Source organism: Schistocerca americana, chromosome 8 (genome assembly GCF_021461395.2).
Source record: "Schistocerca americana isolate TAMUIC-IGC-003095 chromosome 8, iqSchAmer2.1, whole genome shotgun sequence".
NCBI classification, from domain to species: Eukaryota; Metazoa; Arthropoda; class Insecta; order Orthoptera; family Acrididae; genus Schistocerca; species Schistocerca americana.
Window position 1 is genome coordinate 218,111,884 of NC_060126.1, and position 105,416 is coordinate 218,217,299.

A 105,416-nucleotide genomic window follows, 5' to 3' on the forward strand; every position below is an offset into this window, starting at 1 on the left:
GAATCTATCACCATAAATGCTACGGTCTTGTTGTTAGAACATCTAATTTAGTGTCACTGACTTTGATACTTAAGTCTGAATCAGAGAAGCCGACGGCTGAATGACGATTCGCACTTATTTCTGCTGACCTATTCCTTTTTTCAGTTTTGGTTAAAAGATTACCAGTATCCTTATAATTTTGTAATGCTGCAGCTGTTTCTTCATTTTAATGAAGCTTTGGTGTACCTTCCAAATTTGCTATGTTATGCGCCTTCCATGGAAATATTGGTTGTGCAGCCGTTTTTATGTGGTGTTTCTTTGTGCAACATTTATGAATTTCAGAATGCCAAGGATGAAATATTGTGGAGTCTTCTGAGCTCGCCGGCGTTTTGTTCGCGAAATCGCACCAGTCTCAAAATTACAATACACCCGATGTGTTTATGTGTCGACTATTGTAATGAAACGTAATACGTGTGCTTTAATGTTTCTCGTCAACTATTCAAGTCGGGAAGTATACTGAAACTCATGCATTGCGCAAAATGGCTGGAATACTTAATAAAAGCCAAATGCCTAACTTTTCGTTTTGCGATTTCGTTTTGGCAGAACCGTGATACCAAGGGAATGCATCCAATATACATTTCTGCGTGTGGTAACACTGCTGTCATCAAACTGGAGGGAAATGGGCGGATAGTATTGAAGCAATAGTTTATATTGTAAGCGTGGAAAAAGAATTAATTGTGCCAAAATGCCTTCTGAAATGATCACATTGCAATTGGGACAATGTGGAAATCAAAGTAAGTAATAAGCGTGTTTCTTCTATTGTGTGCTGTGCTAAAGTGTCAGTGAAGTTACTATTAAAAAGAAAAAAAACATACGCTACTACTTGTCAGTAAATCATGAAAATTGATTCTGACGGAGGTTGCATGTATTTATGTTAAAGGTATACGAGTGTGTGTTAAGGATACGTAAAGTAATTGTACATTTACATTATTTCTGCAGTTTTATGCAAACTATTGTAGAGTCTGAAATTTAGTGGTGTATGCGTGTGTTCTAGTTGGTTTTGAATTCTGGAAACGCCTTTGTGCTGAACATGGTATTAGCCCCGAAGGAATTCTGGAACCCTTTGCTACTGAAGGAAACGATAGGAAAGATGTTTTCTTCTACCAGGTAAGCACTTGAAGGCTCAGCTCACGCACACACTACATCTTGTAACAGAACTACTTGTTGTAGCCGCGCGGGATTAGCCGAGCGGTCTCGGGCACTGAAGTCAGGGACTGTGCGGCTAGTCCCGGCGGAGGGTCGAGTCCTCCCTCGGGCATGTGTGTGTGTGTGTGTGTGTGTGTGTGTGTGTGTGTGTGTGTGTGTGTGTTTGCCCTTAGGATAATTTAGGTTAAGTAGTGTGTAAGCTTAGGGACTGATGACCTTAGCAATTAAGTCCCATAAGATTTCACACACATTTGATTTTTACGTGGTGTTCAGCTCAGTGTTTATAAAACAAACACGTTTTATCGTGTTTAATTCAATATTAAACTACTGTGCCATGTGCTTTATCAATGTGTTGACTTAGTAAGTAGCCGTAATTGTTTTTTTAGACAGTTAAGATCAGGCAATGAATGTACTTACTGTGGTGTATAATTTTCCTCTGTGTAAGAGGCATGCCATTTGTTGCTAGTTGAGGTCAGGCAGTAGTGCTGAATGAAGGCAAGAGATCAATTTGTGAGTCAGTTACTTTTTGGTGGTGTTCTTTGAGAACAGTTTTGTCTGTACTTCTGAAATAATCATCTGTATTGGTAAATGAAATCTTTTGCCTATACTTTGGCACGTTAGGTGCAAATTTCATATTTTACTGTGATAAGTAATATTGATTCTAACTGATATGAAATACAAATTTTTTTTTCGGCTGCAAGTTTAATCATTGCCGACGTGACACCTGTGTCGTCATCCATGTCCAAATGTATAAAAGTATTTTCATGCATTTCACACACCTGTCTACAGCCTTGATGAATACCTGGCGTGCAGTTCAGATGATTGTTTATATACATTTATAGTGTCATTTTTATTTTATGTTTTGAGGCTTTTTATTTTTGATGTGTTAGTCATATTGGGTCTCGTTTCTGTTAGGCAATTGCAACAGTTTAAATTCCCTCCCACGAATTTATTGGCATTTATACATGACACTAGCAGTAAAGTCTGCCGTAATCGGCACTTCACAAGACTGATATGTAATTGAAGAAGAATAATTGTATTTGAACATAGATAATGTCTTGCGTTGGAGTAGATGAAGTGTAGCTGATTATATCTTCGAAATTAGTCTATAGGCCTAATATATTATTTTATATATTTATTTTTTCAACCTGTTCAATAAGGCCTCTAGTTAATTGAACAGGTGAAGGTGCCTTTATCTTATACTTTGAAGGGAATGTCCTCTCAGAAAAAGTTAGTCATGGCATAGAGGTATGATGTGAATGCTTACGTCCTATCACCCATGAAGTGCTTCCAATGTTTATGCTTTGGTTATGTGTCATCCTGCTGCGCAGTGGACCCAGAATGTGGCAACTGTGGACGATCACTCTGTGAATATAGTCTGTGTGAACAACCGCCTTGTGTGTCGGTTGCACTGAAATCCACCCTCCACCTTCGCCAGTTTTACCATTCTTCAAGAAGGAAAAGAAAATACTGAAATTAAATCTATTCCCCAGCCGTCATTTTCTGAGGGAAAAAAAAAAATTATGACACTGCCCCCCTCGTGGTGGTTTCTGTGCCATTGTCCTCACTTCGTGCACCTAGTTGGAGCAGCAGCTTCATCTTCCAGCGTCTAACATGACACTTCTCTCTCTCTCTCTCTCTCTCTCTCTCTCTCTCTCTCTCTCTTTTTCTCCCCCTCCATCTCTCTGGAACCCTTTCTGTAGTGACTTACAGATCAGAGGCCTGATGCCAATAGCTGAAAGGACTGTGGCTGGCCTGTGGGTCCCAGGGCTGCCTACCTCATTGTAAGTAGGCTCTTGCAAGAATCCCGGCCACCAGAGGCTGTCAAGGACAAGGAGGAGAATCCAGACAAGGCTAATCTGTTGACCCCGAAGGTGCCAGATCCCCCCACACTGTCAGATTCTGACTCGATGCTCATTGAGGTGTTTCCTTCCCCATTGGAGGTACGAAGTGATCCAGGTGTGTGGCCGGTCCTCCTGGCCCCTTCATGCATAACCTGCAGTCCTGCAACATGACCATTCGATGAAGATGTCCGTAACCTGATCATTCAGTGGAAACATAATGGATATATTATCACGTGCTGGAACTAAAATACCTTATTTCTTCCTCTTCTGGAACTAACTTTGCTCTATAACAAATGCACTCCACTAATGACTACTTCCAGCCCTGAGAGGTCATCTAGAGGGGTCTGTACATTGGTTCACACAGATCTTATCAGTGAATAGATTCCCTTTCCTACCATGCTGGTCTGGGTTGAAACAGCAGCAATTGCCATTGGCAAAATTTATTTACCTACAGACAGGCCACTTGACAGTGAGGTGACCACTTCACTCAAACAGCCCCTCCCATTTTTGTCATACATGGGGATTTCACTGCACAGCGCCCGAAGTGGAAAGGAGGGGGACGGGGGGGGGGGGGGGGGGGCACACCACTGCATCTGGTAGGGACCTTGCACTTGACCAGCTTCTTACTGACCCTGATCTGTGTCCCCTCACTAATGGTACTCCTACCCTCTTCAATGCCACCCACAGAACATTTTCAGCTATCAACTTAATGAGCTCTTCCCTCAATACTGTGGCTTCACTACATAGGTCACTTTGTGCCAATCTTTGTGTCAGTGACTACTTGCCAGTGCTCCTGTTGCTTCCTTGCCAATGCCACAAGGGGACTACCAGAGGCAACTGGCAGCTGTATGCTTCTGCTTTTACCTTCACCCCCGGTTAGTCATATTCCATACATAAGGCTATGCAAGAAGTCTGCAACGTGAGCACCCACTGGAACATGTATTCCTCTTTTTACAGGTTCTCCCATCGCCAGCCAGTGCCATGGTGGACCAAAGACAGTGCAGTAGCTGTTCAGGATAACAGAAGAACTTTGCAGCGTTTCAGGCAACATCCTTCGCAGACCAAAGTTATCACTTTTGAGCGACTTTATGCTAAGGTTCACTGTCTAATTAAACACAGTAAGAAGGAATGTTAGGAGTGCTACATCTTCTCCCAGGAAATGTGTGCCTCTTCATCCCAGGTGTGGGCCAAGCTTCATAGTCTTCCGGACTGCCAAAGGTCCGTAGCTGTACTTCCTTCATGATGGCTTCTGTACTGATGTCAGCTCTAGCTGAGCACATTGCAACCTACTTTATAGCGTCCTCTTCTTACATGACTGATTCCGGATGCTGAAGTGACGTTGATGGCATCCCTCTCACCTTCACCCCTTGGCATATTGAATTATATAACAAACCTTTCACTGACTTGAAACTGCTTCAAGCTCTTGCATCCTCCCACAATACAGTCCTGGGGCCTGATTCCATCTTACAGCGAGATGATGCTACATTTTTATGTTGCTCAAAGACAGCTTCTACTCAGAAGCTTTAACTGTATTTGGCTCAATCTTGTCTTCCTTTAGCAGTGGCATCATAATTCTGAACCTTGAGCTAGGCAAAAACCGAAGTCCATTGACAGTTATCAGCCGATTAGCCTTGCCAACATGCTCTGTGTATTGCTTGAAAGGATGGTTGCCTACCGATTATGCTGGGTTCCTGAATCTTCGGACATTTTGACCTCCTATCAGTGTATTTTCCAGAAGGGACTGTCCCCAACCAACCAAGTGTTTAGATTGGAAACAGCAATCCAACAGGCTTTTTCTCAATGCCAACACCTTATTGGTCTGTTTTGACATAATGAATATGACACCGCCCGGGACTGTCACATTTTACTTATTCACCATGACTGGTACTGTCGATTTTCTCTACCAATTTTTGTTCACCAGTTTTTATCCTACTGCTTGTTCCAGGTTCGAGTTGGTACTTCACTCAGCTCTCCATAACACATAGAAAAGGGTGCCGTGCAGAGCTCTGTGCTGAAAGTCGCACTCTTCATCATTGCCATCAATGGGCTAGGGGCTCCCTCGGGCCACTGGCCATCCCTGCACTATATGTCGGTGACTTCCACATTTGATGCATTTCCACTCCGTAACCTTGACTGAATGCCAGCTCTAAAGTGCCATGTGACAGGCCTCTGCTTTGGACACGTTCCCATTGTTTCCCATCTTCTCCAATACGGACCATCCCAACTGCAGCTGTATTTGAGTACCCAGAGTTTGTACGTTTTTGCGCAGTCCTGCATTTTGCGACTCCTCTTTGACAAAAAGCAGACTTGGTGGCTCCATATTTGACATTTATGACTAGCTTAATGTGAAAGCTTAATGCTCCCTGCTTCCTTGTTCACACTTCTTTGGGTGCAAATCGGAGTACTCTCTCTATCTACTGGGCTCTTGTCCAATCCCACTTCCACTACCATTGTCAGGTTTATGACTCGGCAGTGCTTTCAGCTTTGAAATTGTCAGACTCAGTTCATAATTGTGGAGTTTGACTGGCCACTGGTACCTTCTGGACTAGTCAGGAAGACAGCCCTCTTGCCAAAGTGGGGATCATCATCTTCAGTTCAGAGGGTACCAACTACTGCTCACCTATGCAGTCGCCATTTGACAGTTACCTGATAATCGGACACTCTCCCTGTTATCTTGCGTACACCCTGGAGTTGCTACCTGGCTACGAATTAGGTCTGGTATATCTCACAGTTGCCCCCCATGATCCATTGTTATCTGTACCTTTGTTTTTCAGCACTGTCAGTGTGCTACCGCCTTTTACACTGGTTATGCTTTTAAAACATCCACAGATGAGGAACACCATTCATTGCAGGGAACCTGTAGTATTTTATGGTGGAGCTGATTGTCATTAATAGAACCCTCTGGTTTATTAAGTGTGCCACCCTTGACTGCATTTCAGTGTGTAATGAGACAGTGAACTGTCTTCAGACCATTCATCCATGTTACTCCTGTCACCCTGTACTACCTACCATTCATGGCCTTCTCTCTGGGTCTAATCATACTGTATGCTCTGTTGTATTTCTCTGGTTCCCAATTCATGTGGGTATCCCAGGGAATAGATGGCAGGCCATTTGGCTAGCAAAACGATTACTCACCCCATATTAGCTTTCATCCTTTGCAGGTGCAACTAACAAGGGAACCTCCCCACGCCACCCCCCTCAGATTTAGTTATAAGTTGGCACAGTGGATAAGCCTTGAAAAACTGAACACAGACAATCGAGAAAACAGGAAGAAGTTGTGTGGAACCGTGATAAAAATTAGTAAGATATACAAACTGAGTAGTCCATGTGCAAGATAGGCAATATCAAGGAAAATGTGAGCTCAGGAGCGCCGTGGTCCCGTGGTTAGCATGAGTAGCTGCAGAACTACAGGTCCTTGGTTCAAGTTTTCCCTCGACTGAAAATTTTACTTTCTTTATTTTCGCAAAGTTGTGATCTGTCCGTTCGTTCATTGACATCTCTGTTCACTGCAATAAGTTTAGTGTCTGTGTTTTGCTACCGCACCGCAAAACCGTGCGATTAGTAGACGAAAGGATGTGCCTCTCTAATGGGAACCGAAAACATTTGATCGCAAGGTCATAGGTCAACCGATTCCTCCCCAGGAAAACACGTCTGATATATTCTATAAGACACTGCTGACGGCATGTGCGTCACATGGCAGGAATATGTTGTCGAACCACCTAACTTGTACACTTGGTGAACGGGTAAAAAGATTCTTCTACCTTGCCCGATTTAGGTTTTCTTTTCGATGTGACAATCACTCCCAAAACCGTCATTCGGGAGGACGACGGTTCAATCCCGTCTCCGGCCATCCTGATTTAGGTTTTCCGTGATTTCCCTAAATCGCTTCAGGCAAATCCCGAGATGGTTCCTTTGAAAGGGCACAGCCGACTTCCTTCCCCATCCTTCCCTCATCCGAGCTTGCGCTCCGTCTCTAATGACCTCGTTGTCGACGGGACGTTAAACACTAATGTCCTCCTCCCAAAACAGTGATGAAAACATAAGAGTTTGTCACATAAACTGAAAATAAAAAATTAAACTTTTCACTCGAGGGAAGACTTGAACCTAGGACCTCTCGTTCCGTAGCTGCTCTCGCTAACCACGGGACCACAGCGCTCCTTGGCTCCCAGTCTTCTTGATGTTGCCTATCTTAGCATGGACTACTCAGTTTGTATATTTTACTAATTTTTTTCATAGTTCCACACAACTTCTTCCTGTTTTATCGATTGATCTGTGTTCAGTTTTTCAAGGCCTATCCACTGTGCCAACTTATAACTAAATCTGAGGGGGGTACGATGGGAGGTTCCCTTGTAAGGTGTCTGTTCACTTGTAGATGGAACAACATGGTGGGCTACAGCCCCATCTAATAACCTCCACAGTATCAAGGAGACTACTGCTGTCACTCCCAGAAAGAATCCACTGTTGTATACTGCGTTTGTGTTGGCCATATCAGACTGACCTATGGTTGAAATTTATGGTACTGAGCCATTCCCACATTGTGTTTGTTGAGCCTTACTGACAGTTGCTCTTATCCTGATGGAATGCCTGCTCCTTCTGGCTTTCCATGCTAAGTATGGTCATCAAATTCGTTGCCTTTCATGTTGCCAGATGACTCGCGGACAATTTTAGTTATCTCAGTGAAAGTGACCTTTATTCTCAAACATAACGTTTTAACCTACCTTCGGGGCAGGATAATTGGGATAGGAGCCTTTCCTGCTGCGTGATGGGTTGGGGGACTCTCAACACTGCCTCTTTTGCCTGTTGCCTGTGTCATCCCTCTTTTCTTCTGTTTTAATTGCTTTTACGAGGTCTGCCTCTTTTTTTCTGTTACACCCTTTTTCCTGTTTTAGGAGTTGCTCTCTGTTAATTAATTGGTGCTATGCTCGTCTTTAATACTGTGCCCCTAATTGGTCGTGTCAGTAGAGCTTTAGGGGTCCTGCCACCTTCGCATGCGGAGTCCTGGCGGATGCCCATGTGCTCCCTTAACTATTTCTCTCATCTTGTTGTATTATTGACAGCCCAACTGATGTCAGTTACATTTTCAGCCTTTTCTCTTTGAGTGTTCTGGGTCTTTAGATTAGAAGGCATCCTTTGTTTTGCAGCTGTCTTTGCCCTCAGGCGCATTGGCAGGTGTTAGGTGCGAGAGGGGTCTTTCTTGACACAGCTGAGCTCTGGGATACCACATGTCTGCTCTAACCTATGTACCTATCTAATCCATGTTCTTATACATACATTGTTTTTCAACTCTTGCATCAATATTTCCTTCACTGTCCCATTTTTATCACACTCACATACTTTCCTCATCTGAGCACATTTCTGGTGGACATTCCTATCTCCAGATGAATGAATCCTTGCCAGAGGGACTAATGACCTCGCTGTTTCATCTCGTACCCCAAATGACCATCCAACCATCAAACTTTGCAGAGGATTTATAACATGTGATTATTGATTACCAATTCAAGCTCTGATCAATATGCAGACCCAGAAATTTTGAACTATCAGTTCTACAAATATACTGCAGCTTCCCAAGGTAAACTGCACAACTGCTGTGCCAAATATGGGCTTGGAGCATAGGCAGACACTTGTTGCAGTTGATGTAGTGGCATGAAACAGCAAAAGTGCAAGTTAATGCACAAATGGGTTATTCATTCACTATAAAAAGACATATCATAGTGGTTTCTGTGGCGCCTCTTTCATAATTTAACACTGAATTTGGATATTAACATTGTTAATAATGATTAATTTTAGGTAAATAATTTTGGTGACCAAAGTATTTCAGTATTGTCAAAGGCAGCATATAATTTGGAGCTAGTAGTTGTGCAACTTGTCCATTTTATCACAACTAGTAGATCAACATAGTGATGGCAAGCTGGGGACTAGTGTGTTAACACAAGGGGAAATTTTGAAAAAATTGTCAGTTTTTTACATAGTGTAGCTCAAAGAATAAGAGTCGTAAGCTCATGTATTGCTCACCATCTTTTAGCAGAGCCTTTCAGAACAGTTTGATGTATGAACCACAGATTTTGGTCTCACTTTTTTCTGAATTGTATTTTGTATTGCAAGTGAAATAAAGCACAATACCTGTTTCAGTTGAACATAATGCTTGTTTCACTACTTACCCTGAGTTACACTACTGCATCCTAGGTCCGTATTCCTTGTTTCTGATGTATCATTTTTCCTTTTTCTAGTATTACTTCTTTTTCTTGCCCCTTTGGTGGATTCTGGCAGTTTCCGGTGATTAATTGTGGCAGTGTGGTATTGGTGTGCAAGACTCACACTCCCCCTTGGGTGTCGAACTTACTTGGAGTTACTTCGCCGATCTTCTTTCAGGATAGTCGGCTGAGATATTCTACCCAGCTTCTTCTCTGAAGAATAGATGCTACACTGGAGGAATATATTCTTAAATAACTCGTACACTCGAGAGTACTTTGAATTCAATCTCGCTATATTTCATAACATGCAACAGTTTTCATACACTAAACATTTCCCATAAGCTCGACACCTTCCGGTCTGACAGAACCTATTACAGTCATCTATAAGACAAATGTCCCGACTTTACAGCAGTAAATGAGAGAGTGAATGAATAAGTCTCTTCTTTTCTTTCAACAACCTTCAAATGTTTGCCCCAATAATGTTTTATATCTCACAGAGTACGATGAATTTACTCCATGGGCGGGATGTGTAACTTCTTAGGCAGGCTCGGTGACTACCTGTTCACGCCATCGTACGTCCGATACATGTCCGTCCTATACACTCATAATTGTGGGGCAGTAGACATAGTTCTGCTTTACCACACTTATCCCTAAAATAACGTGTGTTCGAGACGGTGGAATTACGAGTGTCTATAGAACTTACCCTGAACTCTCGAGGCACTACAGGGTTGCAACACTGATTTCTCTTCTGAGAATTCTCTGCAGGTGATGACAAAGATCTGTGTGTATTAGTCCAGCAGGCACTTCCATCAATTCCATAACCTTAAACCTTGACACTGCACCATCATTGGAACATAGCAGAGCATCAATCACACCTATTTTCAAGCATTTGGTGCTACCAGAACAAGTTTTGGTATCCAGTTCTGTATGCAGTAGTTAACTTTCTTTGTTCAGAAAACTACAGAGGACAAAAATTAAAAACTCGATTTTTTGACAGTTACTCATGTACTAGCCCCTTAAGATTGTTCATTTTGTAGAGGCTGGGAATAGATGAACTATCCAGTTAGTGGTGGAACTGGGTTGCCAGTGGTCAGGAAGCCAGTAACTCACTAACCTGGACAGGGGTGCAGTGGAGTGGCAGGTAGGTTTGTCTTTGTTGTCTGATGATTTGTCATGAAAGCAGCATTGTTAAACATCCATTTTATTGCTTAGCAAACTCCAACAGTTTTTCGATGGGGTGTGTTTTCCTACCAGTGGCCCACCCAATCCACTGGTAGGGGGAAATGTAGAGGTCGAAGGGTCCATTGCGGTCCCACGAGCAGCTAGGGAACTAAAGGTCCGCTCAGACAGAGCCCCGCGTGCCTGAGTAAGCCTTATACAACTGGGGTGCGGCAGGTGCCCCAGAGGTTGCCCACTTGCGACTGTTCCACCCCAACAGCCATGCATCTCATAGGCGCGGAGCACACTGTAAGATTGAGGGGTTTTTATAGAGGTTGGCCTTCCTCACAATCCAGGCGGTCAAGCCAAGATTACCATTCCCCGCAGCACACAACATTCCACCGCCGCGCCATACGGTGGTCGCTGAAGCATGTCCGGGGGTTACGGTGACAGGAGACTGGCGGCGCAGACCAGTCCCCAGCTCAGGACCCCGGGGTCGCCAAGCCCGTACTCAGCAAATGGGGGGAGTGGGTTACAGTTCGAGCCCAGGTTATACAACTGCTCAGACACCTTCGCCTGTGCGCCAATCTCTGTTTTCTGCAAAGCATGAGCTGTACTCAGCTAGCGAAGAGGTGCTTAGGTAGGCAAGTGGTCTGTTGCCACCAAAAGTGTCCAGTGTTGCGTGGCCAGGGAACCAATCAAGTCAGTGAGTTGCTAAGACTGCTGACTCGAAAATCATACAGTGGCTCATGCCTGCATCCATACAGACTAGGCGCGGCCAGACAGCTCAGGGCAGGGTATGCCGAAGCCTACGGAATCGCACCAAGGACACAGTGTGGATAGGACGGTTCACAGCAGCAGTGTCCACTCATTCAAATGGAAGCAGAAAACAGAGATTGGCGCACAGGCGAAGGTGTCTGAGCAGTTGTATAGCCTGGGCTCGAACTGTAACCCACTCCCCCCATTTGCTGAGTACGGGCTTGGCGACCCCGGGGTCCTGAGCTGGGGACTGGTCTGCACCGCCAGTCTCCTGTCACCGTAACCCCCGGACATGCTTCAGCGACCACCGTATGGCGCGGCGGTGGAATGTTGTGTGCTGCGGGGAACGGTAATCTTGGCTTGACCGCCTGGATTGTGAGGAAGGCCAACCTCTATAAAAACCCCTCAATCTTACGGTGTGCTCCGCGCCTATGAGATGCATGGCTGTTGGGGTGGAACAGTCGCAAGTGGGCAACCTCTGGGGCACCTGCCGCACCCCAGTTGTATAAGGCTTACTCAGGCACGCGGGGCTCTGTCTGAGCGGACCTTTAGTTCCCTAGCTGCTCGTGGGACCGCAATGGACCCTTTGACCTCTACATTTCCCCCTACCAGTGGATTGGGTGGGCCACTGGTAGGAAAACACACCCCATCGAAAAAGCGACTTTGTGCTGCGAGTCCTCCAGCTCCTGGTGTTGCTAGAGATTTATCAGACTGTCGTAACAGAGCACATGCTGATAATCAGAATGTATTTTTGATTATTAAACGGAAGGAGGGTAGCTTTGAGAGGGTTTCTCCCTTTTACATCCACAAGGGTCTTGAGGGTATTGCAGGAATACTGAAATCTGTGAAGCGACTGCGCAATGGGACTCTGTTAGTTGAGACTTCTAGTTCCCGTCAAGTCGCTTCTCTTCAGAAAGCAACCTGTCTCGGAGAGTACGTTATCGAGACCGAGATCCACTCCACTTTGAATTATAGTAAGGGTGTTGTGACATGTTGGGACTTGGTGGATATCTCCACAAAAGAGTTAAAATCTGAGTGGGCTGACGAAGATATTGTTGACGTGCAGCATATTATGAAACGAGTCGATGGGACCTCGTCAAATCCGACTTGTTTATTCTCACGTTCAGTTGCCCGAGACTCCCAGAGCATGTTAAAGCGGGGTTCTTACGTTTGCCAGTACGACCATATTTCCCAACCCAATGCGCTGTTTTAACTGTCAGCGCTTTGGGCATACTACGTTGGGGTGCAATGGGATAGCCACTTGCGGTAAATGTGCTCAGCCTGCCCATGAAGGAGCCGATTGTTCATCACCTGTGAAGTGCGTGAATTGCTCTGGGAGTCACCCTGTCTGGAGCCGGGTCTGCCCCATCTATCTCGAAGAACGGAAGATAAAGGAGATCAAAACATCTAAGAGCATCCCCTATGGTGAGGCCAAGAAGCTCTTTAAGGCCATGCAACCTCCTGTGTTTACGACATCTTTCGCTTCCGCTCTGAAAAAACCGGTACAAATGGCCACTGTTGCTACGGAAACGGAGGTTGCTAGTGTTAGCACTAATACCTGCGTTTGCCAGTGCACTTGTGCTGCTGCGGTTGTTTTGAAACCTGCGGCTCTCTCCGCAACGTCGGACAAGGCCGTGGTTGCTGACATTGGGGTACTTCCTACCTCTTCTCCTATGGCGCCTTCTGCCCAGGCGAGTAAAGCTCCAACTGCTGACAAGGCTCTACATTCTAAGCCCCCCCAAGACAAAGACGCCGAAGGCGAAGGTTTTGCCACCTGAGGAGACTGGTCAGGGTCGGTCCGATGACGAGGCCATCGTACTGTCTGACATCTCCTGTGGGTCGTCATCGGAGCTGATGGACATTGGTGTCGACCGGGGGCAATCTTCTCGCTCCAGGAATAAATCTCCGGCCAGTACGGGCTTTCCTCATTACAGTGGAACCTGAATGGGTTCAGGACGCATGTGGCCGAATTACAACTCCTTGTACGAGAGTGCCCTTTGTGCTTATGTCTCCAGGAGACACATTTTCGGGCCACTGATGCTCCTTCTTTACGGGGCTATACCGTATATCGGAAAGATGATCTGACAGGGGAAAGGGCAAAGGGTGGTGTTGCGGTTTTTGTCCGTGACATGCACCCCTCATCTGAGCTCCCTCTCGTTACAGACTTGCAAGTAGTTGCAGTTGACCTTCTTGTGGGTCGGAGGCTCACAGTCTGTTCACTTTACTTACCACCTAAGGATGCGCTAGACTCTGAGGCTCTCACAGACCTTATTAGCCAACTCCCCCGCCCCTTTCTTCTTCTGGGGGACTTCAATGCTTATAATGTCTTATGGGGCTCTTCGACTACTTGCCCCAGGGGTCTCATTCTGGAAAACCTCATGATGTCTGAAGAACTGTGCATCCTCAACTCTGGTGCTCCCACTCATTTCTGTACTGCTTCTGGGTCGTTATCAGCTATTGACCTTTCCTTTTGCTCTCCAGCACTCGCGGATTCTGCCCTGTGGGAGGTTGCTGCTGACCTCCATTCTAGTGACCACTTCCCCCTTTGGATTCGCCTCCTGGATGAGGCTATGGCATTACCAGTGCCGCCCTGGTGGCACCTCTGCAGAGCTGACTGGCCACTTTTCAGCCAACTGGCTGTTTTGGAACACCGTGCCAGCGTCCACGAATGGGTAGACCATGTTACAGCCGTGATCTCCCATGCTGCTGAATTGTCAATCCCACGATCATCCGGTCTTTCCAAGAGGCGTCCTTGGTGGACCACTGAGTGCCGCTCAGCCATCCGAGCCCGCCGTGCAGCTCTGCGCCGCTTCAAGTGCCATCCCTCAGCTGACAATCTTGCGGCCTTTCGGGTGGCAAGGGCCAAAGCGCGGCGAGTGATTAAAGAGAGCAAACGACGGTCATGGCAATCGTTCTTGAACTCCATCTCCCGCTCCACTAGTTCTACGAAAGTATGGGAAGCCATCAGGAGGATTTCCGGGAAACTCTGCCAGCTACCTGTCACGGCATTGCTGCATCAGGGAAGTCTTCTCATGGCGCCGAGAGACATTGCCCAGACACTGGCCATGCATTTTGCGGCATCTACCACCACTGTTAACTGTGATCCAGATTTCTGCCGCTACCGCACTGCCATCGAAGGGGTCACTTGGACTTCCGGTTTCCAAATTCTGAACTCTACAATTGCCCCTTCACAATGTGGGAACTGGATTCTGCGCTGTCTGTGGCTCATGATACTGCGCCTGGGCATGATCAAATCCGGTACAGCATACTGCAGCACTTGTTACTGCCTTCCAAGGAAGTTCTCCTGAATTGTTTTAATATGATATGGTTATCCGGCACGTACCCTGACTCGTGGAGGGAGGCGATTTTGATTCCCCTCCTCAAACCGGGGAAGGACCAAACGCATCCCAGTAGTTATCGGAGTATTGCTTTGACGAGCTGTGTCGGGAAGACGTTGGAACGCATGGTCAACCGTCGCCTGGTTTGGCTGCTCGAGACCAGGCAGCTCCTTAGCCCCTCTCAGTGTGGCTTTCAGAGATGTCGTTCCACTATAGACAACTTGACCCTGCTTGAGGCGGCCATCCAGCAGGCCTTCCTACCTACCCAGCATTGTCTAGGTGTATTCTTTGATATTAATAAGGCGTATGACACTACTTGGCGCTGCCTTATCCTCAATCAACTCCATCAGTGGGGCTTTCGTTGCCGTCTCCCCACCTTCATTCGGTCCTTTCTTTCCCACCGCCTCTTTCGATATCGGGTTGGGACTGTTTTTTCTGATTTGTACGTGCAGTAGAATGGTGTTCCTCAGGGAAGCGTTTTAAGTGTCACCCTCTTTGCCGTCGCCATTAACAGTATCGCGTCCACTATCCGGAGTCCTGCCCAATGCTCCTTGTTTGTGGACGATTTTGCTGTTTTCTGTTCTTCCTCTAGTCTTTTCACTGCTAGTCGGCAGTTGCAGCTTACGATAAAGCGATTAGAGGCATGGACTGCGCAGACGGGTTTTACCTTTTCTGCAGACAAATGTGTGTGTGTTCATTTTAATCGTTCTCGACGTCTTTTTACCTCCCCTGAATTGCGTCTGAGGGACACCATTCTTCCTTTTAGAGACACTGTGAGGTTCCTGGGCATCACTTTTGATTCCAAGTTGTCGTGGTTGCCTCACCTTAAAGACCTCAAGGTGCGGGCCCTGAAGGCACTGAATATTTTGAAGTGTCTGAGCCATCGGTCCTGGGGAGCAGATCGGGCGCGTCTGCTGCAGTTTTATAGGGCTTTCGTCCGATCGCGTCTTGACTATGGTTGCACCGTATATGGGTCAGCAAGGCCTTCGTATCTGAAGATTCTTGACGCAGTACACCATGAGGGTATCAGGCTGACCACTGGTGCCTTCCGTACCAGTCCCATCCCCAGCCTGTGTGCTGAGGCAGGGGAACCGCTGCTCGTCATCCGGCGGAAACTACTCATGGTGCGACGGGTGTGTCAATGCCTTGCCTGTCCTACCTCCCCTGCGTACCCTAGCATTGCCCGACCGCCTATGGAACGTCTCTTTTTCCAGTCGTCCCAGGACAACGAGACCATGTGGGATTCGTGCCAAGCATTTGCTTGAGTCCCTTGGTGTGGAGCATGTGGCCCCCCCAACGACAAGGTTTTACCCGCCTGCCTCCCTGGTTGCTCCAGAGGCCCAGCGTCCTTTTAGACTTGTCGGAGTACCGGAGGAGCTGCACTCCTGCGTTTGTTTTTACCTCCTTATTTTCCGATATTTTACACCAGCATCCCGACCATGTACCAGTATTTACGGATGGCTCTTAACAGGGGGACTCTGTTGGTTGTGCTGTTGTTTTCCCTGATCGCGTCGTCAAGTTAAGACTTCCTGCGGCGTTTACCATCTTTGATGCCAAATTGTTTGCGATCTTGCGGGCTTTGGAGCAGATGAGATGTGTTCCCAGTCTTAAGTTCCTCATCTGTTCTGACTCCCTGAGTGCCCTTCAGACCATGCAACACTTGTACCCAGCGGATACGGTCGTCCAGAACATCCATGATGCCCTACTCCACCTGCAACGGCAGGGGAAGGAGGTTTTTTTCTGCTGGGTGCCGGGGCACGTGGGTATTAGGGGAAATGAACTGGCGGATGTGGCTGTCAAAGATGCATGTTCCCTCCCTCACGTTGTTGAATGTGCTGTCCCCCTCCATGCTGTTACCTCCCTTTTGTGTTTTCGTGTTATGCGTCAATGGGAAGAGGAGTGGCTGGCAGTCGGTGACAATAAGCTGCGTCTGGTCAAGGCCACCACACGGCCATGGCGTACGTCCTACCAGTCATGCAGGCGGGATGAGGTTCTCCTCACTCGCCTCCGCATCGGGCACAGTCCCTTAACACATGGTTTTTTACTCCGGCGGGAGGACCCCCCAATCTGCAGTGCTTGTGGCGTCCAGATTACTGTCAGTCACATTTTACTTGACTGTCTTTTATTCTCTGACCAGAGGGCGGTGGTTTCCTTGCCACCGGATTTGCCCTCTATTTTGCAAGACGACGCAACGACTGTGGTTAAGGTCTTACGGTTTTGTCCTGTCCAATTTGTTGCCTCGGATTTTAGGGAGAGGGTTTTAATGTGCTGCTGGGTGACTGGCTCACCCAGATTTTAGGTAAGAGGTCCGCCAGTCACTATTACCTCCTTCTTCCCCTTCGGTTTCTGTTCTCTCTTCCTTGTGTTTCCTTTCCTTTTTTTGTGCGTTTCTTCTCCTCTTGTTTTGCTTCTGTCTGTGAGAATGTGGAACTGCGTCAGGTCTGTGTCTTTTAGCCGTTCTCCTTGTTTGCTGTCTGTCTTAGTCCCTTCACTGCCTCTGTTCCTGTTTTTATGCATTTGGGCCCTGATGACCACGCTGTTTAGCGCCCGTAAACCTCAAACACACACACACACACACACACACACACACACACACACACACTGTAACCCACTAGGATAGGAGACTGGTAGTGACTAGAAGTGAGCCTACTGGAAGTCCAGTGGTGGCAGCTTGACTCATGCTGACTTGAAGACTGGTGTAGATCTCTACTCAAAGCTGGCAGCTATCAGACTGCATACATCTGTCTACAGATAAGTAGTGTTTATATGGGCTTGGCTCATCCCTGTTTTGCCGAGGCATCAATTGCCGTCATGTAAGCCACAACAGAGCCACAGCGGCTGTGCGTTTCTACTGAGTTGCTGGTATTAAGACTCTGACCTTCCTACTGGGCCGGGATATGTGCTAACTGCCCCAACATTGCAGAGACATTACTTCCTAGATCAGTAAGTAGCCCCTGATGTAACCACCCGCAGCTGGCCCCAATGCGATGCACTTCCATAGTCCTCATGCTTTAAATGTGGGCAGCATTTTTATTATACTTGTCCACTCCAAATAGAATAGCTATGGCAAAACAGTTTATTTGAAGCTATTGGTAACATAAAAGGAAGCAGTATGATTTAACTGCTGGAAAGTAATTTGATCTAACTGCAGTGTCATTATTATTCAGGAAAAAGTAATATCTTGATGTTGTGGTTTTCTAATAGTAATTTGTGCCATATTATGCTGCTGTTAGGTTTTGGAATCAAGAGGTCATTACAGTTCTATAATATTAATCTTTTTATTGTTATGTATTAAAAGTATTGCATGGAGTTCTTTTAGACATGTATCCTTCTAGGTATTACACTTCGAAAATGTTGTTGCAGCGTCCTTCCAACTTCTGTAAAACACTTGTTAGGTATCAGTGCTTGAAGCACTGATAATGATATTTTCATCAGCCATTCGTCATTATGTTGTGAATGGTAACATAATGTGGTTCGAGGGCTCTAACTTTTTTTATTAGAACTTACGTTATTGGTTTATGATGTGTGGTTTTATGATGATATTCTCATAACAAACAGTAATTTTGCTTTCATAGTGATTAACTTTGTCTTGTTTTTCTGTGAATAATTGATAATGCAAACAGCATTAAATTTCTAGGGTAATGTTTAACTCTGGAACCTGAAAATGAATGTCATTTCTGTATTCTCTGATATAATGTGAAGTTGGTAACAACCTCTCACAAGGGAACCTCCCCATCGCACCCCCCTCACATTTAGTTATAAGTTGGCACAGTGGATAGGCCTTGAAAAACTGAACACAGATCAATTGAGAAAACAGGAAGAAGTTGTGTGGAACTACGAAAAAAATAAGCAAAATATACAAACTGAGTAGTCGTTGCGCAAGATAGGCAACATTAAGGATACTCTGAGCTCAGGAGTGCCGTGGTCCTGTGGTTAGCGTGAGTAGCTGCGGAACATGAGGTCCTTGGTTCAAGTCTTCCATCGACTGGAAAATTTATTTTCGCAAAGTTATGATCTGTCCGTTCGTTCATTGACGTTTCTGTTCACTGTAATAAGTTTAGTGTCTGTGTTTTGCGACCGCACCGCAAAACCGTGCGATTAGTAGACGAAAGGGCGTGCCTCTCCAATGGGAATCGAAAACATTTGATCGCAAGGTCATAGGTCAACCGATTCCTCCACAGGAAAACACGTCTGATATATTCTATACGACACTGGTAACGGCATGTGCGTCACATGACAGGAATATGTTGTCGACCCACCTAACTTGTACACTTGGCGAATGGGTTTTACCTTGCCCGATTTAGGTTTTCTTGTGCGTGTGATAATCACTCCCAAAAAAGGAATGAAAACGTAAGAGTGTGTCACATAAACTGCAACAAATGAATGCAACAGTTTCACAGTCGCATAGTTTTCCCTGTGCTCTGTCAAAGCATATGTTTTTAACGGTTTCTAACGTTTTCTAATTTTTCCTTGTGTAGACCGTCAAGTCCTGCATATGTCCAAGCAAATCTGAACATGTCCTGGAATTTTGGAGACCGAAGTTGATTATGTGTGAGTGCCTGAACTTTGATAATTGTCTGAAAATAAAAAAATTAAACTTGTTGCTCGAGGGAAGGCTTGAACCAAGGACCTCTCACTCCGCAGCTCCTGACGCTAACCACGGGACCACGGCGCTCCTGAGCTCACACGTGTCCTTGATGTTGCATATCTTGCACATGGACTACTCAGTTTATATATTTTGCTTATTTTTTTTCATAGTTCCACACAATTTCTTCCTGTTTTCTCGATTGATCTGTGTTCAGTTTTTCAAGGCCTATCGACTGTGCCAACTTGAAACTAAATCTGACGGGGGTGCGATGGGGAGGTTCCCTTGTCAGGATCTTGCAATCTAGACTATCTCTTTTCTACTTAAAATTTAACGGTTTGTATATGTCCTCAATAGAATATACTCACATGGTAGTTCACTATTAATTTAGTATTATATTTTGGTTTCACTCCTTAGGGAGCACACCACTATTTAATTTTATTTTGCTCCTTCTCTAGCTACGAGATAAATAACAGCTTTGAATAGTGGTAGGTATAACAGATTTAAGATTTAAAGAAGAATAAGTAAAGACAGTTGTGTTACTGCACTTGTTCTGTAAACTTTTTTATTCAATACTGTCATTGTATGTATAATGTAATTATGAAGTCCATGCTCAAACAATCCAGGGTGGAATGTAACAACAGTGTGGCTTCAGTTGCCTGAGACTTTCGATGAAGGCCTTGCTGGCTGAAAGCCTATTTGTGACAGTCTTTTTGTTGTGCCTATCTGCAACTCAGCATCTCCACTCTATGGTGATTAGCCACTTTCCTTTCATAGTATTGTTATAAAGTCCATGAAACATTTAAAAGAAGCAGTGTAGACAGATGGCCCGAAAAGCACAATAAATGTAACAGTATGTGACAGACAAACTCTGAAAGTGTTTATGAATGTTCTGTGCATTGATACTTTGTCAAAACTGATGTGATTCAGTGTTGCACGTCTTTGAGGTTCTGGGGTAGAGGTGGAACATACACACTGTCCTTGATGTAACCCCCCAAGAAAGGCATCAGGTCTGGTGATTGTGGTGGCAACTCGAGTAACTTCAAGTCAGTGGTCGCAACACTACCTGTCTACAGCATTCAGGTTATATCATACACAATTGTGGAGATGTGGAGGAGCATGCTGAAAGTTGAAATGTGCAACCCCCCCCCCTCTCAGTTTCATGTTGTGGCCTGAGCCACAATTGCAGCCTGTTGAGATAGGGGATAGTATTTACAGTTCTCAGTGAAGGAGGGGGGTCCATAGACTGTCTTCTTGGACACAGTGCAGGGCATTTTAACTTCCTTGGAATCACAGATGTGTTACACAGTTGCATGTGGATTTTCTGTGCTTGTGTGTGTGTGTGTGTGTGTGTGTGTGTGTGTGTGTGTGTGTGTGTGTGTGTTTTGTCAGTTGACAGTTGACATTTCCCGAAACATGAAAAAAAAAAGCCTTTGTGGATTAATTTGCTTGCAAAGTTGTCATTTTCAATATAGTTCTACATATCAGTGTAGGTGGTATGATTTGCTGTCATGGCTTATGGCTTGCAGGAGCTGTGATTTGTGTGGCTTCAATCTTAATCGCTAACGAAGGATTTTCCAAATTATTGACTAAGGGATGTTCAGTTCTCCACTAGATCAGTAGGTACATTCGGCAAAACAAAACTGCCTACATGTCTTGATACCCTCAATTAACTTTGGCTGTGTACAGCTTGCACCATTGGGAACACAACACACACGGGCAGTGGTGGCAGCCAGCACCACGTGTAACTTTTAGCAGTGTATTTGCTCCCTTCTTATGGTAATGATTACCTGTAGATCTTTTAGAGTTTCTGTGATAGCATATGAATACTGCATATATACACACTATAAAGTCTATAACACTTGATTTTGTCTGTTCAAAATTCTCTTCTATATGTTAGAAGAGTAATAAGTGTGTAGTCGAGGTATGCCGAACATGGCAGCATACTGCGACACAGATGAGTATATGACAAACGGCCATTTGCAGTCAGGGTGCCTCAGCATATGCAGGCTATGAGAGAGAATGGGTAGCTTTGAGGGTTGAAGTAATGAAGGCAGCAGGTAAACAGACGAGGGCTAGTAGAACTGCTTGGGTAACAGAAGAAATATTGAATTTAATTGATGGAAGGAGAAAATATAAAAATGCAGTAAATGAAGCAGGCAAAAAGGAATACAAACGTCTCAAAAATGAGATCGACAGGAAGTGCAAAATGGCTAAGCAGGAATGGCTAGAGGACAAATGTAAGGATGTAGAGGCTTATCTCACTAGGGGTAAGATAGATACTGCCTACAGGAAAATTAAAGAGACCTTTTGTGAAAGGAGAACCACTTGCATGAATATCAAGAGCTTTGATGGAAACTCAGTTCTAAGCAAAGAATGGAAAGCAGAAAGGTGGAAGGAGTATATAGAGGGTCTATACAAGGGCGATGTTCTTGAGGACAATATTATAGAAATGGAAGAGGATGTAGATGAAGATGAAATGGGAGATCTGATACTGCGCGAAGAGTTTGACAGAGCACTGAAAGATCTCAGTCGAAACAAGGCCCTGGGAGTAGACAACATTCCATTAGAACTACTGACAGCCTTGGGAGAGCCAGTCCTGACAAAACTCTACCATCTGGTGAGTAAGATGTATGAGACAGGTGAAATACCCTCAGATTTCAAGAAGAATATAATAATTCCAATCCTAAAGAAAGAAGGTGTTGACAGATGTGAAAATTACCGAACAATCAGTTTAATGAGCCACAGCTGCAACATACTAACGCGAATTCTTTACAGACGAATGGAAAAACTAGTAGAACCCGACCTTGGGGAAGATCAGTTTGGATTCCGTAGAAATATTGGAACACGTGAGGCAATACTGACCCTACGACTTACCTGAGAAGCTAGATTAAGGAAAGGCAAACCTACGTTTCTAGCATTTGTAGACTTAAGAGAAAGCTTTTGACAATGTTGACTGGAATACTCTCTTTCAAATTCTGACTGTGGCAGGGGTAAAATACAGGGAGCAAAAGGGTATTTACAATTTGTACAGAAACCAGATGGCAGTTATAAGAGTCGAGGGACATGAAAGGGAAGCAGTGGTTGGGAAGGGAGTGAGACAGGGTTGTAGCCTTTCCCTGGTGTTATTCAATCTTTGTATTGAGCAAGCAGTGAAAGGAACAAAAGAAAAATTCGGAGGAGGTATTAAAATCCATGGAGAAGTAATAAAAACTTTGAGGTTTGCTGATGACATTGTAATTGTCAGAAACAGCAAAGGACTTGGAAGAGCAGTTGAACGGAATGGATAGTGTCTTGAAAGGGGGATATAAGATGAACATCAACAAAAGCAAAACGAGGATAATGGAATGTAGTCGAATTAAGTCGGGTGATACTGAGGGAATTAGATTAGGAAATGGGACACTCAAAGTAGTGAAGGAGTTTTGGTATGTGGGGAGCAAAATAACTGATGATGGTCGAAGTAGAGAGGATATAAAATGTAGACTGGCAATGGCAAGGAAAGCGTTTCTGAAGAAGAGAAATTTGTTAACATCGAATATAGACTTAAGTGTCAGGAAGTCATTTCTGAAAGTATTTGTATGGAGTGTAGCCGTGTATGGAAGTGAAACATGGACAATAAACAGTTTAGACAAGAAGAGAATAGAAGCTTTCGAAATGTGGTGCTACAGAAGAATGCTGAAGATTAGATGGGTAGATCACATAACTAATGACGAGGTATTGAATAGGATTGCGGAGAAGAGAAGTTTGTGGCACAACTTGACTAGAAGAAGGGATCGGTTGGTAGGACATGTTCAGAGGCATCAAGGGATCACCAAGTTAGTGTGGGAGGGCAGTGTGGAGGGTAAAAATCATAGAGGGAGACCAAGGGATGAATGCACTAAGCAGATTCAAAAGGATGTAGGTTGCAGTAGGTACTGGGAGATGAAGAAGCTTGCACAGGATAGAGTAGCATGGAGAGCTGCATCAAACCAGTCTCAGGACTGAAGACCACAACAACAAGAGATAGTGTGTTGGCATTCATCCAATGTGTATGTGACAGACAAACTCTGAAAGTGTTTATGAATGTTCTGTGCATTGATACTTTGTCAAAACTGATGTGATTCAGTGTTGCACGTCTTTGAGGTTCTGGGGTAGAGGTGGAACATACACACTGTCCTTGATGTAACCCCCCAAGAAAGGCATCAGGTCTGGTGATTGTGGTGGCAACTCGAGTAACTTCAAGTCAGTGGTCGCAACACTACCTGTCTACAGCATTCAGGTTATATCATACACAATTGTGGAGATGTGGAGGAGCATGCTGAAAGTTGAAATGTGCACCCCCCCCCCCTCTCAGTTTCATGTTGTGGCCTGAGCCACAATTGCAGCATGTTGAGATAGGGGATAGTATTTACAGTTCTCAGTGAAGGAGGGGGGTCCATAGACTGTCTTCTTGGACACAGTGCAGGGCATTTTAACTTCCTTGGAATCACAGATGTGTTACAGTTGCATGTGGATTTTCTGTGCTTGTGTGTGTGTGTGTGTGTGTGTGTGTGTGTGTGTGTGTGTGTGTGTGTTTTGTCAGTTGACAGTTGACATTTCCCGAAACATGAAAAAAAAAGCCTTTGTGGATTAATTTGCTTGCAAAGTTGTCATTTTCAATATAGTTCTACATATCAGTGTAGGTGGTATGATTTGCTGTCATGGCTTATGGCTTGCAGGAGCTGTGATTTGTGTGGCTTCAATCTTAATCGCTAACGAAGGATTTTCCAAATTATTGACTAAGGGATGTTCAGTTCTCCACTAGATCAGTAGGTACATTCGGCAAAACAAAACTGCCTACATGTCTTGATACCCTCAATTAACTTTGGCTGTGTACAGCTTGCACCATTGGGAACACAACACACACGGGCAGTGGTGGCAGCCAGCACCACGTGTAACTTTTAGCAGTGTATTTGCTCCCTTCTTATGGTAATGATTACCTGTAGATCTTTTAGAGTTTCTGTGATAGCATATGAATACTGCATATATACACACTATAAAGTCTATAACACTTGATTTTGTCTGTTCAAAATTCTCTTCTATATGTTAGAAGAGTAATAAGTGTGTAGTCGAGGTATGCCGAACATGGCAGCATACTGCGACACAGATGAGTATATGACAAACGGCCATTTGCAGTCAGGGTGCCTCAGCATATGCAGGCTATGAGAGAGAATGGGTAGCTTTGAGGGTTGAAGTAATGAAGGCAGCAGGTAAACAGACGAGGGCTAGTAGAACTGCTTGGGTAACAGAAGAAATATTGAATTTAATTGATGGAAGGAGAAAATATAAAAATGCAGTAAATGAAGCAGGCAAAAAGGAATACAAACGTCTCAAAAATGAGATCGACAGGAAGTGCAAAATGGCTAAGCAGGAATGGCTAGAGGACAAATGTAAGGATGTAGAGGCTTATCTCACTAGGGGTAAGATAGATACTGCCTACAGGAAAATTAAAGAGACCTTTTGTGAAAGGAGAACCACTTGCATGAATATCAAGAGCTTTGATGGAAACTCAGTTCTAAGCAAAGAATGGAAAGCAGAAAGGTGGAAGGAGTATATAGAGGGTCTATACAAGGGCGATGTTCTTGAGGACAATATTATAGAAATGGAAGAGGATGTAGATGAAGATGAAATGGGAGATCTGATACTGCGCGAAGAGTTTGACAGAGCACTGAAAGATCTCAGTCGAAACAAGGCCCTGGGAGTAGACAACATTCCATTAGAACTACTGACAGCCTTGGGAGAGCCAGTCCTGACAAAACTCTACCATCTGGTGAGTAAGATGTATGAGACAGGTGAAATACCCTCAGATTTCAAGAAGAATATAATAATTCCAATCCTAAAGAAAGAAGGTGTTGACAGATGTGAAAATTACCGAACAATCAGTTTAATGAGCCACAGCTGCAACATACTAACGCGAATTCTTTACAGACGAATGGAAAAACTAGTAGAACCCGACCTTGGGGAAGATCAGTTTGGATTCCGTAGAAATATTGGAACACGTGAGGCAATACTGACCCTACGACTTACCTGAGAAGCTAGATTAAGGAAAGGCAAACCTACGTTTCTAGCATTTGTAGACTTAAGAGAAAGCTTTTGACAATGTTGACTGGAATACTCTCTTTCAAATTCTGACTGTGGCAGGGGTAAAATACAGGGAGCAAAAGGGTATTTACAATTTGTACAGAAACCAGATGGCAGTTATAAGAGTCGAGGGACATGAAAGGGAAGCAGTGGTTGGGAAGGGAGTGAGACAGGGTTGTAGCCTTTCCCTGGTGTTATTCAATCTTTGTATTGAGCAAGCAGTGAAAGGAACAAAAGAAAAATTCGGAGGAGGTATTAAAATCCATGGAGAAGTAATAAAAACTTTGAGGTTTGCTGATGACATTGTAATTGTCAGAAACAGCAAAGGACTTGGAAGAGCAGTTGAACGGAATGGATAGTGTCTTGAAAGGGGGATATAAGATGAACATCAACAAAAGCAAAACGAGGATAATGGAATGTAGTCGAATTAAGTCGGGTGATGCTGAGGGAATTAGATTAGGAAATGGGACACTCAAAGTAGTGAAGGAGTTTTGGTATGTGGGGAGCAAAATAACTGATGATGGTCGAAGTAGAGAGGATATAAAATGTAGACTGGCAATGGCAAGGAAAGCGTTTCTGAAGAAGAGAAATTTGTTAACATCGAATATAGATTTAAGTGTCAGGAAGTCATTTCTGAAAGTATTTGTATGGAGTGTAGCCGTGTATGGAAGTGAAACATGGACAATAAACAGTTTAGACAAGAAGAGAATAGAAGCTTTCGAAATGTGGTGCTACAGAAGAATGCTGAAGATTAGATGGGTAGATCACATAACTAATGACGAGGTATTGAATAGGATTGCGGAGAAGAGAAGTTTGTGGCACAACTTGACTAGAAGAAGGGATCGGTTGGTAGGACATGTTCTGAGGCATCAAGGGATCACCAAGTTAGTGTGGGAGGGCAGTGTGGAGGGTAAAAATCATAGAGGGAGACCAAGGGATGAATGCACTAAGCAGATTCAAAAGGATGTAGGTTGCAGTAGGTACTGGGAGATGAAGAAGCTTGCACAGGATAGAGTAGCATGGAGAGCTGCATCAAACCAGTCTCAGGACTGAAGACCACAACAACAAGAGATAGTGTGTTGGCATTCATCCAGTATGATGGTTTCAGCATGTGTGAAGTAGCAGCCAAGTGCAGCCTTCAACCTTGCTGCGCCCGGAAGGGGATAGTGTTGGCACGAGATGGGCAATTTGCCAGCTTTGAGAGTTGGGCTCAGGAACAGTGTTGACACCTGAACAAGACAATGTGTTAGTTGACACATGTATGGAACACCCATTTTTAAGCGCCATTTCAACTCATTCTGAGACCAACTTTCCTATATGCTCACAAACTGTTCGCAACAGCTTACGGGCAGCTGGGCTTATAGCCCATGTGGCTGCTAATAAAGAGGTCATATCTAATGATCACAAACTTGCTTTCGCTAAATTTAATGTAGACTGTGACTGGCACATCATCTTTTCTGATGACTCGGTATTTAGCTCAGCGAATGAGGCTCTGGTGATGGTCTGAAAGCCACAGGAAGCACATTTTGACCTACAGTATGTGGTGCAACATTCACTTGTTGGTCACATCAGTCTCATGCTGGGGGCGGATGTCATTGGATGGAATACGGATACTTCATTGAAATTATGGTCACTTCACCTCAAATCAGTATGTGTGCATCATAAAACACACAGTTGAACTGAGTGTGAGGATGCAGTAACCCAGTGGAGTGATCCAGTTCCAGCAGGACCACTTAACTGATTCTCACAAGTCAAATCACTGAGCAATAGTTTTTGTAACAGGCTGACATCGACCTGATCATCTGACCTGTTGGATACATGGGAGTGTGTCTCCAGATGGTGAGATATATTTCCAGATGGTGACTGCTTCCATGCTTCAACAAATGAGGCAGTAATTGATGGCAGTGATGGGTGGTCCTCATACTAGCCTTATTGCTGATGCGAAACTTTCCTTACTTCACATTCCTTCACTTTATATTACAGCTTTTGATATAACTGTATGTTTGTTAATTGGACATCTATCTGAAATAATTGACCTTTAAATTCTATTTATTGAATGTGTGCTATGTAACACTTAGTACATGTAAATTTGAAAACTAGAGCACAAACAAATCTATTCAAAAGAATTGCAGTCAGGGCATGCACCAAGGATATTGTTCCTTGCACTGTGCCAATTTCTCTATGATATCTCTTCAGAGAAAGAACCACTGCAAAACATGCATTCACCTTCTTCAGATTGCATCTTAGAAGCATTGTCCTCAATCAAATCTGTATCAGACTCTGAATGACTGGAAGATTGTGTTTCCTCAGCTTTTCTCTTTTTCATTTTCAACAGCAAAACATTGTCTTGTATGTCCTATGATTCTGATGCGGCTTTCTTCTGTTTAATTTGTTTCAAACGTTCCCCGCATAGAGACAAAGTTTGCTAATTAACAGATTTGGAACCTGCTGTTTATACCAGAGCTCTGGTGGCTGTTGATGTTGCTTGCTTATTTTGGTTGCTGGCTAGATATCATTTGGACGCACATTTACTCCATTGGTTGCATCTTGTATGCTGAACTGCTGTATTGCAAAGTCATTGTCTCTAAGTACAAGCCTGTTACGTTGGAAGAGACCTGTTTTCCAGAGAATGTTTTTAGCTATTTTCAATGCTGCTGCTATCAAATAACCTTGTAATCTAAAATAAAGTTGCTACTTGACAGGGTTACTGCCCACCAGGTTTTTATTTCTTGGAGATAATGCTTTTTAAACTTCTCGGGGATGGTGCATTTTAAGTAGTGCCATGAATTCCCCATAAGATGCTGCATTTTATGCATGGGATGGGGTGATAAACAGAAGATGTAGACACAGTTTTCTCTTGCTTCATCAGTCACAAAAATGTGATATGATGCCTGTCACAAAAATTGACAAAACTGTCAAACCACTCATTAAAAATAAGTCTGAATCCATCTAAAACGGTGGCAAACTGAAGGTATCATAAGTTATATGAGATGCTGTATCCTAATATTTGATCCTGTCAAGTATTATGACATCCGTGGATATCCAGGAATGCGCCATCACACGCTAGAAACCTAGCCTAATAGTTCCGTTGTTCTGTTTGAAGGAAAATTCGTTTTAGCACATGGAAGAATATGTTGTAAAGAATATAATAATATGCATATTGTTGCAACAGGTACTAAAGTGCGCGTCGTATATCTTGGCGGCCGAGTTTAGGTTCGTTCTGCGCATCTGATGTCACAAAACACAGTCAGCCAATGAACAGAGAACGACGTTGCCAGATCTCGACAGCAGTGCAGAGCACGGACGAGTGTCTTGTTTTAGAAACGTTCAGTCATAAATAAAGTAATAGAACAAAAGCAATGTCTTGATAGCATACTTTCTTTTACAGAAAGTTTGGAAAAAGCGTTCTTTATACCAATTGCTTCATATTCTATTAATTAATTAAACCAAACAAGCAATAAGACTCCTAATTCAGGCGATACCAAGGAAAGATGTTTGTTTCAATCTCACGAACTGCTTTTTCGTAATAAAGAACAGCGGTAATTGTTTATTTCCTATTGTACTTCTACGAAGCGTGAGTAATTCATAGTCATACCAACAATGTTTGTAAGTAGTTGCGTGAGGTGTTACAGTCCTTATAGAGTTACTGTGCGATGAGCAGAGGTAGCGGAACGGTAAAGGTGTTGGGCTGCCATGTGAAGGGTTGTGAGTTCAATCCTTGTCTGGTGCTTAATATTTTCTTTATTTAAAAACAATATTGGAGTGCCTTACTTCACGAATTTTATTCGTTTGAATGAAATTTCTGGTTCTTTGCCTCTTCATTAACTTTTTCGCTGCTGCAGACACGTGCTCCCCGCATTCCGCGCTGTGCGCGATTTTGTCATCACTGCACTTCTCGCCTGTGCAGACACATGGTGTTCCCACTGCTTTGACACACTTATCATTCGATTTCACAAAAACTATTTGGCCAAAAAATTTGATTTTTACACGTCTTCTTGCCTGATACCTTCCCCCCATAAATGACTTAATTTTGTTTTGATGTGCAGCATTAAATGTAGTAAACCATTGCACGAAATTTTGAAGAGTTTGCAGAGGTAAAAGTCCATAGCGTATACTTTCCGTATGGTCGATTTTAGTTGCCACAATGTTGAGAATGAAATGTGGACAAGATACCTAAATTTCATATAATATTTACTGTATAACAATATCTCATTTAATTTAAGAACCACATAGGTGTCGTATGTAATATTGAGAAATATTCCGTCTTTCGCGACTGTAATAAAAGTTTTATATACACACGGCGCGTTTGGCTTTATTTTAAAGCACTTCCATCGGTGAAAGGTATGGCACATACACAATGGTATTCATGTTCTATTTCTTGTTTTTGTTCCACAGTCGCAGTTTTACCAATGGTATTGAAATATATCCCTCTTCTGCAACTGTAATAAGCGACTTATTTAGACCAGACGCGTTTCTCTCTTTTGAAGCATCATAAGAGGACTGTATTTTGTGTCCTCCATTGCCAAGTAACCTTTCGTAGTTTTGTGCTGCGGTAGCACAATATTCTACGTTTGTGTTGGCTCATCAGTGTTTTAGCAAATAAATGCTGTTTGTGTGTGCCACACACAAAATTATATTTGACATAGCTCTGAGCACTTCACTGACAGACGGTATATTCAAGTCCTAGTGTTTTTGTAAGTCCACAGTTTTGTTTAATGTATTTTGTCTACTTCCTTTTGATTGATTGAAGTGCTTTAAAATAAAGCCAAACGTGCCCAGTGTAAGTAAAACTTTTGTTACAGTCGCGAAAGGTGGAATATTTCTCAATATTACACACGACATTTATGTGGTACTTAAATTAAATGAAATATATAGGTATCTTGTCCAGATTTCATTCTCAACATTGTGGCAACTAAAATCGACCATAGGGAAAGTATACTCTATGGACTTTTACCTCTGCAAACTCTTCAAAATTTCGTGCAAAGGTTTACTATATTTAATGCTGCATTATAACTGCGTTGAACATCGAAACAAAAGTAAGTCATTTATGGGGGGAAGGTATCAGTCAAGAAGATAGGTAAAAATCTAATTTTTGAGCCAAATAGTTTTTGTGGAATCGAATGATAAAGAGTGTCAAAGCAGTCGGAACACAATGTGTGTGCACAGGCGAGCAGTGCAGTGACAAAATCGCCCACAGCGCGGAGTGCAGGGAGCACGTCTTTGTAGCAGCGAAAGGGTTAATGCGGCCTTGGTGGCTTTACTTTATGAACTGCGCGCTCCCCCCTACACGTAAGCTTGCGAACTATGCTATACTATGGCGCTGCTCCTATTGGCGCGTGCGTCGTGTGCAACTGGCAACGCAGCAATCTCCAGCGTCTGGGCGGGCATGCGCGAGCCGCCAAGATAAAAGAATTCAACTATAGACTTAAGGTATAAAAGCTCTAAAAGTACATACACTCAAAAAACGTGAAATCCAACACTTCTAAAATAATCCTTTTCTCAAGTTAAATTCTAATTGCAGTAAGGCAGTGAGAGATGATTACCATCATCTGGCATCTGTCGTTACGAACCCACAGCCGACTGACATTATTGAGTTTTATTTTCCTTAAATTATGGAAAAAAGCCATACTTTTGGTTTAGAAAACCGTATTCTATGCTTATCCTGTGAATTAGAAGGTCGTTAGTTTCATGTCTGCTTCTCTCTCTTGGATCATTATACTCATCCAGCTGAATTTTAATAAATAATGTCTGACACAATTTCAACATTTTATCCAGACCCATTAAATGGAATAGTTGAACTTATTTTTCTCAACATATTTGTAATTTTACTTAGAGGCTAATGTTTATGAACTCGTTAAACATTTATTTCTATTACTAAATTGCATCTTAATGATTGCCACATCTGCTTTCCCATTCTGACTGCTACTTCTATGACTAGTTTTATGCGTACAGCCGAACTTCACTTCGGCAAGTTAATTTGGACCTGATTGTTTCTGAAATTGCAAGTAATAGTGAATTTTAGGGTTCCCAAATAAAAGGACATAGGAATTGTTGTTGAGCTTGGCACTTTGTTTCAGTGCTTAATTTGGAAAAAAAGGGTTTATGATTACCAGTGTCTCATTACCAGTTTTGTTTGCACCAAAGAATTGAGTAATTTTCAGTTAGTTACTCTCTTCTACATTTGAAATCTAAGTTTCATAAAGGATAAAATTTTGATCTAAAATCGCTTACTTTCAGCATAATCATGTTCCCTCTCCCTTACAAAACAAATGATTTTAAAATAATTTAGATCAGTGTTGTTTAAAATTTTTGTGAATTTTTTGATACATTTGTTTTTGACTTGTACTTCAATAGTTCTCGTAAGGACAACAAATAACATGCATCATTGTTGTACTCAAGACAAGAGAAGCTACCACTGAAAGGCCGTTGGCACCTACTGTGAAGGAACATAAAAAACTTTGCCAAATGCCATAACCAAAAAAATGGCTCTGAGCACTATGGGACTTAACATCTATGGTCATCAGTCCCCTAGAACTTAGAACTACGTAAACCTAACTAACCTAAGGACATCACACACACCCGTGCCCGAGGCAGGATTCGAACCTGCGACCGTAGCAGTCACGCAGCTCCGGACTGAGCGCCTAGAACTGCTAGACCACCGCGGCCGGCGCCATAACCAAACTCAGGTTCAACGAGTGACAGCCAGGCTTTTTGACCATTAGTTGATTACACTGTGATACTAATACTTCCTTTGGACCACATGTAGCACTACCAATCAAGTAACTGCATATCATATGGCTGTCTTGGCTTGCTTTGCTGCCATTTCCAGCCACTACACTTGATGGCTCCCCTGTGAACAGTTTTCAAAATGAACATGGCAACGTCACATTCAAAGGTTTGTTGGTTTGTCTCTCAATCTTTCACATGATATATCATCTGCTAAATTGTTTTTAGCAATTTACATGTACTGATTATAAAAAAAAAATGTCATGGGCTTTATAACTAACCTTTATTTTCATGTCACATTATGATCACCTACCATACGATTTTCTCCTCTTCTATTAGATCTGAATCTGATGATGACATGTAACTATGGTTGAAACTTGTAATCTGAATAAACATAAGATGTTTCCCAGATGGCGTTCCTCTTCTTCATTATATCCCACATAGTATTGAGCATTATCATTTGAAGTAACTTGTAACAATCAAAAGTTTTTGTTATACCTACGTTATAGTTAATAGTGTGTCATTGTTTTGCCATGCTTGTTTCTTTTATCAAGGATGTTTTTTTCTTCCTTTTTATATGAAGCACACTCAACAAAATTAATTTCTTTCTCCAAATTTTGTTTAGGCCGATGATGAGCATTACATTCCACGTGCAGTGTTACTGGATTTGGAGCCAAGGGTCATTCATACAATAATGAATTCTCCATATGCAAAGGTGTGTACTTTTTGGAAAAATTAGTGTGATGGTTTGTAACATCCGCATTCTAATACTCAAGCTAGATGGTACAGAACAATAATCAGTCTGTTTTTGCAAATTAACTGTCTTTAGTGTTGTTTAGTGTTTCATAAATGTGTGCTGTGAATTTTTCTGTTAAAGTTTATGTTACAAAGTCAAGAAATGAAAGTTCAGTTATGAAGGCCAAAGAAAGCAACTTCATTTCTGGAAAAATACGAAAATCTGCAATCTAGAAGAATATAAGAAGTTGTTTTGCTCCCTTCCCACATATCCTGTTCATCTGTTTTTGTCCCCATGTAAGGTGTGACCTTTTTCCCACTTTTGGTTACATCTTTCATACAAATCCTTTTTTTATCCTGATATCTGATTCTCATTTTCAGTAATCCAAGGTTCTCATTCTTTTTGGCAGTGCACTCATTTTTTTAATTGCTGTATGTGAATAAAGGCCTTTCATCTGCTTTTATAATTGTTGTAGTCACTTACAGGTAATAGATTTGCGTGGCAACACTAGTGACTGGTACATCAGAGTCAATGCTGAGGGTGAAACTGTGAGCTGTATAATTAATAATGTTTGTTGGAATAATTTTATTGCTTAGCACACAGTGTTAATATTGTAATTCCATCATATTTGGTAGCAGATGTAATTTTCGTCTTTCAGTTATACAATCCAGAGAACATTTACTTATCAAAGCATGGAGGAGGTGCAGGCAATAACTGGGCATCAGGGTACAGTCAAGGAGACAAATTACAGGAGGAAATATTTGATATAATTGACAGAGAAGCTGATGGAAGTGACAGTTTGGAGGTAAGAGTAATTGTTTTCTCTGCATGCGAGGTTTTCTCTGCATGTGAGCAGTTTTATTTATGTTTATCAAGAGAAATTTGTGATTTTTTTTTTTTTTTTTTTTTTTTAACAGAATTAATTTGTAGTTCGTGAGGGAAGAGAATTAGTTGTTACTAACTTCACCCTTTCTATTTTCTGCATTACTAAATGTGTCCCAGTTGCCCTTCCTCTCAATTTAAAGCTAAATACATGGGGAAATAAAAAAAAAAATAATGATGTGGAAGACCTCTAAAATGAAACAAATAATGTAGCGTAGAAAAACTGGAACAATAATAATATGAGATATTACAGCAACTGTCAAATACTACTTAGCTCTTCGGGACCAACTGGATAAAAATACCTAAGAGATATTGAGTGCAAAAGGGGGGGAGGGGGGAGAATTACATTCCATCAGGATGATGCAAAGTACACAAAAGTGCTACAGGAAATGGGAAACCTGGAGAATTTGATATATGAGTTGTTGGGACATCCATCTTGATTAAGAGCTTTGATGTTCTGACATATTCTGTATGTAAAATAATTAGTAGCTAGAAAACTCTCATGAAGTTGTGGCAGCTGTTTTTCTGGGCATTTCTTTGACCTTCCGGATACAGACTAGAGAGAGCGGGTGGAAAGGACAGGGGTTTAATGTAGCTGTTTACAGCATATTCATCATTGCTGTATTGAGTTTCTCTATTACAGCTTCTGTACTAAATTAAGTCTGCACATGAGGACCTGAGTGCTAAAACTAGAAAGATGGAAGCTCAGAAATTGATGAGCTTATTCAGTCTTCAAGCGTTGTTTATTTGCTGCCACCAGTTATTTGCAGATGTTTGGTTGCCTATGCACATTTTTCTACATTTTAACTTCAAAATGTGAATTTTTTTATGTATCATTTTTGTTAAGAAATAGTTCATTAATTTTTGTTACAGGGTTTTGTCTTGTGTCATTCCATAGCTGGAGGAACTGGCTCTGGAATGGGCTCCAATCTGCTGGAAAAATTAACAGATCGTTACCCAAAGAAACTTATACAAACATATAGTGTGTTTCCAAACCAAGATGAAATCAGGTAATTTACACAAACATTTTATTGTTTGAATCACTTCAGTACTCTAAAATCAGATTTTTAAAAACAGTATTTATTCATTGTATATACATCAAAAGGAAAGTTTGTTGGAAAAAACTATGAAAAAATTGCTCCCCACTAGTTACTTTCAGTACATATGTCAGTTCTGCTGATACACCTTTTTCTCTAATTTTTTATTGCATTATTCAGTTCTCTTCCTCTTACTCCAGTTTCTACTACTCATCATCTCTATACTGAAACTGGCACAGTGCTTACAGTAAACTATTTTGGACCAACTACTCTCTTTCATACCCCTCCCCCCCCCCCCCCCTACACACACACACACACACACACACACACACACACACACACACACACACACACACACACACACACACTCTCTTTTTCATTTTTGCCTCCTCTCGTCCACACAATGTGTGGGTAACACTTCCTTTCCCTTTTTACTGTTCCCAATCTATCCCTCTCCTATCTCTGAGTAAGGTACTATTAGTTCCAGGCATTAAGATAGTACATGTACTTTTATATACTTGTCAACAGCATTGACATTTATTCTGAAGGTTAATGATGGGCAGTAATTCTGTCTTCTTTTATAGGTTTCTTGAGAGAATTTTCCTACGTACCTGCACAGACCCCTGCCCACACCGCACGCACAAAGAGTGGGCAGTAATTCTGTCTTCTTTTATAGGTTTCTTGAGAGAATTTTCCTACGTACCTGCACAGACCCCTGCCCACACCGCACGCACAGAGTTTTGACCTATTTGTGATTTGTATTTAGCAGTTAAAGTGGAGAAGTCAGGAAATGGCATGCACAATTACAGTTTTATTATTTTTCTGTATTGTTCAATTAAAAGAAGTTTGTGTATGAAACTTCGGTTTTTTCCTAATCTGTCATACTACCATGGCTTATTCTCAGACTGCATGTGATGAATGTTGCCTCTTCTATAAAAATACATAAAAACATAGCATCACATTAGTTTCAAGATTCTGTTCTGTCTCCCCCCCCCCCCCCCCCCCCTCTTCAGTCTTCCCCTTTTTCTTGTTAAACACTTCTTACAATACCATTACTTTGTAAAGTCGTTGAATGTCATTTTTGCAAGACAGAAGCTGAGAGCTTTTGAAAGGTGAAATAAATGATACATAATTTAAGAAAAATGATTGTGTTTAAACATTAATAATGCTTTGCTTTGGAGTAGACAAAGTGTAGCTGTTTATAGTAACCACCTAAGCCTTAAAAGGCAGTAAAACAGGGCGAGAAGAGATTATGTGTGATGTACAGCATGTGAGGCCAAGCCAGGGGTATTTGATATGTACACTGAAATCTCATTAGTACATTTTTGAAAGGACACAGGTTTTGAATGTCATAAGCAGGAAATCCTACTGCCAAAAAAATACCTAATTTGGTAATGACTTGATTTTTTTCGGTGGTGAAAATGTGTAGCACTTTTTTGTGTAGTTAAAAATAGCACATTTGAGGCAATATATGATCTAGTAATGCAACACTTCGTGACATGCTATATAAATAAATTGTTATTCTGAATGTGCCTTTTCGAGACTACATTCAGATTATCACACCCAGAAACTCAAAATTATGCATGTTTTAAATATAGTGACATTGGTGACATCCAAGCTGCCGGACATGCACACTTAAGCCAATAGCCAGTCAGAATGCAGGTACATCATGTGACACGAGAGAATGGCATCCTATCTCCTAAATATGAACCCATATTATAGGAACATGTCTAAAAGACTCTGATATCAACATTTAATTTCAGTCTGAGTCAATTTTTTATATGTCAGTATACTGCATACACAGTATATGTTAATCACATTAACATCAAATTTCAGTTTTACTGTAGGTAACACTATCAATACTCGTATGTAACTCGTAAAGCATAACATTATGTATAAGTAAAGTAACTGTTTAATAGAGGGATATCATCACCCAAAAGAATTTGAGTAAATAAAAAATCTGCACAAACCTGGCATTTGATGATTGTATTTATTCACAAAGCGAGGCAGAGTTTACACAGATGCTCTTAATAGAAATGAACATCGTTCATTTTCCTTATTTTCCATAAGTGAATCACTACTATTGTTAATATATATTGTCATTGCTAAAACTAATGATATACTATAGGTATTAATCGAACTACACTACATTACACTGCATAGTCCTGTCTTCTCTGACATTTAAAGAACATGTCAGTTGTTACTTCTTTGATAAACTTCAAAACTTAACACACAACATTTGTGTCCATGGCTTCAGTAGCTCTCATTATTGTAGGAACTGGCGAAGGTTCTGTTTCACCCTAGTCTTCATTTTATTTTTTCTCTGCCATCTGCTCCAACAACACTTCATCAGTTGTCATGGTCTGACAAGACAGCAACACCTTCATCATACTCAACATAATTATCAGGCTAAGGCTTGTGGTATTTTCATCTTGCCCCATTATTGGTTGCCATTGTTCAGCTGCAATTTCATTGTTTTGTGACGTGGTATCTTCTGCAATTTCATCTTTTCTGACGTGGTCTTTTCAGTAAGTGGCAGAATCCGATTAAATCCAGCCTTCTGAAAACAGTTTGATGTTATGCTTTCTTGCAAAGAATCCCACGTGTTTCTCATAAAATGCATAGCATCCAAGATCATCACTTTTCTTCTTGTACTATTAAGACAGGCACAGCCTCTTCTGTGCAAGAATTTTTCTGTATTCTTGTTTCAGATATTTTATATTGCCTTAGTAGAGTGGCTGAAGGCAGCTTGTAAAATTGGCAGGATAAAACACTACATTTATGTTAAGAAGGTACGTTGTATCTTGAGGATGTGCTGCACCTAGGACAATAAAGAAGATGATTTTCGTGTTTGACACCCAACCTCACATCCCAAGCACACAAATATTCTTTAAATATACTTGTCATAACCCATGCTTTCATATTAAATGTATATGTGCAAGGGGAAAGTGAAACATCATGGACTTTTTGCCTTGCCAATTACTAGGGGCACCAACTTTTCTGTTCCACTTGCATTGCAACTTAACATAATATATCTGCCTCTCTTTGCTGAATTTTCTGCTGTGGCTTTTCTCTCCTCTGAACTCAAGGATTCTGTCAAGCGGAAAGTGAATAAATAGACCAGTTTCATCTGCATTAAAAATCATTGGGACTATACCTCTCAATGATAGATGGAAGAGTTTTCCATGACTCATCAGTTTCAATATTCACACTTCCAGCACTATATTCTTATCCATGGAGTTTCGGTACATGTTTTGACCCAGAAATTAAATCACACCTTGTGAGTTAAGTGCAGAAGTCAACACTATACTGTACACAAACAAAGAAAGACCAGCAGTTGAGTAACACATACTTTATCATTTATGTCTGACCTTTACATCATCACTCTTGCCCCAGATCGGCACTTGTTGATTGGTCACAAGTCATCTGAGCTTCAGCCAACCTACACAAACTACAGTACTGTACTGTACTGTACTTTCATGTGTCAAATTGCTCATTTTTTTATGACGATCACAGTTGCCGGCACTTAAAACTGCTGCCAAGTTTGAGCGCACTAAGGCGGGAGGAGAAAATTCAAATGATTTGTGTTAATGTGCATTTCATGCAGTTGGAATTAGGACTCCTAAAAATGGACATACTACACAGGAAAACATGATAATGAGGAATGTGCTTACGAGATTCCACTGTGTATCATATGCATCCCAGTAAAATGTAGACTTTCACGGCTGGAAATATCATGTCCATTATGTCAGTAGTGAGCCAGTGGGTCTGTTGGACCTTCCATCGACCTACGGATCCCCTTGAAGATGTGTCCCGCAGTCGGAGACGAAACGTTGGGAATTGGGACAAAATTCATCAACCGACCACGGCATAACAGCCCAGATAATTATAATGGACACAACCCAGTAAAAGTTAAATTGGTTTTAGTGTGTTCGTAGAGGTGGAATCTGTAGCTGGTGTGTGTCATGTATGTGTATGGCGAAAATATTTGTTCACTGTAACACATCTCCCCATGTTGTCCTTTCTTTCTAGCATGTAAATTTTATTTGGATAAACTATTTCCTCGCACTTTCAGGTTAATTTAACTTAGTTAATGATAATTACTGTTTGCCCATGATGGGAAGATCCTTATTACAAGTGTTGCCAGTAGCCAAGAAGATTGACACTAGTTGGAAGATATTCATTCGTCTCTGAGCACTGCCAAAGTTAACTAATGAACACATTCTTTTGACAGAATTGCAACATTTTCTTGCTATACTGTGTTGTGTTTGTGTGACTTTGTGTTTTATTCACCAGTATTATATCGTAAAATGAGTCTAAATGCTGTCTCTGGTACATCAAGGGGACCTTCTGGTTTTCCTTCAACTCCAAAACTGAAGAAATACTTTTTAATGCACTGGCAAATGTTGGGAAATACATTCGATCACTGCAACGAAGAAAAACAATAGGAAGGACCCACTCATTCCTCTTACACAGCCTAAATTAAGAGCTGCCACATACACAGGAGAGAGTGTCTAGAGTTTCAAAAGTCTGAGGATGTTTACAGACCTCAGTTAGGTGATTCACCTAGTATCTCTTGAAAGAAAAGGATGTAATTACAGTTTTTCATCATTTTGCCATTTCGTCAGTATCTTCAAATGTGTGCTTATTAGGCCGAAATTAGTAAGAACTATGTATTAATCATGTATTATCATTAATGTGTGTATTAAATTACTGCTCAACCATTTTGTGTAGCTCAGTTGCATGTGCTGAGGATTGCTATATGTGCAGTGTTTTGGCGCAATGTGTGGTGTCCAGAATGAATGTACGGGAGTCCCCCTATTCATACACACTCCGAATTCTTCATACAAAGTGTCCAAAGTGCAGTGTGTGGTTAGCTCCATTAAATCTTTACTTTCGAAATACTATCCAGCAATCTGGTAAATATCTTTTTTCTTTTACGTAGGATGAGACACAGTGATACCTTGCCTAAAATGGATGGGCCATTCCCAACACTGTAGATGAGCTCTACATTGTTAATAATTGCTCCCAGTTTCTGGAAGCCTTAGCCAGCTTTACAGGGAGAAGACTGCATGGAGATGGGGATGTACCTCTCTGGCAAAAGTTTTAAAATAGTAGTTTTTATTTTGTGACGAGCACACAATAAACTGTATTGCCGGAGTATCCTGTCTGTGTATTGTGGTGTATTTGCTCCTTGTGTAGATGAAGACCATCAGGGAAGGTGTCTTAATTTGGAAGAGTGGTGGAATGGCAACACAATGTTCGGTAAATGCTGAGAAGCAGGTGATGGTAATGGGTGTTACTTCTTGGGGTAGCACTTCAGAGAGATTAATTGTTGTAAGCATAAGGTGCAAGAATGGATTTGTCAAGGAAGTGATGTCAGCCGAGAGTGATTACCACAGACACATTAACTCGACAAATTTTGTGAAGTGATTTTCAGATATGGTACTTCCAACTGTTCCACTAGATTCCGTATTGTAATGAAAATGCACCATACCACAGCAGGCAGGTCAACAGAATGTCTGCTATGTGTTACCTAAAGATAACAATGTTAAAAGTGATTGTGAAGCGAGAGAATAGACTCTGGACTATTCACTGAAGGATGAACTGTACTCTAGCAAACTAGCAGAGATGATGTATGTTGTGGACAAAATTGATGACTGCAGTGACCACAAAATAGGCCATTAACCTCTGTGTAATTGTGATCTGAACCCCTATAGAATTGGCATGGGCTAAAATAAATTTCAGTGAGCGCAATGTCACAGGTGGCATGTCAAAGGAAATACTGCAGAATCTTGCTCATTCTGCTTTCTTCTGTTACTGCACAGGACTGCAAGGTTGCTGTAGGAAAATACATCGCTAGTGCACTGGTACTGGAAGTGAGATGGAGTAATGTAAATGGCCATCAGTACCATGACCTTGGGTGATGATGACGATGATGGTCGATGACAGCAGTGATCTTGAGTGATCAATTGTAAGCATTCTTTGTCATACTTAATTATTCATTTCAGTCATTACTGCTGTGCTTTGTGGAATAAATCCGACATTTCAATAAAGTCCAAAAATCAGTCTTCGACCTTCAATTCACAATGTTGCATGTTTTACCTCCATCTACTTTTTCTCATTCTTTCTCGTAAATAAATAACTCACAGCTTGTAGGAAAAAGTATCTTTCTTTGACAAGCCAACAGAAAAGGTGATTTCTGTTTTGATACACAAACCATTTAAGTTGACAATATTTTGTTGTATGTCACATCTGCTTCTGTATAAGCAAAAACATGGGTAATGTTGCATGTAGTGAGGAGTTGGCACTGCTCCACTCATGTGGAAGTCCTGGTGCAGAGGCAAGGCAAGCCTCCTGCCATTCTGGACAGCCACTGCACAAAGAGTCTTCTTGTCATGGCCAAACAGAACTTATCATTTACTGGTGTGCATCTTACATAAATGATTGTACTGCTCGTTCCATAGTTTTTATTTCGTGCAGAATTAGCTGTTGCCATGATTAAAAGCAGTTACAGTGTTAGTCATTCCAGCCATTTGTCTAATTTAGTGTTGTATATCTTTTTTCTCGCAGCCTCTAAACTATATTAATACAGTTTTGTGTGGTTATTCTCAAGGTTTCTTTTTGTAACTAAAAATAAAATTACATTTACTATTTTGATTTTTAGAATCAAATTTTCACATCTATGCTAAAAATTTTTAGAGAAAATACAAACCAAAGTTGTATAGGTTAATTACCGTCTGTAGCAACTGTAATAATAGTCTTATTCAGACCAGACCAGACGTGTTTCACTTTATTGTAAAGCATCGTCAGTCATCAGGATTTTGTTGTATATTCCATTATTCTTCATTTCCTAAAGTATGTGTACAATATTTGTGTTTGCACACAGCACTTTCACTGCAATACGCAAAATGATGAGAGGATAGTGCACAGAATTGTAAATGTGTTAAGTGCAGTGGAATAAACAACAAAAAGTTTGACCACTGAAGACAATAAAGCAAAATGCGTCAGGTCTGGTCTGGTCTGAATAAGACTCTTATTACAGTTGCTAAAGATGGCAATTAACCTATATGTGCAACTGTGAAAAAAGAGGCCAAAAAAGCAAAGAAATACAAACCATTTATTGTGCATAGTGACAGACTTTTTTCTGTTGTAGTGCTCTTGCATAGTGATGTTCTGCTGTTGCAGTGATGTGGTGGTTCAGCCGTACAACTCGCTGTTGACACTGAAAAGACTGACTCAGAATGCAGACTGTGTTGTTGTGTTGGACAACACAGCTCTTAACCGCATTGCTACTGACAGATTGCATATACAGAATCCCTCATTTGCACAGATTAACACACTTGTTTCAACCATCATGTCTGTTTCTACTACAACACTCAGGTCAGTATCTTATATTGCAGATCAGATTATGCGTGAAAGAACAGAATGTCTCTGGATGGCACAGTAATTGTGTTGATATCAATGATGTTTTGTTAATATTACATTGGTACATATTGCACATTAACATAAGTCAATTAAACTTCAAGAGAGTTTTGCTCTTAAGACTTTTCAAAATAAGTTTGTTGTGTTTTTAATTCAAACAGGTAAAATAGGGCATTTTGTTATTTTTATGTTCTTTTCCTCGACCATTGATAGTGAAACCAATGTTGAAGAATGTATCTATGGAGTATGCATGTTCATTTACAAAAATTAAGAAATGGGCACTGTGGGCACCAATTAAAATGTATTTATACTTTTGAAGATGGTCCATCTGAAGAGTGTCCCAAACCTGCAACCAATGATCAAAACACTGAGAAAGTGCACACTATAGTACTGGATATTCAGTGATTAAATTTGCATTAAATAGCTGATGCCAACAGCATACCAGAAGAGTACAAGTACACTACATTCCATGTGAAGAGTCAACTGTAGGATAATATTGTATGAATACCATATTTGCCAAATACTGGCCAAATTCAAGTTTCGGAGGTGGGGGTGGCAATAATTCAGTTGTTTTAAAAATAATATAACTGTATTTGTCCACTGATATGTTGCCTTAGTTAAGACGCGAATCCAGCACTTCAAACCAATCACTTGGAGGCTTTAAACCAATGGTCCTGGAGCAAAAATTGCGAATCTAGTCACACCAGCTAGAAAAGTTATGGCTACTGTTTTCTGAGTTGCAAAAGATATTCTTTTTATTGATTATTTTGCAAATAGACTATCAGTAACAGGCAAATAATATGGAAGTTTCCTCAACCAACTGGGTGGAAAAAGTATGAGAAAAGCCACAGATTACAAAAAAATATGATCTTATTTTACCATGTGGACAATATACTTGCCACCTGCCGAAGGAGCAGCTTTATCACTGGCAAAACTGAATTATTGAAATGCTTCTCCTCTTCACCAGACTCAACACTCTCCAACTGGCATCTATTCCCAGTCTTAAAGAAATTTGTGGCTGGAAAACAATTTGAGCCCAATGAAGGGGGAGTGATAGCCCTATATAGGTATTTTGCAGGCCTTAAATAATTACTCTTAAGTGTGTGGTTTAGTCAAAGAAAAAACTGCTGGACACAGTGCAGTGACCCAACACATGAGTATCGTGTATATTTCACTTAATATACATTGTTTCAGTGCCAGGCCAAGAATTCTTTTTCTGCTCCTCAAAAATTTATTGGTTTTTGAATAATGCTTCAAAATTATGGGCTAGTAATTTAATTTATGGTCACACTGCAGTAAAGTAAGCAAAATGGCTGATTAGTTTACTTGTTTATAAGTAAAGATGATATCGGTAACACACAGACTTGTTAGAATGTTTTGTAAAAGTAGGTGTAACTACGTTGTTAGGAAGAAAGAGAAAGTCATGGAGAGGAGAAAGCGTTGGAACAATATCTTTAGATAATGAAGAGGAACATATTACCTTTTTTTGCGTAGGCAATGATGATGATGACAAAACAGGGAATTTAACCCAGACCCCCTGCATGGCAGTCAGCCACAGTGACCACTCAGCTACAGAGGAATAAAGATGTTAAAAAACATGTTTTAGTCTATTATGTGTGACGTATGGCGGGTCAAAGGCTGAGCAACACTACTTTTATTTTAAGAAAAACAAAGACAAATAATAAGAACTTCAACAAATTTTACATCATTTCCCAATGTGCCTAGTCACAAAATGTCCACAAATGCTTCACACCTAATAGCGGCCAAAACATGTTTTTCAACATCTTTATTCCTCTGTAGCTGAGTGGTCACTGTGGCTGACTGCCATGCAGGGGTTCTGGGTTAAATTCCCAGTTTTGTCGTGTTCATCATCATCAACAACAACATAAAAGTTGCCAAAGTGACATCAAATAAAAAAACTTGCACGAAGGTGGCCGAACAGCCCATGTTGGGGTCTCCTGGCCAGTAATGCCATTCGATCACTTCATCTCTGAGCTGGTTTGCCTCAAAAATGAAACAAACTTTTCCTGCTCAAACAAAATTAGCCTTTTTCTGTGGTGCAAAGAAAAATCGAATTCGAGATGACCGTTTTGAGATACAGCCTTTCAAAAATCAGACAAAAATAGGTGAAGGAATTTTTTGAATTGATTTTAATCTTTGATAGCTCAGTAATTATTTGAGTAATCAAGGTGCCACTTTCACGGTCTTATGACGTGCTGGCTGGTTGCAAATGAGGAAAGGAAAATCAGCATAGACAGCCAGTCTATCTTACTGAACAAGTAGTCGAAACATGACCCAAATTTGTCAAAGTAAGATTTATGAGCTACTTTGACAGCAAATTGTGATAAATCTGCTGTACACGAGGTACATGTCCAACAACTAGACCGTTCTACCAAAAACGTTGAGCAGAGTTACAGAGTTCCAGCATGGGAGTCCCCGTAGATCAGCAGCAACAGTAAAGCTAACTTTGTGATTTATTCATATCCATTGTGATATGGAAAAAGTGGTTTTCACATAAGCATGGCTAGTGAGTATGCCAGAGTACTTATCAAGCTGTGATTTGGCGTGCTATTACGTAAGAGCTATATGTAGATCTTGGAAAAAGTTTTGTCAAAATCGGAGACAATCAAGTGGGAACCTTGTTTCGGGCCACTTGACACGGAAGGACCTGGAAGCAACCTAATTCACTTGAAGAAAGGAATATGAAGGAATCCAAGATAATGGATAGAGTAGTTTGTGTGAATTGTTATGTTTGATTGTTGGAACTGTTCTCTTCAGTTGAAAAAGTCTTGAATAGAACCTAGAAATTGTGTTGCATAATAAGTTGTTAATAGTGCTTGTGTTTACCTGTGTCCATTTTTATGTTTGTAACCTGAAGACAACGATGCAGATCCAGGTAGCTAAACATTTTTCACAAATAGCACTCTTTTGTTCACGTATTGTTTTTGTAAGTACTTTTCTGCTAGCGGTACAAATGAATAAAGAGGAAAGGCTGCCACTACCTATAGCAGTTTGATGAACCCTGCTGCTATGGTGACACCGGTTCGGATTACTCAGACCAACATGAGTGAGAGAAGAGAGGTGGTATGACAACAGGAGGGGCCGGGGTTAGTGATGTGTGTGGGAAGCTACTGGGGACATAAGAATGGGATGCAGCTGGCTCTCAGTGATAGTAGCAAAATGAGGCTGAAAAGCTGATATTGGAAAAAAGAGGGATGGTTTGGAAGAACATGGACAGTGGAAGTAAAAGCTTTGGATAAGGGAGGAGTGGTGGTAAGGTACTTCAGAGATGTGCTCAAGTGGCAGATTACCGTACATATTTGTTTCTGAACTTAAGAAGTGTCAGACTTTCCCTTAGTCTACTGCCAGTCAAATATATAACGCTAAGGACCAACATCTAACTTGTGTGTGATTTTCAGGTGCTACTTTTCAACATCCTACTCATTTAAGAATACTACAGGTTGGTTCCTTTTGGTACATCATACACACAGTATTGAAACAGTTTAACATTCACAGAACACAGGTCATTCACTTGTGACAAGCAAATAGTCAACTTGATGAGAAGCCACAGCAGGATGTGAAAGAATAAACTGATTTCCTCTAGTTGATCTAATAATCACACACAACTTCTGACTCAAGACAATAATTACAACACTGTTTTATATTTGGGAGTGATTGAAATCTACAATCATGTCAACATCTATGAAAGTAGGGGAGAGCTTAAAAATAAATGTTGGTGGATTGCCATGTATCTGCTGGTCCTTAAGCCTAATATAGGCTTACGTACCTTCACAGCAGTTGTTTTCTCTGACAGCAAGATTTCTTCTAACTGAGGCCAACAGCTGCTGTGACTTAGTATGTATTGATGTCAGATAGTTTAGAGCCTGAAAATATTGAAAATTATGCTGTACATAAGTTCATAAATTCCAGCAACTCTTAAATTGAACACTAAAGACAAAACTAAAAGCAACCTGCATAATAAAATAAATGAAAGCCCAACTTAAGTCATGTTAATTAGTGGTAACACCAAATGGAATCAGAGATGAGTGCTAAGTAATCACAAGTTTTGGTTCACCACACTGCTGAGGACAAAATTGGTTTTAGAATATGATTTGGTGAGTGTAAAGGATAGTACTAATAATTTTATTTTATAACTTTGCATTGTTCAGTATACATAATTGGTTTGTGAATGAAGAATTTAAAACTGCTGCATCTTTTTTGTTCAGGTATCCATCCTACATGAACAACGATCTTATTGGCCTCATAGCTCCGTTAATTCCAACACCACGTCTTCATTTTCTGATGACAGGCTATACACCACTTACAACAGACCAAGAGGTAACTATAAAACAATATCTTGGATTTGTAATATTAAGAAACACACACACACACACACACACACACACACACACACACACACACACACACACACTCTTTTTGCATGTACACCTAAGTACAAGTGCACTCCATTATTTCTTTCTTCCAACTTTTTATTACATTTTTCTCAGGAAAACTGTGTAAAATGGATAGGAATATATTCATATACTTTAATTCAACTCATAACATATTAGATGTGAGATTGCAGAGATCTCTTCTTTGCCCAACTTCCTGCCATGTGATTGATGGGCAGCCAAGTTCCCTTTTTCCAATGTGGAGTTGATGTTGATTCATAGTTATAAATACTTACTCTTCTAAAGGAAATATAAAATGCAGGCTAGTCAAATTTCTGACTAGCCTGCATGTTATTGGCAGTATTTTAGTGAACTAGCACAAAAATATACATAACAGTTGTTCACTGCAACAGTTGTCATTCTATTTTGTTACATTCAAGAAATAAAAAGGAATTTACATTGGGATCATATCAAACCCAGTGGTGGTAGGACCAGTAAGACATCATCTGTGGCAAGAAACCCTGAAAATAGGTTCAAAAATAAGCAGGATGTAATATTTTCTATGTTGGAGGTGTTTCATATATCAGCTGTTCACCATAACAGTCATCATTCTATTTTCATAAATGTTTCAGTCAAGATACAAACAAACAGTTTAAATTGGGGTCATACAGACACAAATGGTATTCACAAGAAGAGGTCCCCAGGAGTGGGATCAAACTATTGAAACCATGTACATCGTGGTGCAGGTGAAGGTCCCAGTTAGACACCCTGAAGCCATTTTACTGTGGTAGGCCCCACTCCCATTTGTGAGTAATCGATGAAGAAAAATGTTTCAAAATTTGAAGTGCTGCTCTACAACTTAAAAAAAAAAAGAAGCTTTAAGTAGACTGGTTGCGAAGCGTAATGGTCATAGTACAAGTCTCGTGTGCAAGAGGTCATGGGTTTGAATCTCCTGAAAAGTTCTTTGAAATTTTTAAATCTTTATTGAAATGACTTTGATCATTATTTTTATTCAATTAATTGATTTAAATACATTTTTAAATTTCTATTTGTTTGTCAATTTGTTTTAATCACTCTACTAACATTTTCAGGTGCTATCATTTTTTCTTCCTATAATTCCTTTGCCACAAACTCTTTGTGCATGTGATTTCCATGTACTAGCATCAGTTTAATTTCTTCAGTTTCATCATCTCTTTTGTTTAAAATTTAATCTTTCTTATTTTGTCCATAGTGCAATATGAGTCTGTGTTTTGAATGTTTATATGACAGTTACCAACCAAAGAAATGAAAATCTTGTAGCAAAAATTACATTTATTGCACCATCGCACAGTCAATATAAAGAGACTATTTCATATTTTGTTTTTAACCAACAGATTAACATTTTTCAAATGTTTAAATATTATGATAAATGAAATTAATTAAGTTCACAAGCACAAAGATTCGAACTGGAAAAAGAAATATAGGAAGAAAAAAAGAGAGCAACTGAAAACGTTAATACAGTGACAAAAATGGATCAGTCATTTCAGTATTGGTGAGATTTAAACCCACAACCTTTTGCATAAGCAGTTGGTACTATAGCCTTGATGCTACCTGACTGGTCTGTGTAATTTTTCCTTTTTAAAGTTGTAGAGAATTATGTTAAATTCCGAAATTTCATTTTGTCAATTACTTGCAAACGAGGACCCACCAGGGTGTGATACCTGGGACCTTAAACTACCGTATCGCATAGATGATTTCTAGAAGTCGGCCTGTCCCACTTCCCCTAAAACCATGAATAAATTTTAATGTGTTTTTAACATAAAAATGAACAAAGCATCATTGATACATTTGAATAAATAAATCATAATTGTGAAAATAATAGTTTTGAAATCAAGGGAGGTACATATTTTCAGTGTGCTTATGGGTCATATTGACCTCAGTGGTACTAGGAGGGTTAAACCAGTATACTAAGCCAATGTTTCAGCAAAAGTTTAGTTTATTTGCAGGATTAAAAATTTTAGGGAACACGGTACTTCAGAATCTTAAACATTAATTTGTTCTAGAAAAAGGGAGGGGGGGTCAACGAAACTAACTGCACTATAGAAATCAGTAGAAGAATTTAGAAAACATAGCCAGTAAAGTGGTGTCTAAAAATAATTTGCAAATTTATTTATTCCATGAAAGATATCGAAACAGGTACAAATACCCCACTTTGTTACATTTGAAACTGCTGATGTAAACCTGAAGACTCACATGATATTAGTTGTGGACACACACCTATCATGATGTCAGACTGCTGGAACTGTGTAATTCTGAAACACCAACAAGCACTTGTACGATCTGTGTATTCGGCAGTAATCCATCTGTAAAAAAGTTTGAAATTCAGGAAATTTAAATACACGAGTAACCAAGTTTTTCCACAACTGACATAAAATAAATACTGTTATTTGGATATAGAAAATGTCACTGCAGCTCTTTAGAAATATTCAGTTTTGGATGGTGCAGGCACCAAGGTTAACAACACAAGACGCTCGGCAAAGGATTCGAGAAAATAACAAGTCAGCGATCAGCACGGCATGTAACAACAACATGCATTGTAGCCAAAGTGTTGATTCTGTGTGGTATAATTTGAATCATCAATAGTTTGAATGTAATGACTCTGAAATAACCTTGGAGTTTCGGAGTTAACAAATGCTGTCGTGCAAATTCTCTTCAGAGTTCTAATGAGTTTTTTCATTGAATATATACTTACTCATGGTGCGCGAGTTGATTATATGAACTTAGTATTTCAGGTGGTTTCTAGAATTTATGGCATTCAAGAAATAAATACCGTTAAACTTCATTTATACATTTTTCTGACTTTTACGTTTTTTGTGCCCCAGCGAAATATCCACAGTGTGCACAAGTTATGATGCAGTGCTTCAGAGTGGGTTGCTGGGAAGTGGATTGGTAAGGACAACATTAGACTAAAACAAAATTTGATAGTGTAATAAGGAAATTTGTCAAAGTTAGGCATTGGTCAAATTTTCTTTGATCAAATCCAGCACCTAGCCTTAGATTTGATCAAAGGAAGCATTCATCTTATGTTTACTGCATGGAGAAAGCAACCGCTTGGAGCACTAGCATTGCTGCAGCTGTCTGTTAGACAGTGTTATCAGTATGACTTCCAAATTGACATGGTGCGTCGCATATATAACGAAATTGATAGAAATATTTGAGACAGGTGAAGCACTGTGTAGCTTAAGACATCCATAATACAAAAACAGAACAAAAAGTGAGAGCTATAAAAAAAAAAAAGTTGAAGATGCTATTAGCCATGAAGTATGGCCAGGATATACCCCCAAGAACTTAAAGGAGAAAATTTCTAGCTTCTGAAGAAATAAAAATTTTTCATGACTGCAGTACGTATTAAATTTATTTGCCTTCACATATTCCTCCTTCAGTGCTTCAAATGTTTCTGGTATTATTTTCGTCAATGTGCACTGCAGCATTAGAAAGCCATACCAATACTGCAAAACAGAGTAGCTAGAAATGACAGTATTACGATAAGTCTGTCTTTTGTGGATGTAGTATTTGTGAGGAATGTGTTCAGATTCATAATATGAGGAGCCCTTTTCTTGAGCACATATTGAAATGTACTCTCGTCCATTCCCAAAGGGATTTTAATGCGACTTTGTGTCCTTGACTTGCAGCTATCATAGCAAATTTTGTTTTATGTTTCACATCTCGCCGTAAAGTTCATGGCTCCACCCAAGCGTGTTTCCTTTTCTTCTGCTTCTCTTGCAAATGCAATTGCAGTGTGCGTGACTGCAGACCAGGTATAATTTTACTTACAACATCGGTGGCGTAGTGTGTTGATGTTGGCAACAACCATTCGTTGCTGGGAAGTAAATAATTAAATCTGTTCTTGCTCTGTGGTTGACAGATTCTTGTATGTACCCTTGTCCGCTCAGTAAATTAGTTATACTCGTAAAATGAACATTTCATAACAAAACATTTGCATTATATGAAGATGGTGTTGCCAACATCAGCTCACTACACCGCTGTTGCCATAAGTAAAATTGAACTGCAGAGAATAGTATTAAGTCGTTGTCGCCCATTATGAAGGAACTTTGGTGAAATATTTGATAACAGTGTAATACCCAGTGGCGGCCGCTGAGGCATTCCATTGGTGGTGCCAAAAAAGCTTTGTTGGTAGCATCGAACGTATTGCGGAATTTATATCAAACAAAAATATAGAGAAACGGAAATAAACACTTTTTAAAATAGTGCCCTTCTTATGATAGCAAGTGTTTGTATGAGAGAGAGAGACAGAGAGAGGTTTCTTTAGCTATCTTTTTCGCATGGCTGCATGAGATATAAAAAATAACAATAACTCCAAACACTCTCTCTCGCAAACACAAATACACACATCAACAGCACAATTCTTCACTCTTAACAGGGTATGTTCTGTCACTTTAACATGGCAGTTGTTAGCAGGGGGCGTTTTGATGTATACTTGTTTAAGGTACCAGTGGATATTGGGCCTGAACTACCACATAACGACACCACCCACCTCAGCTAACAATTGCGCTCTAGCTGTTACCGAATGATTTGTGTGTTCCGCTTTGCTTTGAGTTGTGCTTGCTGGTTGTTTCCTTTTCTTATACTGAAATGAGTGCAGAGAGCAATTTTGCTTTGTCACAGGGTTAGAATATGATTCTCTCAACATCAGATGGAATCTGTGTTCTATATGTACATTATTACATTGGTTCTGCCTACCCAGGAGCACAGAACACGGATGTAGGCTGCCAGCCTTGCGAGAGGGAGGTGCAGCTTGTCCCCCCCACTCCGCTCTTCTCCCCTCGACAGCCAGAACTCCTCGTTAGTTTATGTTCATGCCGAGTACCAGAAAAGTGTCCACTACAACATGAGTGCCTGTACGAGAAATAATAGAGCCTGTATAAATTATTCAAACTTATAATCTAGATTTTGCGAAGCAAATTTAATCAAATTACCAAAATTTAAAACTAAAAGCATTGTACTCGCCAACAGCAGAAACTTCAATGAACTGAAAACGTAATTTTATTTCAGAAAGGATGGCATCGCACACTTGCAAAGCATCTCTTTTTTTTATGCCCATCAAGAATCCGTGGATTCTTGGCAAGCATCATTTCATCATTTTTGAAACTAATCTTGTTAAGGGTGGAGCCAATGGCATCTCTGATGTTTTGCATTACCGCTTCAGTATTCTGGTGTCTTACGTTGCTGTGGTCAGTTCAGTTACCTTCTTCTGAACCTGATTAAAAAATACATCTGCATGATGCATTATGTTATAGAAAAATTATAGGCAGAAAAGACTTCATTATCTTGCAGTCTTTTTTTGTATGAACCAGATTTTTCAATAGTAGGAGATAGTTTTATACTCTCACTTGATTCAGTGCCTTCATAACAGTAATACAATTTTTCTCTGTTTCTTAAAACATCTTTTACTACTCGCGAATGGTAATTCTATCTTGTCACACAAATGGGACAAGATTTTTTTGAATAATGCCATGCAAAACTTTTGATCTCTGTGGCGAGTTATAAAAGAAAATAATTATCTGAAAGGCATGCATAAAAGACACGAGCTTTGTGATTAACAGAGGCTGCCGTAGACATAAAGTTGAACTGATGCACATAACAATGGATGTAGTTTGCATTTGGTTATTTATCTTTAATTTCTGAACCCTATTTGACTAGCCACTCATAATATTTTCACCATTGTAACTCTGAGCTATTAGTTATGCTTGATCGTTGCCAATTAATGGTTCAATTTCTTTCAGAATACTCTCAGCTATAGAATAAGCATGCTGACTTTCTGGATTAACAAAGTTCCAAAATCTTTCAACAGTTGTTCCCTCAACAACATAATTCAAAACAATAACCAATTGAAATTCACAAGACACAGCTGTGCTTTCATCCGCAATTATTGCAACATAATCGTCACATTTTATTTCTTTACGAACTTCATCACGGTGTGCTTGCAACGTGCATTGCAGTAGTTCGTTCTGAACAGTCTTAGAAATGTCTTTGAACACTGATGCTTGAATGAGAGAAACTTGAAGATGTTAATGCAGTTCCGCACTGAACTGAAATACCTCACCGCACTGAACTGAATTACCTCACAAAAAACCACCTTATTTTGAGAGGCATCAGATTCAGCGTGGCCCCTGATAGCCAGTTCCAAAGGACCACAGAACCGAATATATGTATATTCTTTTCTACACATTTGTTGTGGCTGTCAGTTGTTTGTCTATAGTGTGAATCTGATTTCTGCTGAATGTTGGTTTTCTCTAGAAATGAAAGACTAAGCACATTATTCATGTGTCACTTTGACATTTCATGAACTTTCATTTTAGACCATATAAGCCCAATATCAGTTATTCTGGTCTTACACCAATTAATATCTCCTCCCCCTCCCCTACCCCCACCCCAAATAACACACAAGGAAAACAAAAAACAGTGTTGCTTTCTTCACAGCACAAATCCATTTCTTCTTTTGGTAAATTTCTGAATTGAACTTAGGGCATCGAATTTTTGTTTGCTGCTAGAGATTCAAATTTGGGAGTGGCCTACCTAGTGTTTTTTATCTGAGAGTCCTGTCACTAAATGACATTTATAATAGCTCATTTACTTTGTTCATGTTTGCTATTTTCACAGTCAACTGAATTTCCCCTTACAGATAACACTGTGCAGTGCAGGCAGCTATATATGGTCAATTACCTGGCCTTGCAATAACTACAATGTGTTTGTACAGAACTATAATACACAAACGTAACGAGTATAAACAGAAATACTACACCTTTGTTTGGAAAAGAAATGCTCAACCGGTGGTGAATTTTTTTTCTCTGTAGCAGTAGCCCAGCTGTTGTGAAATACACCAATATTGAAATAATGGCTCTTAGTTTCAAAATCTAAGGGCATAATTATATTCAAATTACATATAGCTATTTATAATGATATTTAAGTGCATCATTTCTGTATTTGAATTTATTAAGCATTAATTAGCATTTAGGAATGCATTAGCATTAACTAGCATAAAGATTGTAAAACTGGATTACAAGAAATCTGTGTCCCGATGTATTCTAACATGCTCGCTAGATGGCAGATTGTGCTTTTACAGGTCCTACACTTTACTGCTCTCTGGCGGAAAGAGCGTGAAGCTTCGAGCCATACTAGCTGTGGCACTACCTCCCATTATAAGAAGTGTGCAGAAACAAACAGCTGAGCCTTTCACACGGCCCTTATGAGGGCAGATGGTGCCAATGTGCAGTTGGCTCCAAGCTTCAGAAAACTACTGCAAGAGCGTGCGCGGTAAAACATTCCTCTTCAAATCAGAAAATACATACTCCAAAACAATGTTTTATGCGCAGTTCGCATAAATTTCTCTTTTATACAAGTGGTGCCATGGCACAGTGGCACTACCTCAGAAGTCGCCCCTGGTAATAACCGGGGTTTACATTTTTCTTTATACCTTTGTTAAGTATGGTACCTAGTAAGCCTATGTAACGTTTGGAGAATGTAACTTTTTATTTACTGGATTTTTCAATTGTCTTTACCAATTAATTTGATAGTATGGTGCTATTTTTCATACATACGTTTTTCACACTTATGCCCCCCCCCCCCCCCCCCCCCCCCCCCCCCCCCCCCCCGCCCCGCCCCGCCCCGACCCCGCCGTCTCCCACCTGTAATCCGTTGAAAAAGTATAAATGAAGTTTTACTGTATGTTGGTGCTTGTTGTAATTGCATGGAAACTTAAATATATATGCAGTCGGTGTGACTGTATCAATATTCTGATTGTGAAAACAGGATTAAAATATAGAGCAATGACCTAGTTGTAGTCCCTTTTTCAATGCATCCTGTGGTAATATTTTAACACCGACCCTCCGTGTTTGTAAGGAGTAGCTGCTGACAAAGATTTGGTGGCAGCAAGGCACACGTTATTTGAAATCGGCAGCTGCTCTGAAAGGTGTGTGTGTGTGTGTGTGTGTGTGTGTGTGTGTGTGTGTGTGTGTGTGTGTGTTTGTTTGTAAGTAATAATTTCCATTGTAAAATCATTGAAATAAAGTATCCTAGTATTTTAATAATAATGAGTCATCAATTGGTTTTAGGCAGCATCTGTTAGGAAAACTACTGTATTAGATGTTATGAGGCGTCTTCTTCAACCAAAAAACATGATGGTATCAACTGTCCATGACCGTACTTCAGCACATTGCTACATCTCTATACTGAATATCATACAGGTTGGTATTTGGCTGCTGTGGCTCCCTGTTTATTAATGTAATTTTTTACATAATGTGTCTAATTGTTTAACTTTGGTAAGTACTTTGTTCTTTTCAAAATTAACAGTGGGACTCCACATTGTCAAAGGTTGATTTTGATATACGAGGGCAGTTCAATAAGTAATGCAACACATTTTTTTTCTCGGCCAATTTTGGTTGAAAAAACCGGAAATTTCTTGTGGAATATTTTCAAACATTCCCGCTTCATCTCGTATAGTTTCATTGACTTCCGACAGGTGGCAGCGCTGTACGGAGCTGTTAAAATGGCGTCTGTAATGGATGTGCGTTGCAAACAACGGGCAGTGATCGAGTTTCTTTTGGCGGAAAACCAGGGCATCTCAGATATTCATAGGCGCTTGCAGAATGTCTATGGTGATCTGGCAGTGGACAAAAGCACGGTGAGTCGTTGGGCAAAGCGTGTGTCGTCATCGCCACAAGGTCAAGCAAGACTGTCTGATCTCCCGCGTGCGGGCCGGCCGTGCACAGCTGTGACTCCTGCAATGGCGGAGCGTGCGAACACACTCGTTCGAGATGATCGACGGATCACCATCAAACAACTCAGTGCTCAACTTGACATTTCTGTTGGTAGTGCTGTCACAATTGTTCACCAGTTGGGATATTCAAAGGTTTGTTCCCGCTGGGTCCCTCGTTGTCTAACCGAACACCATAAAGAGCAAAGGAGAACCATCTGTGCGGAATTGCTTGCTCGCCATGTGTCTGAGGGTGACAATTTCTTGTCAAAGATTGTTACAGGCGACGAAACATGGGTTCGTCACTTCGAACCTGAAACAAAACGGCAATCAATGGAGTGGCGCCACACCCACCCCCCTACCAAGAAAAAGTTTAAAGCCATACCATCAGCCGGTAAAGTCATGGTTACAGTCTTCTGGGACGCTGAAGGGGTTATTCTGTTCGATGTCCTTCCCCATGGTCAAAACGATCAACTCTGAAGTGTATTGTGCTACTCTTCAGAAATTGAAGAAAAGACTTCAGCGTGTTTGTAGGCACAAAAATCTGAACGAACTTCTCCTTCTTCATGGCAACGCAAGACCTCACACAAGTCTTCGCACCCGAGAGGAGCTCACAAAACTTCAGTGGACTGTTCTTCCTCATGCACCCTACAGCCCCGATCTCGCACCGTCGGATTTCCATATGTTTGGCCCAATGAAGGACGCAATCCGTGGGAGGCACTACGCGGATGATGAAGAAGTTATTGATGCAGTACGACGTTGGCTCCGACATCGACCAGTGGAATGGTACCGTGCAGGCATACAGGCCCTCATTTCAAGGTGCCGTAAGGCCGTAGCATTGAATGGAGATTACGTTGAAAAATAGTGTTGTGTAGCTAAAAGATTGGGGAATAACCTGGTGTATTTCAATGCTGAATAAAACAACCCCTGTTTCAGAAAAAAAATGTGTTGCATTACTTATTGAACTGCCCTCGTATTTACATGTGTTACATCCAGAGGAAAAACTGATATGTAAGGAAGAACAACAACTTACATGTAGAAAAACAGATACACACACAAAAAAAGGTACAGATAACTTTAGTTGTACCTTCAAACTTTTATTTATTTCAAAGTACACATACAGAGGCATCATTTCCTCTCATGCTGAAGTCTGACTGGGCAGAGAGGACAGGGGGACTGCATTCGCATGCAGGCGCTTTTAACATGTGTTGCAGGTAACATAATTGCATTCCAAAAGAAGTTTTTTGACACAGTCAAATGACTTTAGGTGAAAAGAGATTAACTATTTAAATAAAAATCAGTTTGTAATATACAATGGAAAACCCAAGGTGCAATAATGACGATATTACGAGGAGGGGACATTGCTACTCACCATATAATTGAGATGTTGAGCCACAGACAGGCACAACACAAAGACTGCTTAACAGTGAGCTTTTGACCAAAAGGCCTTCTTCTGAAGTACACACACACACACATTCATGCAAGTACAATTCACACACACATGACCAATGTCTCTGTCTGCTGAGGCTGAGGTGCAAGCAACTGCCCATGTTGGGAGAAACAATCTGAGTGATGGGAGTAAGGAGGAGGCTTGGGCAGGGAGATGCATAGCAGTCGGGGTGGGGTACAGTAAATTACTGCTTGTGGGAGCATACTGAGATGTGGTGGGGACAGGGGAGGGGAGAGGGGGGGGGGGGGGTTAAGGATGTGGCAAAGGAGAGAAATAAAGAGACTGTGGGTGCTTTTGTAGAATATAAGGCTGTGTAGGGGATAGGTGGGTGGACAGTTACAAAGGTTTAAGTCAGGGGGGTTACGGGAATGTAGGATGTATTGCAGGTAGAGTTTCCACCTGCACAATACCACGGTCTCCTTCTTACCCCATCAACCAGATTGATTGTCTATCATGCACAGTTTCTCGCACTCCGGCCTTGCTAGCCAGAGACAATGGTTGTTATTTAGCAGTCTTTTTGCTAGACCTGCCTGCGACTCAGCATTGCCACTATGTGGTAAGTAGCAATCTATTCTTTTTATAGTGTCAATTTGTAATAGACCACATTTTTAAATGGGGAATAAAAACTGTATAATTTCTTCTAGTCCAATACAAATTCCTAACTTCATACATATAGTCCTGAAAAAGTGTGACTGTGGATTTTTTATAGATGTGGAAATACTTGTAAGATATATGACAAAAGATTTGGGGCACATGAAATGGATAATAGTAAGGAGGTGAATTATTCATTCATAAATAATGGAAATGCCGTGTGGCTAGGGTCTCCCATCGGGCAGACCATTCGCCTGGTGCAAGTCTTTAGAGTTGTCGCCACTCCGGCGACTTGCGTGTCGATGGGGATGAAATGATCATGAAAGACACACAACACCCAGTCATCACAAGATCATTTACGTATTGCATGTACCCCATGTTTTTCATTTCAAATCGTACAAATATTTTGAAAGCTACTGAAAATTCATAAGCACAAATTTTCAGGATTACCTGTATGGAGTGAGGAGAAATTGTTTTCTACCTCTTAGTCTGATTTAAAAAGATGGTGTATTAAAGCTTACTTTTTGTTTAAATAATTATTCTCTGCTCTCTCTCTCTCTCTCTCTCTCTCTCTGTGTGTGTGTGTGTGTGTGTGTGTGTGTGTGTGTGTGTGTGTGTGTGTGTGGGCACACAGAGATTTCGAACATTTTGATGAGTACAACTGAAATGTGGTAAATTTCAGGTTTATTTCAGTTTCTCTTCACCTAAGTCAACCAATGTAATGCATGCATCTCGTGAAAAGGTCTTGAAGGTAAAAATTAGAGTGACTGGAGCTGACGTGGGGGATTGCCAGCAGTTATTCTTCTCATGAACCGTTTACAACTGGAATAGGAAAACAACAGTTGTACATAACCTAACATTCCCCACACACCAACAGAGAAATGAGTTAATATTGCATTTATTAAAATGTTAAAGGGTGTTAAATTTAGCACATCCAAATAAATTTTGCAGTGAATTATTGGGCAAGAGGTATTAAAGGGGTTTGGTTTTGAACATTTTGATGCTTCTTGAGATCTGGAATGTTAATGAAAGCAGAAGTGTAATCAAGATAGAAAGATTAGCTTTCAAAAGCTGTGTGTGGAATATGAGGCATGTCTCGCTAAGCGATGAAAATATTATCTACCAAAGAAATCCTGATTTATGTTGTCTGTTCTTTTCTTAAATTTTTGCAAGCTAAAGGCTGGATAAGGTTTTATAGAACTATTCCTTTCTTGATTGAATCTTAAAAGGAATCGAGGATGTAATATAATCGGGTGTATGGGGGTTAGAAAGTAGAAGAGGCACTACTGCACAGTAGACAGGTCCATAAAAGATATGATGATGTGCCAACACACCCAGTGTTGCCTCCTAACTGTGGTACTCAAGTGAGAAAAATATTGATCTCGATCAGAGTAGGTGATCGAGATATGGAAGAGGTGTAGTGCTATGTGTAAACACATACAGAAGACATAGGTGGCAGCTATACAGGATAATTAGGGATAGGGTAGGAGTTTATTAGTAATGTTGTGAAAAATGGTATATGGGAAGGTGGAAGATAAAAGAGAAAGGGAGGAAGAAAATACAGATGAACTAAGGCGAAGTTGCAACAGGATAAATGTGAAGCTGGCCTGGGTGCAAGAGGGCAGTATGGACTAGTACAGGTGAAGGGGTGGAAGACACTGATTTGTGGTTACTGAGGCTACTTATTAGTGGTTATTGAGGCTATGGGAGAGGTGTCCCACCTTTCCATTTCTGAAATAGCTGATACTGGGCAAGGATTGGGAGTTGGACGACACAGATATTGAAGCATGCATTGAACTCTACATCTGCATTTCAGTGAGCCTCCTTACAGTGTTTGGTGGAAAGTATTTCATGCTGCATTATTATTGTGTCCTGCTGTGTTCCATTATAAATGGTGCGCAGAAAGAATGACTCATTAATTCTCCGTATGAAGTCTCCCATCTCAGTTATACTATTACATGATTTCCCTTTCTTATTTCAACTCCTTCAGTTCCCCCTTTATGCTATTTCTTCTTGCAGTCACCTTCTCTGTAACCATGCTATCAAGGAGCAGGCCATGCACATTCTTAACACTGAAACAGAGTTGGCATAATCTGTTCTGAATTATGAGACATTTTTGGTAAAACAATATGGAAATGATGGATTGCTACTCACTACATAGAGGTGGCACCGAGTTGTAGAAAGGCACAGTGAAAAAGAATGCTAGAAATATTCAGCTTTCGGACTAAGTCCTTTGTCAGAAGTAGAAAAACTCGCATATGTTAACACAAGCACAACTCTCACACATATGGCCACTGATACCACCTCTAAATGGTAAGTCTATCCTTTCCACACTGTTGTTATTCCATCTTCGACTTCCCACTGTTTTTGTTCCTCTGTATATTGTAGAAATTTTTAAACAAGCTTCCATATGCTTACTTCACGCAAATGACAAGTGTGGCTCCCAGTCATGTGGTCTTAATGCATGTCTTACTTACATTTATCCGCTTCATCCACCAAGCTGTTGTAGATCTTATTGACAGAGTTGTAGCGTATAGGTAGAATTGTCATAGTACAAAGAAAAGATGAGTAGTTGGTTAGTAATGTACATGTCAGTCTAATTCCCAGCAATGGGAAAACAAAAAATTGTGATATCCAACAATTCAAAAATAATCAGGGCTTTTCTTCCTCTATTTCTGTTTTCCCGGCAGTTTCTTACAGTTAGTATACTTTAATCTTGGGCTTAAGAAATATCATAAGTACTGTGGAAGAGACCCATTGTCTATTACAGTAGCATTACAAAATTTTAAAGACGTGTATCATAACATAGTTATCAAGAGTCTTTATTTTGAGCAATTAGTGTAACACTGTAGTCTAATTATGTAAAATAAGAAATTGAGATTGAGAAAAACATTAAAATTATGTGGACACAGAGAGATTAGCAAGTACTTACCTTTATAAGGTGCAGTTCCCAGCACTATTCCTTAATCTTTACTTAGTGTCTTGTTTTCAATTATTATCCATCTTAACTTACTGCCGAAACAATCTGCCTCTCCTTTTCAGCGTGCTCCCAATCACTTGGTGTGTGTTAATGTTATTATTGCCCGTATGGGTACTTGTTGCTTGTGAAATTAGTAGTGGCCAGTTTTTCTGTCTCTCTTATTTCAATAGATATTTTAAAATAGAACGTGAATATAAATAATAGAAGGCACGAAGTTAACAAATCGGTGTATAGTTACGGCATTGAGTCATCTGTAGGCAAGACTTTAGAAAGTTCATTGGGTTACCTTCCATTAGGAAAGTGGATGCACTCAGCGATTGTTATGTGATTTATAAATTATTGCACAAATCCAGATTTCATCTAGTGCCTAGCCGCTATCAATGCACTATTTTCTAATGTTGATGCATGTGATATTCGTGTTGTTCGGGTGTCAGTCACAGTTCTTTGAATACTACATTCGAAAGTTGCTTACCTTGTGGATGGAAGCTTTCATTTATCATATTTGCCATGTGATTGCCTTGTGTCCTTTGTTCTTGGTTGTTGTCCTGACCTGACCTGTAGAACGATTCATTCAAAAGAGCTATCCTCTCAGTTGTTGATAGACACACAAACTGCTGTACTCCTTCAGTTATTTCTATCCCACCAAGAACATTCTTTCCATATTTATGAATGTATTGTTAAACATGTACAGAATCTTCTTTCCAGTAGTTATTTTCATAGCAATTGAAAAGTATCATTATTTTCAGGGAGAAGTAGATCCAACCCAAGTACATAAGTCACTACAACGTATCAGAGAGCGAAAGTTGGCAAATTTCATTCCATGGGGCCCTGCGAGTATACAGGTCGCTCTTTCCAGGAAGTCTCCTTATATTCAAAGTGCACATCGTGTGTCTGGTCTCATGTTAGCCAACCACACAAATATTTCATCAGTAAGTATGTTGTTGTTTCTTCACTAGTTGAAATGTGAGTAAGGTAATAGTTTTAGTTATTGCATGCTTTGTTACGTAGTTCAGATGCATTACTTCTTTCATTTTTAAGTTCTTCTTCTTCTTCTTCTGCTTCTTCTTCTTCTTCTTCAGTGTGGGAACTGTTGCAAGTTATTTAATAACGTTTGTTGTTGCATCCCTTTGTTTAACTTATTCATGGCACCTACCCCATTTTGTAGTAATGGTTAACGTGGTGAAATGCTGGAAGCCAAAAGTGAACATCAGTAGTATATGAACAGTGATTGAGCAAGCCACACAGCACAATAATACTGTAGAGTGTTTGAAATTACTACTTTGCTTCCCTTACACAGAAAATGAGCTATAATTTGAGTGCAGTAGGGACAGTCATGCCACTGGGCCCCTAAATTTGCAAAAAGTAGAACAATAAATCGCATAAAAATCTCTCTCTCTCTCTCTCAAAAATATTGTTCAACAATAGTTGATTAACCATAACTTTATTATTGACAACTTGGTTATTAATATTACTGTATTAACCTTAATGAAGCAACCTATAAAGCAGCTCTGTACATTGTCAGTAAGGCAAATAGGACAAGAAAATCAAATGTTCTTTTACATATTATTAATCTGTGATAGTATAATTGTAATGCCCTAGAATCTTAACATGATATGCTGATGCAACATGGAGTACATAATGCGCCTTTTTCTTGTATTTGTAAATTATGTATTGTGCTGTCAGTGGGTTAGACATATTTCTTATTTTAAACTTTCAGTTTTAATAACTAGGTGCAAAACTTAGACAAAATCTTCATTTGCATGCCATTGTAAAGAATCTGTTATAAACAACTTCAAATCAAATCTGGTAATACTCCCATTTGTGTAATTTAACAGATTCTTAGTTGAATCCTTATTATATTTTGGTCTGATTGTTCTGCCTCATGGCTCAATGTGTTGCCCATCTTCAATTTGGAGGATTAATTAGGATGAAAGATGAGAGGATAAGAAACAGTTTCTGTAAACAATTTTCCAGTTCTTATGAACCACTTAAGAGAATTCTCCCAGTTTTTATAAAGCTTTGAAAGAATAATGAAATCCAAATATGGGGTTTTAGCTCTGGTACAGCCACAAACCCATGTTCTGAAATTCAGTGATGAGGTGAATACTAATCGCAGTCTTCTTATGTTCATCACAAGATTTTCAAGCAATGAATAGTTTTCACTATCCACCTTGCATGGCAGGGATGTACCCCATAAAATGGTGCTCTGATAAGTGATCAGCTAATTCCAAAACTTCAGTATAATCTTCTCTTGGGTTCTGTTCTCTCAAAGCATCTTAAACAAAAGTGAATTGATCAAAATGTTCCCTGACCTTTCTGTGCTGAATGCCAGAGTGGAGTTACCATTGATTGCAGAACAAGTGTTTTGAAACCTGAAATTTATAACTGAGATTTTTGGGGAAAATTTAAGTGTAATCGAAGGTATGGGCAGATGGGAAAGGGTAATTTCATGTGAAGTCACCCAGTGGCTGTTGCCCTTATGTCACAGATTTTTCTGAAAATTTTGTCTAAGAATGTACGTAATGAGTTAGGGTTAAAATATTTTATCTGGAATTTTTTGACCAGAATTTTAATTAGGAGACCATTTTAAAATGTGGGCCCCTTCTACCAACTGGTGTTGAGAAACGAAGTGCCTCGTAAGTTTGTAACCACTATAACTTTTTTATTTATGAATCAATTTTATTCAATTTGGTGTCATTGAAAAGTAAAAGACTAGAACTATAATATACAAATTATTAAAGTGCTGTGTCTAAGCAACAAATGTTTGAAAATTTGTAATTAATGCAATTTCTCACCATTTTTTATTATTTATTTATTTATTTTTTTGCAAACGTCAGGTTTTTTCCCAGAAGAATCACAAGTTTCACCATCTGAATTTTTGTTTCAAATAATTCCTACTGCCATACTTTTCAACATAAAAAAAATCAGAAGGGTGTTTGTCCTCTATTGTTAGAACTTATACTTTTTCAATAATGCCCGAATAATTGATTGCTTGAGATAGCTAATGAACAATACATGAAACAACAATGAAGAATTCAGTCTAACAGCAACTCACATGCAACACAGGCTGTGTGTGTTACGATTTTGTGTGTTTGCGCACTTTATATATCTGAAGGACTTTTTTGTCTTGATTTTGTGCTTCTTACATAAGCAGCCATTCTGTCTGGTAAGTTAGTTGAAAGTACAGTTAAATCCCTCAATATGATAACGTTTGGGTAGCCCCTCAGTATGAGATAGTGAAAAGGAACTATTGAAATTAAAAAGGGAAAGAAGTCATGTAATCCATGCATAGTTGCGCAGTAATGTATAACCAGGGGGACTTAATTTAACTTCCATAAGTGCAATGGGTTGCATTTTTTCAATGTATTACAGTGCCCTCTGATGTATAATTTTTATGAAGCGATGCTAGACCACCCAATGATATTACAATTTGCAAACAGTTGTTGCAGTATATGCTTTGTTTAACTGTGGCTTGTTATCAGATGTTTTAGTGAATTCAAATATTATAATGAGTGAAAAAAGATCATGTATTTTATTTAATGTTGTTTTCTTCACGTGCTTTTTTTTTTTTATCAATTATCATTAGAAATAACGATATATTCATATATATATTATTATTATTTATTAATAATAAATAAATTTGTTTCATACAAAATTGTATTCTGATCGATGATAATTCATTTAAAAATACATTAAATTAAAATTTAGTCACATTTATAACTCCATTTTGAAGGGTTTTCATAATTAGTTATTCCTCTTTAAATTATTATTTATTCACTATATGATATCATCAATTTAATTATAAATTTAAAAATCCAGATTTGTATATTTATTTATTAAATGAAATTTATATACTTGAAATATATATTACCTTCAAACCAATCATTAATCCATTCAGTTTTAACAATATATAACTAAGTAATAAATAAATAATTATTAATTGATTTTGTTATTGACAGTTGAAAGTTAAGTTTTAGGTATTTCATTTTAAAGGCTGTAAAGACATTCAATACTACATTTTTAAGGTTATAAGTGTTTTACATATTTTCACAGAATTTAAACAAAAAATATTTTCTTTATTTATGTAAAATTTTTTACTTATATACGATAATTCAAATAAAATAAATAAAACAAATGGGTTTTAGAATATCATATTGAAGGGTTTTACATATTGAGGGGTTCGACTGTAATACAAAGTTGTTCCATAATGTGAGTATTGGAGATCACTTAATAAAGTGGTCATTAACTCTTTCTCATTTCCACTTATAGATTCTTCATAGTGCATTCTTGACTAATTGGGGAACAAGAAAAAGTTTCAAACCATTCAGTTCCTTTCTGCAACATATACAGATGATTAAAAATCACAATGGAAAACAAATGTTCTTTAGGTTTTGTGTCAGCAGTTGTGTGTCAGAAGAAAAGTAGTAGCAGTGAAGAGCTTGATTTAATAAGTATGTCAAGCCTGAATCAAGCTGATATTGAATTATTGTAGCTAAGAAGCACATGTGAAAATATTGAGAGTGTTTGTTCTTCTCACAAAATGCGCTATTTGGGAACATTTGAAGACAGACAACAAATTTGCTGTGACCCTTTTAAGAAGCATGGTGAAAAGACTGCTAAGAAATCTTTGAAACCTATTTCTTTAACCATGACAAGGAAATATAATACCCTTGGACTTATCCTAGGTACCAAGCTGTGCATAAAGGACATTTTGTCTCCTATGGGGGATAACCTTCCAGGGATGGATGATTGTGAAGTTGAAGATCAAGAATATTCACCAGATCCCTCTACAGCTCTTCAAAAAGTTAATGGAAGTTGTGAATTACTTGAAATTTGACCATTTAAGGTTACCAAGAGAGCACAGGACAGGTGTCCAGAATACATTCGATCCAAGTCTCGTTGCTTAGCTTTAAAATTCCAGCAAACAGCATCAGATGTACTGCATGTTCCAGTGAAAAATGTGTCTGAAGAAATTGCCAGTGCTGAATGTGCAGACTGAAATATTTTTATGCAAAAAATTAAAGAGCAATTCGGCAGAAGTTCTGTTAAAGAAAAGCTACAAATACTTACCTTAGCACCAGCTTCATGGAGTAAAGGAAAATCCAAATGTTTTTTAACACTACCGAATACATGGTAAAGAAATTGAGGGTATTGCTAAAAGAAGATGGTATTTTGTCGAAAGGGAGTTATAAAGTGGGAAACAGAATAGGTAAGGATGTGGAAAAACATGTCCAGAATTGTTACTGTGAAGATGATATAAGTCGCATTTCTGCTAATAAAAAAAGACTGTCTGTCCCTTCAGAAAATAGCAAAAGTGTGTATAAGACAAAGACTAATTTTACATAATCTGAAAGATGTATACTTAGCTTTCATAGAAAAGTTCCCCGAAGATAAAATTGGTTTTACTAAATTTTGTGAACTTAAGCCAAAAAGAGTGTGTTACTGTAAACAGTCGTGGAATGCGTAACATATGTGTATACATGTATCACCAAAACGTAAAACTGTTAATGCATGCTACATATGTGAAAGAACCGTACACTGAACTTCTACAGAAACTTGTGTGCAATCTGGAAAACAAGGAGTGCATGCTGCTTCGCTATTCTTGGTGTCCTGACGAATATGAACTGCGCAGTTTTTTAATGGAGCTGGAGTTCTTACAAGATTGTGAAAATGTTGTATTCAGACAATGGATGCAAACTGATCGACCTACACTGGAGACATTAATGAAGACGACCAATGAATTTGTTGAGTATCTCATGCACAAACTTCAAAACTTAACACATCATTATATATCAAAATCTCAGTCACCACTTCAGATCAAGCAAAGAAACCCTCCCCGATACTACATGCATCATTATAGTGGATTTTGCAGAGAACTATACCTGTTTGCTTCAGGATGCTGCACAAGGATTTCACTGGCAGAACATTCAAGTCACCTTTCATCCTTTTGTGGTGTACTTTAAAACAGATCAGTGCATTAAGTCAATGTCATTGTGTTGTGTAAGTGACTGTTTGCAGCATGATACAAACACATTCTATGTTTTCCAGAAAACTGCTCTCATATACTGGAACAATTACCACACATCCAGCATGTTATGTATTTCAGTGATGACAGTTTGCACAATATAAAACTTTAAGAACTTTTTAAATTTGTGCTATCACAAGCAAGATCATGGAGTAACTGCAGAATGGAGTTTTTTTGGCTCTGTCGTGGCAAAAATGCATGTGATGGAGTTGGTGGTACTATTAAACGTTTAGCAACAAGAGCAAGTTTACAGCTTCCATATGACAGTCACGTTTTAAGTCCAAAAGCTCTGCTTACATTTGCCAAAACTCATGTTCCAGGAATAGAAACCTTTTATGTTGCAACAGAGGAGATAACAAAGATCACAAACTTGTTACAAAAACAATATGAGACTTTTTACACTTCCTGGGACGAGAGAATCATTTTTTCAAACCACTGAATGAAAACAAGTTGCTGATAAAGCGTGTTTCATCATCTGAAAAAATTCTAGAGTTAAGTGAAGAAGATGCAAAAGTCAAGTTCATGAGTCCAAGTGGCCCTTCCTCAAGTTATTCATGGCCACTTCACACTGATGTTTGCTGGATACCTTATAAAAACATTTTAATTACTTTGCCTGCTCCAAGTGCAAGCACAAGTACTGGTAGTTTATATACTTTTGAATCAGACATAATATTGTCCATTGAAAACTTGTTTGAAAGAATGAATGCTTTTTAGAATTTTATGAATGTGCTTTATGAGAACTGATCATCATTTGTGACCACTAGGTAAGAGCCACAAAGTGAAACGTGTATATTATTATTTATATTTTTTCTGTTTTAAATGATTAAACAGAACACCCTCCCTTCTGATTTCTTTTCTTTTTTTTATGTTGAAATGTATGACAATAGGAATTCTTGGAGTCAAAATTAAAAATGGTGAAGCTTGTGATTTTGTCAAAAAAATTCATGAATTTAAAAAAATTTTTTTTTGTTTTGTTTGAAAAATGACTTTAATTACAGATTTGCACATATGTATATGTACAGTTGCAGCATATTTATAGTTTAGTGATGTAGTTGGTCCTTTTTATCTTTCTAATGACACCAAATTGAATAAAATTGATTTATAAATAAGGGAGTTACGGTAGTTAAAAACTTTCAACCTACCTTTCATACTGACGTCAGATGGAGAAAATGATAGACATTTCAAAATGGCCCCCTGACTACAGTTTTGATCTAAAAAATCTGAAAAAATTATTTTGTCACTTTCTATTTATGTACTTTCTTACACCAAATTTTCACCAATATCATGTTTAAAAGAATAGTTGACCATGTACACAGTAGAACAGTTCATAATGGGAGAGAAACCTCCATGGTATACAGTCACTGTAAAGAAAAAGATTACTGCATAATAGGTGTAAAATGAAGTTTATGGCTATAGATAGAAAGATGCTGAATGCAACACATTTGGCTGTCAAGAGAAGAATGTGTGATGCATTCAGTGACTTCTGTAACAGAAAATTGTCAAGTGATGTTTCACAAAACCCATAGAACTTGTGGTCATATATAAAGATTGTTATTGGCACCTAGTTAGGGTCCAGTCCCTAGTGAATGAGACAGGAACTGAAATTGAGGATAGCAAAGCAAAAGCGGAAATGCTGAACTCCTTTACAAAGGGCCACCCGGGAGAATTGTCATAATTTAATCTGTGTACCAGTGAAAAGATGAATGAAATGAGTATTAGTGTCAGTGGTGTTGAGAAATAGCTGAAATAGTTAAAACTGAACAAAGCTTCAGGGCCTGATGGAATTCCTGTCAATTTCTATACTAACTGAATTAGCCCCTCCTCTGACTATAATGTACCGTAGACCCCTCAAACAAAAACCCATGTTCAGTTCTTGGACAACAGTGTAACTCACATCCATCTACAAAAAGGATAGTAGGAGTGAACTAGTATCCATGACATCAATTTGTTGTAAAATCTTGGAACATATACTGAGCTCAAACATAATGAGGTATCTTGAACAGAATGACCACCTAAATCCCAACCAGCATGGACTGTGAAAATATTGATCGTGTCAAACCGAACTCACACTTTTCTCACAGCTTTGGATCATGGCAGTCAGGTAGATGGAGTGTGTTATATCCACAGATTAACACACATTTGCGAATAAAAAAGTTTTTATTAGGTGGAGCAAGGCCACCGCTTAATTTCACAAAAAGATGAACTTCCTTCGAAAGCAAAAAGCTTCTTCTGCCAAAATTTTATAACAAGCCAAAGAATTATGCCACCTTATTGAATTGAAATGTTGGCAACTGAACTGAATTTACGTTCCTTTGTCGGGTTTTCTCTCGATGCTTTCCGGCAAATGCCGAGGATGTAGACGGGTGCAGAGTGCGAGGTTGTTGGCCGGCGTAGCGAAGAGGTGGCACCTGGACGTTCCGGCTGCGTTGAAGTCTCTTCCAGGTGGCAGTCTGCGGCGGGTCGAAGGACACCTGCTTTCCTTTCTTCCGGCTATTTAACACGACGGCTCCAGTCTTCCTCCACTGATTCCGGAGTGATGAGTGGCGGTCGTTGGCGATCCCTGATTGGCGGATGGTGATATCATGGTGTGACCATCCGTGCCAGAAAAAAAGAGGCTCGTGCGTGTGCGTAGTTCGCGGCTGATTGAATGTTTGGCGGGAACGCCTCTAGCGCCGGCTGGCAGAATGTGCTGGTACTAAGTTGGAGGCGCCACTTAACTCTGCCGCGGTAGCCGACCGTTGCATTTGTGTGGCTGTGCACGCCACGGCAGAGTATTTCTTGATTTCTGACTCGGTACCACACCTATGTTTGTCAAAAGTACAATCATATGGGCCTATGAAGTAAAATTTGTAACTAGATAGAGAACCTTTTGGTACGGAGGTTGCAGCATGTTATCTTGGATGGAGAGTCGTCGTCAGGTGTAGAAGTAAGTTCAGGTGCACGCCCCAGGGAAGATTTTTGGGACTCTCAGTGTTTATGTTGTGTATTAATGAACTCACAGACAATATTAATAGTAACCTCAAGACTTCTTTCAGACAATGCAGTTATCTGTAATGAAGTACTGTGTGAAAGAAGCAGCATAAATATTGTCAGACCTTGAGAAGATTTCAAAATGGTGCAAACATTGGCAACTTGCTTTAAATGTTCAGAATTGTGAAACTGTGCTCTTCATAAAAATACGTTGTTTTAAATACCTGGGTGTAACACTCTGTAGAGATAAGAAATGGATTGATCACATAGGCTCAGTCATGGATAAAGCAGGTGCTAGATTTTGGGGGTGTGTGCAATTAGTCTAAAGGAGATTGCATACAAATCACTTGTGCAACAAGTTCTAGAATATTCCTCAAGTATGTCAGATCTCTACCAAATAGGACTGACAGGGGATAGTGAACATATACAGAAAAGGGCAGCACAAACTATCACAAGTTTGTTTGATCGGTGGGAGAACGTCACAGAGATACTGAAGGAATTCAACTGGAAGACTTTTGGGGATAGTTTACACCTATCCTGAGAAAGTCTTATCTATTAACAAAGTTTCAAAAACTAGCTTTAAATGATGACTAGGAATGTACTACAACCATCTGCCTATTGCTCACATAGGTATCTTGAGGATAAGATTAATTACTGCATGCACAGAGGCATTCAATCAATCATTCTTCCCATGTTCAATTTGTGAATGGCACAGGACGAAAACCTAATAACTGGTACAGTGGGACATACTCTCTGCCATGCACTTCACAGTTGTGTACAGAGAATAGGTGTAGATGTAAATAATTGGATATGTGTGTCTACATCTTGTCTTTCTCCCAAAAATGCTTAACAGGATGATTTCATATATCTGATGCTTTCAAGAGTAAGAATGGGAAGTGGTTTTCTCTTTTTCCTTATTTTCAAATGCATTTTTATGTAAAAATCAAACATTGGAAAATCCAGGATGGAATGTAACAACATTAGAGAAAGAAAGTTGCTAATCGCCATATAGCGGAGATGCTGAGTCGCGATAGCCACAAGAAGAAGATTCACACAATTATAGCTTTCGGCCATTAAGGCCTGTGTCAGCAACACACACACACACACACACACACACACACACACACACACACACACACACACGGCTATTGTTATTTCCAGGCACTAATACCCTGGTATGCCTGCATCTTAGGTGAATGATGCTCGTTGCTGGGCTGTGTTGTGGGGGGTACAGGAGAGGTATAGGATGAGGAGGAGAAGGTAGGAGTGGGGAAGATTCCAGTGCTGCCTGTGGGAGTGTGCAGGGATGGGTGGGGTCTCAATAGTGGGCTGCTAATTGCAACGTCAGGAGGTTGTATTTGGAGGACAGGAGAGGGCAAAAGTATGAGGGTGGTAGTAGTAGTAGTAGTAGTAGTAGTAGTAGTAGTATGGGAATTGTGCAGGTGCACTGGTGGGATCGAAGGCGTGTGTAGGTCTGAAGTTGAAGCAAGGAAGCTGAAAGGCAGTTAAAGGACACAGATTAGCATAGGTGGAAGCAAAGGTTCCACCACTGGTTATAAACCATAGGATTGCCTGGCAGAGCACTCTACATCTGTCAGATGCATCCACCTAAAAGATCTGCCAATGAGCCCATACCACAAATGCAGCAGGACCTCCAGTCCCTTCTCAAATCTCTAGGCCCATACTAGAACCTCTCACCCGAATTTATGTCCCTCGTCACTCCACCACTTACTACACTCCTACATTATAGATGCTTTCTAAACTACATTAACACAACCACACTGGACACCCTATCAAGTCCGGTTGCTGCCTCACGGAATGAATCTCTGCCCTTATGTATCAACTACTTAAGCCTATTACCCAAAATGTACTCTCCGATATACGAGGGTTGTTTTTTAAGTAAGGGCCGTTCGCGCGTATAGTCCCGTAGTTTGCGCGGACGCCACAACAAGCCACCGCGCCACTTGCCGGCATCCTTCCCGTTCACACTGATGCAAGTTGCAACTCTGTAGCTGACATGTACGCATCGCTGTGCTAGTTTATAATGTTTACGATTATTGAATCGCCCGCCGCGTGTGAGATACGGTCAGTGATACGGTTTTTGACTGCGAGAAGCGTATCAGCTGCAGAAATTCATCGTCAGTTAACAGAAGTTTATGGCTTGAATGCAATGAGTGAAGGTAAAGCGCGTCAATGGATTAGAGAGTTTAAAAATGGCCGTCAAAACGTCCATGACGAAGAATGCTCAAGCCGGCCCTCTGTGATCACTGATGATTTGGTGGCTGCAGTCAAAACAAAGATTCGTGAGGACAGAAGATTCACAATTTCCACTCTTTCTTTGGAATTTCCACAAGTTTCAAGATCGGTTTTGTACAAAATTGTGTCTGAAAACCTAAACTTTAAGAAACTGTGTTCTCGGTGGGTACCCAGACTCCTCACAGAGGACCACAAAGGGAAGAGATTTGCCACTTCATTGGACTTTTTGATTCGTTGCGAGGAAGGAGGGGATGACATGTTGAGTCAAATTGTCTCTGGAGATGAAACATGGGTATCCCATATCACTCCCGAAAGCAAGCGACAATCGATGGAATGGCGACACACCTCACCCGTCAAGGTCAAAGCCAAACAGACGCTGTCAAAGCACAAGATTATGGCAACTGTGTTCTGGGACCGGCGCGGTGTTTTGCTAGTGGACTTTATGCCACGAGGAACGACAATCGACTCAGGTGCCTACTGTGTAACTCTAAAGAAGCTACGCAGAGCAATTCAAAACAAAAGGCGTGGCATGCTGACAAAAGGAGTTTTGCTCCTGCACGATAACGCTAGGCCTCACGTCTCTCAAAAGACTCGGGATTTGATTGATTCTTTTGGCTGGGAAGTTTTGGACCATGCACCATACGGCCCCGACCTTGCTCCTAGCGATTTTCACCTTTTCCGGTACCTGTAACACCATCTTTGCGGGCAGCGCTTCAATGACGACGATGAAGTGAAAGCGGCCGTGAATTCTTGGCTGTCGGAGCAGGCGGCCGAATTCTTTGAAGAGGGAACTAAAAACTTTGTTGTACGGTATGACAAGTGCTAAAATAAACAAGGCAACTATGTAGAAAAATAGGTAAAAGTGTGTAGAATCAGAAAATAAAAGGTTTTTTTTACAAAAGTATTTGTATCTTTTTTAAAAAATAAAAACGGCCCTTACTTAAAAAGCAACCCTCGTAAAAGACACTGACCATTTTCTCTACGGACTCTCCACGGTTGTTGTTCCCTTACCACGCTGATCATCACTGTTGATGCCTCATCTCTTTGCACTAACTTCCCCAATGTCCATGGCCTTACTGCCATTGAACTCTACCTTTCCCAACAACTGACTGACTGACTGTATCCTAGCCCACAGTGATTTCTCCTTTGAAGACATCACCTACAAACGAATCCATAGCACACAGTGGGTACCTGAATCACACCAGTTTTGCCAGCCTCACTTAATTACCCAGATTCCCAAACCTCTTACCTCATTCATAGTCAGTGATGTCATTTTCATGTTCTGGACAGAAGGTGAGGACATTCTATCCACATTCCTCCAGAACCTCAACAGCTTCTCCTCCATTCACTTGGGTCCTACTCAACCCAACAGGCAACCTTCCTCAATGTTGACCCCCACCACAAAGATAGCTACATCAATACCTCCACGTGGACAGTTGCCACCCTTTTCACACCAAGAAGTCTCTTTCACACAGCCCAGACACCTGTGGCTGTGACATCCATAGTGGTGAGCAGCTTCTCTCCAGATATTCCATGGTTCTTTCTGAGGATTTCACAGACAGAAAGTACCTTTCTCACTACATCCAGAAACATTTCTCCAGTGCCTTGTCTTCCCAGTCATCTACCATCCAAGGAACCCCACTGTGCTTTGGTACAATCCACAACAGGAGTGGAGCAATTGAATTTTCTGCCAGGTTTTGGACTACTTTTTGTGCCCTGAAATGAGAAATACATTTTCCACCCCTCTCACAATAAGATTCCATTCCCCACCCAACCTCTGCAAGTCCTTCGCTGTCCCTCTTCCATCCATGCTCCCAATCCCTTGCCCCATGGTTCATATCCCTGCGACAGAACTGGATGCAACATCTGTCCTATTCATCCTCTCATCATCACCACTACCACCTACTACACTCCTGTCACAGGTAGGTCCACCTATCAACACAGCCATGTGATCTGTCAGCTGATCTGCAACTACTGTGCTGCATTCTACATGGGCATGACCATTAACAAGCTGGCTGTCTTCATGAATGGCCACTGCCAAAATGTGACCAAGAAACAACTCAACCACCCAATTGCTGAGCATACCGCCTAACTTGACGAGCTCAACTTCAACTACTGCTTTACCATGCTGCCACTCGAGCCCTACAAATAAATGTCTTCAATCCTGCCAGTGCACCAGCACAGTCTTATCCTCTTCTCTGCTTCTCTCCTCTTACCTTTGCCCTAGCCCCCCACCCCCACCCCTCCCCCTGCATTTTCCCGCAGGCAGCACATGAATATTCCCTCCCCACCCCTTGCTATCTCTCCGCTGCCCCATCCCTCACTCCAGCAAAGATTGTTGCTCATCCCAGATACAGCTGCAGTCAGGCATTAGTGTCTGGAGGTGACTCTTGTTCATTTTTAAAATAATAGCCCTCCAACAGGCTATCATATTTTTGTAGTTGCCCTCGTTGTAGGTACAAAGTTTCTTATTTTGATATCTATGTCTACATCCATACTCCACAAGCCACCTGGCAGTGTGTGGCGGAGGGTACTTTGAGTACCTCTATCGGTTCTCCCTTCTATTCCAGTCTTGTATTGTTCGTGGAAAGAAAGATTGTCGGTATGCCTTTGTGTGGGCTCTAATCTCTCTGATTTTATCCTCATGGTCTCTTCGCAAGATATACATAGGAGGGAGCAATATACTGCTTGACTCCTCGGTGAAGGTATGTTCTCGAAACTTCATCAAAAGCCCATACCGAGCTACTAAGCATCTCTCCTGCAAAGTCTTCCACTGGAGTTTATCTATTATCTCTGTAACGCTTTCGCGATTACCAAATAATCCTGTAACGAAGTGTGCTGCTCTCCGTTGGATCTTCTCTATCAACCCTATCTGGTACGGATCCCACACTGATGAGCAATATTCAAGCAGTTAGCGAACAAGTGTACTGTAACCTACTTCCTTTGTTTTCAGATTGCATTTCCTTAGGACTCTTCCAATGAATCTCAGTCTGACATCTGCTTTACTGACGGTCAACATTATATGATCATTCCATTTTAAATCACTCCTAATGCCTACTCCCAGATAATTTATGGAATTAACTGCTCCAAGTTGCTGACCTACTATATTGTAGCTAAATGATAAAGGATCTTTCTTTCTATCTATTCGAAGCACATTACACTTGTCTACATTGAGATTCAATTGCCATTCCCTGCACCATGTGTCAATTCGTTGCAGATCCTCCTGCATTTCAGTACAATTTTCCATTGTTACAACCTCTCGATATACCATAGCATCATCCGCAAAAAGCCTCTGTGAACTTCCGATGTTATCCACAAGGTCATTTATGTATATTGTGAATAGCAACGGTCCTACGACACTCCCCTGCGGCACACCCGACATCACTCTCACTTCGGAAATCATCTCTCCATTGAGAATGACATGCTGCGTTCTGTTATCTAGAAACTCTTCAATCCAATCACAAAATTGGTCTGATGGTCGATATCCTCTTACTTTGTTCATTAGACGACTGGGGGGAACTGTATCGAATGTCTTGCGGAAGTCAAGAAACACGGCATCTACTTGGGAACCCGTGTCTCTGGCCTTCTGAGTCTCGTGGACGAATAGCGCGAGCTGGGTTTCACACGATCGTCTTTTTTGAAACCCATGTTGATTCCTACAGAGTTGATTTCTAGTGTCCAGAAAAAGTCATTACACTCGAACGTAATACGTGTTCCAAAATACACCTGATCGACGTCAGAGATATAGGTCTATAGTGCTGCACATCTGTTCGACGTCCCTTCTTGAAATCAGGGATAACCTGTGCCCTTTCCCAATCCTTTGGAACGCTACGCTCTTCTACAGACCTACGGTACACCGCTACAAGAAGGGGGGCAAGTTCCTTCGCATACTCTGTGTAAAATCGAACTGGTATTCCATCAGGTCCAGCGGCCTTTCCTCTTTTGATTGATTTTAATTGTTTCTCTATCCCTCTGTCATCTATTTTTATATCTACCGTTTTGTCATCTATGCGACAGTCTAGAGAGGGAACTACAGTGCAGTCTTCCTCTGTGAAACAGCTTTGGAAATAGACATTTAGTATTTCGGCCTTTAGCCTGTCATCCTCTGTATCTGTACCGTTTTGGTCACAGAGTGTCTGGATATTTTGTTTTGATCCACCTATCGCTTTGACATAAGACCAAAATTTCTTAGGATTTTCTGCCAAGTTAGTACATAGAACTTTACTTTCGAATTCATTGAACACCTCTCGCATAGCCCTCCTCACATTACATTTCGCTTTACGTAATTTTTGTTTGTCTGCAGGGCTTTGGCTATGTTTGTTTGCTGTGAAGTTCCCTTTGCTTCCGCAGCAGTTTTCTAACTCGGTTGTTGTACCACGGGGGCTCTTTTGCATCTTGTACGATCTTGCTTGGCACATACTCATCTAATGCATATTGTACGATGGTTTTGAACTTTGTCCACTGATCCTCAACACTATCTATACTTCAGACAAAACTTTTGTGTTGAGCCGTCAAGTACTCTGAAATCTGCAATATGAAATTTCTCATGTCCTGTGTCAGAATTCACACTTTTGCCCCCATAGGTAACGTGGCACTTCCATGCACTGTTAATTTACGTACTTATAGAGTGCAAAGGAAAAGATTAACGTTTGTTTGACAGATGGCAGATTTCCTGATGAATGCAGAGTTTGAAGTAATTTCTTTCCTGTAATTTATGAAGTTTTCTCGGTGGATAGAACATTCCATCATCTTTTGAGCTTGAATCCAGGACAGCAGATGATGAGGGAATCAATTCCATATCTGCTATTTTCAGTGACTTGTGAATGTTTTTGGCATTGTTGCCTATTTCCCCTTTCATTAATTTATTCCTTGTTTGTATATGCTTAGGATCTTCTTATTTCTGCATGTGGTACATGGATGGTTTTGTCTTACAATTTGTAAAAAGAAAATCAAATATCTTTTTCCGTCATGAATTTAACATTATATATTCATAAAGATAATTTGGATTTTACTTGTGTCTGTCCTATTTGTGAATTAATAATGTTCCATTCTTATAGCTATTTGAACGAGCCCTGCAGCAATACGACAAACTTCGCAAGCGTGAAGCGTTCTTGGAGCAATTTCGCAAGGAACCTATGTTCCAGGACTCACTGGAAGAGTTAGATCTGTCTCGGCAAACTGTACAGGATCTAGTTGAAGAATATAAGGCGGCAACACGCCCTGACTACTTGACTTGGGGAGCTTCATCAGAATAATTGAAAATTAATGAATATGTGCGTTACATTTAAGCATTATTAAATAAAAAGCTTAAATGTGATGCACTCAACTTTGTGTATATTATTTGTACATAAAAGCCATACTGTACTGAAGGAAGTCCATACTGTATCAAAGAAAGTAAAATGTTCAAATGTTATGGTAACATAGTTCACATTAGTGTCTTGTGCTCTGTTACTGGTTTTGGAAGAGACTTGTATTATTTTTACCTATCATAGGGCACTATTGTGTTGTTCGTCTGTGATTAGCGTCTATTAATTCACTGTGTGTGTGCGTGTGCACACGCATGTGTAACATTTATTTTGTGCATGTTTGTAAACTTTTTGACCAATTATTTGTTTGAGAAAGAACCCTTTTTATGTTTTGTGGAAGTAAAATAGTACACACAGCTATCATGTGAAGCTTTTTTGCAAAAAAATAAAAAAAAAAAAATTTGTTTATGAGTGCGTAACAAAAGTGATATTATAGTGCAGCTCATAGTTCCATTCATACTTCATTGCTGCCTGTAAATTTAATATTTAACTCGCATACACAAATACTCGTCAATACTTTATTTATTATTTTTAAATCTGTAGGGAGTGATCCTTGCATTCTCTTTTGAAGCATAAGCAAGAGTAATTTCCTGTGTGTCATTTATTTTTACCCATATTGAAGAGAAACTACCATTTGTTAATTTTTGATATAAAATATATTAACTGAATTGCGAAACCCTCCATTAAATAAGTTGCATTTAATGTGTACAGCTTTTCTAGTCTTGTATTACTACTTGAATAATAAAGTAGATCTCTTGTAAGTAAACCAGTCCACTTTTACATCACCTATCTCGATAGTAAATACCTGAATCTTCTTTCTTTCTTTTTTTTAATTCTACACACACAGAAGATAACAGGACTAGGAAAAGGTCAATTAGCAAAAGCAGAATCTGATGATTCGTTAAACTTTTGGAGGTGTGTGTGTGTGCGTGCGTGCGTGCGTGCGTGTGTGTGCGTGTGTGTGAGAGTGAGAGAGAGAGAGAGAGAGAGAGAGAGAGAGAGAGAGAGAGAGAGAGAGATGTTTTCTCTCTCTCTCTCTCTCTCTCTCTCTCTCTCTCTCTCTCTCTCTCTCTCTGAGTCATGTTGGCACCTGTGGGAGAGCCACAAGTCTGAGTGGTGACATGGCAGACCAGTCATACAGGGAATCTAGCAAAACCATGCTGGTAGCTGTAGGGCCACAGCCGTCTCATCAGTATGAGTGACTTATCTTCATGCTGAAGGATATGACCCAAATATGTGCCTCAGGTTGGGATCCGTCACTAGGACTGGCAGTGAATCCTCAAATACCAAGTATTTATTTCTTGTGGAGGAAACTGAAGGCTAGTATAACTAGTTCAGTTCAGTAAACATACGGAACTTACCGGTACCGAAAAAGATGTTGCCTTCCGCACATATGCGGATAGGTGGTGACCAGCGAGCACATGGCATCAGGTGTAAGGGTCTGCTGTGGGTGCCAGCAGTCACATTGGAGTCAATGTATTAAAAGTTTCTCTCACTCAGTCACAAGCATTGTTTCAATGTAAAAAAGTTTGTGACATCCCTGTCACAATTGCCCCCATTCCCCAAATATCACTAAAGAACTTCAATAGTATTGAGGTTATATAGTCTTCCAGTAGACCTTGTACTTCAAATGGACTAGAAATTATGTGCAAATTTTGGACTATGTAGTGTCCTTTTTAATCCATTACATTCTACGGGGGCCTAAAGATGAAGTAGGCACCAGAGCATTTGTCTTAAATTTCCATGGTGACTTATTGTTGGAAAAAGTTAAAATAATGGTTTACTGGTGTAATATAAAGCCCGTTGTACCACTCACCATAGAATGTATAAGATTTGTTCACACACAATCTACTTCTAGAAATGAGTATCTCTGTAGAGTATATGGAAGGGCTCCTACATGAAGGTGCCCACCCTTCATGTACAACTCCCTCACTGCACCAATTTCAGGGAGGCTTGCACCCCCACCTACCAACCGCACCCCAATTGCCAACTTGCCACATTGCAGGTAGAGAATGTGAGATCCAAGAGTTAAAGATCTTTGTTCAGCCAGCCACCCAGGAACAAATATAACAGTGTTTACCCTGTCCAGATGAGGGTAAGCTGTTCCCAAAAAGAAAGTCTTCTGTCACTTACAAGGCAAGGATGGATATTCCCTTTCCTTCCTTGTCACAGGTCCCTACCTCACATAATCTGTTCATATGATGGAAGGACACCTCACCGCCCCTCCCTTAACTCTATATCTGCAATTATGACCTCTGCCCCCTCCAGTCATATATGAGGTATGTCCACAAAGTAAGTTTCGCTTGGTTATATAAAACAAACTTGTACAGATACAGAAAAAATATTTATTGTACAAAAATCTACAACTGTTAAACTACTTTTCTACATAGCTTCCGAAATTTTGTAGACACTTGTCATAGCGTGGCACAAGTTTTTGTATGCCTTCTTCGTAGCCTGTGTGGCTGGTAACACGTCCTGTCCTTCCAGCTCGTCATCATCGTTGAAGTGGCGACCACCAAGGACAGATTTTAGGTGTAATAAGAGATGCAAGTCGCTAGGAGCAAGGTGCGAAGGATGATCAAAACGCGTCCCAGTGAAATTACCGTAGGAATTGTTTGGTCACATTCATCGTGTGAGGTCAGGCATTATCATGGAAAAAACCACCTTTTGACAGTAATCCTTGGTGCTAGTTCTGTATGACGCATTTTCTTAATGGTCTCGCAGTAACCTTGTGCATTGATTGTTTGACCTCATGCTAAGAAATCAATTGGCAAAATGCCTTTTGTGTTCCAAAAAAGGGTGCACATGACTTCTCGAGGTGTCAAGATTTGCTTAGGCTTAACCTTCGTTGGTGGGTGAAGTGTGCCTCCATTCCACTGATTGCCATTTTGTTTCAGGGGTGTCGTACGATACCCAAGTTTCATCCCCCGTGACTATCCGAGAAAGAAAACCATCACCTCCTTCATTGTAGCATGTCAAAAACTGAAGTGCTCTGCCCATCTGTTGTTTTTTGTGTTGTTCAGTAATAATTTTGGATACCCAGCAAAGAGCAAAGTTTTCGAAATTTCAGTTTTTCAGTGACAATTTCATAAATTAGTGAGCATGAGATCTGCGGAACTTCCATAGCAACGGCACTAAGTGTAAACTTACTGTTGTGCTTAATCTTCTCTTCAGTTGTGTGAACCAGTTCCTCAGTAACCACAGATGGGCATCCTTTTCGTCCTCCATTGAACAGTCTGACCCACCTCCTAACCATTGAATCACTCATAGCATTTTGTCTGTAAACCTCGCAGATTTGCCAATGAATTTCCTTTGGTTTAACTTTCTTTGCATTTAGAAAATGAATCACAGATCTGATTTCACACATGATGGCATTTTCAATTACGACAGACATTATAAAGAAGCACTACAAAGCACATGTCGGCAGCAGCAATCTGAAAATGGCGTACATTTCTTCTCCTCTAGTTAGAGGAACTGCCGCACATGCTCGGAACTGCGATCGTAATGCTGCCACGAATGGGAATAGAAATGGAACTTACTTTGTGGACGACCCTCGTAATAAGGCCACCTCCAAGTGAATAGTTCTTTCTTCCTGATCCTGTTACCAGTAACTACCACATCCCTGTGCCCTTGTGGCAGTAAGCAGCTGCAAGAGCCACAAAACAGTGTTCTCCTTACCTGCACCAGACGTGTTTCTGGATACTACTGAATCCAAATCTCAGAAGGAGAAACCAAAAATGAAGGCTGATCTGAAGGCCCTGAATCTGTCCCCATTTCACCACTATGTTAGTTGTTCAGGTAGGTGACAAATGACCCAAACCAAATCGTGAAGAGTTCGGCAGAAGATAGTGCCAACCCTCAATATAGTAAGGCCTAGTCTGATTATGTTATCTGATGTGTTGTTGAATGTATCACATGCTGAGAACAAAAATTTCTTTATGGGCTGTTAGAAAGTTATGTCTTCTATATAAATTGTTTTGTCATATTGTATTTATATTCTTGTCTTTGTAACTGAAACACGGGTACCGAGAAGAGGGGACGGAAAGGATTAGTCTGTTATAGTGTGTGACTAATTAAGAGGTGATGGAAGAAGACTGTTGGAAGTCAGAAGAAAAGGAAAGAATTGGCATACAAGGAGACCATATAGCAATCTGATTTTTATATTTTCTGATACTTATGCTACATGAAGTTCAGAACTCAAATAACCAAAGCAGTTTGACACAACTTTAAAAAATTCTCCAGAAAATTGATTTTGAAGTTTTCCAAGCATCTTTAACAATTAAAGTAAGAACATTTCTTCAACAGGCAGTGCAGCTTTGTGGTAGGGTACTCGCCTGTCGTGGGCAATGTTAGATTCCCAATTGGTGCAAATTTTTTTAACAAAGATGCCTGTTGCATTTCCAAGACAGGTAAAGTACATAAAATTAATTTGCAATTTTTTGTTTAAAAAAATTCAAACAATATTATCGTTTATAAAAGATGGGTAACTAAGAATTTATATGCACAATGAAAATTATTTTTTGTGTGGTATGTAATTACAAATAAGACAACAGGCATTTTTCATAATAATAAGGTAATTAGCACATGTTTGATGAAATTTATTTTTAAATGATGTAGGTAATCAAACTTACTGGAAAAAAATGACTGAAATAAGACTCGAACCAGCAATCAGTCTGGACCACTACCATGGACTTTTTTTCTTTCTTTCCCCCAAAATACTTGCACTGGGGAGTTGAAATCAGTCGGCTCACATGGAAGGCGAATACTGTACCACAAAGCAACACAGCCAGTCAAAAAATGAATCTTACTTTCATGTATTAAAGACTTGCGGAAAACTTCAAACTCTATTTTCTCAGAAATTTTTTTTGAGTTGCATGAATGCCTCTTGGGAATTGATATTTGAGTTCTGATAGTCTTGAGGAGAGGTTGGTGGATGCTGATGTAATGCAACACATGCTATGTGGGATTCAAATCAGAAGTGCAAGCAAGCCTCATCATGCGTGCAATATCTTCTGTTTCTGAGAAAACATCAACCATGCATATTCTGAGGGTGAGTATTATTGTCCTTCAATATGAAGTCTGGGCCGACGGCACCTCACAACAACTGCACATGAAGTGTTGAGATACTGTCAATATACATGACTGCATTAAATGTTGCCAATTTTCATGAAGAGCTGTTCGAGTGGTCAGCATAATCCCTCACCACACCATTAGGGATGTTCCTCGAGATCAGTCTCTCTCCGCAATGTTTGAGTCCTGAAATCATGTGAATCTGTGGAGACTTGCTCCCCAGACCAATTTGTGGCTCATCTGTGAGATGAATACTGGCCCACTGTTCATGGTGTAGGTGGCATGTTGACTCCACTCTAGATGTTCCCTTGTGTGAAGACGCATCAGAGGTATACATATAACAAGTCTCCGATGGCAAATGCCACTCTGCTGAAGCTGTCTGTACACCGTTTACCTCAATGCAACACGTCCAGTGGATACTGTGAGGTCAGATGCCAGTTGCTGTGCAGGACTAAGGCAGTTCTGTTGTGCCCTTACAGCCAAATAATGGTCTCCTGATGTCACACATGGTCGACGCTGCCCCGGAATTTGGGATACAGTTTTGGTCTGTATGAACTATCGCCACAACCAAGAAACAATTATTCACTCTTAAGCCATCGTGTCACATCAGTTTGCGACTGTCCTGCATCTGTTTTTCCTTTGGCTCTTCATTGCACAGTGTCTGATTGGTGTCTTCTGTGTACCATATTGCTGCATCTGTGACTGTGTACACAGCAAGTGTGGGTGTGGGACTACCCGACAAATATTACCTCTTTTGATGGGTGCCGTGACGTAAACACTGGCATCGTTATCCTTTAACCAGAATGCCATCTTCTGTGTGGAACACGATCGTATGGACATCTGTTGACAGTTTGTATGATTATATCGGTACTTAGACACAGGATGAGAAAATAGCGGTTTGTTGCTTTAATTTTGGACACCAGTCTAATTCTAAATACACTCTTGTAAGTTAGCCCTTCCTTCTGCTGCTCCCTTCAGTTCCTTCCCTTTTGCACTGACACTGGACTAAATGTAATCTGTATTTTCATTACCTTGCTGGTCAGTATGTGCTCACACGTTACTCATTGGCTTGCCTTGTGTAGCTCCTCAGGAAACCTGATTCCCTACAACATACCGATATTAATCCGTTTTCCTTGGTTATTAAGCTAATTAGAAGAACCAAATTGACCTCAAAAAGAGTCTGGAGGTGTGAACATCAGTCATCAGGACCACGTCTAGTGATGAAATACCAGATTGGTAATTATGACGGCATGCATCCAAACAAATAGAGAATTCACCCTTTGCAACATCTCTCCCCTTGTTGAAGAAGAGATGACATTTTGAGATATCATCAGTTGGACCTCCCAGTAACCTCCACCCTTCCTTTTACTGGGAGACTTTAATGCTCAGAACCCTTTATGGGGCAGTCTAAGGCCACTTAACATGGTAACTTCTTGAATCAGGCGTTCTTAATCTCGATTCTGTATAGTGAGTAATGGCTCCCATACTCACATTATTACAGCACAGGTATCCTTTTCAGATATCAGCCTAATGATTTGTAGCCCTAGTTTTTACCCTTTTATTCAATGGAAGGTTCACTACCTGGTTGTTTTATCCTTCCCATGCCAGTACTCATATAGACATCAGTCGTCGTCGTCCCCGTCTCCACCCCCACCCTCCGTTGACTGGTGCATTTTGAGCAGTTCTCCAACACTTGGTACAGCTCCCCTGGCACTACTGAAGAGACTTTCAGATACACAACCACCAAAATCTTACACTCACTAGAACAAATGATGCCGCTGATCATACAATCGAAGGTCAGTTCCATGGTGGGTGCCATGGTCATTAAATGCCACAGGATGGCAAACGACATGTGTCAGTCATGAAAGGATGTTGTTAACATCTTTCAATGTGTCAGAGTCAGAACCTGCTTCCTTATAGAAAGACCTAAAAATAAGAAATTTTTATCCATCATAACAACTTCTACCTCTTACTTCACCCAATGTTTGAAAGTCTGTAACACACTTTTTTTCTGAGCAGGAACTTCTCGGCACACTGACAATGTGTTGCCTGGCCCTGATTGAAGACATAAATCAAGTGTTACACTATCTGTCTGTAAAATGCAAGTGCAAGGAAGAGTCCCCCAAAAAGGGAAAGTGCAATCATCCCACTTTTGGAATCTGGAAAAAAATCTCCCAGGGAGTGGATAGCTACTGACTGATTCGCCTTACCAATGTTCTTTGCAAGTGATTTTGAGTGCATAGTAAACTAATGGCTGTGCTGGTCCCTCAAGATGAAAGGTTCTTCTAATTCAGTGGAAACTGAAATGTCAAACTTTGTAAAAATCATATTCCATTAACATGAAGTTGCAGTACTATTGATGAGCAAAAATGGCAGTTTGTGTTTGATGTGTCACATTGAATATATTTTATATCTGCCTATGTGGATGTAGATTTGATTTGATTACCTGGTAGAGATGTAGAGACTTACTGAAGTTATCTGACAACTTGTCTGTGCTCTTGAAGCCCGACTATGGGCTGTTAGCCGGCCGCGGTGGTCTAGCGGTTCTAGGCGCTCAGTCCGGAACCGCGCGACTGCTACGGGCGCAGGTTCGAATCCTGCCTCGGGCATGGATGTGTGTGATGTCCTTAGGTTAGTTAGGTTTAAGTAGTTCTAAGTTCTAGGGGACTGATGACCCAGATGTTAAGTCCCATAGTGCTCAGAGCCATTTGAACCATTTTATGGGCTGTTATCCTTGATGATATTATATTGTTGCTATTTTTAAGTGCGTGTCTGAGAGAGAGAGCGAGAGCACTAGGTAGTGTCGCTTGAATCATTAAATATACTTTACTCCCATTTGAATAGGACAGAAAGTTTTTTCAGATAAAAGCATTAAGATTTCATTAAATAGGAGTTTGGAAAAGGAGATTTTTTTTCCCAACAGCATTCTATATGGCAGACTAGGAGGTGAGGGACAAATACAGTACATGGTTAACAATGAAAAGTCCGAGAAGCAAGTAGTATGCTATAAAAGTAGTACAGGAAAGACAACTAAAGATCTGAAAGTATTTTGAGTATTACATGAGACAAATAGTGTATGGGAATTTGGTTACCCTGGTAACAGTCATTAATCCATATATATTATAGAAATGGAAGTATGTTAGCTCCACATCTCCTAAACCCTATCAGAGGGGTGAGGGTGAAAAAACAGTGTAGCCCATGACACGTGAATCCCATTATTTTATTCATCCAGTATTTGAGAATGAGAGCACTTAGTAATTTGCAACAAACTTTACACGTAATTTCAAACCTACATGAAATTTTATCTTGGTGACAACAGTCACAAATTGATGAAAGGAAGAAAGTGTATCCCATTTTTTTATGTTCATGCAGTAAAAGTGCTACATGAAGCCTGACATTTTAATTTATTACTTCTTTACTACAAATTGTATTCATATATATCACTGAATGTACCAGTAAAATTATATCATTGTATGGCATGTTGTTCAGGAGACTGACTTCATAAACACTGAGATGCAAGAAAAACTGCATGATGTTTAAATTTATTACTTCTTTGCTATGAACTCTATTTGCAGCACATTTCGCAGACAATGCTCATGTATCTGCTGTATGTACCTACAATAATACAGGGTGATTCAAAAAGAATACCACAACTTTAAAAATGTGTATTTAATGAAAGAAACATAATATAACCTTATGTTATACATCATTACAAAGAGTATTTAAAAAGTTTTTTTTTCTCTCAAAAACAAGTTCAGAGATGTTCAATATGGCCCCCTCCAGACACTCGAGCAATATCAACCCGATACTCCAACTCGTTCCACACTCTCTGGAGATGTTAGAGAATTGGCTGTTCCCTCACCTCGAACAAGAAGCACAACAATTCATATTTCAGCAGGATGGAGCGCCACCACATTGGCACTTATCTGTCCGTAACTACCTGAACGTCAACTACCCGAGGCGATGGATCGGCCGCCAGGCAGCCCGTGACAGAGCACTTCATCACTGGCCTCCAAGAAGCCCTGATCTTACCCCCTGCGATTTTTTCTTATGGGGGTATGTTAAGGATATGGTGTTTCGGCCACCTCTCCCAGTCACCATTGATGATTTGAAACGAGAAATAACAGCAGCTATCCAAACTGTTACGCCTGATATGCTACAGAGAGTGTGGAACGAGTTGGAGTATTGGGTTGATATTGCTCGAGTGTCTGGAGGGGGCCATATTGAACATCTCTGAACTTGTTTTTGAGTGAAAAAAAAACCTTTTTAAATACTCTTTGTAATGATGTATAACAGAAGGTTATATTATGTTTCCTTCATTAAATACACATTTTTAAAGTTGTGGTATTCTTTTTGAATCACCCTGTATATGATTGTGTGGTACACAGTTCAGGAAATAAGTCATAAACATTGAGCTGCTTGCAAGCAAAACTACTGGGTGAAAGTAGCTAGGGACTGGTGGATACATATGGGGGGCACCCCCCGCCAGTTAGCCTGCACACCATTCGCTTGTTTCTCTCGTCAATCAACTCAACTGAATCGAGTTATCGAGTAGTAGTACTTCCCTATGTAGCAAGCATATTTTATATGTTTCTGTCTGGCACATAGCTAGCTAACACATACCTATTAGAAAAGTCGCAGCCATTCTAGTGATCTCGATATGTTATTCTGTCTGGCATTTGTTCGAGAAAAGTTTAGAATATTCTACTGTTTTATTGTACAGAGAACCTTCGATACATAGCATGATAAATATGGACTATTCGATGAACAGGAAGCTAGTTTACATTCAGAAGCAGAAGGGTTAAGACTGAAGAATGAATAAGTAAAAAGTCCTAGTTGTAGCAAGTGCAAGTGTGAAGATTAGTCAAGAGTGAGACCCGACGATGTAATTAATCAATTTGCCAGAAAGTATAGGTGCGTAGAATTCATCATTTAAGGAAGAGAACCACAATTGTAACTTTTTTATATCATAAGATGGCAATGTCTTGTATATGTGTATAATCAGTTTAAATAAAACTTTCTTAAACTTTGTATGTGACTTGATTGTTTTTTATTACTGTAAAATAAAAGGTAGCTCAAGATATCTTTAGTGCCCCCCCTTGAGGTTTTTCTGTATCTGCCACTGGCTAGAGGTACAGGTGAAATATATGTAACATGTTCATTTGTGGGCAACTCTGGGGTAAAAAGCTGCTTCTAAACCCGTCGATTGAGTTCAGTCGAACACGGTACATTATTACTTACTATCTGGAAAGAAATGCTGTAAGGGTAATAACCAACAACCTCATATTGGGGTGGGGATGATAACATGCCTAGAGAATGGGAGAGGAAGAGGTGGTCAGACGGAGGGGGGTGGGGGAAGGGATGGATACAGATACGGGATAGTGTGAATATCCAGGGTAACAAGGGACAGTTACAACATTTGTGGATCAGGAGAGGATGCAACATCTCTATTACATCCTTCCCCCCACCAAGTCAGTGCATACATCGAGGTAAGGAGTGCAACATCATACTATTTAATAAGCGCACTCGTACTCCCAAGTTCTTTGTAAATTTGACTCAGTTTTGTAATTGCTGAAATAACATCACACCTCCTCTGAACTTGCAAAATAGTTTCTCTCCTCCTCCTCCCCCCCCCCCCCCCCACCTCCCACCCCTCCCCTTCTGGGTGCTTCACATCTTTTTCAGCCAGTGGAGTTGGTTACTGTAGAAAATCTTATACATACACGGGATAGGCAAAATAATGTGAAAAGTGGTAGTATTTGGATAGTTGTGTTTGACAGTCAACAACGTACATAAGGCACGTGTTGCACTGGACTGTGTGTGTTCAGTGCAACTAGGCATCAGTGCAGGTTGTTTACGAGTAGCACACACTTCATATTTGGATTCAGAGGCCGAGGTCAACATTCAATGAAAGACGTAACAGAGCTCAAAAAAGGGCAGATTGTGGCGGCACTGTTCACCAAGGACTCCACAAAGGGAATATTCATGGACGAGCTACTCTACTGAAACCATCAGTGACAACAACCAACGCAAAGAAGTGTAAATCATAGTGTCAGGAGCATAAATCCGGTACTGCTGGTCAGTGGAAATGCGCCATATGGTCCAACGAGTCAACATTTTCGTTATTTCCAACACTGGGCTGGATTTACGTCTGGAGAACCCCAAAATAAGCCTACAATCCTGATTGCTTGATTCCAATGATTAAGCATGGGGGTGGAAGTGTGATAGTGTGGGCAGCCATGTCATGGTATTCTGCTGGTCCAATCATTACTTTCAAAGGCCGTGTTACAGCCAATGATTGTGTGAACATTTTAGGTGATCAAGTGCACCCCATGATTCAAATGTTGTTCCCCAACAATGATGCCATATTTCAGGACAATAAAGCACCCATTCATACAGCCAGTGGCAAGGCGCCCTAGACCACACGGCTACCCCGCATGGCTGGAAAAATGTCAGGACCTTTCACAATTTCCCAAAACATTAAAATATGATTATAAACAACCTAAATACTTAAAAACACTTGATATGATTCCCTTCTTTAAAAAGGAATAAAACTTTATCTTTAATAAGAAGGCTTTTCAGTTTTGTTGTCTCATTTCAGGTAAATTGTGCTAAACAGTCTTAGTCTTACTTTGTGTATCTTCATCTTATTACTTCACATCCTGTGTGATGCAAGACATTGTCCTGTAATGACCAGTATTTCTATGTAGCAAGATATCACTTTATTATATATGTTCACTGTGATCCAATTTAAATATGAGGAGCATGCAACTGAACTGCTGCGTCTTCTCTGGCCAGCACTGTCCCAGGACTTGAAAATTATCGAACCATTGTGGGTGGTATTGGAGTGCAGAACCTGGAGCAGATTTCCACCTCCCTTGTCACTGCAGGAGTTAGAAGAGGTTCTGGTCGAAGAATAGCAAAACATTCCACTGGAGACTATACAGTCATTATATACCAGTATTCCACGAAGAATTGCAGGTGTATATTGTGCAAATGGGGTCCAATGCCTTCTTAATAAACCATTCCCAAGTAAGTACAGGTGTTCATATTATTTTGCCTTTCCCCTGTATATGGTGCACAGGTCTGAAGCACATTCCATCCTAAAGCCAGTGATTGTGCTCAGGCATGGTGTCAGAGGAGAGTTTAAAATGGACGTTCAAGTAATTCTGAGTTATTTTTCAGAAAGAGGTTTCTCCATGTTTGCTATTGAGTAGAAAACTGTATTGCTGGATAGGTCAGTGGAGCAGTATACATAAGAAATGCTATGCCAGTTGCACAGCTATAGCTGACTAGGTCCACAAGAACTATGGACCTTGCCGAGGCTGGATGGAAGCTTCAATTGTTAGAGAAAAATTCTTCCTTTCAGGTTGGGTGGCTTGCAAGTCTCAGTGACACAGCATACTTTTAAATGCAACCACAATGGAGGGGTACTTGTGAAGAGGTCAGGTTAACATGTGGTTTCTGAAAAGAGACAGCAGCCTTTCAAAGCAGTTCTAGGGGCAACAGTCTAGATAACTGAGTGACCTAGCATTATAACATTAGCTGACATGGCCTTGCTATGTTGGTACTGTGAATAACTGACACCAAAAGGAGACTACAGCCATTATTTTTCATGAGGACATGCTACAGTATGGTTTGGGTAAAATATTCCAGAGGCAGAATACTCCCCCAACCATGATCTCCAGGTGGGGCTACTCAGAAGAATATTGTTGTCAGGAAAAACAAAACTGGCATTCCACCTGTTGGGGTGTGGAACATTGGACCCCTTCACTGGCTAAGTAGATTAGAGAATTTAAAAAAGAAAATGAATGAGTTTAAAGTAGATGTGGAATTAGTGGAGTTCTCTGGCAGGAAGAATAGAACCTCCAGTCAGGTGAGTACAGAGTTATAGCTACGAAGTCAAATAGAGGTAACACGAATAGGTCGAATAATAAATAAGTAAATAGGAAGATGGATAAGCTGCTATGTCAGGCATAGTGCATGTATTATTGTAGCAGAGATAGACATGAAGTGAACACCTGTCACACTTTTACAAGCTTATATGCCTACTAGCTCCACGCATGATGAAGTCATTGAAAGAATGAATGACAAGATAAACAAGTTATTGTGATAGGTAAGGAAGACAAATATTAAATCGGAACTAGGTGTACTCATCACTATGGTTTGTCTGTGATCCTTATTTATAAGACATTGGCCAAGTATGCTGAAACTGGACAGTTTTGTACAATTATTACATACTTGATGGAGGGGGACTGGAATTTGATAGTAGGAAGGAAAACAGCAGGAGAACGTGAACGGGGGGAAAAGAATGTAAGAGGAAGTTGCCTGTAGAATTTTGCAGATAGTGCTATTTGATCATGAAAGACAGTTGCAAACATAGAAGACATCTGAAGACACAAGATTTCAGACATCATATTATGTTGAGGCTGAGACTTCAAAAACCATAATTTTAAAGTGTAAAATGTTTCCAGATGCAGATGTTGACTCTGGCCATAATTTATTGGTTATGAACTGAGATTAAAACTGAAGAAATTGCGTAAAGACAAATTATGACAATGGACTCTGGACAAACAGAAAGCATTAGGCAACAATTTGTGAAATGGGAAAGAAGACAATAGAAGATGAAAGGATGGCTTCGGGTGATGAAATATTGAAGGCAACAGAGGAGGATGAAAGAGGCGAAAAAAGGCACTGTAGAAATCCTTGGATAATATGGGAGATAATGAATTGATAAAAGGAGGAAATAAACATTTCTAAAATATGAAACTGACAAAGTGCAAACAAGGTTGTTGAAGCACGCGTGACTAGGGGGACAGGTAGAGGCCACCTACAGGAAAATTAAAGATACCTTACGAGAAAAGGAAATTAGCTGTATGAGTGTAAAGAGTTGTGGTGGTAAGCCAGAAATAAACAAAGAAAGGAGAGGTTTGAGGAATATATGGAAGGGGAATTAGATTGAAAAAATACTATAGAAAGTGAAGAGGAAGTTGATGAGATGAGATACACGATACTGCAAGAAGATTTTACAGGCCACAAACACCTGAGATGAAACAAAGTCACTGTAGTAACCAACATTCCCTCAGAATTGTGAGATTTTTCAAAGAGCAGCCATGACAATACTATTCTATCTAATGTGCCAGATATAAAGGATGGCAATGTATCTTTACAGCCTTCTGCATGCCAGGAATGTCTCTTAACCACTACATTAAGCCACCGCTCTGCATAGCACTACTATATTTTATGCTCCAGTACAATTTTCTATAACCTTTTATTACTCAGTACACCCAGATGGGCCTAGACTCAACACCACACACCAAAATGTCTGCCTCCTCAATATCGTGTGAATCTTAATATATTTAAAAATTATTACCTACATCGTTATGTAAGACACATGCTCTTATTAACAGCTTATTAATTTTAATTCACTGTAGAAAATAGACATATCCGATGTGAATTTTAAGGTAAATAACTCCTCTTGCACCTTTAATGGGATAACTGAGCCTGCTTAGCTGGTTGGTTTGTAGCAGAATCATTGACAAAACAAGCCTCATTCCTTCAACAATGGATTTGAGAGTCTCTCTCTCTCTCTCTCTCTCTTTGATGCTTTAATTTCAGGAAATGTCAAGAAGCCCAGTTCACACAATTATGTAGCTGAAAATGGTAATAACACATTAATTGCCATCTCTGAGATAGATGGGTATTTGCTGCTTATTGACAACCAAAATGTACCCAAAGATTTCAGTGGTTTTTTTTCTGATTTCAAATACGCCAGTTCCTCTTGTAAAACTAAACCTAAATTATTTGGAAGATGTTTCAAATCCATGAATGGATCATGAACACATCAAAATCTTCAACACACTTCCCAAAACATGTTTAGAAAGTCTACTGCAAGAGCACTAATTGTTCTTTAATTAAGTCCATTAACACCTTATTGCTATCAGTAAGTGGCCATACAGTTGGGAACATCTTGCAAGATCCATTTTCAATTGTCTGTATCCACAAAATTAACGTATTAATAAATCCTTGAATATTATCAATATTACTCAGAATATCTTCATTTCTGTCTTGCATTTTTCTGTTTAGTTCATTTATGTGTACATAAACATCAAAATATATACTAACTATACATAGTATATACATATATACTATGGTACCAAACTGCTAGGGTTATGAGTCCCTAAGCTGACACGACACTTAACCTTACTTAAACTAACTTAGGCTAGAGCCAACACACACACACACACACACACACACCCAGGGGAGGAAAAAAATGGCTCTGAGCACTATGGGACTCAACTGCTCAGGTCATTAGTCCCCTAGAACTTAGAACTAGTTAAACCTAACTAACCTAAGGACATCACAAACATCCATGCCCGAGGCAGGATTCGAACCTGCGACCGTAGCGGTCTTGCGGTTCCAGACTGCAGCGCCTTTAACCGCACGGCCACTTCGGCCGGCCCCAGGGGAGGACTCAAACCTCCATCGGGGGTAGCCGCGCGAACTGTGGCAAGGCGCCCTAGACCACACGGCTACCCCACGTGGCTGGAAAAATGTCAGGACCTTTCACAATTTCCCAAAACATTAAAATATGATTATAAACAACCTAAATACTTAAAAACACTTGATATGATTCCCTTCTTTAAAAAGGAATAAAACTTTATCTTTAATAAGAAGGCTTTTCAGTTTTGTTGTCTCATCTTAGGTAAATTGTGCTAAACAGTGTTAGTCCTGTAATGACCAGTATTTCTATGTAGCAAGATATCACTTTATTATATATGTTCACTGTGATCCAATTTAAATAAACTTCAACTTACTTGTGGTTTTTATATTTATTTAATGATGCACTGCTTTCAAGCCTGCAGACTCAAAAGTTTCTTGTTTACTTCTCGTATATGTACATAGTTAGTTACTATTTACTCTTTCCCACATTATTACTATCTGAGGAATTGCTTGGCGGGTATGTGCCTACTATTCAGTCTCTAGAGTCAAATCTTAGTACAGCCTCCAGTCACTAAGTGTGGAACATTTCTGCTCCAACCATTGTTGTCTCTACTATCAGATAAGTCTATTCTATTATAGAACTAGTTTGGAGAAAACTTTCATTCATGACCACCAGTCATTATACAGCTTCATACTTATGTATTCCTGCAATTACACTCCTCATATGTGCAGTCACTGTGTCAAACCTTTATACCATGATAGATGTGGGGTGTACCTTTATTTCCCTAAAAAAAATATGGTACAGGTCACTCCCTTAATTGATTCACCTGACCATGATATAGATTACAACTTCTGGGGGTTTGTCTAATCTCCTACACATCATCCGCTATTTGGATATGCGTCATCTTAACTTCATCAGCAAATGCAGCTACTAGTCCCCTCTTACCGTCTTTTATCATTCTGAAAGATAAGTTTCTCCCATAATTACTTTTTGCTGTCATTACCTGATTGCTCTCTATCTAAATACCACAAGTTTATCAAGACACTGTTGGTCCTGATTCTCCAACTCCTCAACGGCAATTCGGTGCAGATCCCTCAGAGTGGTTGGTGGGTCACGTCGTCCATAAACAGCCCTTTCCAATCTATTCCAGGCATGTTCAATAGGGTTCCTGTCTGAAGAACATGCTGGCCACTCTAGTCCAGCAATGTCATTATCCTGAAGGAAGTCATTCACAAAATGTGCACAAATTATCATCCATGAAGACAAATGCCTTGCCAATATGCTGCCATTATGGTTGCACTAAAGTCAGAGGATGCCATTCATGTATCGTACAGACATTACAGTGCATTTCATAACCACCAGCGGCATACGTATAACCCCACATAATGCCACCCCAAAACAGCAGGGAACGTCCACTTTGCTGCACTCACTGGACAGTGTGTCTAAGGCATTCAGCCTGACCGGGTTGCTTCCAAACATGTCTCCGAAGATTGTCTGGTTGAAAGCATATGCAACACTCATTGGTGAAGAGAACGTGATGCTAGTCCTGAGCTGTTCATTCGGCATGTCGTTGGGCCCATCCGTACCACGCTGCATGGTGTCGTGGTTGCAAAGATGGACCTCACTGTGGATGTCGGGAGTGAAGTTGTGCATCACTCAGCCTATTGTGCACAGTTTGAGTCATAACACGACGTCCTGTGGCTGCACGAAAAGCATTCAACATGGTGGCATTGCTGTCAGGGTTCCTCCGAGCCATAATCCGTAGGTAGCAGTCATCCACTGCAGTAGTAGCCCTTGGGCAGCCTGAGCAAGGCATGTCATTGACAGTTTCTGTCTCTCTGTATCTCCTCCAATGTTTGAACAACATCGCTTTGGTTCACTCCAAGATGCCTGGTCACTTCTCTTGTTGAGAGTCCTTCCTGCCACAAAGTAACAATGCGGACACGATCAAACTGCGGTATTGACCGTCTAGGCATGGTTGAACTACAGACAATACAAGCCGTGTACCTTCTTCCTGGTGGAATGACTGGAACTGATTGGCTTTTAGACTCCCTCCATCTAATAGGCACAGCTCATGCATGGTTGTTTACATCTTTGGGTGGGTTCAATGAAATCTCCGAACAGTCAAAGGGACTGTCTCTTTGATACAGTATCCACAGCCAGTGTCTATCTTCAGGAATTCTGGGAGCCGGGGTGATGCACAACTTTTTTTTTTTGTGTGTGTAATTACTAGGTTTAAACAATACAAAATATCTTATTCCTAGTATTTCTTGTTAGCTCTTTGTATCTTGTTATTAAAATTTATTCCTCATGGACCTACTCCTTGTTGAATTCTAATTAGCAAACCCTCTCATTCACTTGTTAACTCTTAAGATCTTGCCTCTTATTTGGCTACACATGTTAGCATGCCATCAATTTGTCTTGCCTTCCATCTCCTACCTGGACTCTTCTCCCCTACAGTGTGTGTCACGATTAATATGTTTCACTTACCTAACCTAACAAAAATCCTGTTTATCTATTGCCATTGTCATTCAAAAAATACTCACCACTGCAATCCCACCGTTGTAGGTTGTAAAGTCTACTGTATACAATATAAAAAGAAGAGATCCTGTGATACAAACTTAGCATGTGGCCAAAGGAAAGACAGATTTGGTACACCCAACGGAGAAGTAAGAAACGAAAGAGAGAGATAGGCGTGTTAGGATCGAAGAAGAAAAGAAGACAGTACCCCATAGACGGTTTCCCTTACCACCCCATACCCCAGGGACCCCATCTGCTGAGGTACTTCTCCGTGGCACTGTTGCTCAGCATTTCCTACAGAACTGACTTGCCATGGCTTCCCCATTGCAGAGACTCTGCAAGCTGATCCTAACAAACCTGTATAAAATGCAATGGAATGGGCAAGCATATTCACATAAGTCATTGTCTATGATCAGTATAATTTCTGTGGTTGTTCCATTTGTCAGTATATATTTGTTAGTGGTGCTACCACTACCAATGATTAACCTCCCTTAAAGAAAAAATTCAAATGTAACTCCAACCAGTCCATTCTTCTTTCTTTTAAGTTTGAAAATATACAAAACTAGTAACTTCTTATTCTAAATTCCAGAATATTTAACTTACTGTGTTTGTGGCCTATGCAAAGACCTAGTCAGTTAAAGATTTCTCCACAAGTGTCATAGTTCTATAACGTTCCCACATAATAAAGCTAAAATTTTTCTTATTCTTATCTTAAGAATTTTCCTTAAAATGTTAATTTATAGTTAAGTTTATTAACTAAGCTCATAGCTGTCTTCATAAACGTTGTTGTTGTTGTTGTGGTCTTCAATCCTGAGACTGGTTTGATGCAGCTCTCCATACCAATGCAATTATTATTGAATAAACACTAGACACTATGCGTACAGGTGTTGGGGTACATCACACACTCTCTCTCTCTCTCTCTTCCTTATACACAAATATTCCGCACGTCCAGGGCCTCGCTGCGATGGAGCACTTCCTTTCACGCCGATCACCTGCCACCCTACCTAAAACCTCTTTCCTCATTACCTTGGCCAGCTTCATCCTGACCCACAACTTCTTCATTTTTGAAGGTCAGACATACCAACAATTAAAGGGAACAGCCATGGGTACCAGGATGGCCCCCTAGTACGCCAACCTATTCATGGGTCGCTTAGAGGAAGCCTTCTTGGTTACCCAGGCCTGCCAACCCAAAGTTTGGTACAGATTTATTGATGACATCTTCATGATCCGGACTCACAGTGAAGAAGAACTCCAGAATTTCCTCTCCAACCTCAACTCCTTTGGTTCCATCAGATTCACCTGGTCCTACTCTAAATCCCATGCCACTTTCCTTGACGTTGACCTCCATCTGTCCAATCGCCAGCTTCACACGTCCGTCCACATCAAACCCACCAACAAGCAACAGTACCTCCATTATGACAGCTGCTACCCATTCCACATGAAACGGTCCCTTCCCTGCAGCCTAGGTCTTCGTGGCAAATGAATCTGCTCGAGTCCGGAATCCCTGAACCATTACACCAACAACCTGAAAACAGCTTTCGCATCCCGCAACTACCCTCCCGACCTGGTACAGAGGCAAATAACCAGAGCCACTTCCTCATCCCTTCAAACCCAGAACCTCCCACAGAAGAACCCCAAAAGTGCCCCACTTGTGACAGGATACTTTCTGGGACTGGATCAGATTCTGAATGTGGCTCTCCAGCAGGGATACGACTTCCTCAAATCCTGCCCTGAAATGAGATCCATTCTTCATGAAATCCTCCCCACTCCACCAAGAGTGTCTTTCCGCCGTCCACCTAACCTTCGTAACCTCTTAGTTCATCCCTATGAAATCCCCAAACCACCTTCCCTACCCTCTGGCTCCTACCCTTGCAACTGCCCCCCAGTGTAAAACCTGTCCCATGCACCCTCCCACCACCACCTACTCCAGTCCTGTAACCCGGAAGGTGTACACGATCAAAGGCAGAGCCACATGTGAAAGCACCCACGTGATCTACCAACTGACCTGCCTACACTGTGACGCATTCTATGTGGGAATGACCAGCAACAAACTGTCCATTCGCATGAATGGACACAGGCAGACAGTGTTTGTTGGTGCACGGCCAGCACATCTTGGCACAGTGTTACACCGTCCGGGTTATCTGGATACTTCCCACTAACACCAACCTGTCAGAACTCCGGAGATGGGAACTTGCCCTTCAGTATATCCTCTCTTCTCGTTATCCGCCAGGCCTCAACCTCCGCTAATTTCAAGTTGCCGCCACTCATACCTCACTTGTCTTTCAACAACATCTTTGCCTCTTTACTTCCGCCTCGACTCACATCTCTGCCCAAACTCTTTGCCTTTACAAATGTCTGCTTGTGTCTGTGTATGTGCGGATGGATATGTGTATGTGTGTGCGAGTGTATACCTGTCCTTTTTTTCCCCCTAAGGTAAGTCTTTCCGTTCCCGGGATTGGAATGACTCCTTACCCTCTCCCTTAAAACCCACATCCTTTCGTCTTTCCCTCTCCTTCCCTCTTTCCTGATGAAGCAAACGTTTGTTGCGAAAGCTTGAATTTTGTGTGTCTATCGACCTGCCAGCGCCTTTGTTTGGTAAGTCTCATCATCTTTGTTTTTAGATATATATATTTTTTAATTCTGTTTCTGGAAGAAGTGGTAATAGAAGGTATAATATTAATAAAAGATAATGGAAGAGTCCCCAGTTGTCATCAATCCACTAAGGATGCAAACACTCCTCGGGCCTCAAATCTTTCAGTCATATCTATATTATATAATCCTTTATCTTGCCCTGCATAAGGGTCTTTTAGATATACTGCTTTTGGGTGTGGTATATTCTAAAATTTACAACAACCACCGTAACAGTGAAAAAATTTGCTCCTTTCCTTCTTTAAGTTCAAGCTGTGATGAAAGTCACGTGCTAATATGAAATCTTTTATTTGAAAGTTTGGTACAACAGCCACATCGTTTAAATTTCTGAATTTTTTTTGTGGCTATGTAATCAGATTCACTTGTACCTTCTCTTGCAACTTTTCCAAGTCAATCTCTGGGGAATTTGGCCACGTAAGCAACTTCAACAAGGGCTCTCCTATACAGGTTTTATTCACAATTTCTATAGGAGCTAATCCTGTTGACATATGCAATTGTGCCAAGGTAGTGTGCCTCCTAGAACAGCACATTTTACACAATTGTCCTAATTTCTTTATAAAATGTTCACAAAGATTAGTTTGTGGACTATTTTTGGACAAAGTGACATCCCACCACTTTCTAAGCCAAGAATTTCTTAAAATTGTGGCTAATAAATTATGGGTGATTATCAATTAATAGATGATGTGATATACCCACATCTTGAAAATGTCTCATTAATTCTTTTTCGGTTTCTTCAGAAATAGAGTTAGTATTAAGTGAGTGTACTTTATTTTGTACGGTAGAATTTACAAATTCATGTAATCATTCCTCCAAATTAGATACCATTTCAGGTGTGTTAACTATTTCTCTAAGTATTTTACACTATTCTAATACAGTTAACATGCTCTTTCATCTCTCAGATTTGTTCTTTAACTTGTTTCAACTCTCTAATGGTAAATTGACCTACTTTGCTAAAATTACCATGTAATTCTTGGAATTGCTCTTTTACTTCCCCATGAACTAAATTGCATTGGTTATTGATCTCATCCTTCAACTCCTGAGGCAACTGTGTCAAAGTATTTGCACTATTAGTTAATTTAACTTCTATTTCCTGTTTGACATGTTCTGTTATTTCTAATTTTAGTTGTTCTTTTTTATTTTCTACCGTTACAGACAGCTCATTGCTTTTAGACTCAACTTTGTCAGGTAGTTCCTTCCTAGTGCCAGGTAACTCATACCCAGTATCACACAGTTTCTTATTTGTTGAATCCACTTTGTCAGATAATTTCTTAAAATTAGAATTCATTTCATCATACACCTGTTGTAATAAACCATTAAACAATTCTGGAGCCTCTGCGACCATTTTTCTACTAATGTCTGCCATAGAGCACAAATATTCTCTATTTGTGACCCGTATTACACTAATAAATGTTTACTGCAGTTTTCTTACAATGTGATAACACTGACATGCTGTGCCACTGTCTAGGCAAAAAAGTTTCCAAAATGGATTTCTGTTATTTTCTGAACAGCTCATCCTTTCCAATGAACTGCACGCTCTTGTCATATAGCCAACGCAACTGCGTGTACATGGTGATGTACCATGACGATCTGCCCTGCTAGGCACAGCTGATGTCTCGAACATAACAATAGGTGGACTGCACTGTGTCGTACAGCAGCAACCCTGCAGTGTTGCTCAGCTACTACTGCATCCCAGCCGATGTCAGGATTCGAAATCTTCTCCAGACCCGCTGAGAAAATACTGTCATATTTAAAATAATCTTTTATTTTTATGTCAACATACATAAACTTAATTGAAGTTGCCGTAATACTTATACCACAACTGTATGTGTATGGTTTTTCTTCAGATTTCGTGACTTTTTCTGATACTTCCTTTTGCTTTCTTCTTAACGTATTGGTATTGAGTTCAGACACTACAGTTATGTCTGTACTCTTATAGTTTCTCCTCTTCTTTGATCCTTGTTCCTCTTCATTTAATTTCAGGATTTTGTAAATTTATAGCTCTTTATTTTCTTCATTTTGCTCCAATGCTCCACATCCTGTCGCTGTTGCCAAATGAAGTGTTTTTCTTGTTGGTTTAGGGTTTTATGTAGCTGCTGGCTCGCTCCTTGTAGTTGAAGCTGAGTCAGAACACTTCTTGAGATGTGTCACCTGACATAATATGTGACGTATTTATCTTTTTCTTTTAATCCGGTCACCTTAGTTGATTCTCGTGAAGTAGAGGTCCTGCTAATCAGTGCCTCTGAAATCCAGTGTGAAGCCAAGGAAAAGGATTGACGTCTTCACATTCTGCAGCTGTTATCAGGGCAAAAGAAGATAACTTCTCTTATATTACAAAAAAATGCATCCACCACTTTCCTTATACACACACATATTTCCTTGAATGGGTGTAGAGATCATTAGAGTGACTCATGAATTAGAACAGAACACAACTTCTCATACTACACACACCCCGAAGGCTCAACATGATATTCCAGATTACAATATATTTTATCTATCACAAAACCATCTCGTCTTTTGTTTTCATTCTTGAAGAGTGTGGTTTCTCTTTGATGGCCGAGCCACCACCAAAACATAAAAGACCTCACCCACAGCAAGCGAAGCTATTTATTTGTTATCACACCTTGTCTTTCCCTAGTACTCCACACCTCCCGTTTAATGTCTACACATACACAAAAAATAAAAAAGAGACACCTGTGCACAGCATATGTTCTGCATCTTACTCCCTGAATAATATTATTCTGTCATGGTCGTCTTTTGTTGTACTAAATAAAAAGTGTGGAATGTTGTTTTCCTAAAGTAGGTACATGTAGACCACATCGAAGATAAGTTTAAGTTTTGGAGAAATGTCTGAAATCTCAAAGCAATAATGACCTTACATGTTAGACTGAAGAAAGGCAAACCTACATCTATAGCATTTGTAGATTTAGAGAAAGCTTTTGATGAAGCTTACTGGAATAATCTATTCAAAATTCTGAACGTATAATGGGTAAAATAACGAGATCGAAAGGTTATCTACACCTTGCGCAGAAACCAAACTGCAATTATAAGAACCAATGTACATGAAAACGAAGCACTAACTGAGAAAGGAGTGGGTCAGGCTTGTAGCCTATCCTCAATGTTACCCAGTCTATATTGGAAAAGATACTAAATTTTAGGGAGAAGTAGTAAAAACTGAGGTTTGCTCATGTCATTGTAATTCTGTTAGCGATTGAAAGGACTCTGAAATGCAGATGAATGAAATGCACTGTTCTTAAAAAGAGTTTATAAGATGAATAACAATAAGATTAAAACAAGGCTATAGGAATGCAGTCAGATCTGGCAATGCTGAGTAAATTTGATTAGGAAATATGACAGTAAAAGTAGTAAGCGAGCTTTACTGTTTGTCCAACAATGAGACTGGATGTGGGTTTTAGGCAGTTCCCCACACACGACTCTAGTAGTCGTGGTGGTGGTGGTGGTGGTAGTACTAGTAGTAGTAGTAGTAGTAGTAGTAGTAGGAGGAGGAGGAGGAGGAGGAGGAGGAGATTAGTGTTTAACATCTCGTTGACAACAAGGTCATTAGAGACAGAGCACAAGCTCAAATTAGGGAAGGATTGGGAAGGAAATCTGCCATGCCTTTTTAAAAGACCCATCCCAGAATTTGCCTGATGTGATTTAAGGAAATCATGGAAAACCTAAATCAGGATGGCCAGAGACAGGTTTGAACAATCGTCCTCCCTAATGCAAGTCCAGTCTGATAACCACTGCGCCACCTCGCTTGGTTACGATTAGGCGAATACTGGGTTGCTACTCAAATCCCCCCTTAGTTACGGGATACGATTCCACAATGGAGGGAAAGAAATTGGGGTCTGGAAGCCATCATCCAGTGGATACTAATATTGCCAAATCCAATACAAATTGACAAATTTTGACTTTTTGTCTGGGGTTTGCATGAAAATATGAAGTTCTGACTAAATAGACTCCGTTGATCAGGAATCTGAAGCCTGCTTCTCTACAGCACATCAGTTTTTTGCACACCCCCCCCCCCCCCCTTACTGTAATTGTCATTGTTAAAAAATGTACCCAGTGAAACTGGAAAGCACTTGCAGGACAGTGGAGGCAAAATAAAACAGTAAAATGGTCAAAAAAAGAATTGTGGAAGGCATATGAATTACAAGAAGCAAATTTTATGGTGGACACTTTCCAGGTATTACTTCCGTTGACATTTGCCCATGAATGAACACTTGATATCTGTCCCTTTGTGTGTCACTTCTCCTTTGTTACTACTGGCAGTAGTCAGACATCATGTTTATTCCCTGCTGACCTTGATAAGAATGCTTCAGAGTTTTAAGTTCCTGAAGGAACCATTCACCATGTTCCTCTGATGTGTCAGCCAAATTTTCTTGAAAACTGTTTAAGTGTGACATTCAAATATGTAGTTTTAGAGAGACCTTGCATCCTAACTGTTTAAATAGCTGTAGCAAATCTTCCACTATTTCCTTGTAATTAGGCTGCTTATTCTGGCCAAGGGAATGATTAACAACATTTTTTAATCTTCTCCAAAGTTGCTGTTCTATTTCTGTCATTGTATTTGCAAAGTGCTCATCAGACATCAACTTACATATAGCTCGTCCAACAAATATCCCTTCTTTCACTTTTGCAGCCGACAGCTTTGGGAGTCAGCTATGCAGGTACTGGAAACAGTTTCCTGTATTGTCCTGTGCTTTCACACACTGCTTCAACAATCCCAGTTTGATGTGCAGTGGAGGCAGTAAAATCTGGATTTTGAAAAAGTTACCATCCCCAAACTGAAAGTTAGATACTGGCATATTCCAACAACAACAACAACAACAACAACAACAACAACAACTCAGGCTACTTGCAATGATCAGAAGTCGACAACATTAAGTTTTGACAGATACACCAGTTAAGTATAAACTAAGAATGCAACATTACTAATTCCAATAATAGTAACATCAATTGCAACATACTTCTTAGAGAAGCCGAAGCAAACACAGTGTACAAAAAATTGAAAATTTCGGATTTAAATAGTTTATTATCACAACATGTTTAAGAGCAGGATATGTTACAATGGTAAAGACAATTAGATTTTTTCTGGGAATTTAAAACATGGGCAGCAAATAGAGTTGCTGTGTACATTAAGCTATTAGACCAGATACTGGCACTGAGCATTAGATTTGTGTCTCCTATAGTCCAGAACAGAATGACACAGTGGAAAGGACTAATGTATCAGTTTGTGAGACGGTGCAGTGCACATTTGGTCTACCTGAGCAGTACTGAGCAGAGGCATGCAGTACAGCCATTTATATAAATAATCATGTTCCTGACACTGACTCCACAGGAGCTACGGAAGGCTAAAGTATCTTTTTCAAACCATTTTAAAGTGTTTTGTTGTTAAGGCTTTGTCCATATACCAGATCAAAATAGAACAAAGTGAGGTTCCAAGGATAAGGAACTTATTTGTAGGTTACAATAAAATGACAAAAGATTGCTGACTAATTGATTCACAAAACTCAAGAAAATTTTGAAAGGCAGGAATCTTATTTCTGGAGGATGAGTGCATGCAGGACAAGGCAGCGGAAGTAGTGGTTGTCAACAGTGCTATGAGTGACAGTGCAGGCATAGGTCAAGACACAGACTGCATCCTGTATGCTGAGTCGGTGGTAAACATGAAAAGCTTCTGATGGACACTTGTACTCTAGAAGATAACCAGTCAGTAAGGAGGTCAGACTGTGTACCCAAACCCAAGAAGTACCTGCATTATGTCACCACTGTGTGGTCTGATTGAGTGTCGGAAGCGTTCACACCATCATGAAGGAACGACTGCACATGCGCGAAGTGTGTGCCCAATGGGTGTCTCACTGTCTTCAACTACACCAGCACCAGGAAGCATGTCGAATGGCCCACTGTCTTGCTCATCTGTGGCGCTATGCTAAGGAAGGGAATGCGTTCCCAGGAATCGAAACGACAAAGTCTCCAGTGGAAGCATCCAGGGTCACCAGCACCAAAAATGCCAAGGCCATCCACACGAGTGCAGGGAATGTCATGCTGACATCCTTCTTTGACCAAGATGTGCCCCTTGTGATTCACTTCCTGCAGCACGGGACAACAGTGAATGCCCAACATTACTTGCAAACCTTGACCACCCATCACCTAGAGATCAAATCAAAATGACCAGGCAGTCAAACTCGTGGGGTCATTCTGCTCCATGACAATACATAGCCTCATACAGCCAACACAGTCATGGCACTCCTGCAAAAATTCAAATGGGAGTGTCTCGACTACCCTCCATACAGTATGGACCTCTCTCCCTGTGATTACACCACTTTTGGTCCCCTTAAAAAGGCTACGAGGGACGAACGATTCACCTCTGACGACGACGTCCAGCTGTACGTGCGTAACTACACTAGTTAACATTGCAGCCCTGTGAATTTGATGAGACAGCCATTCATTCACTGCCTTGTGTCACAGTGGGACAAGGGTCAATACTTCTAACATACGGGTACTGGTTTCTGTAATTATGCCTCCGGCTCGTTTCTTTTTTAATGCCCCTTATACAAACTGGGAGGGAAATAACATAAAACTGTACCAAAATAGTTATATTTCAGATGTGCTGAATGCTTTAATATGTTTGACTGTACTCCTGTAGGAAAATCAGTGGAGACTGGATTAGAGCTGTAGGACGTGCAGTGTGATTAGGCTCAAGTGGCTTAGAAATGACTTGTGGGATGTTCACCATCTATCACTGCTAACACAAGACTACACATAAATTAAGCAGCAAGTATTTTAAGCCAATATAATGGCAAGATCCACCCTATGCAAACCAGAGAACCTTGACAAAGTGGTATGGCTTGTATGCCCCAATGTTACATATAGCCATAACACAGGTATGGCCACGATAGAGGGGTATCTGTGGAGAAGTCAGACTAACCTATGATTCCTGAAGAGTGTCAGCTATCTTTTCAGTAGTTGTAATGGTAGGGTTGTAAAACTACAATAGACTATCATAAGTAAGCATAGACTACAGTAGTTTTTCTAGTAGCTTTGGTCACTTCATGTGCTACTCGCATTGCCTGTACAGTAGATGTGTTTCGTGTTAATCGGGCATTACCTCATAATGATCACTTTCTTTATGTGTGCGATCAATAGCTTACTAAAGCCCCTAGAAACCATAAGTGATGAACCATTTAGAAACTGAGTGAGGACATATAAAGGGCTGTGTAACTCAGTTGTCCTCCAACAATGGAAAATCCAGGATGGAATGTAACAATACGAGAGAAAGAAAGTTGCTACCCACCATAGAGCGGAGATGCTAAGCAGCGATAGTCACAATAAAAAGATTCACACAATAATAGCTTTTGGCCATTATGGCCTTTGTCACCAGTACACACACACACACACACACACACACACACACACACACACACACACACACACACATCGCAAGAGCAACTTTCACACGCATCTGCAGTCTCAGAGAGCTGAAACTGCACAGTGTAGTGTGTGCAAGTTGCGCTTGCGTGTGTGTGTGTGTGTGTGTGTGTGTGTGTGTGTGTGTGTCTACTGCTGACAAAGGCCTTAATGGGCGAAAGCTATGATTGTGCGAATCTTTTTATTGTGCCTATTGCAGCTCAGCATCTCTGCTATATGGTGAGTAGCAACTTTCCTTCTCTCGTATTGTTAGTTACCCTCCAGTCTGTTATATAAAAATAAACAGTGTTTGGAGCAAAATTGAAACTGCTGTTGTTTAGTTCAGGTTTTATTTGAAATTGTTGATTTGTAACGTGCAACAGAGGGATGTTGTACTAAGAATAAAGAAATCAATACAGATTGATCATATACCGCTAGAAAATACAATTTCCTCAAAAATAGGTAAAACAGAAAAAATACAAAATATATCAAACACCACATCAGTACTTTTTTGAAGGATCTAAAATACACAGTGGACTAACACTGAATGATATGCAGCTCTAATTACGCGGGGGGGGGGGGGGGGGGGGGAGAAAAAAAAAAAAAGGAAGAAGAAGAAGAAGAAGACTGGTGAGGA

General features: G+C 40.4%; 1 protein-coding gene across 3 annotated transcripts; it reads left to right on the plus strand.

Annotated features, from left to right (window-relative positions):
* Window positions 1–591: 591 nt before the first annotated feature.
* Window positions 592–77,452, plus strand: LOC124544726 (tubulin gamma-1 chain). 3 transcript variants are annotated; one of them, XM_047123375.1, is made up of 11 exons: window positions 614–773; window positions 1,034–1,146; window positions 3,987–4,125; window positions 32,511–32,600; window positions 33,280–33,426; window positions 34,377–34,513; window positions 41,729–41,923; window positions 46,192–46,303; window positions 54,468–54,599; window positions 60,876–61,058; window positions 76,438–77,452. In XM_047123375.1, exons 2-11 carry the CDS (start codon window positions 1,070–1,072, stop codon window positions 76,633–76,635), a joined length of 1,410 nt encoding a protein of 469 aa, XP_046979331.1. In that variant the 5' UTR covers window positions 614–773; window positions 1,034–1,069; the 3' UTR covers window positions 76,636–77,452. The 3 variants fall into 3 exon arrangements, with proteins under 3 accessions (XP_046979332.1, XP_046979331.1, XP_046979333.1); XM_047123376.1 differs by lacking the exon at window positions 3,987–4,125 and having other exon boundaries at window positions 592–773; XM_047123377.1 differs by lacking the exons at window positions 614–773; window positions 1,034–1,146; window positions 3,987–4,125 and adding an exon at window positions 17,310–17,418.
* The last annotated feature ends 27,964 nt before the right edge of the window (window positions 77,453–105,416 follow it).

Excerpts from the sequence above, each read along its gene's own strand:
- LOC124544726 (XM_047123375.1), top strand. The coding sequence starts at position 1,070 with ATGGTATTAGCCCCGAAGGAATTCTGGAACCCTTTGCTACTGAAGGAA. Across the intron at positions 32,601-33,279 it reads TGAATTCTCCATATGCAAAG|TTATACAATCCAGAGAACAT; the intron begins GTGTGTACTTTT and ends TTCGTCTTTCAG. Across the intron at positions 54,600-60,875 it reads CTATACTGAATATCATACAG|GGAGAAGTAGATCCAACCCA; the intron begins GTTGGTATTTGG and ends CATTATTTTCAG.